The sequence below is a fragment of the Setaria viridis genome, chromosome 5 (assembly GCF_005286985.2).
Source record: "Setaria viridis chromosome 5, Setaria_viridis_v4.0, whole genome shotgun sequence".
In the NCBI taxonomy this organism is placed as follows: Eukaryota; Viridiplantae; Streptophyta; class Magnoliopsida; order Poales; family Poaceae; genus Setaria; species Setaria viridis.
This window is the reverse complement of record NC_048267.2, coordinates 27986569-28128819: the sequence shown is the minus strand read 5'-3', so window position 1 is coordinate 28128819 and position 142251 is coordinate 27986569. Positions and strand designations below refer to the sequence as shown.

General features: G+C 47.5%; 9 protein-coding genes, 1 long non-coding RNA gene and 1 pseudogene across 14 annotated transcripts; 5 read left to right on the top strand and 6 right to left on the bottom strand.

Moving 5' to 3' along the window:
- The first annotated feature begins 10225 nt into the window (after nt 1–10225).
- On the top strand, nt 10226–17829 carry LOC117859294 (ABC transporter G family member 36). Of its 2 annotated transcripts, XM_034742509.2 has the most exons (22): nt 10226–10769; nt 10855–10975; nt 11092–11180; nt 11476–11560; nt 11770–11929; nt 12065–12141; nt 12283–12336; nt 12425–12515; nt 12606–12907; nt 12987–13268; nt 13361–13677; nt 13789–13949; nt 14034–14300; nt 14399–14628; nt 14716–15048; nt 15126–15416; nt 15568–15651; nt 15730–15863; nt 16142–16369; nt 16456–16627; nt 16735–16989; nt 17079–17829. In XM_034742509.2, the coding sequence occupies exons 1-22, from the start codon at nt 10411–10413 to the stop codon at nt 17340–17342; spliced, it is 4356 nt and encodes a 1451-aa protein (XP_034598400.1). In that variant the 5' UTR covers nt 10226–10410; the 3' UTR covers nt 17343–17829. The 2 variants fall into 2 exon arrangements, with proteins under 2 accessions (XP_034598400.1, XP_072149703.1); XM_072293602.1 differs by having other exon boundaries at nt 13789–14300.
- Nucleotides 17830–23822: 5993 nt separating this feature from the next.
- Nucleotides 23823–31849, top strand: LOC117855770 (ABC transporter G family member 35). The gene is made up of 21 exons (XM_034738145.2): nt 23823–24311; nt 24472–24681; nt 24755–24839; nt 24982–25141; nt 25264–25340; nt 25454–25507; nt 25595–25685; nt 25972–26273; nt 26358–26639; nt 26749–27065; nt 27150–27310; nt 27437–27703; nt 27788–28032; nt 28127–28459; nt 28545–28835; nt 28994–29077; nt 29162–29295; nt 30452–30679; nt 30761–30932; nt 31014–31268; nt 31377–31849. The coding sequence occupies exons 1-21, from the start codon at nt 23941–23943 to the stop codon at nt 31632–31634; spliced, it is 4377 nt and encodes a 1458-aa protein (XP_034594036.1). The 5' UTR covers nt 23823–23940; the 3' UTR covers nt 31635–31849.
- Nucleotides 31850–34338: 2489 nt separating this feature from the next.
- LOC140222691 (uncharacterized) lies at nt 34339–34990 on the bottom strand (annotated as a pseudogene).
- A 5318-nt stretch (nt 34991–40308) lies between these two features.
- LOC117856391 (mitogen-activated protein kinase kinase 9) lies at nt 40309–41690 on the bottom strand. The gene has a single exon (XM_034738769.2). It carries the CDS (start codon nt 41486–41488, stop codon nt 40421–40423), a length of 1068 nt encoding a protein of 355 aa, XP_034594660.1. The 5' UTR covers nt 41489–41690; the 3' UTR covers nt 40309–40420.
- A 14161-nt stretch (nt 41691–55851) lies between these two features.
- On the bottom strand, nt 55852–56986 carry LOC117859044 (protein DMP5). The gene has a single exon (XM_034742216.2). It carries the CDS (start codon nt 56952–56954, stop codon nt 56181–56183), a length of 774 nt encoding a protein of 257 aa, XP_034598107.1. The 5' UTR covers nt 56955–56986; the 3' UTR covers nt 55852–56180.
- Nucleotides 56987–78010: 21024 nt separating this feature from the next.
- LOC117856389 (agamous-like MADS-box protein AGL61) lies at nt 78011–78517 on the top strand. The gene has a single exon (XM_034738766.1). The coding sequence runs from the start codon at nt 78011–78013 to the stop codon at nt 78515–78517; it is 507 nt and encodes a 168-aa protein (XP_034594657.1).
- Nucleotides 78518–79822: 1305 nt separating this feature from the next.
- LOC117855667 (uncharacterized) lies at nt 79823–81089 on the bottom strand. Its single transcript, XR_004640539.2, has 5 exons — nt 80913–81089; nt 80618–80821; nt 80328–80382; nt 80134–80243; nt 79823–79975 (listed from the first exon to the last, which is right to left on the bottom strand). It is a non-coding gene; the product is annotated as an uncharacterized lncRNA (long non-coding RNA).
- An 8684-nt stretch (nt 81090–89773) lies between these two features.
- Nucleotides 89774–95558, top strand: LOC117857609 (probable inactive receptor kinase At2g26730). Its single transcript, XM_034740364.2, has 2 exons — nt 89774–91478; nt 94626–95558. Exons 1-2 carry the CDS (start codon nt 90077–90079, stop codon nt 95288–95290), a joined length of 2067 nt encoding a protein of 688 aa, XP_034596255.1. The 5' UTR covers nt 89774–90076; the 3' UTR covers nt 95291–95558.
- Nucleotides 95559–97546: 1988 nt separating this feature from the next.
- Nucleotides 97547–100872, bottom strand: LOC117859310 (pentatricopeptide repeat-containing protein At5g55740, chloroplastic). 3 transcript variants are annotated; one of them, XR_004641146.2, is made up of 3 exons: nt 99000–100872; nt 98604–98747; nt 97547–98154 (listed from the first exon to the last, which is right to left on the bottom strand). XR_004641146.2 is itself a non-coding variant. In XM_072293601.1 (1 exon), exon 1 carries the CDS (start codon nt 100835–100837, stop codon nt 98975–98977), a length of 1863 nt encoding a protein of 620 aa, XP_072149702.1. In that variant the 5' UTR covers nt 100838–100871; the 3' UTR covers nt 98254–98974. The 3 variants fall into 3 exon arrangements, 1 of the variants encoding a protein (XP_072149702.1); XR_004641147.2 differs by lacking the exon at nt 97547–98154 and adding an exon at nt 98254–98479; XM_072293601.1 differs by lacking the exon at nt 97547–98154 and having other exon boundaries at nt 98254–100871.
- A 7749-nt stretch (nt 100873–108621) lies between these two features.
- Nucleotides 108622–109158, bottom strand: LOC140222866 (uncharacterized). Its single transcript, XM_072293993.1, has one exon. It carries the CDS (start codon nt 109156–109158, stop codon nt 108622–108624), a length of 537 nt encoding a protein of 178 aa, XP_072150094.1.
- Nucleotides 109159–128101: 18943 nt separating this feature from the next.
- Nucleotides 128102–141957, top strand: LOC117857261 (transcriptional corepressor LEUNIG). Of its 2 annotated transcripts, none has more exons than XM_034739849.2 (18): nt 128102–128491; nt 129079–129176; nt 129274–129383; nt 132856–133164; nt 133243–133331; nt 133809–133896; nt 134015–134090; nt 134212–134261; nt 137331–137633; nt 138260–138463; nt 138953–139183; nt 139276–139393; nt 139715–139824; nt 139908–140057; nt 140138–140302; nt 140401–140520; nt 141297–141503; nt 141599–141957. In XM_034739849.2, exons 1-18 carry the CDS (start codon nt 128424–128426, stop codon nt 141743–141745), a joined length of 2643 nt encoding a protein of 880 aa, XP_034595740.1. In that variant the 5' UTR covers nt 128102–128423; the 3' UTR covers nt 141746–141957. The 2 variants fall into 2 exon arrangements, with proteins under 2 accessions (XP_034595740.1, XP_034595739.1); XM_034739848.2 differs by having other exon boundaries at nt 134209–134261.
- The last annotated feature ends 294 nt before the right edge of the window (nt 141958–142251 follow it).

Genomic DNA, 142251 nt, shown 5'->3' with positions numbered 1-142251 from the left:
CAGAGGTTCTTTGCATACCTACTACCTTCTCGCTTTCTTAGCCAAGCTTGGGGGCTATCCAACCTGTTCGATGGACCACACCCTTACCTTTATGCTCAGGGGCTTCCCCCGCTACGCTCCAACCTCCGGGTCTCAACTTTTCTCCTACCCCTCTCAAGGGTGTGCGACTAACTCGTGTGGACGGTGTCCTACCATGCGAAACCTAGATAACATTGTGTTCACGCCCTCTACAAGCTCGAGATCCACTCTCAGTAGAGTGCTGGCCAAGCAAGGCTAGGCACTTAGCGGCTACAAGCCTAGGCCACACGGTGTCCTATCAAACATACCAAGGAAGGGAAGGAGTTTTGCTTTTACATAACTTAATCAATAAGTTTTCTTACCCCACGGCACAGATTGATACATTTTATAGTTTTTTCATTATAGGTCCAGTTCCTTAACTACGTCCTCCGCAAGTTGTTGATATTGCTTGGCTACCTCCGGGAGGTTATCAGCATTAAAATCCTCGGCAACACCCATTCCAACATGCTCCACGGCCAGCCGGGGGAAGTGCATCTTCAGAAGCGCCATGACATTCTTGGCGCACTCCACGGCGTTCTCCTTCATCAAGGCCTTCATCTGACTTGGCGCACTCTTCAGGCGGTCTAGTAGCAACGTTGGCTCGTCAGGGTTGGCCTCGGGCTGGATCATGTCCATCACGTAACCTACGATCGACCTCAAGTCCTCCAACTTCACCTCCAGCCCTGCAATCACCACCTGATCATGCTGAAGACTATGCATCGCTGCAATCAAGCACCGGTCCATATTCTTGTGCAAGTCGGCCTCATAGGAAAGTTTTTGTGACACGGCATGCTCACGGTGCATGGCAATATCATGATCTTGCTAGAGTTAGGTGTTGGCTACTTTGTACTCTTTGAGGTCTCTCTTGAGGCTCTCTTCTTTTTTCTAAGCATCTGCAAAGCAATGAGATTCAAGAACAGGCACTGGTCGCATCTAGAGGATCTGGACTCACAACAAGGATCGAAGCCGTTACCATTCTACATGGCGTCGAGGAAGCTCTGGATGTCCTTGGTTATCTTTTTCTGGTCCTCAATCTCCCGATCTTTTTGTCAGATTTACTCTGCGACATCCTCCTAAGCCTTCCTGAGCTCAGCCTCTAGGCGCTCGGTCTTGAGACCATACTCCTCGGCGCAATGGATGGCGTCTGCCCTGTTGTGCTCACACTCAACCAGGTTCTAGGCAAGAATCATCCCAACTAATCAGAGCAGGAAACTAGGAACGACGATTAAACCAAATCAAGTCGGCTAACTTATGTATAATAGCTCCGCGACCTTGCCAGAAGCCTGCTTCAGCTCGGCAAGGTCTCTCTTGTCCTCAGCAGCCTCCTGCACTAGAACCGTCCCAAAGAAGTCCAACATGGAGGGATCATCTTCTTTGTGGGCGTTGATGTTGGCCTCATGGCTCACCGCCCCAGCATCAACCGGCACCTCCCTAGGGTCTTCCTCCATCTGGACCTCGACGTTGGCATCCGTGTCATCGGGCGTGGCAACTGCAGCATCTTTGTCAATGTCTTGGCACAGGGGCGACTGCTGCTCAAGCCTCTTAGGCTCCATCACTAAGCCACTTTCACCGTCGACCTAAGCAGCAGATGCCGATGCAGCCCCTTGGGGTGCATCAGACATCTGACCCTCTGCCTAGGTTTCGACACCAGCATCCTGTGGGTTTGGCTCGTCCTCCATCACAGCCCTGCTCAGATGGCGGGACACAGAGATAAAGCAACGCAACATACAGATAAGTTTTCAACAACAAATGATGTTGTGAAGATACTCACATCATGCTCTTCCTCACTTGGAACTTTGGGCGGAGAGGCGCTGGCGGTGGCAGGGTCGGCTCCTTCTGCATTCCACCGTGGATTTCCATCTTCAGCCACTCCTTGACCTTTTCCACGTCGGCAGCTCTTGTCTCAAGGAGCTCGACCTTCTTCCTTTTTGCGGCGGAGCTGGGCAACTCGGAGTAATTGCTCACCACCCCAAACGAGGCCTTAGCCGCAGAGGCAGATACCGTAGCTGAGGCCTTGGTCTTTGCAGCTGCCTTCTTCTTCCACTTCTTCTTCTTTGCCTCTGGCTCCTTGGACTCCATCACCTTCCGCATAGCCTAGCGCGTCCATCACCCAACAGAAGCAGCGCTCCCCGCCTCCATACTGCTACCTTGGACTGGCACGTCCTCATCGGGGCCATCGAAGGAGGAGTCTGACTCCCAGTCAAGGGCACTGGTAGTTGGTCGACCTCGGTGGATGGACGAAGCTTGGGCCATTGTTGCTCAGTGCTTCTAGGGAGCCACGTTGGACAGAAGAATTCGCACTCACAGCTTTGGTCAATCAACAGGATCAAGTCAGGTAAGCGCAACACAAACTAAACCAGGAATGTCATGAACCGAAACAAGAACTTACTGGATTGGCCGGCCTCACGAGGGAGTACGCCTTGGGACAGCGCTTGTTCTTTATGACACCACCAAAGAACTTGCAGACCCAAGCAGCAACCTCTTCCCGAGTAACCATTCATTGTACTTCTCGGGTCGGATGCAGCAGACCCGAGTATTCGTATGTCGGATGGACCCTATCCTTGATCGGCTGCGTCAACCTTCTGCAAAAATTGATACCCATAGCTCCTGTTGTGAGCCCACATCTCTTTAGGTCGGTGATCTCCTTTAGCAGCTGGTTGACCTGGACCATCTACTCAGAGGTCAGCTGGTTCGACCATTCCGGCCTTGTCACAGGCGCATACCCGACGCGAGATGGCAGCTCGAGCTTTTGGTTGTCAACAAGGAACCACTCCTCGTGCCACCCCATGTTTGAATCCTTGAGCATCAGATCAAAGTACTCGATGACCCTCTTTCGCCGTAGCAAAAATCCACAGCCGCTGATCACCCTTGGTTTCCCATTCGTCATCATGCTTTCAATTGGTACAGATATCTCCACAGATTGAAATCGGGAGGGGGGGAGGGATTTCGAGAAATGCTTCACACAAATGGATGAAAATTGCAATGCCCAAGATGGAGTTAGGGTTGAGATGCACTAACTCAATCTTGTAGTAGTCCAGCAGTCCGTAGAAGAAATCCCCCTATCGGGATCCTGAATCCTCGCTCGAAGAACACCATAAAGATGATGGCTTTGGTCTTGTCCTCAGTGGGGAACTCCTAGCCCGCGGTCGCCTTCCACTCCATCAGGGACTTGGGTCCGAGCAGGCCGCGGTCGACAAGGGCCTAGAATCCGTTCCTCAGTCATCATGGATTTCATCCAGTAGGTGGATGGGTCTGGGGCCTGCTCCACCGCCATTTCTTTAGTTTCTAATCCTCGCAGCGTAGATCGGATCTAGGCGGGCCTCTTGGTTCGCATATGGCGGGGAATGGCAACGTGGTAGCGGTGACTACAGCCTTCGTGTCGAGGAGCGGTGGATGCGGCTTACGGACACGGCGGCGTGACCTAGGGCTCTCTGTCGCGGAGGCTATGGCATTAGCGGTGGCGGCGCTTGGGGGTGAGTGGAGTAGAACTGAAAAGGAAACCGCACCTCTTCGGCTTTTGAAGGCATTGACGGCGTAAACCTAGCAACAAAATTCGTGAGTTCCCTGTTACGACGCAAGCGATGGACGGAATCCGCGGATTTTCCGTTAAGTCTCACGGTGTGCCTCCTTGGCTCCACCAGTCCTTGCGCTCGGGGGCTGGGCGCCTACTTTAGGTCAGCATGGCTTTTACGACGAAAATAATACATCAGATTCTTAACCATTGGACCGATTACTTTAATTGCTTCAATACTCAGGGGCTACTCCATATGGAGTGCGTCTTGCGACGCCCTCCATGTGCTTCCCTTCAATATACAGGATGCCAGACATCCGGGAGCTCGATAGTCGCATAGCCATGCGCATTTGGTCATACGGTTGTGGAAGCTTCAATTTTTCTTTCTTTTCTGAGCACTACACAGCCTCTCCATCACAATGACGATACCACAACTTTAGCCGAGTACATTACAAGCTTCGTTGCGCATCCGTCAGGCTCCTGTTTGACTCACACATTGCTCAGGGGCTTGAGGGATAAGGATACCCATGGATCCCCAGCGACCAGGATACTGATTAGCCCAGACAAGTGGGCCCGCCCGACCACACCGTGCGGGCTAAGGCATGAAGATACATGGAGCACAAGTCCGGAGGCCGGGCGTACGAATTCTGCCCAAATATCATGGGATATTTGTTGTAAACCGACTCAGATTGCTTTCCATGTAACAACCGACTAGGATTAGATCTATCCGATTGTAACCCTAGGTCATCAGCCTATACAAGGCGGACAGGGGCATCCCCCGAGGGCACGTTAACTCTTCGCACCTAGGATCAGCAATACAATCCACCAGAACACAGGACATAGGGTATTACTCTCCGGAGGCCCGAACCTATCTAAACCTTGCGTCACTGTGTTACCATTCGAGTTCTTATTCTTATGATCTCCCCTGTCTACAAATCTACCACCTGAGTAACCCCTGGTCCACTGTCGGTCACTAAATCCGACTACTATCATTATGAAAATATTACAAAGTAAACCTCTAAATCTATATCTAAGTAACCCATATATACCATTATAAAAATATTCTAAACTAACCCCATAATTTTTTATCTAAATCACTCATGCATGTTATTATAAAAAATAACTTAAAATACTCTTCTACATTTGTATTTAAATTACCGGTGTGTATCATTATGAAAAATAACCTCAAGTAAACACTTATGCCTTAATCTAATTATGCATGTTCATTATACATAAATGTCCAAATGTAGACCAATATATGTTTCTACCTAGTTCTCCTAATTCTATCATTGTTAATATACATATATGGGTGTCACCGTGTAAACCTCTTATACATGTATGGGAGGAAGTAATGAAAAATACTAATTTTAATATTAAATACAATGTATGAAGGTAAGATGCAAAGTGAAAAAAATATGAATATATGTGTGTGTGAAAGTTTATAGAGTAAAATCACAACCGAAAAAGATAAGTATATATCTATATGAGTATTGTGTTAAATTATTAAATAAATAACAGGGTCGTAGGTAGATAAGTTTGATAGATTAGTGCTGCTGCGTGGCGTCGCAGCGCGGCAGCACATATGGTAGCCGCCAGTCCCCACAGGTAGCCGTAGCCTACCTAGGACTGAAACGAAAATGGTACTGTGCGATAGCTTTGAGCCCCCACTGGCAAAACCAATTCTGCAGCAAGTGACCTTTGAAATTCTGTACAAATGCAGAATGCAGTTAGGTGCTCGAGGAAGACGATACGAGTTGACAAGAAACCTACTTGAAGATCAAGTGTATGTGTATGGCATGCGGGTCACGGTTTACTCTATTTTCAAGAAAAGGAAAGGTCATGGTACGCCAGTGGCACCGGAAATGCAACGTTGTTTCAGCAAAGCAAAGGAATGAAAAATACAACGATCGTTCAATTTACTGATTACCTGTCCAAAATTTATGGGGCGACTTTGAGAAAGCCAGGGCTAGCTACAAATCATCTATATCTTTTTTGAACAACTGCATTGACTGTCTGGCACGCCACATGATTTGGCACCAAATGACGCAAAATTGAAGAAATCGGTGAAGTTTACACGATTGATCGAGTAGAGCAAGGGCAATTATTACTATGTCCCCTGCATCTTCAGCGCCTTGTTCCTCCGGCTGAGGTGACAATGGCGGATTGGTGGTTGAGATCTAGAAAGGAAATCCCATAGGTGTTCTTTTCAGGAATCAGGAAGGGATTCGACACATTCGTGGGCCTCATAATTTGGATGATCTAGAAGGAGCCCAACCAACGGGAGTACAGACAGACCTGGGTGCTCGTTGGCGACATCGGACACGAAGGGCAACAATGCGTGCTGGCCGGTTTCTGGAAGGCTGTCCGCGCTGCTGATGGCGCATTTGTGCCCCGCTCTATTTTCTACTGTAGGTCATCAAGCTGTTGTCGGTACTTTGTAATTGAACTGATGTGTACAGCCCCTCCTGCCTAAGTCTCAGGTCTCAAATTTTCCTAAATTTATTAATTTAGAATTTAATTGGCGCTATTCTTTCAGGGGTTGTGTTGTCTTCTTTATTTCCTGCTTGTTATGAAGTGACGGCTGGTGACCTAACTACTGATATGTGGGTGGTGCATGACCGCCAACTATGTAATAATCAAGTGTAGATATTAGAGTTTAGTTGATTATCTTCTGCTGCCTACGATGAAAGCTTAGCGTATCGATGTGTCCTTGATTCTAGTGAATTTGGAAAATTACACCTTTTTTTCTCTGCTTACCTTTCAAGTTTCAACCTTTACCTTGTAAGACACGAATAGTGTTCCGTGGTTGATGGATGCTTGGTCTATTTATGACTACTCTGCTTGTTCACATCGAAGCATGCGAGCTACAGATCACTAGAATTGATTTTCTCTCTGGAAGAAAGAACCGTCAACCCACCAACAGTTTCTCCCATTTGCGAAAGGTAACACTAACAGGCAACTTGAACAGTTCTTACAGTTCTGGAGAGAAGCTTCATTTGATCCAATTTGAAAGCTCCAAGAGGCCGGGCCGGCTGCCCGGTCCGTTTGTGAGAGGTATTGCTATTTGCTAGTCGATGCCGATCGAGAGCACTCAGCAGATCAGGCAGCTGATGAGAGTAGTTGAAAAATCCTTTCATATTTAGAACTTTTTTTTAACATATTCGGAATGTATCTGTACATATCTGCTACTACTACCTAGCAAGCAAGTCATGGTTTGTTTTCTTTTCTAGAAAAATGATGAATATTAGACAATTACAATATTAAATTTTGAATTAAATAACTCATGACAGAAACAAATATTAATTTTTGCTGAAACCACTAGGCACATGTACTGAGTATTTGCAAACGAGGAAGTCGTAGCTGGTACTAGTGAAAGATGTATTCCTTCTGACAATGGGTCACGGTAGCTCCGTCAAAGACGAGCCATGCGATGATCAATATATGAGGACCCTGAGCTGTGCGATGGTCAATGCAGGAGGAATCTGAGCCGAGCCGAGCAGTTAGCAATCGCACGGAGCACTTCCTAATATCTTATTCGGCCTCTCCGAGCGTAGGATCACAAGGACAAGTAGTTTCAAACACATGCTTACCCACTTGTCCGTGTACGTCAACGGAACGGAACGAAGAAGACTGCAGTGATGCCGCAGCGGTATAGACAACCTTATGGATTATAAATAAAATCTAAGGGACCCCTAATATAATCTATGTTGTAGCTTTTCCGTGAAGGAGGCGGTCCATATTATAGGAGAAGAATCCTCTACTTTATTGTACATTAGCAATACGAAAACTGAAAATTAGTGTATTCTTCCAACGTTAATGGACTTTTAAGATTTATTAAGAATTACTATTTATACAAGCCAGCGCATATATATCTAACAGCGAGTCATGAATTTTGGTTCCAGATCAAGGTCAAAGCCCGGAGCTTCAAGGCCCCATTGTCAAATCACTACTCAAGGTATGGTGGTTGAAGAGCTGATTAAAAGTTCAGCTTTGCAAAAGGGTCGAGCACTCGAGCCATAGCTGGTTCTAGCCTTCCAGATAGGAGTATATGACTCTTGCTTTGGAAGAACATCAAAATTGCCATTACGTGCATAGATGTACGTCCTCCTCACGTACTAGAACATCTCCCTTTTCTGATAAAGAAAACGCACCTCCCCTTGTTTTCCCCGGATCGAGCGAGAATATAAAGTGCGGTAAAATCTTAAGCGAGTTGGACTCACGTGAGGGTCGCTGCCACACTATTCCACGAACACTGCACGGCGAATCGGCGTAGCAACCACGAGGAAGATTCAACAGTTTCCATCATCTATCCGTCCTCAAAATTCCATGCATTTTCTCTTCTCCCCCGTCTCGTTTTCCATCCTGCTGCAGCTTCCACACGTCCGTCCGTCCGGTCCCTTTCCTTCTAGTTGTTCAACATTCAAAGTGGATTATATTAATTCTCAAGAATACAACAAACGAACAAACAGAGACGGCAGCTGCAGGTTGCATTGCATTGCCAATAATTTGCAGAGTATATATATAATATACTCCTTCCTCTTGAATTTGAACGTACTAATAATTAGTATACTCTGCTGCGAGCACTCAATGAACAGGCGAATTAATTAATTAATTAATTTGTAGCAAGTGGCTTGGGATCTCTCCCTCTCGAGTTATCGACATATTATGGGGTCAACAAATCAATAACGGTCTACGCGTGTGCTTGGACTTTAAACAATGGTGGTTGCCTGACATGTACCACAATGACGGAATCCGTGGAATAATAATCAATGGTGGGTTTTTATGATTGTGTAGTTTCATGGTAGATGGAAGCTTCTTTAATTTTTCTCCTTCGGGTTTGCTAATATAATTAAGTCAGGCCAGGAAGATCATATTCCTCGGGATTCCCCGATCCCGGCCGTATCATCGGAACTCCATTTTTGGCTCTCCGATCAAAGGAGAAAACTCAATTCCGCATGGATCATGCATGGGTTGAAAAGAGAATAACACAACCCGGGCGGCGGGGTTTAATTGCATGCATCATGCATGGTCGTCGTCGCAGCATTTGGGGTAAGCCGGACTCTGCTGAAGCAACGACGGCAACAAAACGAAGCCTGCGTTAAATGAGCACGTTTAGTTAGTAGTAGTGCAAAGAAAAATCAAACAACCTGCACGATCGATCGGTCCAATTCAATTCAATAACGAGAAATTCAAAGAGAAACAGAGTACTCCCCCGTGCCTCTCAGAATGCAAGATGTTTTCGTTTTTACCTTATATAAGTCAAAGATCCCTAATTTTAACTTAATTTCATAAAACTTAAAAATACACCAACATCGATCGGCAATATCTCTTATAAACTAAACTGAACATCCTACATTTTAGAACACAGGGTATGCTATAGCTAGTAACTAGGGTAATAGGAAGTTGCGTTTTGTTTCGTTTCAGTATAAAAAGTTGACTATATAGCTGAAGAGACCTGGTCAACTGCATTGCTGCAGCTCTGCATGACAGTATGAGTAGTACAGCACGAACTTGGACTGTACCAAGCCCGTTCCGTGCCTACGAGGCTACGAAACCACCAAGACATGCGGAACGTGAACCGGGTCGGCCCGCTTCTAGACAAAGCGCCGCCTTGACCCGTCAACCCTGGAACAAGCCTAGAATCCCCAAACTTTCTGCAGCGACAACTGTATAGCAGACTTGAGCAGAGGCAACGTTATTCTCCCAAGGTTTTGGAGATGCTGTGCGCGTGATAGTCTTCCGCGTTTTAACGTTCTTTTATTACCTCTGGACGGTACATCTCAGTCCAAATAGTCAGGCCTGTCCTCAAAGAAGATCATGGATGCAAAATTGCTTACCGTTGACGCTGTCGATGCTGCCGCGCAGGTGTAGTGTGTGCGTGGATCCTTCTCCCATTCTAGAATGCAGCTCGTTCAACTCGTCTCGAGCTCTTTACCATGTACAACCATTAATCATTAATCAGTACTTGCGCCGTTCCATAATGTAGGTCGTTTACCTTTAGAAAATATATAGATTTTGCTATGCATCTAGAAAAGCTAAAATGACATGTATTTTAAAATGGAGGGAATATAAAGTTATTGCGAAGTCCAATACTTTAGCTGTTTATACATATTGCTGTATTATTTATGTTATATGGTCAAACTTGTATACGGTTGTTATCTAAATGTTCTTAGGCCATTTCTAAGAATGCAACTTATGCAGTGAGATATTTAGTTGATGGATGAAATAAATGTCCTGTACAATTCATTGTTTTATTTGCGATATTTCGTAGTAGGGGATACATAACAAAGACAAGCTGCATTGAAAATACATATCTGATTTCATCTCTATTCCCATCGTAAATAGAAAGATATTTGCATGGCACTTTGTTTAACAGCAACGAAACTCCCGCCCTTGGACAAGTCCTCCACTCCTCCCCCCATCCCCCACGCGAGAAGAACACAAGGTCGCCTTCTAGAAGCGACAAGCGGCGAGGCCGAGCGTTACTTGCAGCATCAGCGGCGAGGCCGAGCGTTACTTGCAGCATCGGCGGCGAGGTGTCTTGGCAATTTGGCATCCAGAGGATCACGGGCCCGCACCTCCTCTGACCGTTTCTCCCCCACGCCCCGCTCCCCACCCCTACAAAACCCCCCCTATAAAGCTTCTCTGCAGCTGTGCTCTCTCCGCCTCGCCAGTCTCGCCCAGGAAACTGGGCAAGCGCACGCACGCGCCCCGAAAAGTCACATTGGAATCGCAGCGAGAAATCTCGCCAGCTCGCCGGGGGCGCGGATTGGCGCAGGCGGAAGCAGGAGAGTAGGAGGCCTCGGGTTGGCGATCGAGGGCCGAGGAGGGGGTAGGGAGAGATGGACGCGATGGCGGACATCCAGAAGGTGGTGAGCATGCGGCGCGGGGACAGCGGCTCCATGTGGCGGCGCGGGGACGACGTGTTCTCGCGCTCGTCCAGGGACGAGGACGACGAGGAGGCGCTGCGCTGGGCCGCGCTCGAGAAGCTCCCCACCTACGACCGCGTCCGCCGCGCCATCGTCCCGCTCGGCCTCGGCGGCGACGGCGCCGAGGCCGCGGGCGGCGGTAAGGGGTTCGTCGACGTCGACGTGCTCAGCCTCGGCCCGCAGCAGCGCCGGGCGCTGCTGGAGCGCCTCGTCCGCGTCGCCGACGAGGACAACGAGCGCTTCCTGCTCAAGCTCAAGGACCGCGTCGACAGGTACCGTGCTGTGCTAAGCCCTCGCCGGCTCGCCCTCCCTCGCCCGTCGGGTGTTTGACGATTTGCGCGCGTCCCGTCGGTGCAGGGTCGGGATCGACATGCCCACCATCGAGGTGCGGTTCCACAACCTGGAGGCGGAGGCGGAGGTGCGCGTCGGCAGCAGCGGCCTCCCCACCCTCCTCAACTCCGTCGTGAACACGGTCGAGGTACTCTCTATCGTGCCCGTTCGTTCCTGCGTCGTGAGATTCCACCTGCGTGTGTGTATGTATGCGCTATCGAATAATGATTGGTTTTGGCTGCTGTGCGTCTTGTTTCGATTCAGGAAGTGGCGAACGCGCTGCACTTGCTGCCCAGCAGGAAGCAGACCATGCCCATCCTCCATGACGTCAGCGGCATCATCAAGCCTCGCAGGTAGTACTAATAAAATGATTTATGTTCACTGAAGAAAGTCAAGTTGGTTTTCAATTTTTCATGTTGCCTTGCATCAAAACCATTACCGGCTAGTCGGGCGTACGCATGTGGGGACTTTTCGTACCCTTGTGACATCTAAAATAAAAATCTACAGCGAAGATGAGATGTTCCTTTGGACGCCTGCAACTATTGTTTTTGTCTTGTGTCGGGTGCTGGATTAGTCAGTAATCCGGAACTCTGATTCGATCTCTTCGCTTCTTCATCAGTCAACCTCACGTTCCTTACTATGGTGCAGGTTGACTCTTCTGTTAGGCCCACCCGGGTCAGGCAAGACTACTTTTCTGCTCGCGTTGGCGGGAAGGCTTGACAAAGACCTCAAGGTAGTAAAAATCGAGTTCTATACTAATTTGCAATAATTACACATCCCAAAGAACAATCTGTGTTCTCCCTGGTTATCTGCACTTCATCAAAATCTCTTTTGGTCTCATTTTATGCACAAAAATGTGCATCCAGGTGCCAGCAAACTGGGCACCTTTCACAGCAGTTGCTGAAATGCTGTTACAGTTCACTGACATGAAACGCTATGCAGACTAAAGGCAAAGTGACCTACAACGGTCACGAGATGACAGAGTTTGTGCCAGAGAGGACGGCTGCGTATATCAGCCAGCATGACCTCCACATAGGAGAGATGACTGTGAGGGAGACACTTGCTTTCTCTGCGCGCTGCCAGGGTGTTGGCTCACGCTTGGGTATGATTCTGCACTATTAGTCATTCATTTGAGAGCACGCCCTCATTTGTGCCATTTGCCTACTATATATGCAGGATTCGTGTGGTTTCATTTAGATGCTTATCAACTTTTGCCTCTTTCCTTTTATGTTGTTAGATATGCTGACTGAGCTGTCAAGGCGAGAGAAGGCGGCGAATATCAAGCCTGATGCTGATATCGATGCATTCATGAAGGCAAGTATTGACAAACACTGAGTAAAACTTGTAGATTTTTTATCTTTGTTTTTCATCAATCATTATCCAATAGAAGCATTTCATCAATTATTATTTAATAGAAGCAAGACTAAGTATGATTTTCCTGCTTAATTTAATTAGGCATCTGCAATGGGCGGGCAAGATGCCAATGTGGTCACTGATTATATTATGAAGGTATGTGCAACTCTTAGCTTAAACCATGACTAAAATTAGATTGGATTACTCGTATTTTTCTTAACTATGTACACATCACTTGCTGCAGATATTAGGACTAGACATATGCGCAGATACGATGGTAGGGGATGAGATGCTAAGGGGCATATCCGGTGGACAAAGAAAGCGTGTTACAACTGGTAAAGACAGTCTTCTATAACCATTTTAGCTTAAAAACATTGGCTTTGATGAGGTGCTTTTGAATTATATCATTTGGATGTTTCCTGTAGGTGAGATGCTGGTTGGGCCGGCCAGGGCGCTTTTCATGGATGAGATCTCGACTGGGCTTGACAGCTCCACTACATTCCAGATTGTGACCTCGCTCAGGCAGTCCATCCACATCCTTGGTGGCACTGCTGTCATCTCCCTGCTGCAGCCGGCGCCTGAGACTTACAACTTGTTCGATGACATCATACTCCTATCAGACGGCCAAGTTGTCTACCAGGGCCCCCGAGAAGATGTGCTTGAGTTTTTCGAGTCCATGGGTTTCAGATGCCCTGAAAGGAAGGGTGTCGCCGACTTCTTGCAAGAAGTATGCCCTGTGCCACCATATTTCAGTGTACATGTGCATAAAGTTCTTTTGACCATATCTCCTTTTAAATGCTGAGCAGGTGACTTCGAAAAAAGATCAGAAACAGTACTGGGCACGGCGTGATGAGCCCTATAGGTTTGTGCCGGTGACGAAATTCGCGACTGCGTTCAAGTCATTCCGCACCGGAAGAGCTATAGCAAATGAGCTTGCTGTTCCATTTGACAAGAGCAAGAGCCACCCAGCCGCACTAACCACCATGAGGTATGGCGTGAGTGGCAAGGAACTACTGAAAGCAAACATAGACCGGGAGATCCTTCTCATGAAGAGGAACTCTTTCGTTTACATATTCAGAACCTTTCAGGTAAGTCATTAGTCCAAACAAGATGATTGATTGGCATGTAAGGGAAAAATGACAGCAACATGACTGATTCCTTTTGTGCTGTGGCATTACAGCTGATGGTGGTATCAATCATTGCAATGACTGTCTTCTTCCGGACAAAGATGAAGCATGACTCAGTAGCTGATGGGGCCCTCTATATGTCTGCACTGTTCTTTGGTGTGCTTATGATCATGTTCAATGGCTTCAGTGAGATGGCACTCATTGTCTTCAAGCTGCCTGTATTCTTCAAGCAGAGGGACCTCCTTTTCTTTCCGGCATGGGCCTACACGATACCCTCATGGATCCTCAAGATACCCATCACATTCATCGAGGTCGGTGGTTATGTATTCTTGACATACTATGTCATTGGGTTTGACCCCAATGTTGGCAGGTGAGATTTGCTGATAGACCATGGGCCATTCAATTGAAAAATGGTATCCTTTGCCATTTTATAAGTGTGGCAATGTGCTGCAAATGTTTTGACAGTAGTGTTTGCCCTCAGGTTCTTCAAGCACTATCTACTTTTGTTGGCAATCAATCAGATGTCAGCATCGATCTTCCGATTTGTCGGTGGGGTAGCGAGGAGCATGACTATTGCTAATGTCTTTGCATCATTCATGTTACTGGTTTTCATGGTTCTAGGAGGATTTATTCTAGTAAGAGGTAAAAGCTCATATGCTTCTTTTTGTAGTTCTTTGCAATGGAGCTTCTTCATAAACCAATGCTTCTCTGTGTTTGATCTTGCAGATAAAATAAAGAAATGGTGGATCTGGGGCTACTGGATCTCCCCAATGATGTATGCACAGAATGCTATATCAGTTAATGAGATGTTGGGGCACAGCTGGGACAAAATATTGGATAGCGCTGCCTCCAATGAGACCCTAGGTGTGCAAACACTTAAATTCCGAAGAGTATTCCCAGAACCCAAGTGGTACTGGATTGGCTTTGGTGCAATGATTGGGTATATCTTACTCTTCAACGGTCTCTTCACTCTTGCCCTTACATACCTGAAGCGTGAGTAACTCCCAAACTGGTTTGCTCGTATGTTGCTCATTGTTCTTGGATTTCACAAAATCTAAACCTGGACATGGTTTCATCTCATTATTTCATAGCATTTGGGAAGTCTCGGCCATCAGTATCTGAAGAGGAGCTGAAGGAGAAGCATGCCAGCATGACTGGTGGGGTTCCAGACGACAATCACTTGGCATCAGAAAGCTCTCATCTGTCAACAGGAATCAACACTGAGACTGATTCTGCCCTGACTGAAAAGGGGATGATCCTCCCATTTGTCCCGCTTTCACTCACCTTTGACAACATCAGATACTCTGTTGACATGCCACAGGTGAAAGATAGAAAGTTGATTCTCTTACACTATCAACAATGGTAATTCATCACTAGTTTGTAACCTTGAATGTTAAATTAAATTCAGGAAATGAAAGCACAAGGTGTCATTGAAGATCGTTTGGTGCTCCTCAAAGGTGTAAGTGGGTCTTTTAGGCCTGGGGTGCTGACTGCACTGATGGGCGTCAGTGGCGCAGGGAAAACTACTTTGATGGATGTGTTGGCAGGGAGAAAGACTGGTGGGTACATTGAAGGAGATATCAGTATTTCAGGATACCCGAAGAAACAAGAGACCTTTGCACGCATATCAGGATACTGTGAACAGAATGATATCCACTCACCACAGGTGACAGTCTATGAGTCACTGCTTTTCTCAGCATGGCTCCGGCTTCCAGGGGATGTGGATTTGGACAAAAGAAAGGTCAGTTCCACAAAAAAATTGTCATTTCCACGTTCAGTGGATACTTGGTACATAACTGCTTACATTAATGTGTGCAGATCTTCATTGAGGAGGTGATGGAGCTTGTGGAGCTCAAACAATTGAGAGATGCTTTGGTTGGGCTTCCTGGAGTGAATGGCCTGTCAACGGAGCAGAGGAAAAGGCTCACCATTGCAGTGGAACTTGTGGCAAATCCATCGATCATCTTCATGGATGAGCCAACCTCGGGGCTTGATGCCCGAGCAGCTGCGATTGTTATGCGTGCGGTGAGGAACACTGTCAATACTGGTAGGACAGTGGTCTGCACGATACATCAGCCTAGCATTGACATATTTGAAGCATTCGATGATGTGAGTGAGATGTTACATATGATATTTCATCCAGATACTCTACTCTCTGGACAGCTATGCCAGATTGGTCATACATGATCTGTTTTGGCTGATTTTTTTCCAAACTATGGTGCAACTTGCAAGGTCTAAAATGTTTGATTAATGCTTGCAGCTTTTCCTGATGAAGCGTGGTGGAGAAGAGATCTATGCTGGTCCATTAGGCCATCATTCTTCAGAGCTGATCAAGTATTTCGAGGTAAAGTGATACTACAGGAATTTAAATATCCATCTATGAATATTTGTTCATAATTACTGATAAAATCGTATTGTCCAGGGAATTCAAGGAGTCAGCAAAATTAAAGAGGGCTACAATCCAGCAACATGGATGCTGGAAGTGACAACAGCCTCTCAAGAACACGTGCTAGGTGTTGATTTCAGTGACATATACAAGAACTCTGAACTCTACCAGTAAGTAAATTTCGATCCTACTAGTCACTTCTTGTTTGAGAGTAGCTGTAGGTGGTGAAGTAACAACTAGGAAGAGCATTAAATAACTAAAATTAATTATGATAGGCTAAAAATACTTTACTTATGCTATAGATAACTTATCATACGGAACTTATTAAACAAAATGGAGTACTGCCGGTTGCCACATACCATTGCATTTTTCATATTTTAATACTATCAGCCTTTCTTATCCAGAACATTTCTACACTGGGTGATGTGTTGGTTGTTACGTTTCGCAGGAGGAACAAGGCCTTGATAAAGGAATTAAGCCAACCTGCGCCAGGTTCGAGTGACCTGTATTTCCCTAGCAAGTATCCACGCTCGTCCATCACACAATGCATGGCTTGCCTGTGGAAGCAGAACCTGTCATACTGGAGAAACCCTCCTTACAATACCATTAGGTTCTTTTTCACTACCGTCATTGCTCTCCTCCTCGGCACCATCTTCTGGGACCTTGGCAGCAAAGTGTAAGTCATGCCAAACTGTACCATTTCTCATGGCAAACAAGAGACCACCTTCAAAATGTCATTCACATTTTGTTACGTGAATCCAGGTTGACAACACAAGATTTGACAAATGCCATGGGATCAATGTACGCTGCAGTGCTGTTCATCGGCATCATGAACTGTACCTCAGTTCAGCCAATGGTGGCCGTGGAGCGTAGTGTCTTTTACCGTGAAAGAGCTGCCGGCATGTACTCGGCTTTCCCATATGCATTTGGACAGGTGAATGGTTTTCCTGGAAATAGATTTTATCCACATGCCCTTTTCGGCTGCTCGTTGCCCGAGTTCTTGATTGCAGGACGCTTATGAGCATGTCTCCTCACTCGCAGATTGTCATTGAGCTCCCATACACACTGGCTCAGGATATCGTATACGGGCTGATAGTGTACTCTATGATCGGGTTCGAGTGGACGGTTGCCAAGTTCTTTTGGTACCTCTTCTTTGCTTACTTCACGCTGCTCTACTTCACATTCTACGGCATGATGGCCGTTGGCATAACACCAAATGCCCACATCGGTGCGATCGTTTCCTCGGCATTCTACGCCATCTGGAACCTCTTCTCCGGGTTCATCATCCCGCGACCGGTAAGGCCTCATTATCATGCCGCTGTAAGACTCTTACTTTCACACTGTCCCCATGGCTCATTTGCGTTCTGGCCTGACACTACGTTCAGAGAATGCCCATCTGGTGGAGGTGGTACTGCTGGGTGTGCCCCGTGGCGTGGTCGCTGTACGGGCTGGTGGTGTCGCAGTTCGGCGACGTGATGACGGTGATGCAAGACAGCGACGGCAGGACCGTGAAGGCTTACATCGAGGACACTTACGGCTTCAAGCACAGCTGGGTAGGGTGGGTGGGCGCGGTGGTCGTGGGGTTCGCCGTGCTCTTCGGCGCCCTGTTCGGCTTCGCCATCATGAAGCTCAACTTCCAGAAGAGATGATTTGTGACCATAGGAGCTGGGATGCTTGCGTGTCCTGCATATACAAGAGATTTTGCATTGGTTCGGTGGAAAGTAAAGTGGCTGTGCATATTAGCAGAGTACATCATATCTGATTTGTCTGGATTCGTTAATTAGTTAAGCTATAGAAGCTTTTATCCTCCTTTTTGGGCGGATGATGGCGTAGTAATATTTATTTGTAAAGAGTATTTCACACGTCTAGTAATTTTTGTACTATGTCCATCCCAAATTATAAGTTGCTTTGACTTTTTTGGTACATCCACTTTGCTATGTACCACTTTGCTATGCATCTAGACATATTGTTATATCTATATACATAGCAAAGTGAATGTATCAAAAAAGTCAAAGCGACTTATAATTTGGGATGGAGGGAGTAACTTGTAAGAGGGTAGCCCGTAGAAAAGCACTATCAGTAATCAGTTGGAGAGGGAAGGAAAAATACCTCATGCTTTTGTTGTTGGATTGAGCATTTACTACTCTGTTAAGCTTACCTTGTAGGAGTACTAGAATACTGCAATAACATTGTGTAAGAATCTTAAACCTCGCCTCGCTTGTATATGTTATATATTTCGCACGTCTTTGGTAGATATGCGCCCACAGAACAAAGAGAGCATTAGAAATCCTGTCAAGAGCTGTGGATCAGAACGAATAAAATCGCACTGAAACGTGCCAGAGTAATCATAGTTTTGACCTTCCAGTAGCCGATGGCAACTCTGCGTTGACTTGAAGCCATCTTGGTTCACCGGAGGGCGGAAACCGTTAGCTGCAGCTTACAGAAAAGTCTGCAAACTGTTGAAGGAGTGTACATGCGGATTCTGCATCTTTTAACTTACGAAAGATCTCATTTTTGCTACCGCTCTCCCTGTAAGTTTCCAGATTCTGGCAATACTACAGCTTGGGATGACACCAATATGAAAACTTTCTGTTTCCGCATCTTGCCGGTAGCACATATGAGACCCAAGATGGATGTCATCGTCGCGGTCGTTCGATGACCTTCTTTGCCATGGACACCGCGGGTCCCCGACGAAGACATCCGCTGGTGGATTTTGCTGTACAAGGCTACAAGCCATGTTGTCTTATCCTTTTCACAATTTAGCATTGCAACAGGCAGTTCTAACATCATCACCATCGAGCTACTATAGCTCAGTAGCCAGGAAGCTACACTCATGCTTCTTAAAGCTACACTCATATATTGAGTTATAAAAAAAAACTTTGAGCCTTTCGAACCCACAGATCCGTCAGGGTCCCACATCCTGACATTAGAGTATCAGTTCATCACATCCGCCACCAGCAAAAAGTTAATTTTGCAACTGAGTTTGTGAAAGGTTTATAGGTTCATCTAATTTAAGATGAAGCAACAGAAATGCAAACGTTCCAGCAGAGCAAAAGAACGAACAACATCGGTTATTCCATTCCTGCAGATTACTTCTCCAAATTTAAGGGGCAACTTTGAGAAGCCAAGACTATAGTTGATACCAATTGCACAAACTTCCATGAAGTTGACATGATTGATAAGCAGAGCAAAGCCCAATTAGCAACAATAATAACATGGCATTGTTCGAAAAGATCAATTGTCGCAAAAGTATTTATTCTTCAGCGTTGACCATAAAATCAAGCCAGCTAAACAGCAAGTTCCAGAGCTTGCACAACACTTCAAAACACCTGTAGAAAGGACTAAGTCACCATGGCACCAGATCTTTATTCATCCGAATCTGTGCGGACAGCTGCAACAAAAACAACAAAATTAGTATCAAAATATGCGCGCAACATAAACATGACTTTGGCACAAATAGAGACAACCAACATAACAAAAAAATACAAGAAGCCTACTACAGGTATTCTCAAATATTCAAGAGATTGCTAATCACTCGAAATAAAATTGATCAGCATTTCAAGCAACCAATCAAGAGAGCAATGATAACAGCTAACCGTCAGATATATTCAACTCCCTCTACTTCTACAGACTACAGTTTTGTTACTTCAACTCACTCTACTTCAATATCCTGTGGTACAGAACATTAAAACAGTATTGCAATCTGCACAATGTTTAACTCAAAGTGTTATTTTGTGAACTTGAGATATCCTGTGCTACACATCACTAAAACAGTATTGCAACCTGTAAAAATGCTTAAAGCTCCACATAAAAAAATAATATATGGCATATTTGAAGAAACTTGCACAATTATTAAGTTACCAAAATAGTAAAAGGCGGTAAAGCACTTTTCATACCATTACGGAACTTGCTATCTCCACTAGAATTATAAGAAATTTCATGGAATAACCTTATGAGTTACTGACACACAAAGAATCAAATTTCATAGATATGCGATGATGTCTTTTTTTCCTATACTGCGCATGGTTTTCTTTTATATTTTTGTGTGTGGTAGGCATGCAGGCTCAGTGTGCATATGTGCAATAGTAGGTTTAGCTGAAATGATAGTTGCATCACAAAGTTAAACTAGAATTAGTTACAACATGGTCATTGACATGAACCAACAAACATTATCAATTGCTATCCTGCAGCTAGGTTTATGGCACAATTACAAGATACATATTGCCATTGCCGTGATTTGGTCGAAGTTATCATCGGTATGTTGCAAAATCACAATTATTTCAAGGATGTGCATCCCACTTTCAAGCAGTTGCCTCATGGTGGCTTCAATAAAGATGGTGGTTTCAAAGTTATAACAGAACCCTTAATGCTTATGATAAGGTACAGCTCTCTCGTCTCATCTTCACACAACTTTCTAAGCTGAAAGTGGGAAAGCGCCATCATAATTACGATCCCCTAAAGTTGAGATTCTGAGATGCACACATGATGTATCATGAGATGTATTCGTGTTTGACAAATAACCAACAGTTTGACATTACTTTGCTCTAGGTGATTGTGTTTTAAAGAATGCTGCCATTTCTTATAACATTTTCACCTTGCATCATGCAATTCAAATGGAGCACAAATATGCAAAGAATTGGAACATTTTACAAACAATTTACCCAGTTTATCCCTTCCCCAAAACCAGAAAAATGCAATTCTTGACAGTTGACCTAGGTTGCATCCTATGCGCCCAGTTAATTCTTTTGCCACTACACATCACATTTGGCCTACCACATCAATCAGCACACCAGATCAGATTTATGCCACCGCGCACCAGTAATTACGCATGAGTCATGACTGGCCATAAAGCGCAGACAACCCCAGCACGCAGATCAAAATGACACCGCTCATCGTTAGAAACCCGTCAGTGAGCCACAAGATCAACCTAGACCTGGATCCACCCCCAGCCTTAGGAACCAAACCCGCAAACCCTAGGACCCGCCGTACCACATAATACCCAGGCAGATCGCATCGGAAACACGGGATATGAACGGATCGGGTGGAGGAGGGGTAGGGCACTCACTGGGCTTCTCCTGCTTGCCGTCCGCCCACTTGGCGACGGAGAAGTGGACCTTCTCGCGGGACGCGGCCTCGGACTTGAAGGGCTCCTTGAGGCAGCTCCGCACCAGCGCAGCGCAGATGTTGGAGTAGCCGATGTAGGTCATCCCCGCCGCGCGCCAGAAGGGCACCGCCGCCGTCGTCGCTGACATCTCGTCGCCTCCGCTTCGCCTTGCGCCGCCGCAGGTGGGTGAATGGAGAATGGGAATGGGAATGGGGGGAGCTGCGACCGAGTCACTCACCGATACGATGTCTGGACATCGAATCGGGCAATGGCCCAGTTTTGTAGCATCAACTCAAACGGCCCATTATGCCGTTGGCATTGAACCACAGTTGGCTCACGAAGTTCAAACGGCCCAGGAAGAGGTGGACCCAGGATTTCCATATTTCTTCCTATTTTCTTTATTTATTAGTTTTTTGTTTGGGTTTTGAGTAGTTCCTTTTTCCATAGATCTATTATGATTCTATGCCTTTTACGTGAACAGAAAATAAAAATATTTTATTAGAAAATTTGGCAAGTAATTTGTTAAACACCTCTAAAGTACAATAAGAGTTCTTTTAGGATTCGAAATTTGTCCCACGTGTCCATTTAAATTTTAGACCGTCTAATTATGTGCATATGTACTGCTCGTTTACAAGGTAATTTGCGCCCTTCTAGGTGCCATGCGCCAGTTTTATTGGCTGCTGTCATTTTTCAAGGTGATTGATACTAATTAATTGTCCACGGGGATGCAAAAGGTTCAAGTACCAAACATCCGTGGACTAATTTTTAATTCAGGTCGTATAAGATGTTTTGATACTAATTAGAAGAACTAAACCTGAACTAATTATAAAATTAATTGTATAAATCGTGGCTAATTTACGAAATGAATCTATTAAGCTAATTAATCTATGATTACCCCATATTTACTATAGCATCACATGGTCAAATCATGGACTAATTAGGTTTAATAGATCAGTCTTGCGAATTAGCCTTCATTTTATACAATTATTTTTGTAATTAACCTATATTTAATACTCTTAATTAATATCTAAACATTCTATGTGACAGGGACTAAACTTTAGTCCCATGAACCAAACAGGCCTTAGAAATGCTAAAAGGATACTCCCTCCGTATAGGAAAAGGAAGTCGTTTTGGACAGCGACACGGTCTCCAAAGCATTACTTTGACTCCTTGTTTTTATAAAAATATTTATCAAAAAGTGATATATGTATATTTTTATGAAAGTATTTTTCAAGACAAATCTATTTATATAGCTTTCACATTTCCAAACTCAACAACTTAAAAGTTATTCATGATTTATATTCCCAATGTTTGACCCAAACCTTGTCCAAAACGACTTCCTTTTCCTATACGGTGGGAGTACTTATTTTTGGGACGGATGAGTACTAAACGTTGTTCTAAACAAATTTTGACATTCAAAATTTCTTCAAAAATGTATATAACTTAAGCCAACAGTTTGTAGAAAGAAGGGTATTTGTGTTCTTGCCTCTGTTTTGAAGTGTAATTGCGATTTTGCTCTTTTTTAACTTTGTGATTTTACCCTCAAATGACTTGTGAACAGTTGAGGGTAAATTTACAAAGTTAGAAAAATGAGGGTAAAAATACAACTGCACTTTGAAGTAGGGGCAAGATAAAAAAAACCTTGTAGAAATTATTTCAGCATTCCATGCATAAATTGTTGAAAGGTTGTTTTAGAAATGTTAAACAGTATATACAAATTAAAACATAAAGACTTTCTCAAACAAATGGTTTTTTGAAATAGAGAAAAGTAATGAAACATATTTGTATCGGATCTTGTCGTGTCAAAATAGTACATTCAAGTTACTAGTGTGGGGAGGGGAAGATGAATGTGTAGGTGGGGGTTGAGACGATAGGCGTGACAAGTGGGCTCTAATCTTACTTTCAATTGTTAATGATGCTGAAAATTCAAAACCACATGTCGTATGAAAAAAGCACGAGGGAGTAATATACTCCCCATTACATGCTGAGTGCCTTTGGACGGTTTTGTAGCCTGAGGTTGAATGAGAGAAATTCGGCGCTTCGCATCAAACCGAATGACGGAATGAGTGATCATCATTAAATAATAGCCTAGTGGCGCGGTGCTCCAAGTTCGCCTAGCACAACGCTGCCTGCTAGTAGCTTTCAGCGCCCCGAAACCGCAGGTCCTACCCGTGCAGATTCCAGAGCGCAGAGCAAGGCCATGTTTGGCGTTAGTTGTCAAAATTTGGAGGTGCCAAATTACTGTTATAGCACTGTAGCACACTGTAGCGTTTCGTTTGTATTTGTAAATTATTATCCAAACATTGACTAATTAGGCTCAAAAGATTCGTCTCGTAAAGTACAACAAAACTGTGCAATTAGTTTTTAATTTCGTATACATTTAGTACTCCATGCATCTACCGCAAGTTTGATGGGATGGGGAATCTTCTTTTTGTATAGTGCCAAAGTTGGGAGTTGGGGGTGAACTAAACAAGGGGTTAGTTCCCTCCAAAATCCTAACTTTAACACTATGCAAAAAGATGATTCCCCATCACATCAAACTTGCGGTACATGCATGAAATATTAAATGTAGACGAAATCAAAAACTAATTGCACAGTTTTGTTGTACTTTGCGAGACGAATCTTTTGAGCCTAATTAGTCAATGTTTGGACAATAATTAACAAATACAAACGAAATGCTACAGTTGCGCATTTATGGTAAAATACCAATTTTGCCACTCCCAAATTAGGAACTAAACAAGGCCAAGCAAGTAGTAGTAGCTCTTCTAGAAGAGCAGAAGCGACGACACGAGTCGCAGCGTCGCACACAAGCGGCGCACAGTAGAAAACAGATTGCGATTTCGCCCAAATCCTGAGGCTGATCACTAATAACCCAGCGTCCTCCACCCAGCCCACGGCTTGTGACCGTCGCGTCGCGTTGCTCCGGCTGCCCGGCAGCGTAAGCCAACGCGGGGCGCGATGCCTCCCTCGTCCCTCCCCCTCTTCCCGTTCCTGCCTGCCCCCTACAAAAACCCCACCCACCTCTTTGCTCTCAACCAAGTCACCATCCACCTCGGCGTTCTCGCACCCGGCAAAACAAAACCACACTTATCACGCCGGGGATTTGCATTGGTCTCGTTTGCTCGGGTAGCGCCGCGGCGGCCATGGACGCGGCGGCGGAGATCCAGAAGGTGGCGAGCATGCGCCTGGACGGCGGCTTGCGGTCCGGGTCGTCCTCGGCGTGGTGGCGCGCGCCCGACGTGTTCTCGCGCTCCTCGTCGCGGAGGGAGGACGGGGACGACGAGGAGGAGGCGCTGCGATGGGCCGCGCTCGAGAGGCTGCCCACCTGCGACCGCGTCCGCCGCGCCATCCTCCCGCTCGGCGAGGGCGGGGAGACGGGCGCGCACGCGCAGCAGGTGGTGGACGTGCTCGGCCTCGGCCCGCGCGAGCGCCGGGCGCTTCTGGAGCGCCTCGTGCGCGTCGCCGACGAGGACAACGAGCGATTCCTGCTCAAGCTCAAGGAGCGCGTCGAGCGGTGCGTGCTGTTGGAGCTGTACACACACATGCATGCAGCTGTGCTCGCCGCGCTCTACGGCTCAGGCGCTCAGCTAGCAGGATATACATACACGGTGTGCGTGGCCGCCGCCGAGCTGCCCTGCAGATGTTTCACGATTTGCGCTCCTCCTGCCATGCAGGGTCGGGATCGACATGCCCACCATCGAGGTGCGGTTCGAGCACCTCAAGGCGGAGGCGGATGTGCGCGTCGGCACCAGCGGCCTCCCTACCGTCCTCAACTCCATCACCAACACGCTCGAGGAGGTCGCCAGCGCGCTGCGCGTGCACCGCAGCAGGAAGCAGGCGATGCCTATCCTCCACGACGTCAGCGGCATCGTCAAGCCCCGCAGGTCCTTCCTCAGAATCGAGTTTTCGTTTTTCAATCCGCAGGCCCCTCTTGCCTGACGGTCATTGCGTTTGCAGGATGACTCTGCTGCTAGGCCCGCCCGGGTCAGGCAAAACCACCTTGCTGCTCGCCTTGGCCGGGAGGCTCGATAAAGATCTCAAGGTTCGGAAAAAGTAACTTTATATCATCACAACTTATGCCATAATTAAAAATGCCTGTATCGAACCGTATTCTCACATACTTGCGCAATTAACTGGCACATCAACTTGGTAGTACGAAATGATAAGTCAAAAGCGATGAGCAGGTTTCAGGCAAAGTGACATACAATGGGCATGGGATGGACGAGTTTGTGCCGGAGAGGACAGCTGCGTATATCAGCCAGCATGACCTTCACATTGGGGAGATGACTGTCAGGGAGACGCTTGAATTCTCTGCACGCTGTCAAGGTGTTGGCAGTCGCTTTGGTACGATCCTGAACAATTAGTCAGATGGCATGGATTTTATTTCTGCTGCTTGCAGATTCTGCAGGATTGGCATGCTTAATTGCCTAATTGGTGTATTCATCAAGTTCCTGTTATATTGGCAGATATGCTGACGGAACTTTCAAGGCGTGAGAAGGTGGGAAACATCAAGCCCGATGCCGATATTGACGCATTCATGAAGGCATGAATTTTACAGTCTTAGAGATATTTGGTGACTTTGGTTATATCTTTCATGATAACTTACATATACAGTAAGAAATAAAGACATAATATTCTTTTGCTTATATTGTTTAGGCTTGTGCAATGCGGGGACAAGAGGCTAATGTGATCTCTGACTATATACTGAAGGTATCTGATTTACAACCGTAGATGGTTTCAGGCTGAATTAGTTATTTTTCTTTTCGTTATTCAACATTTTTACATCTGTTGTTGCAGATATTAGGTTTAGACATATGTGCAGACACGATGGTGGGGGATGAGATGTTGAGGGGCATCTCCGGTGGACAACGGAAGCGTGTCACAACAGGTAGCTAGACATAACTTTAGTAGAGGATAACCTTCCTTTCTGTTTACCATAGTCACTTCCTGCTTGTGTGCGTATCACCATTAAGTTTTTGTTGCAAATTTCCTTGCTCATCTTCTACTGACCATGCATTGTTCCTTTCAGTTTTCTTCAGTATTTTGTGTTAAACTTTTATCCTGCTACATAGATACATGGCTCTCCTTTTGTGTTCTCTAGAATTATATGTTAACTTACTATTCAGAAGAATAGCTTTTACTGGACAATGTTGTGATTGGCTACAATCCTGCAGGTGAGATGCTTGTTGGTCCAGCCAATGCGCTGTTCATGGATGAAATTTCGACTGGGCTTGACAGCTCGACTACATTCCAGATCATAAAGTCACTTAGACAGGCTATCCACATCCTCGGTGGCACGGCTCTCATCTCCTTGCTGCAGCCTGCGCCCGAGACATATGACCTTTTTGACGACATCATACTGCTCTCGGACGGGCAGATTGTGTATCAGGGGCCTCGAGAAGGCGTGCTCGAATTCTTCTTGTCTCTTGGGTTCAAGTGTCCTGAGAGGAAGGGTGTGGCTGACTTTCTGCAAGAAGTAAACGGCCACCTTATTCTGAAATAAACTATATCCATCCTTTCTTCTTGTAACAATCCCTATGGGCTTGCTGTTGCTGAGCAGGTGACTTCCCGGAAAGATCAGAAGCAGTACTGGGGGCGGCACAACAAACCATACCAATACGTGTCGGTTAAGGAATTTGCATGTGCGTTCCAGTCTTTCCATGCTGGGAGAGCTATAGCAAACGAGCTAGCTGTTCCTTTCGACAAGAGCAAGAACCACCCCGCTGCTTTGACCACCTCGAGGTATGGTGTCAGTGCCAGAGAGCTGTTGAAAGCAAACATCGACCGGGAAATCTTGCTTATGAAGAGGAATTCCTTCGTCTACATCTTCAGAACTTTGCAGGTTATTAGAGACTCTAGTTCAAACATAAGATGGCGTGGACTATTTTTTTCTCTCGAACACGGGCGTGGACTATTACAGTGCCTGACTTCTTGGTGTTTTGATATGTCAGTTGATGATGGTGTCCACAATGGCAATGACTCTCTTCTTCCGTACGAAGATGCACCGTGACTCAGTGACTGATGGGCGTATCTACTTGGGTGCACTCTTCTTTGCAGTGATCATGATCATGTTCAATGGATTATCCGAGCTTGCACTCACCATCATTAAGCTGCCAGTGTTCTTCAAGCAGAGAGATCTCCTCTTCTTTCCAGCATGGGCCTACACCATACCCACATGGATCCTCAAGATCCCAATCTCTTTTCTTGAGGTTGGTGGGTTTGTTTTCATGTCATACTATGTCATTGGGTTTGATCCAAATGTAGGCAGGTGAGATTGGTGTGAGATTTAGGTCAGCTTGTTAACCAAATATTCATCACTGGCTTTCTTGACCCTAGTTTTGTGGAATGTTAGGTTCTTCAAGCAGTACCTCCTTTTGTTAGCAGTCAACCAGATGGCAGCATCACTCTTTCGATTCGTTGGTGGGGCAGCAAGGAACATGATTGTTGCAAACGTCTTTGGATCATTCATGCTGCTAATTTTTATGGTGTTGGGCGGATTTATTCTAGTAAGAGGTACAACCTCACCCTTTTTAAAAAAGAAAAAGAAGAGAAAAGAATAACCTCACCCTTTTCTCTACATAGTATTATTGATTGATGCTTTTTCATAACGCGGGTGCTTCTTTATTTCTGAATTGACAGATAAAGTGAAGAAGTGGTGGATATGGGGTTACTGGATCTCTCCATTGATGTATGCCCAGAATGCCATCTCAGTAAATGAGATGTTGGGGCACAGCTGGGACAAAATTATGAATAGCTCTGTGTCAAATGAGACCCTAGGTGTGCAATCCCTGAAGTCCCGTGGAGTCTTCCCAGAAGCAAAGTGGTACTGGATCGGCTTAGGTGCATTGCTTGGATTTGTAATGCTCTTCAATTGTCTCTTCACTCTTGCACTGGCATACCTGAAGCGTGAGTTCCTCTGGGACTGGTTTTATCATGGTTCTTGCATTTGAAAATACCTAAAATTAAGAAGGCTTTGTTTTGAGTTTGCAGCATATGGTGAGTCCCATCCATCAATATCTGAAGAGGAACTGAAGGAAAAGTATGCAAACCTCAAGGGTAATGCTCTGGCTGAAGATAGCTTGGCACTGGGAAGTAGCCATCGAGCAACAGTTGGCATCACTGGATCCGGTTCAGCAACTGCTGAAAATCATTCTTGCACTAGGGGTATGGTCCTTCCATTTGCCCCGCTTTCTCTCACTTTCAACAACATCAAGTACTTTGTTGACATGCCACAGGTAAATATTGAAATTAATTCGCTAAATCATCAATAGTGAGCCATCGACTATAAGACAAAGTAACTTTCTGAATTTTGATGAAACTCAAATTCAGGAAATGAAGACACATGGTGTAGTCGAGGACCGGTTAGAGCTCCTTAAAGGTGTCAGTGGATCTTTCAGACCAGGAGTGTTGACTGCACTGATGGGTGTCAGTGGTGCTGGCAAGACAACTCTAATGGATGTGTTGGCTGGGAGAAAGACCAGTGGTTACATTGAAGGAAATATCAGAATTTCAGGATACCCAAAGAAACAAGAAACCTTTGCACGTGTGTCAGGATATTGTGAACAGAACGATATCCACTCGCCCCAGGTGACAGTCTATGAGTCGCTACTTTTCTCAGCGTGGCTCCGCCTTCCTAAGGATGTAGATTCAAACACCAGAAAGGTCAGTCAAACATAATAGATCCCTCTCCCAACCTCAGTCTATACTGGATATATTAGACAACATTTGCTTACCTTTATGCATGCAGATGTTCATTGAGGAGGTCATGGAGCTTGTGGAGCTCAAGCCGTTGAGAAATGCTTTGGTGGGGCTTCCTGGTGTGAATGGTCTGTCAACTGAGCAGAGGAAAAGGTTGACCATTGCTGTGGAGCTGGTTGCAAATCCCTCAATCATTTTCATGGATGAGCCAACCTCTGGCCTTGACGCCCGGGCAGCTGCAATTGTTATGAGGACGGTGAGGAACACTGTCGATACAGGTAGAACTGTGGTCTGCACGATTCATCAGCCTAGCATCGACATATTTGAAGCATTTGATGAGGTGAGCTTACGGTGGAACATTGTACTTTCCGGTGATTTATTATTACCATTAATTTGCATCTGGATAAGCTGAATTGGTGAAATTGTTATTGATCATGGCTGGTGCTATAAACATGAAACACTGGTGCAAGGTCTAAAGTGTTTGATGAATGGTTGCAGCTTTTCCTTATGAAGCGAGGAGGAGAAGAGATCTATGTTGGTCCACTAGGTCATCGTTCTTCTGAGCTGATTAAGTATTTTGAGGTGCAGTGACAGTACAAGAATTTTTAAAATTTTCTCGATTTATTCAGGATTACTGATTATATTATATTGCTTCATATTGTCCAGGGAATTCAAGGAGTCAGGAAAATTAAAGATGGCTACAATCCAGCAACATGGATGTTAGAAGTAACAACAGTCTCTCAAGAACAGACACTAGGTGTTGATTTCAGTGACCTATACAAGAAATCTGAACTCTACCAGTGAGTAACTTACAAACCCTCCCTTTCACTTTATCTATCAAAATTTCCTATCACCCCTAGGTGGTTTTTGGTTTAAACTCCAGTAGCCACACTGATGAGCAAAATCTATGGAGGAAGTCTTTATTATCCCCTAAATTATTGGGCCCAATCTAACCTCTGATCTGTGAAGCCATCTAAATACCCTCTGAACTTACGAAAGCTTGTAGCTTGTTCCCTTCAAAAAAATTCTTGAAAGTGTTTTTCAGTGGATTAACTGTTTTTCTCATATGCATTTTTTTGCAATGGAAGAACTAATATCGAGTACTGGAGTGTCCTAGGTCAGATCATAGCAGTGCTATCATGGTGTCAGTATAAAATCAAGATGCTACATAGAACATACATGCTTTTACAACTATAAGCCCTGCAGCCTTAAGAGTGGACTTCTATAGCATAAAGCAGTAATATTCTATAGTAAACTTTTTTTCCATGTAAAAAGTTTATGAATATGCATAGGTACATGGCATTTTTTTTTGTTTTGATCTATTTTGAATATAATTAACTGTGGGAAAGGTGATTGGAAAATGGTAGTTATTGCACCTTTCCAAATATAAACAAGAATAGTGGCGTTTTCTTTTGTATTCTTTAGGTTCCAATATTTTATTTGAAATCTTTTTTTAAGATCGTAGGACATTTTGGTCTAATTGGATAGTTTATATAAAAGTTTAAAATGTTAAATGTTCGAGCTAGAAGCACAAAAGTCCAGACTTTTAATATTGGGTTCTGAATTTAAATTTGAATCAATTGCAATAATTTTCAACAATTCATTTTCTTCGTTTTGTCTTTTAACTTGAAATATATTTTTTATGCACACTAATAATGAGCGATTTTGATGACTCTGGTATGCATGTTTGTATTTATTTTGCAATTATACTTTTATCAGAAATTGCTACACACATCTTACATGTGTGAAATTGTTAGTGTAATATTGGTGAGGAAAAGTTTCGAGTTATTTTGTATCATATAGATTTTTATAACTTTGCTATCACCATCAACACTTAGTTTAATAGAACTGTTATGTATGATACTAAGTTCATAGCCAGTGTCTACTTTCATGACATCTTTTTTCGGCATCACCGCTACACCATGATAACCATGATTTTCACATTATGTTCAGCAGGAGGAACAGGGCCTTGATACAAGAGTTAAGCGAACCGCCAGCAGGTTCAAGCGACCTTCATTTCCGTAACCAGTACTCACAATCTTTCTTCATGCAATGCTTGGCTTGCCTGTGGAAGCAGAACCTCTCATATTGGAGGAACCCTGCTTACAATGCCGTTAGGCTATTTTTCACCACCATCATAGCCCTTATCTTTGGCACCATCTTCTGGGACCTTGGTGGTAAAATGTAAGCAACTGCCACATTGCACGTATCTAGCATATGAACATTATCCAAAACAATTTCTGAACCTTTTGCTTCTTTTATCAGGGGGCAACCACAAGATTTGTTCAACGCCATGGGGTCCATGTATGCTGCAGTGTTGTTCATCGGCGTCTTGAATGCTATGTCTGTTCAGCCAGTGGTCTCTGTGGAGCGGACTGTGTTTTACCGCGAAAGAGCCGCCGGCATGTACTCGGCTTTGCCATATGCATTTGGACAGGTGAGTGGCTCTCATACCAATTCCATGAACCTTCTTTGAGAGACCACTAACCATTAACACCGATAAACCTATCCGTTGCAGGTTACCATTGAACTCCCATACACTTTGGCCCAGGCCAGCGTCTATGGGATCATAGTGTACTCAATGATCGGGTTCGAATGGACGGCGGCAAAATTCTTCTGGTACCTCTTCTTCATGTACTTCACCTTCCTCTACTTCACATTCTACGGCATGATGGCTGTCGGCCTGACGCCGAGCTACCATGTGGCCTCGATCGTCTCCTCGGCCTTCTATGCCATCTGGAACCTCTTCTCCGGATTCATCATCCCGCGACCGGTAAATTCTGTCATCCATGATCCATCCTCTCATCAGTCGGCATCTACAATTTTCTTGCCAATCGTGTATAACTCATTGCCCTCCTTGGCCTGTCAAATATGCTCGCAGAAAGTTCCAATCTGGTGGAAATGGTACTGCTGGGCGTGCCCTGTGGCGTGGACGCTGTACGGGCTGGTCGTGTCGCAGTTCGGCGACATCACGACGGCGATGGACAACGGCGTCCCCGTGAATGTCTTCGTCGAGAAGTACTTCGGCTTCAAGCACAGCTGGCTGGGCGTGGTGGCCGCCGTGGTCGTGGCGTTCGCCGTGTTATTCGCTTGCCTTTTCGGCTTCGCCATCATGAAGCTCAACTTCCAGAGGAGGTAGCGACGGTACATGTACATGCAACGTCTTGCAAGTAGAATTGCATCCATTGGTTTGCAAATACATAGTGATTTGTGCATATTCAGTGCAGCATACCAAATGTTTGACTTCGCTAGTGATACTGTAAAGCTAAAGGGTGGTGGTTTGATTTGATTCTTTTTCCGTAAGGTTCGTGTATAGTACTATTTTGCAATGCAGAATATAGCTATTATTACCAATTCCACTAGGATAAAAAGATTACGCACGATTTCCTCTGTTGCGGTTTATTGATCCCACTTAGAAAATTGCAACCAGTGATTCAGTGCTATGCAATTGGTAACTGCAAGAATAAATAGCAATCGCACGCGCATTCTGCTTGTTATTTTAAAATAGTGCAACCCATAACAATTGCAGAAGCATTTCACTAGTTACTTTGAAAAACAGAGCAATGTACCCTGCCTAGCAGCGCGCATCCGTGGGAATGTTGGAATGCCATTGTGGCGTTGATGGATGGCAGCCCAGAAAATACACCCGCGCCAAAGTATGTGATGGTAGTAACCCAATAGGAGAATCACTAGTACGTATGTGATGTCACTGTTCCTCCAGGATTACACTTTACATAAAGATCACATTCTGCCAGGAGAGACGTTTGAACGTCTTCCTTCCGGAGTCAAGCAGTGCATTATCGCTTTATCAGGTGATACCTAAAGAGTATGTACATCACAGGAAGAATAATACCCAATACATAATACTAGCTGGCTGCCGAATAAATGGGAGCAGCAAAGAACTTTGTGCGCTATTAGATCAATTTCATTTGACAAAAAGAACAATGCATATCATCCATGGATAAATATTTCTTAAATAGATCTTTCTTACATCCACCTGCAAGTTTCCACACAGTAGCATTTTCTACACCATGTTCGGTAGCTAACAAGAGAGGCTGAATTATTCAGATGGCAATTGTTTGAACATTGAACCTGCAACCCTACAGACACAGATCCATGCGTACATTGTTGCAGATACAGCTCCACTGCCAAGCTGATGCTGCTTTGCCCCTTGTTCTAAAAGATACATTCATGACAAAATACTGAGAAAAGCCCGGGACCGGGTCTTGAGGTGCTACAACAACTCCAACTCCTGCCTTGAAAGTCCATTTATATTGCGAGCCGCCATTCATTTTCAAAATGATATGCAATTCCTCTTGCTTATTCACAGCCATGAAATGCTTGAAGATTGGTCCAACTTTACAAAAGTTACCATCATATAGTGAAATCTTATCATCAAAACCACTGGTTGAATTGCAAGCCGCCATTCATTTTCAAAATGATATGCAATTCCTCTTGCTTATTCACAGCCATGAAATGCTTGAAGATTGGTCCACCTTTACAAAAGTTACCATCATATAGTGAAATCTTATCATCAAAACCACTGGTTGAAGCACTGAATTTCACATCTGATGGATGTTCGGCTTCGGCGAGGACCTCTATAACAGTCTCAATACCATCAGGAAGAAATGCAAAATGCATGTCCAAACCATGACAATCCCCTGAAATAATTGTTTGTCCAATTCAACATACCCACAAAACAATTGTTTGTCAGCAGATCCATCTCCTTCCTCTTTTATCCAAAGATCAATGTCTATTAAGAAACATTGCAACACATATATTCCACGGCAAGGGCTACGAAGAGGCAGGAAAGAGCAACCATGTGGTTGTACAATTTAGAACTTCACAAAATACCAGTATAAATGCTATAAATTATATCGACAGCAGAACAATTCGATACAGTGCAGAGCAGTTCACATGGTAGGTCAGTACAATGAACAGGAAATCTCATTTTGACTCAAGAGAAACAATCACAATTCATCATTAATTATTTTTCATGTCAAATAAAGAACTTATTTTCCATGAATAAGCTAGTGGCATCTTCTAACATGACAATTCACCTTCAGGTTTTAAAAGGTCGCACATTTCTAAAATGAGGAAGCAGCCTGCTTCCAAAATTCTAAACATTTTCACAGCTACCAAAATAATGTATATGCCTAGTGTGGGACCAGGCAGCACCAGGAAAAGCATAACGATGCCAAGCGCATTATGTTTCAAATGGCATCTAAATATCCAAACCATCTCTTCTTCCTTATGTAACCGTAAACATAGGATGGGAACTTCTTGATAAATTTATGCTTCCTCAGTTCTCACCCATGGCATTCAAACTCATCCAGTGTATTATTTCCATTTATGATTATGTTCCCATAATATTAATAACAACAACACTGTTACCTGCTCTGTTACAGAGATGTGTGTCTGTTCAACAGCTAACAAAAAATAGCAGGATCTGGATACTAAAGGTACAAACGATTCTATTGTTTGAAACATGTTTAATATCACCACATAACCATATCCCATTGCAACAATTATGTATTGTCATACTAAGCTAACTTCACAAGACGATCCCACTAGCAACAAAATGCAGTTCTTTGCAGCAGCATACCCTTTTCCCCAAAATATAAATCCATCACTTTATCCCTTTGGTTCAAGTTTTACTCACTAGAATTTTAGTTTCAGGTTTATCATCCTACATGAACCACAAGGATGAGTTTAGAGATCTAAGGCGACAGCAGCAACAACAACAGTATAACCTTTCAGTCAAGCAAGTTGGGGTAGGCTAGAGTTCAAACCCATTAAGCAAGTTGGGTAGGCTAGAGTTCAAACCCATTAAGAACCACAAATCAGGGTTCGGGCACATGAATAGCTGTTGTTTTCCAAGTACCCCTATCTAGAGCTAAATCTTTAGTTATATTCCATCCCTTCAAATCTCCTTTTATTACCTCTTCCATGTCAATTTTGATTTTCCTCTGCCTCTCTTCACATTATTGTCACACCTTAGAGTTCCACTACGCATCGGTGCCTCCGGAGGCTTTCATTGGACATGTCCAAACCATCCCAGCTGGTGTTGGATAAGTTTTTCTTCAATTGGTGCTACCCCTAACCTATCACGTATATCCTCATTCCGGACTCGATCCCTTCTCTCGTATAACCACAAATCCAATGCAATATATGCATTTCCACAACACTTATCTGCTGGACATGTCGTCTTTTTGTAGGCCAACATTCTGCACCATACATCATTGCAGGTCTAATCGCCGTCCTATAAAACTTGCCTTTTAGCTTCAATAGTACCCTCTTGTCATATAAAATTTCTCATACTTGGTGCCACTTCATCCACCCCACTTTAATTCTATGACTAATATCCTCATCAATATCCCCATCTCATTGTAGCATTGATTCCAAATATCAAAATGTATCATTCCTGAGCACTACTTGGCCTTCCAAACTGACATTTCCCTCCTTATGTGTAGTAGTGCCAAAGTCACATCTCATATATTCACTTTTAGTTCTACTGAGTCTAAAACCTTTTGACTCTAGGTCTCGCCACAACTCCAGTTTCCTATTTACTCCTGCTCGACTTTTATCAACTAGCGCTACATCATCCACGAAAAGCATACACCAACCCCTTGAATGTCTCTTGTTACCTCATCCATCACAAAGGCAAATAGATAAGGGCTCAAAGCATACCCTTGATGCAGTCCTATTCTAATCAGAAAGTCATCTGTGTCGTCCTCACTTGTTCGGACTCTAGTTACAACACTGTTGTACATATCCTTAATAAGTCCAACACACTTCGCTTTATGTTTGACCAAAGCTCACCACATAACATTCCATGGTATTTTATCATACGCCTTCTCCAAGTCAATGAAAACCATGCATAGGTCCTTCTTCTTCTCCCTATACCTTGGGTTTCATCTCCTAGAATGGCTAGGTTTAACGTTAGCTCGCCAATCCTATCACGTAGACTTTCTAATTCAAGTTTGCAACAACAACTCTCAGACACACAGAGTTGACACTATCGCTGCACTGAACATAAGAACTATTACCCTGGCATGACAAGTTGGGAATTGGATGTCCAAGACCAATGCCAACAATTTGGAGAATAATAAAAAGCAATAAGCACTATGTAGGAAAGACAATAGGGAGGTGCGTAGATGGGAGCCTACGTGCCACCATATGCACTAGGCGTCCAAATGCGATTGACTATTGGATAACATTTGCTTAATAAAGAATTAATTTTATGAAAACAAGACACATGTTACCTTTTATCTTTTTCTTTCACAGTCGATAAGGAAAAACAAGTGGACACAACCGCAATTTTTTTTCTCAAACACGCAGGAGAGCTGTGTATCAATATATTAAGAGATAAAAGGGTATGGAAACCCAAAGTAAGAAACAGGTTTAGGGGACCTGTACAGAACCCGAACTCACACAGCTACAGCTACAATGACCTTTTTTAAAAAAAAAGACATGACCTGATCTAGACCAGGAAAACATCTGCTACTCTTGCAAGGGCACTAGGGTGAGGAGATGAGTGATTCCTCGAGCCCTAGCCAAACTCACAGCCACAAAATTTGCATGAATAAATCTGTTACTACCAATCAGAGCTCTATTTTTGTTTTTATGCAACTTCAATTCATGATAATAACAAGTATACCTGAGGAATCATGGCTGGATCATCTCTTGAGCACTTAAATAGATAATTGCGCAGTGGCTCCCAGGAATCACGAACAGAAAACGTCCCATAAATATTAACAGGATGAGCTAGAGGGCTTGATAATCTCAAGGAGAACACTTGCATCATCTCACAGGGTTTGAAATATGGATGACCTGGTGCAGCTGAAGGTAAAGAAAATGAGAATGTGCTACGCGAGTGAAGATGGTTAGGTTGCATGACATTGATCATTAGCTTCACTTACTTTCAGAAGTAATTTCAGTCCAATACCGACAGGTGGTAGCACTCATGTTTAGAAACACAGATTGTGGTTATCTCTGGAAGCACAGGAAGAGGAATCGCAGGCAAAGGAGTCCTTTTGTTGTTAACCATTTCGCACCATTCTCCAAGTAGTTTACTATTCCTTGTATCCACTGAAAAAGTTATCTTCTCTGCTTCCTCTTTAGTGCAACTTGCTCCTGTAGAAACAACAGTTTCATTCATCTAATTAGTGTGGTCTGCACAAATTCTTCTTCAAAGACATGCTTGGATGTCGTTGGAATGCAAAACCCATGATATTTTGAAACAACGGTTTTGCACCAGTCATTCATATGGTACGACATTATAGAAAAGAACTGCAGTTTCTTCAGTTTTGGAGACGATCTTAGGTGGTGTTTGGATCACTAGTTTATGAGCTAAACTTTAGCTCCTTAAATTTAGCCCTTAAAATTTAGTTCTGCTGGGGGTGTTTGGATCCATGGGCTAAATTTTAGTCCCTCATCAAACAATGACTGATTTGCCCTCCCTCCTCCTCCTTTCCCCCTCTCTCTCCCCTCTCCCCTTCACCGCTGCTCCCTCCCCACCACACGCATCATGCCGCGCCGCTGCTCCCTCCTCACTCCCACTACCACCACCAGCAGTAGCAGCTGCAGCCACTGCCGCCGCGCCACCATGTGCTCGCCGCCTCCGCCTCCCACGCATTGACCCGTCGCGCCACCGACACCATCGTCCATAGGCGCCACCACACCGCCACGCCCACCATGCGCCCGTGCCGCCGGCCGCCGCCACCGTCCCCGTTCCCGGCGCCTGCTCCCTCCCCGCGTCGCGCTCTCGCGACATCAGCTCGCCGTCTTCCCCCTACGCGGCGTTGGCGCCGGGTCCCGGTCCAGGTCCGGCACCGGAGTCGTCCGCGGCGGCGGTCGCGGGCGGCGGGAGGCGAGAGGGAGCGAGCCTGAGCTCGCCGCTTATCACGATGCTGGCGGTGGTGGGCGCGGCGCTGCTGGTGGTGCTGTACGCGCGCCTGGTGAGTCGGGTGTTCCACGCGGCGCGGCAGCGGTGGCGGCGCCGCCGGCTGCGACTGCTCATGCTCCCTAGCAGCGGCGGCGGGCGAAGGAGGCGGGGCCGGGCGGAGGCGGCGGGGCCGGCTGGAGGCGGCGGCCCGGGCGGAGGAGGCGGGGTCGGGCGGAGGCGGCGGGCTGGCCGGAGGAGGTGGGGTCGGGTGGAGGCGGCGGGTGTTGGAGGAGAGAGGGAGTGCGGGAGGGGCAAGGGGACCACATAGAGGAGAGAGGAAAGGGGAGCAGGGGTGGAAAGAGGGTTTTGGGGAGCACTTTTAGCCCCTTTTAGGGCCTTTTTGAGGGCTAAAATTTAGCTCCTAAAGTTTAGCTATTTGTCACTTTTAGCCCTCCTGTTTGGATCCCAAGAGCTAAATTTTGAGCTAAAAGTGCAAGATTAAAATTTAGTCTTTGGATCCAAACAGACCCTTAGATGTTACAGATTTACATGACGCGCTCTCTTTGGTCTAGAGAAGGAGGGTTATTTGTGAAGTTTAAGATACCTATAATTAAAAAAAATGGGTAGCGGTGAAGTTCTCATTAATTACCTGCAGTGCACCGGCGTATTCCAGGATCCTATGAATGGCAGACACGGGTCGCCGTTCTCGTCCCAACCCTCCGCGTCGTCTTCCCTGTCCTCTTCTACGTTGTCACCTCCGCCGCCGTTCTTCTCCTCCTCGCCGCCGTCATTCTTCTCATCCTCGTCGTCACCGCCATTCTCCCCCTCCTCGTCGCCATCCTCCTCTTCCACGGGGCGCTCTATTATCTTCAACTTCAGATCAGGCTCCTCCAGTGCTTCCTCCAGAGCACAGCGGATTTCCTCCATGAATCGCCGCGAGCAAATCGACACCCGGGCCTTGGGGTGCTCCCGTGCCCCCTGGCTGGTCATCCATTGGATACACAATCAACGCTATGTATGCATGTACTGTGTAATGCATGTTTTACATTTGAGCTCCTGTGCTTTTCACGAATCCAACCCGCCGCGTGCATCTAGGACGTTGATTGTGATCGACGGATGCACCCGGGCGGGTGCATGGGAGCACCCAAGGGTCGGGTGCATCCGATCTGCTCTCGCAAGTCGATGTGGTTGAGATATCGCAAATCAGATAGGTTTTATGGTTGAGATACAGCAAATCAGATTAGGGTTTGCTGCTTTATTTAATTGATTGACGTCCCTTTAGGCCCAATAACACGAGGCGCTTGTCGCCCAAGACGGCCCAACATTATGTCGCTAAACCAACACAGCATGGCTATTTGCCTATTTCACTTGAACCCAATTGCACTGCACCTGCAATCTAGCTTTGGTAATCTTCAATGGGACCCACGGAGCTGCTTCTGTATTCTATCTCTCTATTCATGCTTCAGGATGGGGTCCGTCAATAGTAAGAAATGCATAAAATGAACAATTCAAATATGTTTCACGTCTTCGCTAAGAATAATAAAATGAGTCAAGATGTAAAACGATTAACTCCACCTGTAATGTCTCAACATAGCATGTCCTAACCTTTTGTTTAAGGGAGCAGGGTTGTGTTAAAGAACCGTTCAAAAACAGATTCCACAACCAACCATTGTATTAGTTATCATTACCATGCAGCTCGCAACATTTTTTTCCAACATTAATTAAGTGGTATTACTACAACACAAAAAGAAAATAGCACACTACTTAAGTTGTCTGTTCCGTGATCTTAAAAACACGTGCTGATGTATAACATCTTAAACACAAATTTTCACTACCGGCTGCATGTCCAGCAGTGATATGATAAAAGTTCCTATCACTTTTGAACAATCACCACCGGCGTATAAACCAGCAGTGGTGAGGGGTTTATGGCCGGCGGTGAAATGCTTTGTGTAGTAGTGGTTCCTATAAAATGGTACCATAGTTTCGTGGCTATGGTACTCACCTTTACTAATTTCCTCCCGCGTCTTCATTTTAGGCTACTGTTTTCTACAATTTTCCTTTTTTCCAGGATGTTCCTTCTAGTGTCCATTTTTGTTGATCCAACGTTATATAGCTTACCAATGGTTAGCCAAGTTGTAGTCTGGAGCAGTGATAAAAATTTCGACCGAAATTTTGGTCTTTCGATGATGACCGAAATTACTACTATTCATCGAAAAGCTACCGGATTTCAGCCAAAATTTCTCAAATTTCTGTGATTTTGGTGAGGACCGAAAAATGAGCGAAAACGAAATCTAGAACACTGGTCTGCAGCCACAACCCAGAGGCCACTGGTGTGGGCGACTGGCCGTGTGGGCGTTCAATGACATCGGAAAAATTAGCTCGAGATTCATGTAACGAAGTCGCAAGGGTTAACGCTAACACGCAAGCGGCGGCCCTTCAAGCTCTCAAACATATGATGAGCTCTTGGTACGTAGCATGCGACCGTTGTGTCCAATGCCATTGCATGGTCAACAACGAACAATAGTACGAGAAAGCTAAGCGTCACTACAGCGTACTCTGCCCACGCATTCAACATGGTACACGGCACAATTCTTGGGGTTCAATCAACACTAAAAATTTGAAATTCGCCTACAAACAGCCGATTCAGGCAGTTGGCCTAATCAACAAGGTGTGCCCTTTTGTCGGGCCGTGAACGAATTGGATGTTCACTCCTATCTATCACACACTATTGATGCATCTTGAGAATTTCGTTTCAAAAAAAAAGATACATCTTGAGAATTCGGAATGCCATGTGCCTCCTTTCTTTGTTTCATCAGAACTCCTATCAGCCGATTCAAAGAAAATCGACTTACAATGTGTTACAAATTCTGTCATCCACGAAAGAGGGACTAGAACGATTTTCAAAAAATTTGAGGGTAAAGCAACATCTGTTGCGGGCAAAAATTCCCATCCAAGTTGAATAGATTACACAATCTCATCCACTCTACTAAAATCAATTAGTCTCCTACATTGAGGGTGCTGCTTCTCTGTTCCTACTCCTACAGCGTCTCCACGATGAGTTCCCGCAGCGCCCGGCGCGACTCGTCGACGTGTCGTCGCGCCACGAACGGGTGCGCGAGCAGCTGCGCCACCGTGGCGCGCCGCATCGGGTCCTTTTGCAGGCACGCGGCGACGAACCCGCGCAGCTCCGGCGACGCCGCCGCGCTCTCGGGAACTGACGGCGGCTCCCCGTCGCAGATCGCCTGCCTCAGCTTCTCGAACGCCGGCATCCGTCCACCCGGTGCCAGGAAAGGGCACCGCCCCAAGAAGAGCTCCAGGACCGTGACGCCGAAGCCCCAGACGTCGGCGGCGACGGCGCCGCGCGGCCCGGCGTGGGCGTCGGGCTCGAACCGCTCGGGGCTCAGGTACATTGGCGAGCCGACGGCGACGGAGACCCTGCGGTGCTCGCCGGCGTGTCCGTAGAGGATCCTGGACACGCTGAAATCGCCGATCTTGACGTCCCCGCGGGAGCTGGCGAGGAGGTTGTCGGGCCTCAGGTCGAGGTGCGCGACGCCGCGGGAGTGCACGTGCGCCAGGCCCAGGAGGCACCACGCGGCCACCTCGGCGAGGGCGCCCTCGGGGATCCCGCGCCCTCCGCGGCGGCCGAGGACGCCGCCGAGTGTCCCGGCGTCCATGAGCTCGAGCACGTACGCGGGCGCGCCGTCCGCGGCGCCGGCGAGGACGGCGTGGCAGTGCACGACGTGCGGCGAGCCGGCAGACCGGCGGAGCGCCTCGGCCTCCTCGTCCGGGGCGCCGCTGGGGTCGGCGTAGTGGGCCGTCTTGAGCGCGAACACGGCGCCCGTGCGGCGGTGGCGCACCTTGGTGACGACGCCGCAGGCGCCCTCGCCCAGTTGGCAGACCTGCTCCAGGTCCGACAGCCGCAGCTCGTCGTCGCCCTCCGCGGCCGGCACCTCCTTCGTCGCCTCGCGAGGCGCGGCGGGGATCCGGGCGTGGAAGAACTCGTGCGGCGCGATGGGGAACGCCGGGCGAACCATCGAGCGCCGGGAGGAGGAGACGTCGGCGCCGCTGCTGCTCCGGAGCGAGACGTCCGCCGCCGCCAGCACCATAGCTGAGGCCTGAGGGTATGGATCCCAATGTGCTGCCCGGACGAGGTGGTAACAGGGACAGGGAGTCCGGGGATTTACGGCCCGTGAGACTGAGTCGGATTGCCGGAATAGGGGCGGGGCTCACAGCGATTTGGCGGCAAGTCTTGAGCCCCAGCTGGCGGAGCGCGCGCTCGGGAAATCCGAGAGTGACCGGAGGTGAGGTCCCACCAGTCAGTCAGTGGGAAACGCGTGACTTGGAGTGGCGACCAAGCAAAGGTTTGTCTAGCGCAGCCGTCGTCCGACAGGACAAGGGTCAAACGGATACTGACAAGAGAAGCCCTTCTTTGTCAGGAAGGATCGGAATCGGATGGCACGATGTTCGGTGTACATGTAATAAGGCAACTTCTCCTGATGATGTCTTAAGCAAGTTCTTATTAGGCTCCAATTACATTAAGCTACAGCCTACAGGTCACCTCATTTTTTTTTGAAAGATCAGGTCACCTCATTTTCTATGGCGCTTACCCTTTTATCATCGTCTCGTTTGCTACTCCTTGATGTCTATGTACTATGTAGAAGTAGAAATTCTCCCTTCCATAGCCACTCCTAGTGTGTTTTTTTTTACTTTTCAAAGTCTTTGGGAGTGTGTGCGCCCAATGCAGGCACACCCTATAGCACACGAGGTAACACGTGGTTCATGAGTGTAGATGGCCATTTGGACCGCCCGGCCCGGCACGGGCCAGCAAGGCACGAGGATGCTGTCGTGCCGTGCCTGCCCACGGGCTGAACCGGCAGCCTAGGCACAAGCACTAGGCTACGTGTAGCGCCTGCATGCCAGCTCGAGGCACGGTGGGCCCTCACGGCCTGCTCGCTACGCTGCAACTAGCCCCGGACAAAAATAACCGAGAACCGAACTGAAATAACCAAGAATCGAACTAAACTAACCGAGAACTGAAATTTCGGTTCCCTGTTCGTTCCCATTTCCTAGGAACCGAACTTTGTTCGGTTAAATCGGTTCCTCCCCTCGGTTAACCGAACTAACCGAAGAACCAAGGCCCAATAAGTCCCACTTCTGCTTCTTCTTGAGACCCCGAGCGTAACCCTAGCCTGCTAGCCAAGTGCCGAGTCTCCACTCTCCAGTTCCACGCGCGCCGCACCCGGCTCCTCAGTCCTTACCCGCGCCACTTCCCGGCTCCTCACCCGCGCCGCCTCCCCACTCGCGGCACATCCCAAGCGGCCGGCACCCCCTTGGCCCTGCGTCCTCCCGTGGCGCCGCATACCCGCCCGGTAGCCGGCACGCCTCCCGAAGTCCCGGCTCAGCGGCACACCCCCGACCCAGCGTCCTCCCGCGGCGCCGGCATCCTCCCGCGGTGCCGCATCCCCGCCCGGCGGCCGGCATAACCTCCCGCCTCCTGGAGTCCCGGCACCCCCTGCGTCCTCCCGTGGCACCGCATCCCCGCCCGGCGGTCGGCGCGCCCTCCTGGACTCCCAGCGCGGCATCCTCCCACCGGCCACCGCCGGCCATCACGTCGCTGATTTTTTGGAAGTCGGAGTTGGTCGGTTAGTTCGGTTCAAAATCAGAACCGAACCGAACTAACCGAAACCGAACTTCGTCAGTACCCATTTTTTGGAAGAACCGATCGGTACCGACTTTACTGGGAATCGAACTTCGTCAAAAACTGAAGAACTAATTGGTTCGGTTCGGTAGTACTGAACGCCCAGGCCTAGCCGCCACCAAGCTCGCCGTCGCCTGCCAGCGCGTCAAGGCCGACCCTTGCATGCTCTTGCCATTGGGAATCGGCCTACCACCCCCTGCGCAACCCCCGTCTGGGCGCCTCCGCCTGCTTGCTTGCTGTCACTGCCACATGCGGCCGAGGAACATCGAGGAGGCGTAGCGGGGAGGGGTGGGCTGCACCCCGCTGTCCCCCACCAAGAGGGATGAAGGGGAGGCGGAGGCTGGGTATGCCGGCCACCGGGAGCCGAGCGACGGAGGGAGGTTGAGGTTGGAGGGGAGGAGGGCGGGAAGCCCGGGTGTCGAGTGTGGGCGGGATGGTGGGAGAGGCAGGTCGTGAGGATAATTGAGGTTTGAGGGGAAAGTAAGGATAAGATTCGATTAAGTTAACGGGCCATCTCGGGCCGACCTCTAAAAATCATGCCGGGCCGGACCGCCCGCTGTGCTGGGGTGGCAGCCCACGCCGGCACGAGCCACCGGGCTGAGCCAGCACAGGCCCAAAGGGATTCATGCCGGGCTGGGCTAGGGTCGGGCTAAAAAAACGTGCTCCATGCTGGGCTAACAGGCCGTGGGCTGCATGGACATCTATACTCATGAGGTGGGCCTGTGTACTGAATGTGCACTTAAACAACAGTCTTTGAGAGTGTCATTTTGACAACTATTTTGTACTACAATATATTTGTCATGCATAACATGTTTATGGGATTATAAAAGTGTTCTTCAAGACAAATCTACACTTAAAGATTATTAAAGTTCAAAGTTTGAAAAGTTTGCATGGATGATCTGGTCCAAATTCAATTTCTTTTTATCATGAAATTGCTCCACTACACAATGCATTCATGTTAGCTATTTTGTAGTTATGAAATTGTTCCATGATATATATATATATATATATATATAGTGCGGGGGAGATTACGATCGAGGGCGAATGAAACAAGCGACTTTGAAAAATTTCGAATTTCAAATTTCGAGTTACTATTCACAGCACTATTCAAATTCGGCGAACACTATTCAAATTCGCGGTACTATTTAAATTCAGCTCACTATTCAAATTCGGGAATATGAATAGTGCCCGAGCACTCACCGGGAGTGGGTGGAGCACCTAAACGTGGCGGCACTATTCAGCCACTATTCACTCACTATTGCGCACTATTGAGCTACTATTCGGGGTCGCTTTCAGGGGATACGAGCACGCGCGGGTGCGTGATTAGGTATATTCCTTAATTAAGTCTATTCTCAGGATCTTCGCGGGTTGGCGAGACCGAAGATTCAGCCGGTCGTGCTGCTATGCTTGTGACAGTCCTACTCGGTACTCACCGCATGCCTCGCTGGCTCGCTTCAGAACCAGGCCAGTCCGGTCTGCACCCTCACCGTCCCCAGCCACGCTCACACAGGACTCAGGCTCTACCGTCTCCCCAGGCAGTTCCACCCGAAGGGAACACTTCTCTGCGCACACAGGGTTCTCCTCAAACGCCGCTACCAGGGCTAACACGAGAACGACACACGCAGAGGTTTCTCCTCTAGGGTCCCTAGCGTAGAGACATCGCCCCATAAGAACGAGCTTAAAGGAAGGCAGGGATGCTACCAGGACAGCTTAATCCATTTCCACGGGACAAGCTTACACGCGGCTTTCCCTTTCGGGAAACCCCAAGCACTTAGCACAAACCTTGATTACCTTACAAACCGAGGGACGAGCTCCAACGGCCTCCCTTTGTTCTAGTAGTGGTAGTACAGAGGTGGAGTAATACAGCGGGTGATTCTAAAGTATGGTGGCTAATTCTCTTTCTCTCAGAGAGTGGTGGTGGATGTCTTCATGAGTGGAGTGTGGGTGGAGGTCTTCGGTGGTGGAGTGTGTCTTCGTGATTCTTGGTGATGCTCTGGTGCTCTGGTGGTGATCTGGTTGATGTCCTCCCAATGCTTCACCCGGTACCTCCTTTTATAGTCGCGGCAGAGGCTTCTGGAGTTGCTTCGTGCTTAAGGCTTCTGGTGCCTTCAACTATTCTCCTCTTCTGTTGCCTGGACACTTGGACGGCTCTCCGCTCCTCAATAATTGTCCTGGGTACAGTAGAGTTGCTGTTTATTCTTTTTGCCTTGTCCTCTATCGTGTACTGTCTTCTCGTGATATTCTGGATGCTGCTTGATATGGTCTTCCACGCTCGAATGATTGACGTCGCAGACTTCAATCAGAACATTATGGCATGTAGTATTATTCTGCCCCGGCCAAATTGTTGTTAACACCTTAACAACACTGGAGACTTATTCTCTTGTGTGATAAAATATTCTTTTATGCGAGCTGTATTTCTATTCTTCTTCTTCAATATCCGGTTCCTTTGGTTGCCACAGTTCGTACCATGACAGCAATTCACGATATTCCTTTCTTAACTGGCATTCCATTCCATAATTTGGCTTAAGTAGCCTTCCTACTTCTTTTGATATTATACTATTCCTACCATAATATTCTCGTAGGAATATTTTTATTATTTTGTTTTGATACATCATATGGTACTCAGTATTAAATTTAGTATTTCCTTCTATTTCTCTTGCTTCACTGAAAATTCTCCAATTATCATGATTATTTTGGCCACATATTTCTTCATAATTGTGCATGTTTCTGACGACCATATCGTAGGGAATTTATACGAACCTTTTATAATATATATATCATGACTTGCTGGTCTCAATGGTAGTGTAAATTTTGGTGGGTTAGAAAAGTATTTTATTTTATATTTTCCTTGAACACACGCCAATCTTTTACATGCTTCTTTAATAGCCTTTCCTAAATCAGATTGAAGTATTTCCTCCAATGTTCCATAAATATCTCGGACTAACCCATGATCAATAATAGTTTGTAAAGAAATATCTTCTCCTGTATGCCTTTGTATATTTGTAAAATATTTTAGGTTTATATTAGCCTTAAGTATTATAAATTTATGATGAGGCCTAACAATTAACTTATTATCAAGATGAAGCAAAGGAAAGGTATTTATAGTAACTATTATTCCCAAATTCCTTTCTATACCTTGATATAGCCTCATGAAGTAATTTTGTATATCCTGAAATGTTTTGTACTGTCTTTCAGCATATTTCTTCCATATTAGATCTATAATATCTTGTGTAAAATATGCCAGCATTTGTTCAGTTTTAAAACTTATCCTAGGGATAAGAAACTCATGTGGAGTATTGGTTAAATATTTATTATTTCTTTTATCATTTGAAGAGTCCTCCTTCGGACTGATCTTATTTTCCTCACATTTTGTATTGACTACTTTCTTGTCACTTGGCTGTTCTAAGCATGATCTACATGCCTGTTTTATACATAAACTGCAAGTAGCCTTTTTTCCTGGATCTTGATAGTATATACAAAATACACATTTTATATTAACGCCATTTCTTTTATGATCCCGAATTATTTGATCCATCATTTCTATTTTTAACCCTGCTAATTCCTCAATCAAGTTTGTCTCTTCATCACTCGATTCATCTTCTTCATTATATTCAATTTCATTTGTTTCTATTATTGAATATATAGATTCATCATCCATTATATCATCATCACATACCAGAATATTTTCATTAACACTATCTATAATTAACACCTTTTCTTGCTCTTCTTGCTTATTAGAATATCTCTTCTTATCTTTATTAGGACAAGTTTTACTTAAATGATATGGAGAATTGCAAATAAAGCATCTACATGTACTATCATAATTTTTTCTAGGATTATATCTTCTTACATTTCTCTTGTGAAGAAAAGGAGCTCTATTATCTGATCTTCTTAGGAAATATCTTTTCTTTGTCTTTACATTTCCCTTCTTATAATTTTTAGGGTATTTCTTATTTCTATATTTCTCTTCTCCATATGTCAATGGTATTTGAACTATTTTATTACAAAAGTTGTAATCTGATTGCTTCATTGACCTTTGAGCTTGTATGCTTGTGCATATTTTTCTTAGTTGCTTAAAAACAAATGTTATAGCCTGAGAAATATTATATTCCCTTCCATTAGATTCCTTTTTATATTCTTCAAATATCATAGATCCTAAAGGATCTGGTAATTTATTAAAATATCTTTCAACTATATTCTTATTATAGCCTTGCTTAGCAGTTGTGGCGTTATACAAATAATGCTGAGAGAACTCTTTTATTCCTTTCCAATTTGTTAAAGTCAATTTCTCTATTTCCTTCAATCTTTCATTTTGTAAAGCAGTATAACCTAATTCTGGATCTTCATCTATAACAATGCTTGATATGATATTTGCAAAATTATAAGGGTTGCTACCAGCTCTTTTTAATTCTTCATAATAATGAGGATAAGTTTCTACCCATTGTTCCCATAGAACTTTAACTGATTCTCCTAAGAATGTTTCTAAATATGTAATCATATCTTCTACTCTACTTCCAATATTATGCTGATTTTGTATATATTTTTGGACTATTAAGCTTTTCCATATGCTTATAATATTTGGCCAATCAATAGGATCATGTGCTGCTAAATTTAATATTGCACCATCACTTCTATAATTCTGAAATTGCACAGTCCTTTCAAATTCTCTCCTTTTTGATCCCATATGCTTATATTGTCCAGGTATATAGGTATATGTAGGTTCTTCCTTTTCTGGTGGCCAATTACCTGGTTTTCTAGATGGTCTATCAGTTTCTCCTTCAATTTTTATATCTCTCTCTTGTTCTCGTCTTCTTTTAGATGGACTAGGATCTATATCCATGGCTTCTATAGCAGTATCTTTATTGTATAATTCTTCATTTCTTAAAGAAAGAATATGTGATTCTGACTTACTACTATATATTTCAATTATATCTTCATCCTCTTCTTCATAACTTTCTAATAAAATTTTATTATTGATCTCCCATTGATCTTCTTCACTTATAACAACCTCCTCTTTTTCCTTTACCATTTCTTTATTATTCTCTAATTCTTTCTGAATCTTACTATTTTTATCACTTACATGTTGCAAAGTAGGTTCATGTTTTATTATCGGCATGTTAACCCTTTTATTATTTAGCTCTCTTTCTTTCTTAATTTTATTAAGTCTATATAATTCTCGTCTGAAATATAGCTCTTTTTCTCTAATAGCAGACCATTCACATATCATAGAGGTATTATATTCATCTTGAACTTTACTTAGTTTTTTCTCATAGTGTTTTATTTCATTATGAATATCTAATTTTTCCATGAATTCACATACACTATGCCTTCTAGCTTCTCCTATGTTTGACTCAGAAGTTGAAACTTCTAAATCATCTAAACTTCTTTCTTTGTAATTAACAAACCTGATACTAGTTTTGCCTTTACTATTTTCATAGCTTACATAATCTTTAGGTTGTTTTAAAATTTTTGGTTCTATTAAAGCACTTATATTCCATTCTTCTCCTGCTCTTTCTTCAGAACTAATTTTTAAAGGACTCATGAATTTTATTCCCTTAGACTGCATACTTTCTATTACATTGTTTACATTTACCTTATATTTAGTTGCACTTCTATTAGTTAACCTTCCTACAAATTCTATACTTACTAATAAATTTGTACCTTTAAAGTCTTCATAGCCTTTGGTCTGAAAACCAATTGCCATTTTATCTATAAATTCTTTTATTGGCATTATTAAATCTGGAGCTATGTATGTTATTAACATATTTTCATTCATATCTCCTTCTAGGAAACCCAATGCTGCTTTATTCACTGAATCCCATCTTTTATCTAACAAGGTTATTAGAACTTTAGTGCCTAATTTCTTCCTAGTCATTCCTTTAATTCCTATGATATACATTCCCTGATGGATATATTTGTAGCCTGAATATTTTAGCCCGTTCTCAAATTGTTTACTAACAATTCTTAACTGAACTGGTTCTGTTAGAACACTTAATTCTACTTCTCTAGATATTCTGTATAGCCCATTTTTATTTTCAAACCAACCCATTTGATATATTTGCTGAGGTCTTATCTTTCTTAAGGTATCTCTCTGATATCTTTCAAGATCTCTTTCTACATCTATCATTTCTTCTAAGTTTTCAATATCATCACACACACACACACACACATATATATATATATATATATATATATATATATATATATATATATATATATATATAGTGTGTGTGTGTGTGTGTGTAGTTCACATGATGCTGGAATGCATAGAGTTTAGCATTTGGTGCATCCCATAGCTCATTTATATCTTTTATGACTACACACAAAAATGCCAACAACGAAGAACGGTTCATGAACATGGGTGCAACCGTGCAAGTGCAAGCTTCCACAACACCGTCAATTACTTGTCCTTCATTGCCTAATTCTTTTTAGGTCATTGTCGGTAGTGGATCCTCTCTTCTGGTTGTTGGCTCAGGCAGAACCACTATGGCACTATCACTACACCCATTACCAAATTTCTTCTTTTACATTGTTCTTTTTTGCAACGACAAGTTCAGTCAGCCTAAGGTTGCCGTAGTTTCTCTCTAAAAAAAAGACTAATGGGACATATGGATGTTTAAATAATTGAAAAAAAATTCCAAATCTATATCTATATCTAATTTCAAGTCTGATTTGTTTCTATGATAATACAGAACCATCTATCGCGTACCCGAACTTATTATCATCTTTTGTTGAAATTATCACTTTTTTCAAAGAGGAAAACTGAAGCAAGAACCTACTTTACTCACTGAAAAACTGTTTCCAATTCCTTAGTCACACATAGTTTTTTTGTGACTAATCACACAAAGATTGACCCAGCTTTGGCTAGCTGCCTCACACAAGAGCATAATGGACACTGGTGAATCCAGCGATAATTAATCACGTTCGCCTGAAAATTTGAAAGTCATATACTTATAAAGCTAAAATAGTAGGAAATCGCTCCATGACTATCCGTTCATGTGTACTCCCTCCACCTCTAAATATGACCTGCAAAAAAGGTCTCATAAAAATATTGACTTGCAAAATAAAAAAAGGAAACAAAAGGGATGAATAACAAAGTAGATTGATCAGGATTTCGAAGGTTTTCGGGGTAGATTCAAACTTGCTCCTTAAAGCAAGGTTGTTAGGAAAGTTGAGTTCTACCACTCTTAGCTGGACAGATCTTTAAGTTCCCAAGCAGAAATTCGAGTTACGGTTTTGGGCAGTGTTTTAAGCTTGTGAAGGGCAAAAGGTACTAATGTTGCCCAAGTTCTTCTTTAAGCACTAAAGACCTGTTTTAAGATTAAAGCACCGTTTAATTAATCTAGGTTGTTACAGACAGTCTTAGTTAAGGTAAAGATGTTAGTCATTCCAATTCACACGGCTATCGCGGTCGCCATCTCTCCATGGGCAATCAAGCAGATAGACAAGCGCAGGAAGACCTTTCTATGGAAAGGTACAGAAATGATTTCTAGCGGTCATTGTCTCCTTGCATGGACAAAATGCTGTCGACCTTCTATTTTGGGAGGTCTAGCAATTACGGACCTACGCCTCATGGGATATGCTCTAAGAATGCGATGTCTCTGGCTTAAGAAAACTGACACTTCACGTTCATGGCATAACTTACCTGAACAGCAGGTCACCCAATTGTTCTACTACTCCACCTCAACTCAGGTAGGTGACGGCAAGAACACCCTTTTCTGGGAGGATAGATGGATTGACGGTCGCTCAATTGCAGAGATTGCACCATGTCTCCTTCAGGCAGTTGGTCCTAAAACTCGTAAAAAAAGGATAGTAAGTGAAGGATTGCAAGATGGAAAATGGGTCAGGGACATTACTGGAGCATTGACTGTTCAGGTTCTTCTTGAATACATAAGCATTTGGGCCAAATTATAGCAGACCACGTTACAAGAGGATACCTCTGACAAGGTCTTGTGGAAATGGACTCAAGACAGGAACTTCTCAACGGCGTCAGCCTACAATGCATTCTTCATTGGACAGTATGAAATGCTTGGGGCAAAGGCTTTGTGTAAGAGCCAAGCGTCGACTAAATGCAAATTCTTCATATGGCTCGCTATTCATGGATGCTGCTGGACAACCTCTAGATGCAAGAAACATAATCTTCAAAAGACGACACTTGCATTCTTTGTGCCCAGGAGTCTGAAACCATAAACCATCTGCTAGTTCGGTGTGTCTATGCAAGGGAGTTGTGGCATCTTATTCTATCGGAACTGAATTGGCAGCACTTGGCACCCTCTGTTTCTGAGTCCTCCTTTCCTGACTGGTGGCTAGTAGTGAGAAAACGGGTGGATAGGTCGGCTAGGAAAACGTTAGACTCTCTCATTATCCTGGTGGGTTGGTCCATTTGGTTGGAAAGAAATGAAAGAATTTTCAATCATGTTCAGAGAACGACGAGAATGCTGTACCAGAAAATTATAGAAGAGGCGACAACTTGGGTTTTGGCAGGACTTCATTGTCTAGTGCCATTTATAGCAGCTGTCCACCCCAACGTCGTACCTGGTAACCTGTTAGTAGGGTCGCAGCAAGGTGCAAATGTAATTTCTTCTTAATTCTTGTATGCGCTAGCAGGTCATCAATCTCAGATGACGCTGCAAGTTCTTGTAACCAAACTTTTCTTCTCCTCTTAATGAAATACGTGCTAAGGCATGGTCGCGAAAAAAAAGAAAGTACACTGAATAAGTTCTGGTGACACTGACACCATTGACCGAGCTAAACAAACCTACTCTTCTTCGGTTCCCATTTCATGTGCACGGATGGTGGTGTGCTAGTAACAATATTTGACGCATTGTTTATCAATATCAAATACCAGTTACGGTCAACGTGTTCAATTTCAACAATCATACTACAAGCCTCGTGTTATTTGCCGACACAAAATGAACACAAACAATCTATCTGACATCAGATCCTAAACAATGTATCATCCTCGTCGTTGTCAACAGGTTTATAGAATTGGGGCAGATGGTTGACAACGAAATTTCAGTTGCATGCATGCAAATTACGACTACCAAATGTAATATCTGACCAATAACATCACTAGACACGATAATAACTGATAAGAAATTCCGAACAGATGGGCGTACGTCTCACAAGCAGCAGCAGATCTCATGCCCGTCGATCTGGATTGCAGGCCACAGACGACGAGATGGTTAACTAGAAGCGAGCAGAACCAAACGCTGAGCACAGATCGTCCTCCGATCCGGACGCGGCTGCGGCTGAAGACGACGATTCCCCCACGGCCCCGTCCGCCGGGACCTCCTCGCGCTCCCCATCCTCAGCCTCCCGCACCAGCTTACCCCCCTTCAAGCGGAACGTGATGCGCGGCCCTGGCCTCCCCGGCGGCACCCTGCTGCTCCTGCAGGCTCGGTTCAGGCCAGCGAAGGCGAGCGCAGGGGCCGTACTTCCTCCCGGTCCCTCTCGCTCATGCGGGCGCAGCGGCGCTCCGCTGCCCGGGGATCAGGGTCCAGCCCCTCGATGATGCGGTCCAGCTCGTTGCTGATCGCCTCCCGCTCTCGCCGCCTCGACATCCCCTCCATGCGCTCTCTCTCTCTCTCTCTTTCTGCGCGTCTTTTTTTCTTTTTACGGGCACTCTCTGTGCGTCCTCGACGAGATTTCTCCGACCTTTTTCTGTTTATAAATGAGATATTTTCGAGTTTTTTTTAGGAAAATATCTTTTCGAGTTGGCGAGATGGGAAAAGTTCCTGATCTAGGAATATTTATTATATATTAGATGTCCGTGCGTTGATACGGTGGAATGTGGTTGTATTTTCTAAACCTCGTGTATTTTTATATTTCTACTACTATATTTTATTATAACGGATCTCTATATATTTGCTAGAAAATCAATATAATTTTGACTTAACATATATTTTCTACTCATACTTATTATATTTTTATTTAAGCAAGTGATAACCATTCTAATTTTAATCTTAGAGTATACGATGATTATATAAGCGAACCCGCAACATAGTGGATTACCGTTATTTCAACCCGCCGCCTTTTGATGAAAATGTATAGCCCTGTACAAATAATCGTGTTAAAAAACTACGTCCTTCTTAATAACCTAAGCATTCGATGTTCTATATAATAGTGTTACTTGTCCTTTCAATTTCAAAGCATGATCTTGACCTGCTAAATCAATTGCAACTGAAAATATGCCAAGATTCTCATGCGGCTGATGCTTAGTGATCTAGCAATTCATATTGTAAAAAACTATGTTTGGCACATGACCAGATGTTTACACTTTACACTGTCAAAATTGGAAATACCATCACAAATGCATCAGCTGCTTTTGTTATTCCTAGGAGCAAGTAGCTCCGGTCAATTGTGCAGTGTTGTGCAAAAGGCTCTTCCACATCGCCTATCTCCATGACTATTCGATCTGATGCATCGGTTATCCTCTCATACACGACATGGTATTATAAGTTCCATCTTTTAGGGAAGCAATGAAAGTGTTGTTACCTGTCACTTTGCTTGAAATTCTATTTATGTACTCTATAGTTTCTCCGCGCGCACATGGGTAAAATAGGCAGTCAAGAAAAAAAATGAGTTCTTCGCTCGTCAGCATGGATGATTAGTGGACAGACATTTTTTAAAAAAAAATAGTGCACCGATAAAAGCCAACATTGACCAGTGACCATAAGCATGTCGGGATCCAAAAGCAACAGAAACCTACTTATAGAGCTAACTCCTTGGGGGCTCCTTATCAAAAACTCCTTGGGTGCATGCCATAGATAACTATGGGTCTTCAGCATCTTAGAGGGGCCAAGACGGTACAAAAGATGAAACAAAGGTTCAGCAGCGGCTGGTAAGTGGCCGATTTCTTGTCAAAATTACTGAAGCATGAAGTACACCAAGTATCAGACTTTGGATTTGCCTTTTCCTTTTGCGGTGTGAGTGAAACGAGTCTTCTTTGCTTTCTTGTTCTTTCTGCCAGAATCGCCATCTGAGTCGTCATCACTACTATTGTCAGGCTTGCCATTTGATTTCTTCCCTGAACCTGATCCATATACATATTCCTTGGCCTTCTGTTTGGTCCTTTCTTCTGTAAATTCATCTTCAACCTTTGGTTTCCATATGAAAATGGACCTGCAAGGACCATCTTGTGAGTTGTGGGAGGGGAAAAAAAGATCTAGCACTGGATAGTGATATTGGGCACTAATACATCGATAGGCCTACCTTGAGCTTCCTGTTGCCGGGATGTCATCTTGCGGGTGTAGCTTGAGCTTCCTGTTGCCAGGATGTCATCTTGCGGGTGTAGCTTGTTCACTGGGCTGATTGTTGTTATGTCAGGGTCCATCACCTCTGAAGTGTATGTCAGTGAGGAATTGCTAGGCCACAGTAGCATCTTAAACCTCTTGGTCCAGGTGTTGCAATACCAAGACAAGTTCTTTTGGCACTTTCAGAATGATTTGGTTCGGATCCCACCCAGCTCTTTCCCATTTGCTCGAGGAAGTCAGTAAATCCATGCTCCAATGCTAGAATGCTATCCTCTAGCCAAGAGAAAATCTCATCCTGGTTTTTTCCCATTTTTTTGAAGCCAATGTGCCTGCCAGAGGCTTCTCAGGATAGACATGTTGTTTGCCGCCTCCTGAAAATAAGTGAAGCAGATACATGATATGCATTTGTTGATCTGATGGATAGCTATTTATATGGCATTTTCAGCAATAAATCACTTGAATGCAACAAGAAATGTTGGCTCTCTTGATCCAAACTGCTCAACAAAGAGAACATACTTCTCATTCTTGTACAACTTCAATAGTCTATTCACCAGGCAGCCAAAAGCTCCGCCTCGAAATCTGACGCCCGCACCTCAGCTCCCCACAAACGCGTCAGATCTCCACCCAAATTCCCCCGAACCGATCGATCGCCGCAGCATTGACCACGAAATCCTACCCGCATTGCACCGCCGACCCAAGACGCGAGCCACCCGCCAGCCCGCGCGCACGGAACCTCAGTACCGCGGGAGGGGAGGAGGGGCAGACCTGCGCAACGTTGGTGGATGGGTGCGACCGGCCTGCGGACACCGAGGACGGCGCGGAAGAGGCTGCCGCCGCCCGGCCGACCTCGCCGCCGAGGCCGCGCGGGGCGCCCCGCTCCGGCCGCCGCTCGTGTTTCCAAGGAAGGAGAAGCTTTTTCCCTTTAACCCCCTCTCTTCCCTCCCTTTTCCACCCGAGGCCCTCCTCTCTTCAGAATTTGGACTGCGGGTTGATTACTAAAAAGTTGAGGAATTTTTTTACAAAATAATCATGACGGATGAAAAAAATTGGCAGTAGGTATATAGATAGGCAACCCTTGTACGAGGGAATCGGACGACCGAGATTCATAATAATAACATATCAGAAACCGACCTGGACTCTTCAACCTGTCTCTTTTTCTTTTTTTTTCGACCGAGTTTTGCTTCTGTCTTTCCATAAAATTTGCACGAATCCTAAAATACACAATTTATTAATTAAATGGATTTTAACTATTTTTCCGTGGGTCAGTTAATTTTTCCATGTTTGATGCCAGTTTTTGTCGCTCGGGCATTGGAACGCCGGCTCATTTCCTCCCTCTCGAAAGGGAATCCGAGCGACGACATCGAGGCTCTCTACCTTTCTGATCTGTCATCCCCATTTAGTTCTAGCCTGTCCACAGCACTGCCGTGTCCTGCAGAAGCAGCAGGACGCTGGTCACGGATGTTCTATCTGGTGTCTGCCTTTATCACGGCTGAACGGAGGAGAAATTTTGGCCGAGGCAGTAATCACGAGCCGTGAAGAGGAGCAAGCAGATACAGCATGATGGAATGGGGTAGCTGCTGGTGCTGGTCTGCTGGATGGTTGTGGAACGAGTGTAGAAATGGGTCGATGAGAACACCGTCGCCGTCCAGAGCTGCGAGGGCCACACTTGAAGCAGCGGTACACACCGTCTTGAACGAAATGAGGAGCAGCGACGGACGACGAAAATGGGACGGGAGTTGCGGCTTGTATTTTCTTTATTTCACCTCCACATTTACCAATTCTGGATTGAAAGTACACTTTATACATGCATATGGCCTCACAAGTTCCCTTTCAGAACAAACCCTTCTAAGCGTTTGTGGACCGACCTGTGTAGTCGAGCCCCTTCCGAGTCGTCGGGAAGACGAGGAACACCATGCTGGACAGGAAGCCGGCGCCGAGGGGCAGGTTGGTGAGCACCTGCTTCACGTTGCCGCTGGCGTCGGGGAAGTAGCAGCTCTGCACGGCGGGGTCGCTGAACGCCACCGTCAGGAACACCGCCGCCGACAAGCCCGCGTGCGCGAAGTCCACGCACCGCATCCTGAGCCTGTGGAGGTTCCTGAACACCTGCCTCCGCCGCTCCGCGTCCTCCTCCTCCTCGTCGCCGCTGTCGCCGGTGTAGTTGAGCACGAGGAACCCTTTCGCCGTGGCGAGGCCGTAGTAGAGCTTGCCGTCGCCGCCGACGAAGCTGTCGGTGAAGGAGAAGAAGATGCAGGAGAGGAAGCAGAGGTAGAGCAGCGCGGCGGTGAGGTAGCGGTTGGATGGCAGGCACGCGCCGCGGTTGGTGAAGGAAGGGGACAGCGAGTGGAACGCCAGCGCCGTCCCCGTCGGCAGCAGCTTGGCGAGGTTGGCCACGCTCGCCAGCGTCTTGTCGATGGCCGCCGGCGCCGCCGTTGCTGGGGGCGGCGGCGGGGGCGCCTTGAGCTGCCGAGGCGGGGTCGTAGTGGTGCCGCGCAAGGGGCTCGGCGCGGCCGAGCTCTCGCGTATCACGTCCGCGCCGGTGGTGGTCGCCGCGCCCGCGCTGGGCTGCGCTATCTGTTTGCGGACGTCGCCTCCGCTCGGCACACTCGCGGCCGCGGCCATTGTGAGCCAGAGATCGATCGAGCCGGGCACCGAAGTGGGCTTCGATGGATGTGTGGCTAATGGGAAGTTATAGATTGCTTCCAGTTCCAAGACCAAGCTGCCGTTATAAGGACGGAGTAGTTGGATACAGAGAGTTCGCAAGATACGGCATTGATCATTGATGTTATGCTGATTTTCTACGAGGGAAACAGATTTTCATTTTGTACATCAAATCCAAATTTTCGAAGATGTTTTGTCGGTCAAAGGCAGGTTAGTTGTAGTTCGTGCAGGGACCACACTAATTTCAACTGGAGCAAGTATACAGTACAGTACTACTCCGTACGTGTCCGGGGGTGGTTGTGCTACTTGATACGTTGACCCTTGAGAGTGACGACATGCTTGATGCGTAAACGAGTGAGGAGACTGCATACTTTCTCTGCAACGTGGGGTTGGGTGGCATTTTTCAGATGCAGAGTGAGAGGGATCTGCATGCATGCAACGGATGTTCAGCTCATTCCTAATGTACTGAACTGAACCAGACGAGAACTAGGCTGAAGAGCGTAAGACGAAAACGAAACGCTTTCTACGCAAGTGCTACATGCACCTGCGTCTGGATCAATTGCTACGCGAACCATACCATTCGATCCTCTAGAGTCTCCAGAGTTCAGAGTCTCCATATTCGTATAGGAAACTTTTTCCTTCTCGCTACCTTCTTGTGAACAAATTCAGAACCACAAGAACTACTTGCTAAGTACCATTACATCGCACATAGTAATTTCCTAGCTACTAAAAAAGTATATAGCGGCACTAAGCGTCATTGAGTATTGGAGTCCTTGACCAATGTCACAATAATCTGTTAAATATATTTGAGATTTTGAATTGTTCTTATTCTGTCAATGTTTTGATGAAATTTATTTTTCAATGCAGACTGGTCACTTCAGGGCAATTCTTCTGACATGGAATCTTCTTTCCAGGTATGTTTATCACCTTTTATCTGTTCATCAACTCTAGTTCTTATATACAAGTACTCATTCTACCTTTTTATTTTAATTTTTATGCATTGCTATGGAGATATATGGTGATATGTACACAGCTAATAAGATGACATCTGCTATCTAGACCATGGCCTTGAGCCTTCCATACATGTGCAAACAGTATCTTAATCTTTTTCCTGTTGCAGTATCTTAATCTTTTCCTGTTTATTTTGAAGCAACGAATATGTTTTCTTTTACATCAGTTTGTTTCACTTACATAGATTAACTAATTTTAATCTTTTTTTCTTTGTGTACCAAAAGATATTCAACCCCTGCTGAAGACCCTCTAAAGCTAGAGGAATGCCGCCTTGGTGGGAAGTATCTTTTAAGATTGCTAAAGATGGACTTGAAGTCTAGGGACATTATCACCGAGAAGTAATTGCAGAATGTAATGGTTATTGTCATGGCTCTTGGTGGGTCAACTAATGATGTACTGCATTTGATTGCCATTGCTCGGTGGCTTGTCATCATCTTGTATCACATGTGCTTATTTGCTTAGGTAGACTAAGGCTCATTAGTTGTGTTTCACATCTGTAGGTGTATATGTACAGCTTGCATATTTCCTTGGCATAGCTAAAGTTATAATGGTTCCTACAGGTGGGACTGAATTTATCTTTGATTCTCATTTTGCACGTAGAAGAACATAGCAGGTAGCAGCATCCATTTGTTATAACTAAAGGAATACTCATATTTTGATAGAATACAGTAACAGTACATTCTGAAAGAACAATTAAAGGAAGCAACCTTAAACTGTTGCCTTGGTACAAAATTTCTACATAAAAATCAAAGATATTGTAATCAGAAAGGTGTACCATAGTGCATACATTGTCAGAGTCACTCAGAAAGATGGATGTTTCAGCAGATGCAACTTGCAGTCATTTGGAGTACATCCATACCTGTGAAATTATCCCCTGAAATTCTCTTCTCAAGCACAACTCTTCCATATGTACATCTCACTGATCTATTTCCTAATGCAGGGTGCCCCTCCCAATCAAATGGGAGCAAGATATCCTCGTATGTTTCTTATCCTGCTATTGCTTCAAGGAGCTAATGCTGCTTTGAAGGACCCAGTACAGAAATGGAAGACTCTAAGTGGTAAATATGCTAACGCCTTGTATTTCTGAAATAAAATTATTTGAGTGAACAATTTTATGTAGTATTGCGTGGCTTGTGAGAGTTCTCAGGATAATGTTTTTTTCTCACTACTGTGCATCTGTTGTTTTCTTGTACATTATTAATCCAACAATATGTTTTGCCTTATGTGTGGAAGAGTCTCGTACCCTTGCATTGCAGGTCGATCACAATAGCAGCGATGCCAGGGCAGTTACCTGACTTGGAAATGCTGGCACAATTCAGATGTGGAACTGTCCTTCTCAGGTGATTTTGCTTCGTCTTTTTTTCCTAAGTGCAGCTTTTACTTTTCATGAAATAAGCATAGAATTAAGTAATCCATGAATTTCATCTGGATGTTGGATGCCTTTATCTGATGGCATAGTTCTCCATTGGTTGAGCACACCAAAAGCACGCCTTCTGCCTCAGTAGGATACTATGACCTGAAAAAATATTCACTGATCTTAACTTCAAAAAAATTAGGTTGACCTAGTAGGATTAATAGATTGGCATCCACCACTATTGTCCTCCTAGGATTAAGTGATCGTGGCATGTTTTCTTGTATATCAATCCTATGGTAATGTTATCTATGCATATGCAATGTTTCACAAATCAATCTTTTAAGGCTCAATTATGAGGAAATTAATTTGAAGGATATTTATACAAAATATAAGAGCAACATGAATATGTGATCGCATCCTGTAGACTTGTACAATGGCTTGGCGATGGGACAAGGCGGTACCCTCCAGATTTGGTCAAGTGTCCATGGAGGCTTTGGCGGCAGCAAGAACTGAAAACATTTCAATCCAGTTGCAAGCCAGCGATATCCGGTGAGTTTTCCGCCTTCTTCCTCTGCAAGTGCGATGTGTGATGCTCTCCAATTAGCTGTTACATGATATTAGATTCATATTAGCTGCACAGTCTGTGCTGTGATCTCTAATTCAGTTTATGATATGCTCTCTGAAACATGGTTACATTTACCTCTATTGTTGGAGGTAGCAGACAGTTGTGATGTGTATACATGTACTGAATAGCCTCAGCACCATCCACCTTCAACTCCATCTTCTGCAGCCACAGTAGATCGCCACCCTTTTATGCTCAAAATACTCTGCTCTTTTGCGCCATGTCTAATTATTGTTGCATTAACAGTTCCTATTATTGCAAAAACTATTATCCTCACCATTCATAAGACATTGCCATATATAGGCTTATTCAATATGTTATCACCTACCTACCTTATTCAAATGTGTTCTGGCTAATGAAAGCTTATTTTTTAGTCGTCACATGTCTAGCATCGGAACGGGCACAGCATAGCATACCGTTCCGCCTAGTTTACAACTCTTTTGACTCTGATGAATAGAAGGCTAGTAAGAAAGCTTAAATTTCAAATTAGGAAATTAGAACAAATGATAATCAAAAGTACTGTTACTTTGCAGAGAGGATTCATCACCAAAATCGCAATGGTCACGGAGGATGTCTATGTTGATCTCCAGGTATGGCTCCACGCACAAGACACCTTGTAGGCTGGCACTCAAAATCGCAAAATTGATATCAAATAATCATGCAGGAATGATGGACTGGAGATTGGACTGTGCTCTGCCGCCGCTCCTCCGCATGCTCCTGCTCTAAATGTGTCATCTCCCAACATCACGTGGCCTTCTGCGGTAAGGTACAATTAAGAGAGTAAAGCATAGGCCTCTGACTATCATCACGATAATTGATAGGTATGGCAACAAACATTGATTAAAAAAAGATCTCTTTCATCCTAATATGCAGAGGCCATCACGTCTTATTACACATCCAAGGTCACAAGATTTGCAAGCAGCTGCATTAAAAATTCAATATGACTTGCTGGAGCAGACCTCGACGACATGGCCCTGCCTTGCCTAGAAGGGAATCCGCCGGAAACAATCGTAGAGATGGAGCTGTGGAATCGTAGATCACGTACATAAAAAGACGTTGGAATTGGACCGGGCTGTGGCATGCATGCGATGGAATGCGCCGTCGGTTTCGAGGAGACGATGGCGGCTGGTTGGGGGGCGACGGCGGCGCCTGGTTTTGGCGAGGCGGAGGCAATGGCGGCATCGATGTGGAAGCGCGTGATCTGGGAGGCGTCGTCTGCGTGGATCGGAGGGACACGGATCGGGGGGTTTTCGACGTAGGAGCGGAGGGACGGGTCGGAGGGGTGGAGGGAAATCGGACGGAAGCAGGAGATCGGTGGCAGATTCATCGGGCGGAAGACCGCGGGACGACGACATTTTTTTCTCCTTTTTGTTTTTTTTTAGCTGTAGAGACGTGAGACGGAGGACTTGTCGCTGCACCCAATACCGTTTAATGAACCGCTCTATATCTTTAATCTCTCTCAAAAAAATCTGTCGGGATGGTACGCAACGAGGAGGGTCGCTCAAATGCGTCATGGGCTGATGACCCATCTGGGGAGACGTGGGCTGAGAGAAGCCTGAATCCTTTGTGTTTCACAAAGTCTTGCTTGGGCCTCCAATTGTACCACCTTTTTGAAGTTTGAACGTGAGCGCCCCCACTAAAAAAAAACATTGGCGTGTGACTGTGTCGTCATTTTTCTAGGGATACTGTCGCGAAACAAGGGATGGGCGTGGAGCGGTTCGACGTCGAACTGATCCGCAGAAATAAACCTAGGGGCTGATTGGTTGGGTGCTTCCCCCCTCCGCCAGGACCTTGAGATCCCACCTGCGCGGCTCTCAGGCTCCGCGCATCCGAGTAAATTCTTCGGGGGCGTTTGATTCCTTTGCTTATTTTTAAGCAAGTGTCACGTCCATGTTTAGATACTAATTAGGAGTATTAAACGTAGGCTATTTACAAAACCCATTACATAAGTGGAGGCTAAACAGCGAGACGAACCTATTAAACCTAATTAATCCATCATTAGCAAATGTTTACTGTAGCAACACATTGTCAAATCATGAACTAATTAGGCTTAATAGATTCGTCTCGCCGTTTAGCCTCCACTTATGTAATGGATTTTGTAAATAGTCTACGTTTAATGCTCCTAATTAGTATCTAAATATTGATGTGACACTTGCTTAAAAATAAGCAAATGCTCCCGAGCCTGGCTAGCGCGAGCGGGAGAGGAGCAGTGTGGGAGAGTGTGCTGAGCAGCCCAACCAATCAATTTCCCTGCATATCCTGATCACATGCAAACAAGCAACCAATCAACTGTCTGTGTATCTTCAGAGCCTGGTCGACGGGGGCCTGCTTCGCTGATACGAGGCAGGCTAGGCTGGTTCAGCAAACCAATCAGGCCCCTAGTGGGACCCTGAACCCATTCACGAAACGGCGGTGGGGCCATGGATCGGAACCTCAGGGTCGAGGGGATCGACCCTTCTCCTTCCAGCGGCGCTGCTACTCGCCGCCGGCCCTCCGCTCCGGCGCCCCCTCCAGGTGTACCTTGCTGCTGGCCCTCGACTCCGCTCCGCTCTGGCGTCCCCTCCATTGTCCTTTGGCGCTCTGCTCCGCTCTGTTCCGGTGACTACTCTGCTGTCCTTGGTACTCTGCTCCCCTCTGCTCTGGTGTTCATGGCGGCGCAGTAGCTATCCGACGCCGGCGCTCTTCTCTGCTCTTGTTGGGTAACTGGAAACCAATCTGTTTCCTTCTTCGCAAAGCAATTTCTTGCGGATATCTCGTCTTCTCTCCCCCTTTTCTTTCACGCTCTGCTAGCACAATGAAGGATTTTATTTAGCCATTGGACTCGTGGTCATAGTGGCCTTTGCTCTCCTTGCAGGGGGCATGTTTTTCCCATTTGTAGATGTTTCTATTCCATCTTCCCCCTAATGTAGTTGATTTGCGGCTGTTCAAGGGGAAATTGTTTTAAAGAAAAACTATTGCGGTGGGTTCAAACTGTTATCGAAGCCATTCGTTGAATACAGTGGCACAAAATCTTTTATCTTGCAAACTAGCTATTGCAGGTCAGGGTACGAAATCTTTTATCTTGCATGGATCTGAAAATTGAAAAACATATGCTTAGGTTATAAGTTGTACTGTGCATGACATCTTAAACTTGGTTTGATTCTAAACTTAGTGTTTAAGAATCTTTTAATGTACTTGTTGTACTGTTTAAGAATCTTTTAATGTACTTGTTGTCGAAATAAACCATTTGTGTCTTGTAAGCAACTATTGACTGGCAATGGAAGTTTCTGAGTTGTGGGGAAGAAACTAGAGACCTGACTGTCTTTTCCATATGAGTTGTGGGGAAGTTTCTTATTTTTTTTTGAACGAATGGGCACGGGATAGTGCCTATTTCATTGAGATAGTAGATAATTACAGATTGTTACGAGAGAGATACAAAAGTTTCCTTTTCCTAGCACGATTACTCTCTGGATAAGAACAACACTAGTGCTCTCGCCCCTGCTAAAATCCATGTGTCTGCTTCCGCTTTGATTTGTGCCAGCAGTGAGGTTGCGGCCATCCCTTGATGGTTGAAGATTCGTCGATTGCGCTCCTTCCAAATTTCCCATATGATCAGCAGGCACATAGAGCAAACTCCTTTCCGAGGAGCTTCGGTCCTTGTAGTCATATTTATCCACCACTCTAGAGCATTGGCAGTTGGGGGCCATTCCGAAGGGTGTAGGCTGGGTTGCGAGGCCCAAGTGGTAACAAGACTCCATATTCGCTTGGTGTATCTGCATTGTGTCAAGAGATGATGTGCTGTCTCTTGTTGTACTCGGCATAGAGGGCAATTTGGTGAGTGCGGCCATCCTCTTCGCGCAAGTCGATCAGCTGTCCATACCCGGTCCTGTAGTATCAGCCACGCGAAAAATTTGCATTTCGGGGGTGCCCAGCATTTCCATATTGTTTTACTGTGCGGTGCATAAGTGGATCCTAAGAACTGTGCCTTGTATGCTGATGCCGCTGAGTATTGTCCATTTTGCGTGAATTTCCAGCGGATTGTGTCTTCCTGTTGTGCTTGGAGGCTTACTGTCGCTACTAGCCGCCATAGTGTGACGAATTCTTGTAAGTGTCGCGTTGTTAGTCCGGCATGGATGTTTATGTCCGTCACCCATCTATTGTTGTGTAATGCCTCTGCGAGAGTTTTATGTTTCCCCCTAGATAGCTTATATATGTTGGGCGCAATGTCCTTCGGTCGGGTACCCCTTCCCCAAGCTGAGTGCCAGAAGCTTGTTTTGCATCCATTTCCCACTGTGATAATTGTGCAAGCCGCGAATAAGCGTTGATCAGAGTCGTCGCATGGAATGTCCATTCCGATCCATGTTTTCCCCGGGGACTCCCACTCATGCCAAATCCATCGTAGTCTCAATGCTCTAGCAAAATTATGAAGGTTCAGCACTCCTAGTCCGCCATTTTTTTTTGGTAAGCAGGATTTGATCCAGTTGACCTTGCATTTGCCACCTGTCAGCAGATTGTCTCCGGCCCAGATGAATCGTTTCCTTATTTTGTCTAGTTCTTCTAGGACTTCGCATGTTGGTTTTAAGACAGTTAGCAGATACAAAGGTTGCGCAGAAAGCACAGCTTTGGCGAGGCAGACTCGGCCTGCTTGTGTGATGTTGCGATTGTGCCACCCAGATAGCTTCTTAGCTGCTTTGTCTATTAGGGGTTGGAAGTCCACTTTCCTTAGGCGCCTTATCGCAAGTGGTAGCCCGAGGTATTTTAATGGAAAGCCGGTGCGAGTGATTGGCCATTCGGATAGGATTTCGTCGAGGTCTACGTTATTGCAGCTGATGGGAGCCACTGTTGTCTTTTGTAGATTTGTTTGGAGTCCTGTGGCCTCTCCGAATAAATGCAGGAGTTTTGTGACATTTGTGACGTCTTCCTTTGTTGGCTTTATGAAGATGGCCGCGTCATCGGCGTACATAGAGATGTTAGTGCGCGGCGTACGTCCGCCTAGTTTTTTAAGTAATCCCATTCCCGTCGCCGTGTGTATTAATTGGTACAGTGGATCTATCGCCAGGATGAAAAGGAAGGGAGATAGGGGGTCTCCTTGTCGTAGGCCTCGCCCATGCACAATTGCGTCGGATGGAATTCCATTTATTAGGACTTTGGAGGTTGATGTGACTAGTAATGCCGTGATCCAGTTACGCCATCTTGCAGGAAATCCTCTATGTTGCAATAATTCAAGCAGGTAGTCCCAGCGGACAGAATCGAAAGCCTTTGAGATGTCCAGCTTCATTAGCAGTGTCGGCATTCTGTGCCTGTGAAACCTTCTTGCCATGTTCCGAACATAAAGGAAATTGTCGTGGATGCTTCGTCCTTTGATGAAGGCACTTTGGCTTGGCGAAATCAATTTGTCCATGTAGGGCTGAAGCCTAGTTGCCAGCACTTTGGTAATGATCTTTGCTATTGCGTGTATAAGGCTTATCGGTCTGAAGTCGTTGATGCTTTCAGCTCCTTCCTTTTTGGGTACCAACACAATGGTTGCTGAATTAAGCAAATTTAAGTCGTTGCATCTCCCAGCGTGAAAAGCGTTTACTGCCGCAATAACGTCTCCTTTGATGATACCCCAGCATGACTTGAAGAACAGCCCAGTGAAGCCATCTGGGCCTGGCGCTTTATCTTTGGGCAGGGCAGTTATTGCATTTTGTATTTCCTTATCTGAAAAAGGGTTGTCAATTCCGGTTAAATCCACTACTGGGAAATGTAGCTTTTCCCAGTTGAAGGTTCTGGTGCGAGTAGGAGGAGCAAACATCACGTTGTCGAAGTGGTTTTGGATTATTTGCTGTTTTTGTATGTGCGTCACGGCCCAGTCATTTCCCCTCTTCAATCGTTGGATGAAGTTTTTCCGCCTCCTCCCATTTGCCTTGAGGTGGAAAAACTTAGTATTCGCATCACCTTCTCGTAGGTAGGTTATCCTAGAACACTGTTTCCTTCTCGCTTTCGCTATGGCCGCCCATCCCAAAAGTCGTTTTTTGAGTTTGCTCCGTATATTGTGTTCTGGTTCCGTGAGCGTTCTTGTTTCCTCAGCTACGTCAAGGCGTAGGATGACTTCTTGAGCCATATGCAGTTTTAAGCGAGCGTCGGAGACATGCATTCGGCTCCATGATCTTAGTGCGTGGGCAGTGTTGTGTAGTTTACAGCCCAGTCTATGGAACGGCTCAGTATGGGTAGTCGGCTTTGACCATTCCTGGGTGACAATTTCATAAAATCCTGGTAGTCGTGTCCAAAAGTTTTCGAATTTGAATGGCGTCGGTTTACAAGGTCCCGAGTGTTGCGCGAGTATTAAAGGGCAGTGGTCCGAGTGCGAGGAAGAGAGGGCATGAAGGACGTGATCGTCAAATTGTACATCCCAAGATGCATTGCAGAAAACTCTGTCAATTCGCGTTAGCGTCGGCTGATGTCTTGCGTTGCTCCAGGTGAATCGCCTGTTCTGTAGGTGAATCTCTTTAAGTCCGCAATAGTTCAGTGTTGCTTCGAAGCTCCTCATAAGCCTCCGATTTAAGTTGTTATTGTTCTTGTCTCTTGCGCTGTATATTAAGTTGAAGTCGCCCAGTATTAACCATTGAGTGGTGTCATCAGGCGCCATTGCTCGTAGTTGGCGTAGGAAGGCAGGCTTTGCTGAGTGCCGTGATGGGCCGTATACCGTCGTGAGTTGGAACCGAACGTTACTGTGCTTAACTATTGCTGTTGCTGAGATAAAAAACCGACTTGTTTGGATATCCTGTATGTCAAAGACTCCTTCATCCCAGAGTAGTAGTATACCGCCTTTTGTGCCTGAAGCCGCTTGGTATGTAAAATTAGTTAAGCGAGGTCCCCCTAGGAGGTTTGCTAGTGCCGCATCAATATTTTGCAACTTTGTTTCCTGCAGGCATACGATGTGGCATGTTGTCGCCGCAATGGTTTCGCGAACTGTGAGGCATCTTGCAGGTGCGTTTAGCCCTCTCACATTCCAGCTCATTATTTGGAAATTGTTACTCATTGAAGGTATTTTTGTGGCGCACGAAGGTGGAGTGGCCGAATTGCAGTTTCTGTAGCAATTGCTGCAGCCATGGCATTGTGACTTGTAGAGTGGTAACCCCGTGGGTGTACTTCTCTGTGCTCGTAGTTGCTGTCGTTGGTGACTCATGTTCATTGGCGCATTTTGTAGTAGTGAGAAAGGGCGTCGCAGGTTTAGGTTTGTCGCGGACGGGGCATAGTTTGTAGTTCAGGTTTTTTGCCCGAAGGTCGCAGCCAGCAGGGCTAGGGTGAAGTCCTCCCCGAAGGTCGCAGCCAGCAGGGTGAGGAACATAATTATAAAGTACATAAAGGTAGCAGTACATAAACGGGTAATAAGACGCTTGACGAAGTTGCCGTGGCAGAAACTCATGCAGCCGCATGGTCCATCTGCTGGAGCTCACCCACATCAGCGCCTGCCATCTGTAGAAGTGCTTCATTTGCGTGGTCCGCCGCTTCATCGTCAAGGTCGAAGAGGGCAGTCATGGCAGATATGATGTAGTCCGGCAGCGCCCCCTGAAACATATTAAGAAAGTCCTGCAAAACCTGTTCAATTGGCATCATCTCATCATTGCCGACACCTAATTTTCTCCAAAGGTTTCGCTGCGCGCGTTCAACTGCTGGCATAGCTAGCTTTTTAGCTAGGCGTGCACTCCGCCGCACTTTGGTCATGTCAAAGGTGCGGCCCCTACGTGTGCGTTGCGGTGGGGGTTGCAGTAGAGCTGGTGGCGGCGGTGTTGCAAATAAGTCATCAATTTGTGGCGTGGGCGTGATCGGGCCTGTCAGTGGCGCAGTGGGAGATGGCTGAGTTGGTGTGGGCCGCTCCGGCGTTATGGTATGGGCAGGCATTGATCGGCAGTGGTAATGGACTGGTGTTTGCACTGTTTGATGGGCCACAATGGCGTGCTCGGTGCTTGGTTTATGGGCCAGCTTATTTCTGTCCCCCAGGCGAGAGGCCGTGTGCTCTGGTTCGGGTCGAGGTGGGCTGTCGAACTGGGCTGGGGCTGCATACTTTTCGGCCGTCGCCTGTTGGGCCTCCTTGTCAGGCGAACTGCTTGGCTGGGTCGCGGCCTGCTGAGGCTGTTGGCCCTGTCCGGCCTCAATGCACAGCGCATCAAGGGCACGGCTGACATCTTGGACTGTCGGAGAAGCCGCCGTCGCCGCCGCCGCCGGTTCCTGTAGCAGCACCGTGCGGAGCGTGTTGAAGACTTGTGGCAGTGGGACTGGGTCGGACCAGGCCTTTTCCCCCGGCGCCGCCTCCTCGATGCCGAGCTGGTCGGCGAGCCAGCATGCCTTGCGAATGTACTCGTCGGCGCCGGCGTGCCAGAAGCGCGTCCTGGCGTCCAAGGTGGAAATGTAAGTCGAGGGTGGTGCCTCGATTACCTGGTGTTGGATGTAGCTCTTCAGAGTTGCCGCTTGCGCCGCGAAGAGTGTTTGAAGCTGTGATGGGGCTAAGTTGGTTAGCCCCAGTGCGCCGGCTTCATGTCGCCGTCCCTGCGGAGGTGCATAGTTGCGCCGTGGGGGGGAGCGTGTGCGGTCACGGCGCACCGTTCCCGCACACCCCCAGTAGTCGGAGTCGATGTGCCGCCCCTGTCCTGGGTGGTCGTAGTCGCCTTCTTGGTCGTCGTCATCGCCGCCACGGCGGGATGGCCAGATGAACGGCCGGTCATCACAGCGCTGCCGCGCCGGCCGACGCCTGGGACGGTCTTCTCTGTTGCGCTGATCTTGATGGGTGGAGGTGTCGCGCCGATGTCCGCCTTCCCCAGCATCATCCACAGCTCGATCGCCATACTCTGTTCTGTAGCCGCCCGCAGGAGCACGCCGTCCCCCGCTTGGATCCGCACGGAGCGGGTCCGCACTGGTGTGTTCTCTCGGCGGTCGAGGAAGTCGCGCCGGGAAGCGCGACCTTGCATTTGAGGGCGCGCCGTCGACGAGGCCGTAGCGCCATTCATAGCGACGCCTAATGGGGACGATGCTCTGCGGATTGTCGATGGCCTGCTGAAGATCCCGTGCCGCCGCCGAGTAATCCTCCAGAAGGGGCAAGTGGATGAAGACTTCATACCGAGTCCCTTGCTGCCAGGGCAGCTGCAAGGGCTCGGCCGAGACTGCAAAGGTGGATGATTTTGCTGTTGGGTTATGAGTGAATGCAAGCCATACCTTCTTCGGAATTTCGCTCGGATCGACCGTCCAAGCCCACAGCTCAATGTGTCTGGAGTCCGCCGGTTGAAGGAGATCGGTGACGATGTGCTGCAAGGCGCACTTGTGGCCGATGACGCGCTCGACGATCTCCGGTGTCCAAGCGTGTGACGGGATTCCGTCGAGGCAGAGTCAAACCCTGTAGAAGATGCGGAAGCCGAGGGCGTGGGTGAGGCTTCGCCAGGTGCGGAGGCAGATGTGGATGCCGGCGCCTGTGAATCTTCCTCTCCGTCGTGCCTCCGCCGCGTGCTCAGCCTGCTCAAACCTGATGAGGTACGGCTCGGGCTGGTGGAGTGTGACGGCAACGTCGCCAGGCCGCAGGTGGAGTTCTCTGGTGAGGAGATCGGCAATGTCCCTGGCGCCGGCATCCGGCGGCAAGTGTAATGCCCACGGGACAAGCGCACAGGCTTCCCAGTCCCGCGCATCATGTTCAAGGTGGAAAGTTGTGGAGACGAACACAGTCTCGACTTCCGGCCGTGTGTTTGGGTCGCCTATGGCCATTTTGGGTGTGGTGGTTCTTGGTTGCAGTGGGTGGTGCTCAGCAAAGGGGGGGCGGCGATTGGAGGAGTGGCGATGTGTGGAAGGACGGGTGTTGTTAGGCGGCGGGCGGTGGCCAGAAGCAGCGTCGCTCGGCTTTGCAGGTGGTGTGGGTGTGCGAGGAGGCCCCCGGAAGTCGGATCTCCGTTGAGGTTGTGGCCGCGTTGCTCTGCACTCGCGCTCTCTATGCCCGAAGCGCCGGCACCGGAAGCAGCGCACCGGGTCGCGGCACGCCGAGGCGAGGTGGTTGGGGGCGAGGCAGCGGAAGCAGCGGCCCTCGGTCTCCCGTTTGAAGGCGAGCAATGCCCGGCTTGATGGCCGTCTTGAATTGTCTCTGCGGCTCCGGTCATGTCCGCCGTCGCGTCGCGGCTTCTCGGGCCGCGCTTGCCGCCGCATCCGTCGACTCCTCACAGGTTGCCAGGCATGGAGATCCAGATTGTGCTGCGATGTTCCCATTACTCCGCCGTACGGAGGTCCGGGGTGCGGTGTCACTGGCGTGGAGTCTTGAATGCGCCGCGTGGTTGTCTTGTCATCGGATTTACTCCATCTCCCATGGGTAGGAGAGCTGTCTTCCCCGTGGTGGCGTAGAGGGGCTCGGGCAGTTGGAGTATTGAAGGTTCTTCCTCTGACGACCTCCGCATAGGACCGTGTCCCGCCCTTCGCGATGGGAGAGGGCCTGGAGCCGGCGGGTAGCAGATCTTGCAGGGGGATCTTCAGATCCGGCGAGGTGACCTGCGGATCCGGTGAGTCCGGCACCCAATCGACCTCGGGCGGCGGCCGCCGGTGGAACCGCGGAGGTGGCGGTGGGGAAGCGTTGGGGAACTGCTCCCATGCTCTCTTTGAGGGTGGGGATAATGGGGGTCGGGGTCGTGGGTACTGGTTGAGGTTCAGGTTCGTTGAGGCTCCTCGGAGGTGGGCTTGTGTTGACGCCGGCGGCGGTGGGCGGCGCGGCAGCGGCGGAAGGAGGGGGGCTAGCGGTGGGGAGGGGGGGGCTCTCATCGTGTGGACCTAAGTTATGAACCTTTGAAGTTTCTTATTTGTTTGTTTGTAAGCAGCAATTGCAACTACCTGTCTTTTTGTTTGTGTTCAATAGACTGATTTGGCATAACTCATAACCATGCTACTGCAAATTAAGCCATGTAGTGCCTATTGCTGAACATTGCAACCATAGGATGGGGCTGCTATTTGTTAATCCACCATTTTGCTGAATATTCATATTATGTTGCTATGTTAGCTGAATCAAATATGTTTCTATCTGTTTCATTCACAGGAGTTTCTGGATTTCATCTTACTGCCTTGTGGTTCTTTGTTTTAGGATAGCTGTGGCTGGACAATGATATTTTGGATCAAGAATGGACAAAGGAAAGGTTTCACATGCAGATGTTGTGTACCCTGAGTTGCTGGTGGTCTTTGTGCTTTACTGTTATGCAATCTCTTCGCCAGCTATTTCTTTTGTTTTGTAATTTTCGGGTGCTGTGGTAGAAGCAAGTGATCGTTCTACCTTAATTGTATGGCAAATAGGCAATTTCCCTGTCTAGAAACTCTTCTGAATTGTTACAGCTCCAGTCAGTTGTTTGAACCTCTGGACTCTAAAACAACAATCCTACCTTGTTTTCTAACTGCTGCATGTTTCGTCTATGAAGCCGTGCAGACATTTTGTAGAAATTGTGTCAACAATGAAAAGTTGTTGTACGTCAGCAATCAGCAGCATAAAATGGATGTATTTGAAAGGCACGTGCGGCAGAAATCAGGCAAAGCAACCGGCAAAGCAGCAGCAGCGAGCCAGCAGCACGCATAAACTGGATCCATCCCTAATATCTTTACGTCGGGTCAGTACTAATTAATAAAATGGATAGACCGGGTGCACCTTTACATGCTATATGGGTCGATGGATCCGTTGCGGTTCGCTCCATGGTTGAACCACGCCCATCTTTACGCTAAACTCCCAAAACAATTTACTTGACGCTAGAAGGGCAAGAAATCTCGTGCACGCCTACCCACTTGCGATTAGGCTAGCTGCATGGTACGCTGTTTTCTGTGAATCACTCGCTGTGCTGTCGGTGCGCCTAAACCCACCTGTCGAACTCACTTGCGATTAGGCTAGCTGCATGGTACCCACCTAGGCACCTATATATACCTACCTATATCCATCCATGGACGAGTCTGCGGTTGTTACGATAGAACGCTAGGCCATGCATGGACCTAAAAGAATTGATCGACTTCAAAAGTCGGCATAGCTCGATTGGACTGAAACATCACTGCAAGTCTACAACTACCTCCCGTACGTGGCATGCAAAATGTAGGTTTTACTTACTCTCTCTCTCTCTCTCTATTTTTTAGAAAAAAAGGGGCAATGTTCGAGGAGGTTTCCACAGTCCACACCACATTTCTAGGCGCTTTCTGGTGCAAGGATGCTATACAAGTTGAACGAGGCTCCCCTGCTGTCAGATTGAGCCGGCAGCAGGGTGTTGATTTCTCCTCGGATCCATCGATCAACTAACTGCCAATGCAAGCACATGCAGACGTGGACAGTTCGTGAGGCACGGACACGGCGGCGTGCATGCCTGCGAAAGAGTCAACGGAGACGTCGTGCCGGATCGAAAAGGGGTCGAGGACTCGAGGATATACGCCTGTCGAACTCCTAGCAGTAGTCTGGTAGTAGCAGGCTAGCAGCACGTGGAGACCGGAACTGTCTGTCGTCGTCGGCCCTCGGCCGTCATCAGCCGGAGACAGGGCGGAGACAGGGCGGAGTCAGGGCTGTTCGTCGGTGTCAGCTGACAAATTTAGTGAGAGATTACCGTTCGGCGCTGTTGACCAATGGAGCTGATACCGGTATTCAATGGGGCTTACACCGGTGGCTCCGTCGGCTGGCTCCGCCTCGCGTCGCACGTTCCCCCCTGCAAGAAAGTCGCCCATGGCATTACACCCTTTGAGATCCGTAGCGGGACCCCACATTCACCCGTCGCTGCTGGCTTGTGTTGTGCAGTGGCTTTGTGCGCAGTACGAGTTGGTTCATTGGTAATAGCCGCGGCGGCAGCAACCGGCAAGGCAAGGCAAGGCGCGGCAACAGGGCGGTAGGAGCCGTACGCTAAGCTCGAGTGGAATCAGTGACGGCTCCAGGGTGCTCTGCTGTCTGCACAACTCACACGTTGACCAGCTGGTTTGGTGAGCAATCTGAAGATGATCGCCAGCCTTCCTGTACTCTGTACTATTATACCTTTTAAAACAATAGTTTCTGCCACGTTGATTTCTAGGACGAGCAAGTTTTAAGTACCAGGAGATTGTTGACGCTCATTATTAACATCGTTTTACCCTGTTTATCTTCAATAATGACATGAATTTAATACCTAAACTATTGATCATACCTAATAAACGAGCCATTTCCACATATACAATATATTTTGGAGGATATTCTGTTTTCGTAGGAAATTGGATTTTAATGGAGCATAATTAGATAAAGCCCTGAACAAGCAACGACCCAGAGAAAGATGAAGGCCAACGAGCCTAAAAAGGGCTTAGACCGATCGGCCTATAGAGGCCCAGGCCGATCGGCCTAGGGTACTCTGGCTCTCGTACTCGTTCTTGGTGAGCAATCCTCCAGGATGACTTAAGGGCTAAGTTTGTAAAGATATGGCAAGATGAGTTCGGGATCAAAGAAGATCAAGCGGAGATTTGAAAAATTATCAAGGATCAATCTTGTCCCGAAGCTATCGACGTGTCAGGCTCACATGCAAGTGAAAAGAAAACTCCGAAACACCTGAGATGACTTGGAGACAAAGGGATGCGTGAGCGGGCAAAAGAAAGGCCAAGCCGATCGGCCTAAACCCACCCAGGGCGATCGGCCTGGGGTGTTCCTTTGGCCCCTCGCCTTCTAATTTCTGCCATGGGTCCTTCAGACTATAAATACCCCCTTTCTCCAACGAGGACGTAGATTTGTTTGACGCATTCGACGTGAAGCAGCAGAGAAGCAAAAGGAGCTTGAGGGACACCACTTCGGAGAACTGGGGGCCGTGCAGTTGTCTAGGGATTAGCATAGCTAAGCCCTAGACGATGTGGGAACCCTGCGAGGAAGATCCACGTCAGAGTTCTGGAGCTAGGATCGTCAGATCAAGGTAGGATCCCGGTGGAAATCTGGTGATGTACAATCATTCATGGTGAAGTAATAGATGTATTCTTGTTCTTGGTGATCTAAGTGCCTCCTTCTATGGTTTTATTCTCTTTCGGATTTGCTTGCTTTTCAATCTATGATCGATGATAGATTGCTTAGGATATTTATGTGGTTGTGGTGACTAGATTTGCATGCCTGATCTATCGATGAGTATGACATGTTCTTATGATCGTGCCCTTAGATTACCTATGCTAATAGAGAGGATCGTGACAGAGTCTTTCTTGTGTAAGATAGGGGTTTTCGGGAGCCAGACCGAAGGTGTAGATTTAAAGATGCTTTTAGCTAAGATTATATCTTGTTGCTTTGCTACCCTTACTCGGAATTACAACATATGTATAGTCTAAGTTGCTCTAGATTGGTTACCTCTACTCTATTTGTTATCTGTCTGTGTATGCTAGATTAGATCTGAATCACTCATCACCAAAAGGCTCGTACTAACAATGCTAGTCGAAATAAATCTTGTGTTAACACAAGTTCCACCGATTGATAAACCTTGGGGGAGTACTCTGAGGGAAAAGCTACAACTGATTCGCGCGCTTGTGGTTCACAAATTGGCGCGCTAACTGCCATCAATATCAGGCCATGCCAAAGCCTTTGCCGTGACTCTATCTTAAATAGAGATGCTGACACATCCTCCTCTTCTCCTTCCATCCTTTTTTTCTCCCTTCTCCTCTGAGCTCGAGCTTGAGAACCTCATCCCCCTCAAGATCCACATGTTTCCTTGAATTGCCACAATTTAAAGAAGGGAGGAGGGGCTGGGGGGGGACTTATTGATTTTATCCAACTAGATTTCATGAATATATTGATTTTGGTAAAATTAGGGTTTAGTGTATATGCTTCATTTCTAAATAATGCATGAATAGTTAGTTGGAAGTTACTCTCTCATCTTTGCTTCATCTTCGCTTGATCTTTGCACGAGGTGAGTGTCTCAAATGTAGATGTAGCCCTATGAAACTTAATACTTCCACCACTCCGAAGGTGACCTAGATGTGTTCTACCCTCTAAAGGCATCAAAAGCAACACCTTGATGTCTAAGGGTCCATATTTATACATTAAGGAGGTATTGGTGGGACTTATGCAAATCAAATGTTATACTACAATCGTACGATTTATCGTACCATTTTCCTTAGAGTATTCCTTCCAGGTTTATCAATCTGTATATTGATAGCAAATCAAGTAAGGTTTTTTATCAAACTAACAGAGCAATCCTAATCATGAGGTTACATTGCATAAAATATAAATTAAACATTGTATAAAAATTATGAATAGGAGAAATAGATCACATCCATAAGCATGTGGTAATATAACCAAAGGGCAATAGCATAGGGACCATGACACCCTGAAAAGGGGTGGTAAATTAGGTGTTCTGAAAACTAATGCTCCAAACACATATATAAACCAATTCCAAAATCCATGTAGATGTGCACTAGATTTTATATGTGATGCTATCTCTATCGCACAAAAGTTTTGCACCCTCCAATCATATAAACTACACATGGTATTTACTGGAAAGGTAAACATGGAATGTATAGTGCAATAAGTAATGGGAAAGGTAAATGTGGTAGAGAATGCAAACTTCCGGTATGATGACTTTTTACCAAGAAATTTGAAAGCTCTTACTTTCCCTAGTCCTCGTTTTGGCTCTTTCGAAGGAATGCTCGCGCAAGGCCAAGCACCCATAAGTAACTATGTGGATAGCCGACAGGCCTTCCACGTACGTAAGCAGGTCTTCACCTTGTCTTTTTTTCGAATACTTTTCACCATCTTCACTAGGTAGATATTCGATAAATCACTAAGGGCCTCTCCTCCCTTTCACAACTACCAGCGGCTACTCTACAAATGTGGTTAAGGTCTCGCAAGACTTACAAGCCCTGAATACAACTCTTGATGTGTGCAAGCACTGATAATAGAGGTGTGCAAACCTCACCTATCCCTAAAGCAATGTGCTAAGAGGCCTAAACTAGCACTAATTAGATCCTAAGTCTCGTTGCTAATTGCCCTAATCTTCTCTTGATCACTTTGGTGGATAGAGAACTTGTGTCTAAGTCAAATTCAAGCCTATATAGCTTCTCCAAGCTCTAACACCCTTCCAAGGGTCAGGGAACGAGTAGCCCCAAGCTAAAAAAACTAGTCAATGCTCCAACTATCACACAAACTTTGAACATAGGATGGTCTAGTGCTGCACTAATGTGTATCACTAGAAGAATTGATGATCACTTCACGCACTAGCTGTTGAACCACTGACTTAAGGGCCTAGTGACACTGTATGGTCCAGTGTCCATCCACTGTATCGGTTATCTGGTGACCTCCAAAGCCATGTAACTTCTCTGCCACTAAATACAGATTGATCCATTAAATGTCTTCATTGTTGACATCGAATGAGTCATTGTCATAAACTTCAATTCTGGAGACCTCAACCTTCATCACCACAGACACTAATTGATTTGGAGCATCACCAACATATTCTTCGAATGAGTCGTTGTACATAGTGCACTTACCTTGGCCTTGCTGTTCATTTTCCATCACCGACTAATTTGGTGCTGCTACACCAAATGGTCATGTGTTAACTAGTAATTGCATCTTCTAGCAAGACTCTCTTCATTTTTTCCCGTGTCTTTGTCTGAGCTTTTTGCAATCATTTAGATGCTTTAGAATTTCTCCAAGTCTTTCTTTTGACTATCATTTGGATGACTTCTTAATTCATCCTTGGAACCAGCAAAACCTACAAAGATATACCTTGACAAAAACATTAGTTCAAATGACTATATTCTCACTCAACCACCAAAATAGTACTAAAAATATGTCTATAATGAGCGTCAACATGAGGTACTGACACAAAAACCTAGTCGATTGGATATCAAAGCGTCCAAATTAGGTCATGGACTACCTACCTTGTAGCCTTGACCAATCAACCCACATTGCTTCCTAGCAACTCGCATAACAGATCTTTCGGAAGCCATATCTCCTCTATCTTAAGTCTGAAGGGGGTCATATTTGAGTCCAAATCAATCATCTCGAAGAGATCTATAACTTTCATGTGGCCACTTTGGGCATTTGAGACTTCTTTGAGGCAGGACGACTAGCCCAAGGTATAGAACATAATGGCCTTATTTCTACCAAGCCCAATTCAATCTCCTCTTGTGTTGGTATCTTTCTACAATAATACTTGGTTGTAAGGAGATTTCAGCTATGTTGCGCCTTTGGAAATGTGTATTTAGTGGCACTTAGTTTACTCCGAGCTTTGGAGCATCAAGCATCTCCTAGATTTCTCCAAATAGTCCATTTATGTCATATTTCCTATGAATTACGAATATACTGAAATATGCAAGACATGTAGAAATGGGTTTATATTACATGTTAAGTGGTACATTAGTATATGAATGGAATTGCCAGCAAGTACAACAAGCTGTACATAGTGACACTAACAATAAACATCATGTGTTTTCCTATTGTTATTCAATCATCCTAAAAGGTGGTACATTGAGTATGTTACGCATAAAACTTGCAGAGATTGTATTAACCAATACTCATAATAATTCCAATGATTAAGATACAGTTTTTTTAGAAAGAAATGAATCTAAAAGATTGGACTTAGGTGATTTGATAACTAATGGTCAAATAATACTAAGACATGCTAGATAGATTGTAAAGGTTAGAAATATTTGCAATATTTAATATCGATAGGCTAAGATTAGATGGAGACTTAAAGGGGTGAGAATCAATATATAATAAATAGATGCCATTTGTCTTGAAAATTAATAAATATTAGACTGATTACTAAGTAGATATACATGGTCCTAATCAATTCATACGAATTGTATTTCTTATGCGCAATTCTATTTACAAGCTTTCTAGCAGTTACTGGTAATTGGGCCCATCTTGTCTGCGCAAAAGAATGGCCCATCATTCAGTGACTTGGGGTAAGAATATATATGAAATACGTTCACACCCCTAAATCTCGCCAGATTTATTTCCCTTTATGCCTAAATTTCTTCTATATAACAGGTAGGGGTGCTCGTCTTCATTCTCACCAAAGCATATTTGCTCTCTTAAGAAATACATTTCTTAGGTTGCTCACACACTCATAGTAGTAACTTTTAGTTCTCAAATTCAGGATGCCGAGGAGGGTTAAGAGATCAAGAGTGAAGTTCATTGAGGATGAAAGAGACCATAGTCTCACATTCTTCAATCGTCGTTCTAGGCTTTTCAAGGATGCATCTGAACTCTCCACCCTTACCGGTGCGAGGGTTACTGTAGTGGTGGAGTCCAAAAATAAGAAAGTTTCCTCTTTCAGCACTCCAGATGCTGGCCCAATTGTTGACGCTTTCCTTTCTGAAGATGCATCAACAGAGTTCAACACCATCAAAGAAGGAAAGGTAAAAAGTACTACCTTACAAAATGAGTCGTTTCACCTAGAGAAAAGCAAGGCTGTGGAGGACAACATGGAGGAGAACATGATGCAGGCCAAGGACATCCAAGAGACCTCAAGGATGGCCAAGTATGTTTATGGTAAAGTAGAGGATCTTAATGCCATTGAACTCATTGAGATGTGCAGTAAGCTCTCAGAGATCGAGCAAGAGATCGAAGATCGCTTGTCTATCAATTTCGTGCGGACCAAGTAGAACATAGCGGTCGGCAGAGGGGGAGATCTATCTTTGTTTCAGCCCACTTGGTGGCATTCAGGGCCTTAATATGTCGTGATGCTACCCAAGTATTCTCCATGGTCTCCCTCACAAGAATTCTTCTAGCAGCATCCAAGAAAGCAAATTTGGTGATTTGAACTTCCCTTGGTACTAGCTAGTGCAATAATTGTTGTAATGGTGTTGTCATTTTCAAAAGTTTGAATTTGCTAGCTAGCTAGCTTGTCATTAGGCAAATAAATGAGGTTTAGGCCATCCAGCCAAACCTCTTAGGCACCGATTCATTTATGAGTGTATTGAGGGCCTAACTCTTGAAGTTTATTTCATGAGTTTGATCATTACATCCATGCAATGCTTTTGAAATCTTCAAATTTACTGAATAAAGGAACATTAAGAATGAAAGTTTTTATTGACATGATGAGTACAGAAGAAATAGGAACATAGATTTCCATACTGGATTTTCTTTTACTTTGATTGTTGTCTATTTTTAAAAAACTTCTGAAGTTTATACCTTTTAAATGAATGGTTAAATACAATATATTTCCCATGTTTGAAATGTATAATGATTTAATCATAGCAAATAAAAACAGAGCCATTCATGTACGGATGACTTGGTGTCTTTGTTTATTTGTTTTTATCGTTCACAACTTGAACCCAGCTTCTAATTTATATTTTTACTCCATGTTACCAATCTAGATTGAAAGAATATGTTGTATAATTATTATGCTGTGAATTTCAAATATAATAGTGGTATATGATCTCACAAGCTTCCTATAAAAAAACTATTCTAAATTTTCATGACGCCCAACAGACTCTAGCAAGCATACCACCAAGCATTTGTGGACCACCCAGTGTAATCAAAACCATTCTGAGTCATCAGAAAAACAAGGAACACCATGCGGGATAGAACACTACAACACGGTAGCTAATAGAAGGCATTTCAAAATGCCTCCGTAGGTCTTAGAAACGGCCTCCAAAAGTTTTAAGCGGCAATTCTGAAAACGCTATAAATATCGATGAAGGGAAAAGTCAGCACAGGCGTTTTATGAAAACGCCTCAAAAGGTGCATGTAGTGGCATTTTAAGATCGTCTTACAATACTGTGGCAGGCGCTTTTGCTAGTACCTCAAGAGACCTTTGTAGGCTGTTTACTCAAGTGCCTTTTAAGGCCCTTTTAAGGCGATTTACACTAACGCCTCACTAAGCTTATAGGTATCTCAATACATTTTTTACATCATGATCGTGGTAGTCACAGCATACGATTTCAATAATGAGATTTGATCCACAATAAGAGACAACACTGGGAGAGCTCATAAATTTGCAATATTCAGAGTTACACAACTTTGAGGATCAATACAGCAGACTGAAATCTCAAATGAAGCTTCACAGGTTGCATGCACTTGATCCTAATCAAGTTAGGAAGCGGATGTCTCACAAGTTGCTGCAGGATAGAATGGTACAGGATGTAAAATGCTGCATAACAATTAAACCATAAGGCTAACCAAACCAATTAAACTTCAGATTTATTGTATTGTCTGCATCATATTTTTTCCATATGTAGAATCACACTCATATAAAAATCATTATCTAAAAACTTGCCTAGTTGTTCCATGCCACCAATATTATTCAAATCTTCTTGTCATCATCCAAGTACGTTTCATATTCATCTTCAGAATCACTCTCACCATCTGTTTTTCCTCCCTTGTCTCCTAACAGGTTAATTTGTTCTTCATCGATCCATAGAAATAAATCACCAAAAAAGATGTACAATCAAATCTCAAGGAAAATCATACCTGGCTGTATAATCCTGTTGCTAGCAGATGCATGTTTAGATGGTTCCATTTTTATCTAGTAAAAAGAAACATGTATGGTTTGGCAAAATAAAAATATGAGTCCCTAAGGAATTTGGAATTCTCACCACACATAATAGTAAGAGCGTGTAGAATTCAAGCACATTTATAGTTCATAGTTGAATAGCAATACAGTTTAGGTAACACATAACAACATCAGTGATGAGATTACGATTTAGGCAACACATAACAACATCAGTGAGGAGAGTAGAACGAGAGGGAGGGATTCTCACCGGTGACTACGATCTGGATGACGAGGGCGATGCGGGCGTGAGCTCGTGGCAGTGGGGACAGGGAGATCGATGGCGTCGGGGATGGCGATGGCGACAGGTAGGGCGGTGCAGATGGGCAGCTTGGCTGCAGCAGTTGGAACGGGGAGATTGACAGCATCGGAGACGGCGAGGGCGACAGATACAGCGGTGAGGACCAGAGCTCGACTGCAGCAGGGTCAGGGAGATCGACGATATCAGGGACGACGAGCTCATGGCGGCCGGTACGATACGGTGAGATTGAGTGGCAGCGACAAACCTGGCGAGGGCTTGGTGGAGGATCCCGAGCGGAGGCTCCCGGCGGCGGTGAAGCAGAGGATCCCGCATTGGAGCTTCCGAACCCTAGCGTTGATTCAAAGTCTATTTGGTCTCTCTAGTTTTTCCCCTTCAGAGCTCGACTTCACGAGAGGCATGAATACGAGAGGAAGTGGTGGGAGGATTGTTTAAGAAATATAACATGATATAGGGCGTTTTCTGCATATGTACTAGCTTTTATAGGCATTTTTAGGAGAACACCTTCAACTTGTGCAGGCGTTCTGTGCAAAACACCTTGGATGGATGTTCCTTCTTAGGTTGTTTGGATACCAGAGGCTAAACTTTAGCCCTGTCACATCGAATGTTCGGATGCTAATTAGAAGATTAAACATGAGCTAATTATAAAACTAATTGCAGAACCCCTAGGCTAATTCATGAGACGAATCTATTAAGCCTAATTAATCCATCATTAGCAAATGGTTACTGTAGCACCACATTGTCAAATCATGGACTAATTAGGCTTAATAGATTCGTCTCACGAATTAACCTCCATCTATGTAATTAGTTTTGTAATTAGACTATGTTTAATACTCCTAATTGTATCTAAACATCAAATGTGACAGGGCTAAAGTTTAGCCCCTGTGAGCCAAACAGGACCTTAGGCGTTTTATAGAAAACACCCTGAATTCTTGATGTATTTAGGCAATTTGAGAAAAACGCCTGTAGCAAAACGCCTTGGAAGGCTTGTTGTGTTGTAGTGGGAACGGGCGACAAGGAGTAGGTTCGTGAGCACCTGCTTCACCTTGTTGCTGGCATTGGGGAAGTAGCAGCTCTGCATGATGGCATTGCCAAATGCCGACATTAGGAACACCACAGCTAGCAACACTGCGTTTGCATAGTCCACGCAATGTATCCTAAGCCTAGCCATACAGCTTCTTGAAAACCTGACTCTTTTGCTCAGTGTCCTCCTCGTCATCGCTACTCTTGCTTGTGTAGTTGTGTAGTTCAATACAAGGAATCAGTTGGCCCTGGAGAGGTCGTGGTAGAGCTTGCCATCACCACTGCCCCCAGCCCCCTATCCCTACTGCCCATGGACTCTGCGCAACCCCATGTAGCTTGGTAACGAGCTCCCACACCCCTCAGCGACCCCCAAGCTCGGCAAGAAATCGACGGCAAATGTGTTGACGGCCGCAAGGTAGTGCTCATGAGGTGTCTGTTCACTTTTGATGTTTGCCATAAGAAAGTGTCTATGCACTTTTGGTCAATTTGTGCAAATGAACACATTGCTTGTGAGCATGTGTTTTGAAGATTCATCGTTAGATGATGATGACGACTTCGAAGTGCCGGTGATTTTTTTCACAAATTTTACGAGCAACAAGCGGCCCAAACACTGTGGTTCGGTGTGAACTGCGAAGGCATGAGGTGGTTTGTCAGAGCAAGTAGCAAGAACATGACAAGCTCTTTGCTGGTCATTTTGTAGAAGACTCTTGTTTGATCCGGCCACATTAAGGAGACGGTTCATATATCCAAGAAGTTATTCTTGCGCATTGCAAATTCCATCGAAACACATTGTTCATACACGAAGATTAGGGCAGCAAGCGTATGCTTCCATTATGTGTCTCAGAATAAAAATTTAAATTATTATGATGTTGAAATAGGGTTAGAGTATAGTGCACATGCAAAAGGAACAGAAATAGAATAAAAGAAACATAGGGACAAGTTTTAGCTAATCTACAATAATAGTGCTCCCCTAGTCCCCTATATACTGAAATGTTCTAGGGCGACTCTTCTAAAGGAACTTAGGGGACACCGTATAGGAGATTTGCTGGAGATACTTGTAGATGCTCTTTTGTTTTCTTCATAACCATCACCAATGTCTCATCTTGCTTGCGTTCCATGAGCATGCATGTCATGTTTTTAAGATTCGCTCTTGGTACCAAACTTTATTTCTCCCACATGTTCGGGGAAAAGAAATGAGTTTGCATTTTGCCGTTTCATTTCAAAATATAAGTATTTGTGCGTGCATTGACACATCTAAACGACTCTTAACCAGGAATCTAGATTCTCCAAAAAGATGGTAACAGGAAGGAGAATGTTGTCCGTAAACAGCTGACTTAGGTCCCTCCAAAAAGCTGGTGCATAAACGATCAAGGCGTGGCCGATACCTCCATCCTTGTGCTACTAAACTCAAGGCACTGGGAGGAGATGCTCTTCTTCGGGCTCGCTCAACCGAAAAGGAATATCCAAGTACAGCGGACACCATCAGGCAGCACGGTTTACGTCTAACTCTATTGTCACGACCTTAATTAAGACGTGAATAGTTTGCAAAGCACACAGCCCAATGTCAAGCAACTGAAATTATTGCTGGATAGGTCTCCAGGAACCGTTGACGGGTCCTTAAAAATCGTTAAAAAGGAGCTTTCAGGAGTCGTTGACAGGTTTTCAGATTATTTTTCTTCTGATTTATGATGAAATGAGGTTTTCAGAATGATTGGAGTGAGTCACTGAACGGTCACTGGAGATGGAGCGTCCCAAGAAATCGATCCACAACAGCGATGGTGCGCATCGCGATCGATCCGACGAGTAAATGAGCTCCACCGTGATCCTTCTACAAAACGGCCCTCCTCTCCGCATTCAAGCACAATTCCACTGCACGAAGCACTTGTCCCATCGACGGAACGCGTCTCCTCGCTGCATTCACAGCAGCCGGCGCGCGTCGTCGCAATTCATCAATCGCGTGCCTGCTGCTGCCTGGTGCGCGCAGCAGCTAGCGCCCAACCACCAACAACGACCGCGAGTACACGCGCTCTCGCGTCTGCCACGCACGCACTCTCATAGGCAGGCAGCCGGCTGCATATTCCGCAGGTGTTTTCTTCTCAGATGCAGCCGCTGGTGGTTTTTTTGTCGCGCAACGGTGGACGCAAAGCCCCCGCGCGCATGCAACCACCGGTCCACCATGGGATGGATGGATCGGCGAAAACGGAGCCGACCAACCAGCCCAGCGACAAGGCAGCCAGCCGGCCGGGGACCCCCGCGTGTGCGCGCCGGCGGTTGAGGTCCAGCGCAAAGAGGCGCCGGCGGCCTCATTGTCATTTCTCCGCACACTTTGGTTGGTGGTGCACTGGTGCTCCTGCCGCTCGGCGGCACTAGTAGCAGCAACAGGGATCGGAGCGGTTGGGGAGGTGGTGACCCATGCATCAAGAACTAGTAGAGGCTCAGGCTCTACCACATGCGTGCAGGAGCATCAAACCTGAACTCCTAGACTAGACAATTGTGCACGGGCCCCATATATGAGGGCGGAGGCCGGAGGGCCCATGGATGGTTTGGGGGTTCTGGCCAATCGACGCAAACACGCAGAGCTGGTAGGTGGTTGCAAGAGATGATTCAGAAGGACGAGCGAGCGGGAAAAAAATGATGGAAATTTCACCACGGGAGCTGGAAGGACAGGAGCGGATCAGCAAGCCAGAGCACATTAGCACAAAGGATGATGAGCGGCAGTGGGGGTGCAGTACCAGCTAGCATATATCTTAGGTGGTGTTGCAGTGGTCCTGTGGCCAGTAGGACCAAAACTCCAAAAGAGATGCAGATACCTCCAGCAATTTCCAGTGTTGCTAATGCTCCTGCTGTCCTGCAGGGTATGAACACTAAACCGGCTTCGCTTCAATCATTGTGCATGCAGACAGAGCCCGTTTTCTGGTGTGGGGTTTAGCTCACTGGCCACGCCTTTCTTTTGTGCTTGGTTAGTGAAGTGCCCAGCTGGTCGATTGGTTTGTCTCCATTGTAGTAGAAAGCAGAAAACCAACCACCTAACAACCATTCGCCTAATCCCCCAACAAGTGCACTGCAGTTCTGCGGGGTTTTGTGGATCAAACCTTCCACCATGCATCCGACTCCGAGTCCAACACTCCAACGCCCAGCCGCTGTCTTGCCTCCAACCTCGTAAAGTAACAGAGTACTAATACAGTGCTTAACACAAGTTTGACAAGTATACCCATGTACATGATGGGGATGTATTGGCTGCACGAGGGGTCTCACCAAAAACTGGACTCAATTCGTGGCAGGTTCTTTTGGCAGGGGGGTGGCAATAAGAAAAAATACCACATGGTGAAGTGGGAGGCTTTAAACAAACCAAAGGAGTTTGGGGGGCTTGGCTTCGTTGATACCAGAGCAATGAACGCGATCAAAACCGGCAATGGAGTGACAACCAGATTCTGACTAGATGTATGGAGGGGTGACTGCTCACTAAAAGTTGCATACCCCAATCTCTACAAAATCTGCAACAACCAACAAATTTCGGTAGCAGAGGCACATCAGAGAGGGTGGAACCTCGAATATAGGAGAAACCTGGGAACCGTGGAGAGAGAGGAGTGGATTAACATGAGGAGTGTCCTGGAACAGGTTCAAATTCAGGAACAAGAAGATACAGTCATGTGGATGTTGGAGGGGGAAAAGAAAATTCTCTACGAGATCACTTTACAGATTTATAGCTAACCCGGTGTGTGTAGATCATAGAATGGCGGACATTTGGAACACGAACTCCCCTTGAAGATCCAAATATTTTTGTGGATGCTATGGCATGACAGACTGCACTGTTGTCCAATTGAAAAGGAGGAATTGGGATGGTCCCAAAAAGTGTAAACTTTGCAAGGAGCAGGAGGACGCCGACCATATAATTTTCAGATGCCCCCAGGCCTCTTTTGTGTGGTGTTGGATCAGGGATAGCCTAGGATGGGATGGGATTCCTGACAGTTTAAGCGAGTTTGCGGATCGCAAGTTGGGAGATGGCTCCAAACCGAAGCGCGAGCTTATGATTTACTTGCTCGCTAGCGTGAGTTGGGTGCTGTGGCATACCAGAAACGACTGGGTTTTCTCTAACATCTTGATAAATAACCCCAAATTCCTAGCTTACAAAGTGATTGTTTTCCTACAATTCTGGAGCAAGATGGCGTCTGTGGAGGGGCAAACAAGGCGGGAACGACTACCGCTGAAGCTGGAGCAAGGATTGCGGAGGATCTGACGAGCACACATGGCGAGGTGGTCTGCTGATGGAAAAAAGCAACATAAGAATTGTGCGCTGGTGTGGATGCGTGGCCGTCTGCAGACGAGAAGTAGATGGGAAGGGAGCCGGTCGGGGAAATCAGGGGGGGGGGGGGGGGGGGGGTCGGGGTCGGGGTCGGGGAGGTGCAGCGGAGGGTGGGTGGCGGCAGCGTAGCAGGGGGCGCCGCCTAGGGTTACACGGAGTAGGAGGAAGGCGTAGGGAGAGAAGGTCCACGATCTTAATGTTGTGATACCATGTAGAGAAGTAGATGGGAAAACACCACACACCCTAACGAGGGGGGTGACCTCTATATATGCCAATATGATTTGGAGTTAAAGGAATACATCAAGTGTACAAGAAAAGGATAAATATATTTTAAAATATACTTCCTAATAGTAGTGCTAGACTTTTTTTTAGTTAAACTCTTCTCAAGTAGGATATGCTGCTCAGATGGGTCATTCTCTAGGTGGAGGAAGAGCTGCTTAGCTCTGTTATGTTGGTGTGTCGATGTAATGAACCCCGTCACTGTAAAGCTGGTAACCCCAGTGGAAAACTATTGCTTTCAATATAAGCAGGACCAAATCGGTCTTTGGTCTAAAAATACAGTGCTTAACCCCGTCATCCGCAGCACGCTGCAGAGCAAAAGGGCATTGTACCTGTAAAGCCCGCTGATTAACACCCTAATATAATGGCACGCCCGGCGCTCTGACGCGATAATGGTTTTACCGAACCAAAGCTAAGCTAAGCTAGCAAGCGCATGATGAGGCCACGCCGGGGACGAACGATGACACTGGAAAACCACGAGGCGTGTCCGGGATGCACGCGGCCGTGATAGCCAGCCAATTATTCCGGCCTCGCTGAAATCCATCACGACCCAAGGATTTCCGTGATCTCGCCATCTTCGTTATCTGGAGTGGTACGACACAACACAATACTGCATCCAATGTTTTTGTCTGGTACGATCTATAATTGTGGCCAGAGCGATAATTTTAGTTTCAGCTCCCATGTTCATGTTGGCGAAATGGCGAGGCCGTGCGGCGCTCATATATAGCTAGGATTCTTTTCGAGTCGGGAGGAATGCCAACAGCGCTTGTATTAGATTATCTAGGACCAAAACCTAGTAGGAATACAAGGAGAGGGAGAGCGACACAAGCAGCGCCGCCCGTCACGTGAAGCTCCATAATTCCTCACTAGGGACAACCCAAATGCTGCTGCTGCTCGTCTGTGACAGAAGACGATCATAAACGAGACGACTACTCGATTACATGATCCTCTGTCGTCCCATCCTATCCTACCATCTCACAACGGCTGAGCACAATGATTGCCAGGCGTGGCGTTGCGTTTCGTTCCGTCGTCGTGGCCGGCGAACTTTCAACTAACAGATCAGCTGCTAGCACACCGCACAGGCTCAGCCCCGCCGGACGAAAACGAGGAACATATCTCTTAGCATCGGAACAAAATACTATAGCACTCGGTCGTTGGCAGTGCTAGGATTGAGGATTTGAGGTCGGTGGCTAGCGGTATTTTACTACTACTCGAATCACGACCGGCACCAGAGAGCGATGCGATGCGTGCTCGTGTACACGCTCGCGACGACAGGCCCTCCGCCCGGTTGCGAGGTTGTCCGGTTCCCCCCGGGGATTTTCCCCCATGTGACGTCCCGCTTGTCCGCACGTCTTGCGGCGCAGCTGTGCGTGCGCGCGCAGAGAGGCCGGCCAGAGGGGGCTCGGACTTTCTGGCCTTGAAGGCTGCGATTGTCAGCTCGAATTCCCTCATTCCCTGTGCTATGCACCGCACGCGCGCGGAGTTGGATCCGCGATCCGGAGGAGAAAGCTGCCGCCCTGGCCTAGCGCCCTCGCCTGGCCCCGCGCACGACGACGACGACGCCGACGCCCTGAGGGCCTGAGCTCAGCTCACGCCGCCCCGGCGGTGCGCGGTGACATACGGACGGGAGTGGAGTTGGTACGGTGTTTTTTAGATGCGAGCAAGCGCAAGCCGATCCGGTCTCGCTGTCGCGCCGGGGTTGATGTGTCTGTGTGGCACGTACGCCGCCGACCGGCACCCATCCAGCGGCAGGGCCTGACCGCCTGACGGCAGGCTAATCGAACGCATGGCGCCATCAGGCCGCGCCACGCCCTGGCTGGACCCGTCCGTTCCCCGGCCCTCCTCCTCGGAGGCAAGACGCGCAACCGTACCTGATCCGGAGGATGATGGCTCCCTCGGAAACAACGGCGTCGTGTCACCCCTAGACACCCTTCGCTTGCAACGCGCGCTTGCGGCCGCCGTCATCCCGATCCGCATCGGCGACGCACGCGCGGTCGCTCGCTTCCGCTCCAAGCCATTCGATCGGGCGGGGTCGGCGGCCGGTGTGGCCGGACGCGGACGCCCCCCTGATGATTTGGTTAGTCATCCGGGTGGTGCTTGCAGTTCCGATCACAATTCACGAAGGTCATCAACACCACGTTGCTTCTCGCTCGCGCTTGGGTGTGTTGTGTGGCCGCGTGGGTGCGCTGGTCGCTAATGTGCTCGCGGTTGCTCGCCTAATCCAGGCCACCCCCGGAGCGACGACGGCGACCGGCGAGCTTCCTCCCCGACCGGCCGGTCGGATCGGGACTCGGGGGCTTCCGTGCGCGGCCACTTGGCGTAATGCGGCGGCTAACCGTCGACGGCGTGCGTGCTGGCACGAGGGGACGCCGGGTCTGTGTTGGCATGCGGTTATCCGTTTCGTCCCGAGTTTTCTTTCTCGGCGCCAAGCAACCGCGGATTAGATTATCTTATCGTGCATGCGGTTCTCTGGCAAGAACATTCCCTGTTCCTTAAGCGTGCCTGGTTAAGGAACCCGGCGTAGGCTCCAGCTAAGCTCAAACGAGGACTCGTGAGAACGCGAGAGGATTGTGTTTTTTTAAGAAAGCAACGGGGGCGGAGCGACCCCTGAACATTTCATTTAAAGAGTTCGGCGACCGAATGGCCACGGTTAGTTTTACAAGGCGGTATAGGCGCGCCGGAATTACAAAGCAGAAGATCGGCCTGGTCGGTTCATCTTTATTCAGCCGGCTTATCAGCCACCAAATAGTATTTTCCTCTCACAACAAATCAGTCGTTTCAGCTTCTCAGCCGACTAAGCTGAAGCGAACAGGCTCGATATATGGATAAAGACTAAGATTTATAGAGCTTAAAGAGCAAGCCGCCATTCACCTGGAGCACTGCAACCAAGCAAAATGCTTGCCAGCGCTATTGAGATTAAAGTGCTACCCCACCACCCCTTATAGCTACACCGCTTTATTGCCACCCTCAACGTTCAACGAGGGAAGCTCCGAAGGAATGAGGGACCATAATTACAAAAAGGGAACTAAGAGTGAGGGGAGCACGCAGACTACGATATCATTGGACACACGATCTTTCTCGAAGTTAATGGTAGCACCTTTCGCAACACCGGATCAACCTACGTAGCCAGGGAAAGAATGTACGCGTAAAGGAGACCTCTGCAGGACTGAATTTTGCGAGATTTGCCAGGTCGCGAGAATTCTGGTGCGGAGCACAAAGCAGCAGCATCCAGTTCACGGTTCTCACGAACAAGCTCCACTGCGCGAGCCGGGCAGGCGGCCGGCGCAACCCCAGCAGAACCCACCAAGGGGCAAGGGCGCAGCCGCAGCCGCGCGACCCGCCCGAGCCACGCCCCGGAAACACCCGCCGGGCCGAGGCAGCTAGCTATCCTGTCGATGCCGCCGGCTGGCTCCTCAGGCGGCCAGGCCTGCAGCAGCGCGCACTGACTAGCAGTAGCAGGCCAGAGAAATAGGCGCCGTCACGGGTGCCGCCACTGTCCGTGCCGTCCCGATCCCACACGGACACTACCCGCGCGCATAAAACACCCTCCCACGCTCACATTCCCAACTCTTCCTCCCGAAATTTCCCACCCCCGAGACGCAACGCAACCCCAGCAAAAAAGCCACCGTCCGGAGCGCGGAAAAGAAAAACGGAAAGCGGCGACGCCAGCCAGTGAGGGGAAAAGCTTGCTTCACTTCCAGCTCCAGCTCCAGCCTCAAGCTCCCCTGCCCTCATCTCTTCCCTTCCCCACCAAGCTCCCCAATGCCACGCCCGTAGCCGCGTCCCCAGCTCCGCCGCCCGCCGCAATGTCCGGCCCCCGCGCGCCGCTGGCGGCGCTGGCGTCCCTGCTCGCGGTCGCCGCCCTGGCCCTCCGCGCCGCCGTCGCCGAGCCCCCGCCGAGCGAGCGGTCCGCGCTGCTGGCGTTCCTCACCGCGACCCCGCACGAGCGCCGGCTCGGGTGGAACACCTCCACCCCGACGTGCGGCTGGGTCGGGGTAACGTGCGACAGTTCCCAGTCCACCGTCGTCGAGCTGCGCCTCCCGGGCATCGGCATCGTCGGCGCCATCCCGCCGGGCACGCTCGGCCGGCTCACCAACCTCCGCGTGCTCTCGCTCCGCTCCAACCGCGTCGTCGGCTCCATCCCCGACGACCTGCTGCAGCTGCCCAACCTCAAGGCGCTGTTCCTGCAGCAGAACCGGCTCTCCGGCGCCATCCCGACGGGGATCGCCAGGCTCGGGGGACTCGAGCGCCTCGTGCTCGCGCACAACGACCTCTCGGGCCCCATCCCCTTCGCGCTCAACAACCTCACCGCGCTGCGCGTGCTCAGGCTCGACGGCAACAACCTCACCGGGAGCATCCCCAGCATCAGCATCCCGAGGCTCGACGTCTTCAACGTCTCCGACAACAACCTCAACGGCTCAATCCCGAAATCGCTATCGCGGTTTCCGCCGGAATACTTCTCCGGCAACCTCCTGCTATGCGGCGACCCGCTCCCACCCTGCAAGAGCCCGTTCTTCCCACCGGCGCCGGCGCCCGGGATGAGCCCGGACGGTGGTAGCCCCATGCCGGGCTCCTCCAAGAAGCGCAAGCTCTCCGGCGCGGCAATCGCGGGCATCGTCGTGGGCGCCGTGGTGGTGGGGCTCCTGCTCCTCATCGTCATCGTGCTCTGCGCGGTGTCCCGCCGGCGGAGGGACGGCGCCCGCGAGGGGCCCAAGGCCGCGACATCCGCCGCGGCGGCGGCGGCGACCGCGGGGAGAGGGCAGGCCCCGCCGGCGTCCGGCGAGGGCGGCGGCATGACGTCCTCGTCCAAGGAGGACCTCGGGGGCGGCGCGTCCGGGTCGGCAGCGGCCGTCGCCGCGGCGGCTGCGGGCGGCGCCGCGGGGGAGCAGAGCCGGCTGGTGTTCGTGGGCAAGGGCGCCGGGTACAGCTTCGACCTGGAGGACCTGCTGCGCGCGTCGGCGGAGGTGCTGGGCAAGGGCAGCGTGGGCACGTCGTACAAGGCGGTGCTGGAGGAAGGCACGACGGTGGTGGTGAAGCGGCTCAAGGACGTGGCGGTGGCGCGGCGCGAGTTCGACGCGCACATGGAGGCGCTCGGCAGGGTGGAGCACCGCAACGTGCTCCCCGTGCGCGCCTACTACTTCTCCAAGGACGAGAAGCTCCTCGTCTACGACTACCTCCCCAACGGCAGCCTCTCCGCCATGCTCCACGGTCAGTGCTCTTCCTTCCTCGTTGCATCAAATCCCCCTTTCCTCGCACACTCGCATTGCAGCATCGTACCGCGTCGCCGTCGCCGAGGAAACTTGACGCGGTCGCGGCGTCGCTGCCGCATTGCCTGCAACTTGCCTTTGCTTGATTTTTGCTTCGCGCGGCTGGGATTTCGTTTGCCGACCGACCTGGGAGTACGGCCAGGGTAGGATCCGGAGACCTGGCTCTTCCAAGTCGTCTTCTCGGAGTACTAGGCACCATCCATCCATCCATTCGCGCGTTGGGGGAATGCAGCATTTACCAACAAATTCCGTGCAGAATTGAGCGAGAAAATTCACCGTTCAGAAACGTCCCCTTCAAATTAATTCGGGCAACGTCAGATAGAGTACGATCTGGCAACCCGCGTCGTCACACTCGTGAGTACGGCGTCCGTCGCATCGGCCGCGACGGCGCGCGCGGCCGCGAGAATTCCGGCATTGATGGCCGGCCGATCGCAGGTTGGTTGGTAGGCGCCGCTGACTCGCCAACGCCAACGAACGGGGCTGGGGATTGGGGAATTCTGTTCTTAACTTTTCCTTTCCATTAGTATTTTCTCCGGTGGTCAGTGGACAGTGGTGACTGGCGAGCCAAGAGAAGAGAATCCACCAGCATGTGGGCGTCGAGGATGGTGGTGGTAGTTCTCGCGCGCTTTTCTTCCCCTCGCTTTCTTTTCTCCGCGCTTTTCTGCGAGAGAGAGAGATGCCCGACGAGGCAGTGCGGGCGGCGTGCGCGGGAGTGTGGGCCAGCGTGAGGCCGGGGTGTCCGTCCTGGCTGTAAAGCCACAGCCACCCGATGGTCCTGCCCTGCCCCGCCCCGCCCCGCCACGCCACTGCCGGCCTCGGCCCCCTCGTGGACGGTCATGCGCGAGGATTGTTCGCTCATTTGTTTGTAGCCGTCGCATTGCCCCGAGCGAGCAGCGACGCTACGGCCCTCGGTCGCAATGGCGCGGCAGGGGACGGCGCACGGCGGGGCTCCGCGTGCCGCAGTTATTGGCGCATGAGGATCGGGCCGTCGTATTTGGTACGCCCTCCGGTCTGGCGCCCGTATCTCTGAGCTGAGCCCCGTGCTGCTCATTTGATACCGCAGCATGTTTAGAACAGTAGAAAAATGTTGGGAGATATGCTCTGGCCTCTGGGGACCGACCGACCGATCGATCGGCAAATGGTCCGGTGCTCAACTTTTATTGTTCTCGATGTGGCTCGGCTTGATGGTACACCATAGAAATGCATGATCATCAAAACCGCCAGCGGGATGGGTGTGGCCCGTTAGCACAGAAATTCCCTGTACGCATAGCACTTTGGCACTAGGATATGCTCATAAGACGGAGTGGGGACAATAGACAGTAGTAGAGTAATGCAGCGTGAGTTGTCGTCGTGGGGCCTGGCCGCGTTTGCAGCTCGCTACGTGCTGGCGAGTCGGCGAGTTCTACTACCCTCTCGGCCTCTCCTAGTCCTGCCGTCCTGGGACGTGGCGACGGACGGCAACGCATGGCCTGGCTCGCTCCTTGTTCACCTGCGTGCCCACGGTCCAAATCCTTCCCCAGCGGTGGCTGCCGCCCTGAAGAGGGCTCTGCCCCGCTGTCCATGCAACGCGACCGGGCCCGTAGCCACTGGAACGGGGAGGGCATTGACGCCGCCCCTGAACTTGTTTCTCGCCCGAATCACCTCTCGGCTCTCGCCCCTGCCTTAAATTGCCCCAAGGCTTTCGACCCACCCACTCGACGAGGATTGAAGAGCTGACTTTGGTTGGTGCCGGTTACCCATCGCGGAAGAAATGGGCCAGGATGATGGATGACGCGTTGGCGCCGTGATGAATGAATCGGTTTCTTCTTCTTGAAAGCAGCCAAATACCCCGGGAGTATATTTGATTTCTCCATGTTACCAGTCTGAAGTCTCAGTTGATAGAAATGCGTATAGTTGGTGACTGAGCTGGGACCCTAGTCTGGCAAGTGGCCATTTTGAATTATTTCTTGTACTAGTAGTTTTTTTGGTGGCCACAACAATAGAGCTGTAGATATGCCTGCATAGCAGTACAGACTGTACAGTGGTACCACAACTACGGCCTAGTCAATGCACGATGCTGCTGCAATCGTCGTATGCATCTGCCACTGCAGTTTATAGCAGCCTTAGCAACTAACACAGTACCGCCTCTGCCGTGTGGGCCCACTGCCGGTCAATGCTCTTCACTACTTGCCAAAAAATCACAAACCTGCATTTGTACTCGACAGTGGCATATCAGCAACGCTGGCTAGCTGATCAGCTCACTTTGTGTGCAACCACGGTGTGGTCTACTGTCCCTACATTAGGTCACAAGCTCATAGATTCTGAATTGAATTTCCTCGATTCTTCAAGTAAAAAATACAGTTCGCAGCGCCATTGTTTTATTTCTGGCCGTGCAATTATGCAACCTACTAGTTCGGTGTTCTCGCTCATCTGTCACGTCCTACCAGTCATATCGACCAGATGTGCTTATTAGTAGCCAAATTAGCTGCTTATTAGTGACTGCATTCAATTTTTATGATGCCAATAATCTAATTTAGAGCATTTAGTCTGTTCTTAATTTCGTCTCTCAGTAGACCTAATCAACCTACTGCAGCCATGACTCATCTATATTGTGTGCTTCTTGTTGATGTCCAACTGTCATTGACCAATTGCCGATGGCTGATGTCTTGTCCTCTTTAGTCCTTACGCTGCATGCTGGCTGCAACAGTCCGCGTTCTCTGCATTCCTGTTAGGGCTGCGTTTGTTTAACAACACTTGCGTGACCGTCACTGATTCCCTGACAGTGACGAACCCCTGTGGTTTTCAGACCGGTTCAACGTGATTGTTTACTCACCGGCTGAGTAAACAAATCGAGCACCACTCGCATTTTCTTTATCACTCTCTGACATGATTTTTAGTGCCCGTCATATGACTTGGTGAGCGTGAACTTTCTGTTGATGTCTGCACCACAAAAATTGTAGTTCGCGTTGCTCAATCAGCAATTGGAGGGTTTCATGTTTACTAATCTTTCTGAACATGTTTCTTTACAAGAAATTATACTCACGGGAGTAGGCAGATGCACTGTTGTCCTTCAGCATTCTCACGGGAGTTTGTGCCTCCACACGTGCAGGGAGCCGGGGCTCGGGGCGGACGCCGCTGGACTGGGAGGCGCGGATGCGTTCTGCGCTGTCCGCCGCTCGCGGGCTGGCGCACCTGCACACCGCGCACAACCTCGTGCACGGCAACGTCAAGGCCTCCAACGTGCTCCTCCGCCCTGACCCGGACGCGGCGGCGCTCTCCGACTTCAGCCTCCACCAGATCTTCGCGCCGTCGTCGACGCGGGCTGGCGGGTATCGGGCGCCTGAGGTGGTGGATTCGCGGCGGCTCACGTTCAAGTCGGACGTGTACTCGTTGGGCGTGCTGCTCCTGGAGCTCCTGACGGGCAAGTCCCCGGCGCACGCGTCCCTGGAGGGCGACGGCACGCTGGACCTGCCGCGGTGGGTGCAGTCCGTGGTGCGGGAGGAGTGGACGGCCGAGGTGTTCGACGTGGAGCTGGTGCGTCTGGGCGCCAGCGCCGAGGAGGAGATGGTGGCGCTGCTTCAGGTGGCCATGGCGTGCGTGGCCACGGTCCCTGACGCGCGGCCGGACGCCCCCGACGTGGTCCGGATGATCGAGGAGATCGGCGGCGGGCACGGCGGGCGGACGACGACGGAGGAGAGCGAGGGCGTGCGGGGCACGTCGGAGGAGGAGCGGTCGCGGTCGGGGGGAACGCCGCCGGCCGCACCGACGCCGTGAGCGCCCTTTAGAGGAGGGTAAAAGGGTTTCTTCTCGCGAGATTAAATTGCATAGGTTCTTCTTTGGTGCCTGTATGTCAGTGAACAGTGGTGTTCTGTTCTTTCTCTCTCTCTCTCTCTCTCTCTCTCTCTCTCTCTCTCTCTCTTCTTTTTGTGCTTACCCAGGGCATTGTTTTGTTGGATCAAATTGTATTTTTCTTACTCCCCTCTCTCTTCCTCTCCCTCTCAGGCTTCATTCATGCAAGTAAAAAAAAATGTAAGTTTCTTGAGCTTCTTTTGTCCCCTTCGTGATGCTTGTTCGACACTTCTGTTTGTCGTGCTGAAGCTGAACCAAGTGCAACGGGATGCCAAGCCTAAATATCATTGGCAGCCTCTGTGGCTTGCTCGTTGCTCCACCAGCATCTTGTTGCCGTTCGCTTGTCTGTCACTCAAGCCTACGAAATGCGTTGCCCCTTTTACTCATGGGTGGAGCAGAGGAGCAGTGACGCTACACTGCCTTCACATGATTTCTCGGAGACAGACTATTCGGCGGATTCAGTAATGCCCCCAAGTGTTGCGGATAAGATTTTCTTGTTCCAATTCCGTGGCAGCACAACACACGGACCGGTGTCGGGTCATACAGAAACGCGCATTCCCGTGGCTGTGTCATGTGAGCTCCCGAGTGAAGTGCGATACGTTACCCACACAAACACACAACGACTTGTTACCTGTTGATCTGATACCTGATGAGCCTGACATGACAGCACGTGGTGAAATCTCAGCGTGATCCTACCGAGCAGGGCACGATCACGACTCATGAATCGGCGGTCAACTAGGGGATCGACCCGCGGACAGATCAAGCCGGCGGAGAGCTCGTCCATGTCCTGACACGGCCACTCGGGGCGGGCACTTGCTCAAATCCGACAAGGCGCGTCGGGGCCGGCGCGCTAGGCTGTCTGACCGGGCCTTTGGCTCGTCCTGCACCGTTACCTCTGGGTGCCCCTTGACAAAAGACACTCGTGACTTGCAAGCACTGGTCAGCTACAAAACAAGCCAGTTTGCCAGTTGATGCTGCCATGCGCCAGGGGCTTACTGCGCTCTTGTAGGGAGTGGGGATAGACCCATGGATAGGACGCCTCAAGAACGACGCGTTTACCGGCCTTGATGATGCCATTTCGATCAGGAAAGCGCGATTGTCCTGGCCTCATGGGGCTCCCCCCCATGGCCCCATGTAGGCCTGGGTCCGCCGCTGGTCACCGGGCTAATCATGGCATCAAGATCAAGATCTGATCTACTCCGGCAGCTACATTCCTCCCGAAGTCTCCCCAGCAGGACAGAACAAAATCGCATCAAACCAAGCGGGGGGCAGCAGGAGCAGAGCAGGCGGTCCTCTGATCACACATAGGGGGTGTTTGGGAAACACCTGTTAAAGTTTAACACCTGTCACATCGGATGTTTGGATGCTAATTAGGAGTACTAAACATAAGCTAATTACAAAACTAATTGCACAGATGGAGTATAATTCACGAGACGAATCTATTAAGCCTAATTAGTCCATGATTTGACAATGTGGTGCTACAGTAACCATTTGCTAATGATGGATTAATTAGGCTTAATAGATTCGTCTCGCGAATTAGCACAAGGTTCTGCAATTAGTTTTATAATTAGCTCATGTTTAGTCCTCCTAATTAGCATCCGAACATCCGATGTGACACTGTTAAAGTTTAGCACCTCGTATCCAAACAGCCCCATAGGTTGGCTGGTTGTAGCAGCAGCAGGAGGAGGACGCGTTGATGGAACGGGAACCTGGGGCTGTTCCTTTTCACCGGAGACACATGGTGGGGCTGCCAGCTGCGCCTGGGCTCCCCGCCATCGTCCGTCGTGCCTCCGCACTGGGGAGAGCGAGCTGAGCGAGGCGCCCACTCCCCACGTGGCGCCGTGCTAAAACCTGGCCCGCGTCGTCCCGCCCGGCGCCTTCGGCCTTTCGCCATGGGCCGCGCGCGTCGACAGGCGGCAGCGGCGACCCAGCCAGCTTGCCGGGAGCAACGAGCGTGCCGAATAAAGCTCAAAGCCTGGAACGCATGCAAAGTTACTAATGCCAGATTAACCCAAGCCAATGAGTTGCAGACCTGTTACTTGGTGGAGAACCACTGGAGATCAGGGTGTGCATTATGTGGAACTGCCGGTTAAAATGTTGGAGCTCGCTGAAAACCTTTTGCTAAAGGAGATTGATGCCGGTCACATGAGAACGGAAAAAGTTGCAGATTTGGAGAATCGATTGGCACACAGTAAAGGTAACCGTAACACCAGAGCACTCTTTATCATCTGACGGACAGTTCGACTTCTTTATCAAACGGATACTATGTGCAAGGAAACAATTACAGTTCACAGTGTGGGTGTACCCATAATCTATTGTCGGAACTGTAACAAGGACTATTACGGTGATTGGCACATATTAGTATCTGTACCAACCTTGTCTTCTGAAATTCCCAAAAGGGACCAGCACGGGGCGCACAGGCTGATCCCAAATTGAGCAAGCTGGGCAGCCATCACAAGTGCAGCACATTTCACAACAGTCAGCATGATCTACGCCTTTCCTACAAATAATTCAAACATCTGTAGCTGCAAGCTCCAGAGGGAGCTCTGTGCCAGCACAGACAGCATCACTGTTTTCACGCCTTTCTCTTGATGGCGCTTGTTTTCTGATTGGAACCTTCTGACCTCATGAAAATGCCACTCAAATCAGATTCAGACTCCATTCCATGTCAGAATCAGATATGTCAACAAACCAGTCATTCCCCCACCGGCCGAGCCATCGAGGGATTTTTTTATACAACAGTAATATTTATTATAGTTGGAATGCTTCTTCTTTCAGATCCTGCAAAACTGAACAGGCAAGAAATTACAGCCAACGATGTAAAGTTTGATGCTTATCACAGGAGAATTAAAAGAGCTGAAGATCGGAAAAAGCAGAAAGTCATGCAGTAAAAAGTAACCATAAGTTAGAGAACCCTTTATCTTGTGATGACAAATAAACAGAGCCATTATAACATCCTCTAAGAATGGAACATATGTACAATGCGCTAATTACACTTTACAGTATGGAGTATACTGTTATTCTATTGTCTGAACTGTAACCAGGACTACAACAGTAATTTGCCCATAGCGTCCTCCGACGATTCCACAAAAGGCCCAGTATAGAGTGCACATTCTGATAAAACATTTAGCAAAGTGGCAGACATAAGCACATCAACATCTCCCATTCTCCCAACATTTATCCGTAGTCACAGTACACTTTCTTTTTGCAAATAATTCAAATGGCCAAACATTTGTACCTGCAAGGCTGCAGATCGAGCTCTGTGCCAACACAAACAGCAGCACTGTTTTCTTGTTGGTCCGGGCTCTACAAGGTGCTCGTTTTCTGATTGGAACCTTCTGACCTCAATAAAATTCCTCACAATTCGGATGTAGGCCCCATACTGGCATACATATCAGAGATGTCAACATAAGCATGTTAGTTATTTTACTGCACATAAACCTGCATGTGTAAGCGCAACAGTGGATATTTACTTCGCAACCACACCAATACCGAAAATGAGTGATTTCAGTATGTGCAGTGCTATATAACCATGTAGCCTTTTCAAAAAAAATTTATAACAATGTATTTTAACAGCTGTATATTCCATATTATTGAGACTATTTTCTGTTATTTACTGCATTCAGCAAGCAACCTTAGTAAACTGTCCATCGTGCCTCTGTCGTCGAAACTGCTATACATGTTGAGAAGTGATTGTATCACTGATTTGGACAACAACAGGCCCTTTTTGACAACGCATGCGTGAATTGCCTTTCCACAATGTACAGAAACTGCAGTTTTAACAGCAAGGATCACTGCTGAATAGACTGTTGGACTGGGTGCTGACTCTACCTCCTGCATCTTGCAGTATAGATTTGTTACCTCCTGATGCATGCCAGTTTTGGATAAGCCGCTTATTAACAGGCTCCAGGTGCGCAGATTGGGGCGTGTTCTAGTCAGAAGCATCTGTTTGAATACTTCTAGAGCGTCTTCGAACTGGCCATTTCGTAAAAAAGCTGAAATTACTGAATCCCAACATGCTGCAGTTGGGGACATGCCTTCGAGCTGCATATGATCTAAAAGCTTCAGAGCCTCAGAGCTCATGCCACGATCTGCATAAGTGGAAATCATCACTTTCCACAAGACAAGGTCTCTCTGACTCATGGCATTGAACACTCGACGTGCATGTTCAATCCTCCCAGTACTCGCGTACAAGTCTATCAAGCCACAAGCAACTGCCCTATCTGAATCAAGGTCATTTCTGACTGCATAACCATGAGCAGCTGTACCGACCATCATACTGCAAGACTTTACACAAGCCATGATAATGGACGCCAATGTCACGCAATCAAACTTGAGGTTAGTCTCCAGCATTCTTCGACAAGCGTCAAAAGCCTTGTCAACCTGCCCATCCTGAAAATACCCAGCAATCATCAAATTCCAAGTGACAATATCTCTCTCTTCCATCTGTTCAAACACTGCCTCTGCAGCCTCCACCAACCCAACTTTACAGTAGAAGTTGATCATTGAGCTACCCAGAATCACATCAATCTCTAACCCACTCGATACGGCCACAGCATGGCCCTGCCTGCCCTCATCAACAGCCTCAAGTTCCGCCGACGCGGACAGCAAGCTCACGACACTGACCCTCGTCGGCAGCACACCCTCGACCCTCATCTCGTAGAACAGCTCCACGGCCTCGTCAATCCTGCTATTGTGTATGTACGCCATGAGCATCGAGTTCCAGCTCACCACGGTCCTCTCCGGCATTGCGTCGAACACCCCTCTCGCGTCCTCCACCTGCCCGCACTTCCCGTAGAAGTCCACGAGGCTGCTCATCACGTACACGCATTCCGCGATCCCGGCCTTCCACGCGTACCCGTGCACCGCCCTCCCGGCGCGGAACAGACCGAGCCCCGCGCACGCCTTGAGCACGGTGGGCACGACAAAGTTGTCCGCGGGGACGCCCGCCCCGAGCATGGCCGCGAACCCGTCGAGCGCCCTGGCGTGAAGCCCCGCGCGGCTCCAGAGCCCGATGACGGCCGCCCACGCGAAGGCGTTCCTGTCCCTTTCCGGGAGCGCCTCGAACGCGCGCTCGGCGTCGGCGAGCGCGCCGCAGCGTGCGTAGAAGACCGCGAGCTTGGTGCCGACGTACGCGTTCCGGCAGTAGTAGGGCCCGCGCTTGACGAGCGCCGCGTGCACCTGGCGGCCCGCGCGGAGGGACCCCGCCGCAACGCAGCACTGGAGCAGCGACGCGTACACCTCCGGCCCCACCGAGACGGCAGCGGCCGGGGAGGGCTGGCCCTCGGCGCGGGCGACCAGCGCGAACGCGTCGTGGAGGGCGTCGTCGTGGGCGTGGGCGTGCTGCGAGAGGGAGGCGAGCGCCGCGTGGACGGAGGAGGCGGCGGGCCTCGGCGCCGGCACCGGCGCGTCGTGCGGTTTGGAAGCGTGGGGACTCGTGATGGCGGGAATGGGGAGTGGGAGCGACGCCATGGAGGCGGGGCGGGGGAGCGGCCGCGCGGAGCTGCATGCTCCATGGAGCCGGGAGGGATAAGAGAGAGGGTAAGGGCAGGTGGCAGTTTCACGGGCTAATGGGCTTGTATGGGCCTATTATGGTCCGTTTGGGCTCCAAAAGTAACCAGCACAAAGATGGATGATGATGCTGGGTCTACATGGGCTTTTATGTCGGGCTTCCTTATTCCGCGGGAATCCGTAGTGTGACGTGGCACGCAGCCACTGGCTCCTTCCTCTGCTTAAAAAGATGAGCGGACGATCTCACGATGTGATAACCACGACCTTTGAGGTCAGCGTCCTGTCCTCTCGACTGGAGATGACACGATCATTGATTCACCTCCTCCTCTATCGTGAGTAGGGACTTTTACGGAACTAGTTTTTGCTCTCCGTGACTCCGTGGGTGCTGCTTCTCGTGGATTTTTCTCCTGTTGTCAATTTTCGGTTTCTTTCACCACACCACCGCACCTTTGGCCTAGGTCCAGGCGTCTAGCACCGGTCGAGTACAGTGGCAATCCTTCTTTGTGTCCCTTGTGAGCAGGCACGGATATTTTTAGCCAGTCTATTCGTGCAAATAATGACAGGTTGCTTTTGGACGCTAGTACAGTACAAGAGGAAAAAAACACCTGGTACCTACCTCTTATGACACTGACCGGGTATCTAATCATTAGTGCGTGCCCAATTCGTTGCAAACTTGCGTCCCGGAAGAATCGAAGGTGTCCTAGTGGACGGGTGGAAACGAGGTTTTCGGGTGGGGATTCGTTTGGATGGATAGGAACGGTGTTCAGAGGCAAGCGGTTTTGGTCTAATGCAATTGCCGTCGAGGTGAGTTGGGAGTGGATTCTTATTATCTTTGCGCAGTGGCAGTGATGGATGCAGCTCATGAACCCAGCAGGGACTTATTCTTTCTCCTCCACCACTCCTAGGCGAGGTCCTCTTCCGATGGTTCACGGATCGAAGTACTCCTCTTCCAGCTCCCCTCTATCTCCTCCTCGTTATCACCCCTTCCTCTTCTCCTCAACGGCTCACCTCCTTCCCCTTCTATATCCACTATTGGGGAATCCGCCTTTAGTACCGGTCCCAAACCCGCTTTTAGTACCGTTTGTGCAACCGGTACTGCTATATCGGTACTAAAGGGGGTCCTTTAATACCAGGCCAAATAATCGGTATTAAAGGGTACGCATTAGTACCGATTGGGGAGACCAACCAGTACTAATTCATTTTTTCGCCCAAAAATAAAGAAAAAAATTCGTTGACCGTCGAAGGCCCCATCACGTGTAATATGCGCGTGCACAGTCCATGGGATTCGAACCCACGACCTCAAGCCTCGCGCATTCCTTCCTTACCATCTCACCTACACAGCACATGTGATGGATGCATATATGCTTTTCTTTTTATCGGATTTAGTGATCGGCAGTCCACCAGAGGCTTACCCAAGTGGTAGATTTGTAGGCGGAGGAGATCGCAAGACCAAGAGCTCGAATGGTAACACAAGGGCGCAAGGTTTAGGCAGGTTCGGGCCTCCGAAGAGTAATACCCTACGTCCTGTATTATGGTGGATTGTATTGTTGGTATGGGATGCGAAGAGTTGATGTGTGTTCCCCTCGGGGGGGGGCATCCCTGGCTGCCTTATATAGGCTGACAACCTAGGGTTACAATCGGATAGTATCTAATCCTAGTCGGTTGTTACATGGAAAGCAATCTGAGTCGGACTACAACAAATATCCTGCAATATCCGAACGGATTCTGGTGACCCGATCTCCTAGCTTGTGCTCCACGTGTCTTCATGCCTTACCCCGCATGCCATGGTCGGGCGGAGCCCACTTGTTAGACCGGCCAGTATCCTGGTTGGTGGGAACCCGTGGGTACCTTTATCCCTCAAGCCCCGAGCAATATGGAGTCGAACAGGAGCCTGACGGATGTACAACGAAGCTTGTAATGTACTCGGCTGAAGTTGCAGAGTCGTCATAGCGACGGAGAGGTTGCACGGTGCTCAAAAAAAGAAAAAAAATTGAAACTTCCACAGGCGTGTGACTGAATGCGCATGGCTATGCGACTGCCGAGCTCAGCGATGTCTGACATCGTGTAGATCGAAGGGAAGCACATGGAGGGCGTCATAAGACGTACTCCATATGGAGTAGCCCTTGAGCATTAAAGCGATTAAAGTAATCGGTCCAATGGTCAAGAAAATGTGTATTGTTTTCGTAGCAAAAAGAATCTAAATATAATGCCCAGCCCCCGAGCAAGCACCGGCAGAGCTGCGAAGGCGTACCGACCTGAGATAGGCGCCCAACCCCGAAGCGCGAGGACTGGCAGAGCCATGGAGGCACGCCGACCTGAGATAGGCATCCAACCCCCGAGCGCGAGGACCAGCGGAGCCACGGAGGCACGCCAACCCGAGATAGGCGCCCAACCCCCGAGCGCGAGGACTGGCAGAGCCACGGAGCCACGCCGACAAGAGATAGACGCCCAGCCCCCGAGCGCGAGGACTGGCGGAGCCATGGAGGCATGCCAACCCAAGATAGGTGCCCAACCCCGAGCGCGAGGACTGGGTTGAGATAGGCGCCCAGCCCCCAAGCATTACTAGCGGAGCCATAGAGGCATGCCGACCTGAAATAGGCGCCCAGCCACCGAGCGCGATGACTGGCGGAGCCACGAAGGCACGCCATGAGACTTAACGGAAAACCCACGGATTCCATCTATCGCGTATCCCGTCATTGCGTCCGTCGTAATGGGGGACCCGCGGATTCCGTTGCTAGGTTTACGCCATCAACTTCTTCAAAAGTTGAAGGGGCGCGATTCCATTTTCATTTTCACTCCACTTGCACTCAAACACTGCCGATGCCAACACCATCACTGCCGTGCCTGAGAGCCCTAGGTCACACCACCGTGTCCGCAAATCAACTCGCTCGTCTCCTCCACCGTAACCCAGATCCGCCGCTGCCTCGACGCCATATGTGAACAAAGAGGTCTGCCTTCATCAGATCTAAGTCCCAGGGTATAGAAACCGAAGAGATAGCGGTGGAGCAGGCATCGGATCCATCCACATACTGGGTGAAGTCCGTGATGACGAAGAAGAAGATCCAAGCCCTCGTCGATCGGGGCTTGCTTGGTCCCAAGTCCCTCCTGGAATGTAAGACAACCATGGGCTAGGAGTTCCCCACCAAAGATAGGACCGAGGCCGTCATCTTCGCAGCCTTCTTCGAGCATGGATTCAGGATCCCCACGGGAGATTTCTTCCACAGGCTGCTCAACTATTACAAGATCGAGTTGGTACATCTCAACCCTAACTCCATCTTGGATGTCGCAGTTTTATCCACCTTTGCGAAGCTTTCCTCGGTATTCCTCCTCATTTTGATCTCTGTCGGTATCTGTACCAACTCAAGATCGTGGTGACAAAGGGGAAGGGACCAAGACTCATCAGCAGGTGTGGATTCTCACTGCGGCCAAAGAGGTTCCAAGAGTGTTTCGATCTGAAGCTCAAGGACTCGAACAAGGGGTGGCATAAGGAATGGTTCCTTGTTGCCAATCAGAAGCCCAAGTTGCCGTCCCGCCTCGGGTATGCACCCGTGACAACGCCGGAGTGGTCAAACCAGCCGACCTCCATAGAAATGGTCTAGTTGAAGTAGCTGTTGAAGGAGATTCCTAACCTAAAAGGTCGTGGGCTCACAGCTAGGGCTGTGAGCATCAACTTTTGCCGAAGGCTGATGCAACCCATCAAGGACAAGGTCCACCCGGCATATGAGTACTCGGGGCCATTGGATTCGACCTGGGAGGCACAACGGAAGGTTACCCGGGAAGAGGTCGCCGGTCTGGTTATTGAGTTCTTCTGCGGGGTCATCAAGAACAAGCAATGCCCAAAGGCGCATTCCCTCATTAGGCCAGCTGATCCGGTAAGTTCTTGATTTCATTGTTTGGCTTGATTGCTTCACTTTTGTGTCTGTTTCTGCTTGATATTGTTTTACTTTTCAGAGCTGAGAGTATGAGTTTTTCTATCCGGCACCGCTTCCTGGAGGGGCCGAGCAGCAGCGACCCAAGATTCACCTAACCACCGAGACCGACCTGCCACCTGCCGCCCTGGATTGAGAGTCAGACTCCTCCTTTGACGATTCCGACGAGGACGTACCAGTCCAGGGCAACGGGACGGTGGCCAGGGGCACAGCTCCTGTTGGGCGGCAGACACGCTAGGCCATTCGCAAGGTGGTGGGGTCCAAGGCGCTAGATGCAGAGAAGCCAGAAGCGGAGAAGAAGAAGTGCAAGAAGAGGGGTGCCATGAAGCCAAAGGCACCCGCTATGTTGGTGGCATCCCCTGCGGAGACCTCGTGCGGGGTGCCAAGCGAAGACTCCGAATTGTCCAGCCCAACTGCCAAGAAGAAGAAGGCTGAGCTCCTTGAGATGATCGCAACCGACGCGGAGCGGCTCAAGGAGCGGCTGAAGATAGAGATCCGCGGGGGAAAGCAGAAGGAGCTGATCCTGCAGCCGCCAACACCTCTTCGCCCAAAGTTCCGAGTGAAGAAGCGCACATTGTGAGTATGATCATGGCATGGTATATTGTTGGAAGTTTTGTTCGTACATTGCTTCGCTTTATCTCTGTGTCTTGCCATCCGAGCTTGAAGGTGGTGATGGAGGACGAGTCGAGCCTGCAGGACGCTGGCATCGGGACCCAGGTAGATGGTCGGACTCCTGATGCGACCATAGGAGCTGCATCTACGATGTATGTCCAGGCCAGGAGTGACAATGGCCTGCTGATGGGACCAAAGGGTCCCGAGCCAAGGTCTTCGCCGTCCCTGGATGTCACCGAGGACACCGTTGTATCCGCGCTTGGGGTCACAGATGTCAGTGTTGGGGTGCTGATGGAGGAGACCCCTAGGGGAGCGCCGACTAACGGGGAGGTGGCGGGCTACGATGCTGACGTTCATGCCCACGAGTATGATTCCACCACCCTGGACTTCTCCGAGACGGCCCTGGCGTAGGATGCAGCCGCCCACAAGAAAGATCTTGCCGTCCTGAAGGAAGTCGCGGCCAAGGTCGGAGAGGTGTTATATGTAAGTTGGCTGACCAATCTTGCTGTTCACTTCCGCCCTTATCTTCCATCTTTGAATTGTTGGAGTAACTTTTGTATAGAATCTGGCCGGGAGTGTGCACAAGAGGGCGGATGCCATCCACCATGCCGAGGAGTATCGCCTCGAGGCCGAGCACCAGAAGATTGAGCTCAAAAAGGCCAAGGAGGATGCCGCGGAGCAGATCTGACAAAAGAACCAAGAGATTGAGGAGCAGAAGAAGATCACCAGGGAGGTCCCGGACGACCTAAGCACTTTGCTAACTAGTAAAGCTTCGTTCCATATGGAAGATCTACCTTGGATAGATGAGGTCGGTATCTTTTCTTGAGTTTCATTATTTTGTAGATGCCTAGAAAAAGGAGGAGAGGCTTAAGAGAGACCTGAAAGAGTGCGAGGAAGCCAATGCTTGACTGCAGCAAGACCACGATGTTGTCGTGGACCGTGACTATGCCGTGTTGCGGAGACTACCCTATGAGGCCGACTTGCACAAGGACATGGACCGGTGCTTGATTGCTGCTATGAATAGTCTCCAGCATGATCAGGTGGTCATTGCAGGGTTGGAGGTGGAGCTGGAAGACTTGAGGTCGGCCGGGGCTACGTGATGGACATGATCCAGCCCGTGGCCAACCTTGACAAGCCAATGCCGCTACTGGACCGCCTAAAGAGTGCTCCAAGTCGGATAAGGGCCTTGATGAAGGAGACCACTGTGGAGTACGCCAAGAACATCATGGCGCTTCTGAAGATGCACTTACCTTGGCTAGCCATGGAGCGCGTCAAAACAGGTGTTGCTGAGGACTTTGATGCTGATAACCTCCTGGAGCTGGCCGAGCAATATCAACAAGGTGGATGATGTAGTTAAAGAACTGGACCTATAATGAAAAAACTGTAAAATGTATCAATTTGTGTCATGAGACAAGTAAACTTGTTGATTAACTTATGTGAATAGAAAGTCTCCGTCCCTCATTTGGTGTATACGACAGGACATTGTGTAGCTTAGTCCTGTAGCCACTAAACGCCTAGCCTTGCCTGATCAGCACTCTGCTGAGAGCGGATCTCGGACTTGTAGAGGGGGCGGACGCAAGGTTGTCTGGGTTTTGCGAGCTAGGACATCATCCACATGAGTTAGTCGTACTTGTCGTGAGAGGTGTAGGAGAAGAGGTGAGACCAAGAGGTCGGCGGGTAACAAGGGAAGCCTCCGAGCGTAAAAGCAAGGATCTAGTCTGTCGATGAGGTCGGACAGCCCCCGAGCATGAGTAAGAGCTCGGGTAAGAAACAAGGTAGTAGGTATGCAAAGAACCTCTGAGGTTTTATTTATTCAATGTAAAAGGTATAAAGAGTACATAGCTTTAATGTCCTAAAGGTAGAAGCGTCGCAGGTGTTGAATGTTCCATGGGTTGGGGATGCCTGAGCCATCTACCCACTGCAGCCCATAAGTGCCTAGCTGGATGACTTATTTAACGATGAAGGGCCCCTCCTATGTGGCCGACAGCTTGCACATGTCCTTGGTGGACTGGATCCGACGGAGCACTAGGTCGCCGATGTTGAATTAGCGTTCCTGGATGTTACTGTCATGGTAGCGTCGAATCTGTTGCATATGCTCGCATGCTAGATGAGGGCCGCCACACGACGCTCTTCCAGGCTATCGATGTCGACCAACCGACTCTTTTCTGCCTTCTCTTCCTGATAGTATTGAATCCGAGGGGCACCAATGGCTACATCTGTTAACACTATAGCCTCTGAGCCGTAGATGAAGAAAAATGGGGTGTAGCCGATGGCTTGATTCTTTTGGGTGCATTGGCCCCAAATAGCGTGGGGTAACTCACGGAGCTATTTGGTGGCGTACTTGGATGCATCGTCAAAGATGCGAGACTTGAGGGATTGGAGAACAATCCTATTCGCAAGTTCGACCTGACTATTACATCGTGGGTAAGCTACTGAGGAGTAGTATACGTCAATGAGGTTGTCCTGGCAAAAATCCCAGAACTCGGATCTTGTGAATTGTTTGCCTAGGCCGGTGATGATCCTATTGGGGACCCCGAAGCGGTGTGTGAGCTCTTCGACGAATTGAGCAGCTTTGGCCGACTCTATGCTGGTGACAGCCTTGACTTCGATCCACTTGGTGAATTTGTCAACTGCCATGAGGATATGGGTGTATCCGCTCAAAGCGGTCTTGAAAGGGCCGACCATATCCAGCCCCCAATATGCGAAGGGCCAGGATGGTGGGATGGTGCGCAAGGCCTGCGCTGGGAGGTGCTGCTGCTTGGAAAAAAATTGGCACCCTTTACACCTCTGGACGAGCTCTTTTGTGTCATCGATATCAGCTGGCCAGTAAAAACCAGAGCGGAACGCTTTCCTGACCAGATTGCCAAAGGCGGCATAGTTCCCACACGAACCCGAGTGGATTTCATGGAGGAGTTTAAGGCCTTCGTTGCGGAGGATGCACTTCATTAGAATTTCGGTTGATATGGCCTTCCTGTACAACTCCTTGCCGATCACAACGTAGTTGGTGCTGTGTTGTGTGAGCTTTTCATGCTCGGCTTTGTCTTTTGGGGACATGTTGTCGGTGATGAATGCGATGAAAGGTCTGCACCAGTCTTACTCCGCCTTGATCATCAAGACATCGGTGGGCGCTAGGTCGGCCTGAGCCTGAGCATTGTCGTCAGCTTGGTCTGGGTCCAATATCTTGATGGAGGATTTTCTCAAGTCCTAGACAAACATGTCGATCAGGACTTGAGAGCTCTTGGAGCCGAGCTTAGACAGGACATCAGCAACGACGTTGTGTTCCCTAGGGACGTGATGGAAATTGAGACCGTCAAAGTGAGCCTCGAGTTTGCGGACCTCGGCACAGTAGGCGTCCATGGTTTCCTTGGAGCACTCACAGGACTTGTTGACCTGCTCGATGACAACCTTGGAGTCGCCAAATGTGAGGATGCGCTTAATGCCGAGCGAGGCGACGATGCGGAGCCTGTTTGTGAGGGCCTCGTACTCGGCTCCATTGTTGGTGGCCCTGTAGTGGATCCGGAGGACGTATTTGAGCTGCTCACCTTTCGGGGATATGAAGAGGACCCCTGTGCCAGCTCCTTCGAGGTTGAGGGCACCATCGAAGTACATCACCCAGTGCTTCGGTCTCTCCAGGGAGGGTGGCTCTTGAATCTCAGTCCATTCAGCGACAAAGTCGGCCAAGACCTGGGACTTGATCACATGATGAGGGTAGAAGTCGATGTCAAATTCACCGAGCTCCATGGACCATTTGACGACTGGGCCGTGGACATCCCTGTTGTGCTGGATTTCATCGATTGGGTAGGAGGAGACCACTCAAATCTTGTGCGCTTGGAAGTAGTGACATGGCTTACAGGAGGTGATCAGGATTGCGTAGAGAAATTTCTGGACCTGCGTGTAGCGGACCTTTGAGTCGCTCAGGACCTCACTGACATAATACACTAGCCTTTGGGCCATGTTGCTGTGGCCAGGTTCTTCATGTTCTACAACCAGCACCGTGTGTCGGGCATGCACCACAGGCCCACGAGTAGACCTTGGACGGCCCACTAAGGGACGTACTCGGATGAGACCAGGACAAGGGATAGGCGTATCCTACTCGGACTAGTCAAGTATGCATATGGAAAACTACTCGGGCCATACCGAGTAGAACTCTGTAATAGTACTCGACTAGGACTCAGACTTGTAACCCTGCCCTCCCGTGTATATAAGGGCGGGCAGGGACCCCCCTCAAATTGAACAACTCTAGTTCATCCAAGATCAATACAAACCAACACACAGGACGTAGGGTACTACGCGATCTAGCGGCCCGAACCTGTCTAAATCGTGTTCCTTGCGTCAAAATTGATTCCTTGATTCTCGACGATCCTTACCGCACAAAAGACCACCTAGGGTACCCCCTAGGCAGGTTGCTGGCCTAAAACGTCGACAGCTGGCGCGCCAGGTAGGGGGACTCGTGGAGTTTCTCAGCGCGAACTCCATGGCAACAGTCATCATCAAGCCCGTCTTCATCATCAAAGCGGGCGCAACCTTCATTTTTGGATCCTAGCTCTGCATCGCCGATGGCTCAGGTTCGTTCCTGCGCCAGGTCATCGACGCTCAAGAGAAGAAATCGGAAGACTTGATCAGAAAAAATCAAGATTCCAAAGTCGACAACTTTGAGTTCGACTACGCGTCGGACTCGACTTCGCCTCGGACTAGTCGGTCTCAGTCACTTCTCAACCCAGCTTCGACTCCAAAGCGGCTCCCGCACGGACTCCGCAATGCAGTCGAAGTTTACCAAGGTTTTCTTACTCGAATCCAACTCGAACTTGGGCACGACGAAGATGACGACTCCGACTCGGTTTACCTACCAGAAAAACCGCTATCTGGTCCAGCCCAAAGATTGGTAATAACTTCAACATCACATGGCAGATTCGTACATTGGCCAGGATTGAGACCATCTCTTCTGGACCGTGACTACGACTCGCGTTTTGTCGCTCATATAGACAACCTCTCGTATCAAGAGAGTATCCCACTCACTTCCAATCATGAGGAAAGCTCCACAGAGATTGCAACGTCAAGTTTCGAAAGCTATTACCCGAACAGAGAAGTCCTTGTTATTACTCAAAATAACAACCCGGGCACTAGCCAAAACAGAACCCCCAGGCGATTAGCACAGCTCGACAACATTTCAGAAGACGAGTCTACAGCTGACGCTCCACACAATGAAACCTCTGAGCAACGGAACCAAAGAAGGATGCGCAAGGCTACTCGAGCCGAGCGACGATAGTCGATGGCCACAAATATTCCCATCACAAACCTCGAAAGGGCTTTCAACGCAGTCCAGGCTCAAGAGCACAATACTCCACTTTCGGCAATCGCCTCAATCAATCTTTTAACAACGTTGATGCCTCAAGACAGGGAAAACGAAGCCACAGCTCAGCTCGTGCAGCGCGGCAATGGACTAATCGCACAACTCGCGGAGCAAGCCTACAAGTTACTCGACAAAGAATCACCAATTCCGTCTGTTCCTCGCATCACAGCTCACCAAGAAGGCAGCAGGGGAGTTGCAGCCAATAAAGATGCCCAAATAAACGACAATGAAGTCGTCAACCAGCCTCGGCAACACAGCCAAAGCCCAAGCAAACACAAGGCACCAGCACGCCATAAGGATGTTGGAGAGGCCAGCTGCACCAATTCGGTAAAAAGTATTCACCCTACTCAGAAGAATCACGAAGTGTCAAACTTCAGCGATCTACGAGAAATCCTCAACAGTCGGCGCGAGCGAGAGGTCGACAACTACAACCACTTCCCTACTTTCACAAGCCGGGTAATGAAGACAAGACTACCCGATAAGTTCAAGCCAACAGGAATTACCAAGTACGACGGTAAGCAAGATACTATTCAATGGCTACGATGCTACTCCTTGGCAGTTCAGGCAGCTTGGGGCAGTTATGACACCAAAGTCATCCACTTCCCAATATGCATGGAACCCACGCCACTGACCTGGCTTGAGTCACTCAAACCCAAGTCAATTGACTCTATGGCAGACTTAACAAAGGCTTTCACCAATAACTTCGCCAGCTCCATGGCTAGACCAGGCAACAAGATTGACTTAAGTCAAATTAAGCAAAAAGAAGGCGAGACCTTACGCGACTACTTGCGCCGATTCTTCGAAAAGAAGGCAACCATAGTTGACGTCTTAGAAACAGACGTCATTGAGTGCTTCCAGAACGGACTCTACGATCGACGGACATATCAAAAGTTTTGGTCGCCGACGGCCAGCTAATGTCAAAGACCTCAAAGTTATGGTGCAACAGTGGGCAGATGAAGAAGACAAAGAGCAAGAACAGTTCGGCTCCCACCGCAACCGTGGGCATGACAACAACGACCAGGATAGAACTCGGCACAACGATACTCGAAATAATTTCTCGAGTAATCACAATCGCAAAAGTAAGCCCGACAATACTGTTGCTGCCACGACCAACTCTGGAAAAAAGGGATCCCGCAAAAACGATGAAGGGCCAACTTTCACCGAACTACTCAAAAAGCAGTGCCCATGGCACCCGACTAGGAAGCACTTAGCAATAGACTGCTACAGCATGCGCCGAGTAATGCAAGACTTACCCGCACCACCACCCCCTGAAGAGTACACCAAGAAAAAAAATAAAGGCAAGAACAAAGTCCACAATGACGAAGAGGAGGAGGCCGACTTCCAGACCGCCTCCAAAACTGTCAACGTCATCTTTGGTGGAATCCCAGACACCGCATCCAAGCGAGCCAATAAACTTGTACTTAGGGAAATCATGGCCATCGAACCAACAGATCCATCACCGCTAATGTGGTCAGAAGTACCCATTTCCTTCAGCAGAAAGGACCAGTGGACCAAGTTCTCAGAACCAGGCCGTTTCCTCCTAGTACTCGATCCGGTTGTGGCAGGCTCAAAGTTAACCAAAGTACTCATCGATGGAGAAAGCAGGCTTAACATCATTTTCACCAAAACATTGAGAAAGATGTGCCTCGACATTACAGAAATGCTTACTCCAATGGATTCGCCCTTCTACGGCATCGTACCTAGAAACGCAGCTATACCACTAGGACAAGTCGTCCTTCCAATTACCTTTGGAACTAAGGAACATTACCGCACCGAGTACATCAGATTTGAAGTCGCAGACTTCGAGAGATCTTACCACGCCATACTCGGAAGACCAGCACTAGCCAAGTTCATGGTCATACCACACTACGTTTACTTGGTACTTAAAATGCCAGGCCCCAAGAGCAAACTAGCGCTGCGAGGATATCTCCGGCGATCCTACGAATGCGACACCGAAGCCGTGGAAATTGATGCGACTTCTCAAGCACCTAGTCCTATGCAACAAGTCTTCACAACTTCAAAAAAGCTCCATCCAACTAAACTCGAGATCCCATAAAATAAGTCAGGGTCCACAAAGGTGAAACCCGCCAGCGAGCAAGACTTCAAACCAGTCGACCTCCAGACGGGCGACCCTTCCAAGACAGCCCTGATCGGAACAGGGCTAGATCCTAAATAGGAATCCGTGCTCGTCAGTTTCCTTCGAGCTAATCATGATATCTTCGCTTGGAAACCGGATGACATGCCAGATGTGCCCAAGGAGCTGATCGAGCACTCTCTAAATGTTGATCCCAAAGCTACCCCAAAATGGCAGCGACTTCGCAGATTCGCTCAAGACAGACGAGAAGCAATCAAGAAAGAGTTGGCTAAGCTACTCGTAGCAAGGTTCATCAAATAAGTCTTTCACCCTGACTGGCTAGCAAATCCCATACTTGTGCGTGAGAAAAACAACGAGTGGAGGATGTGCGTCGACTACACTGACCTCAACAAGCATTGTCCAAAAGACCCCTTCGGACTACCCAGGATCGATCAAGTGGTCGACTCCACCGCTGAATGCGCTTTACTATGTTTTCTCGACTGCTACTCCGGCTATCATCAGATAAGCCTAAAGGAGGAAGATCAAGCCAAAACAGCTTTTATTACACCTTTCGAAGCTTTCTGCTACAAAACAACATCCTTCGGACTAAAAAATGCAGGGGCAACTTACCAACGAGCCATACAGATGTGCTTTGAAAAGTAACTTCACCACAATGTTGAAGCTTACGTCGACGACGTAGTCATCAAAACAAGAAACCAGGAGGAACTCATTGTCGATTTGGAGGAAACTTTCTCCAGTCTACGAGCTTTCCGATGAAAACTCAATCCTACTAAGTGCGTCTTCGGCGTACCTTCTGGCAAGCTACTCGGGTTCATCATTAGCCATTGCGGCATTGAGGCCAACCTGAAAAAAATATCTGCCATCACAAACATGCAAGCACCAGCTAGCATCAAGGATGCGTAGAAACTCACAGGCTGCATGGCCGCTCTCAACCGGTTCATCTCGAGACTTGGAGAATGGGGACTACCCTTCTTTAAGCTTCTCAAACGCCAGGACAGGTTCACATGGACGGAAGAGGCAGACAAGGCACTAACACAACTCAAAGACTTCCTGTCAAAGCCTCATGTACTCACCGCTTCTTCTCCGAACGAAGACTTGATCCTATACATATCAGCCACTACTCTTGTCGTCAGCACAGCAATTGTAGTCGAACGATCTGAACCGGGCCACGCTTACAAGGTCCAATGACCTATCTACTTCGTCAGCGAAGTACTCTCGGACTCCAAAACTCGGTATTCACCGATACAAAAGCTTTTATACGTAATCCTGCTTACCTCCCGGAAATTGCGCCATTATTTCCAGAAGCACAACATCACAGTTATCTCTGACTTCCCGCTCGGCAAAATTCTTCATAACAGAGACGCCACGGATAGAATCTCCAAATGGGCAGTTTAACTCGGAGCTCTCGCCTTGGACTTTAAGCCAAGGACAGCTAACAAATCCCAAGCTTTCGTCGACTTTGTGGCTGAAGGAACTGAAAACCAAGTACCAACATCAGCTGAGGGGCCGGAGCACTGGATAATGTACTTTGACGGCTCCCTCAAACTTGAAGGGGTCGGTGCAGGTGTACTCCTCATCTCCCCCAAGGGAGACCAACTCAAATACGTACTGCAAATCTTCTGGGAGGCATCTAACAATGAAGTCGAGTACGAAGCACTGCTACACGGCCTTCGCCTCGCAATCTCCCTCGGCATCAAAAGACTATTGGTATACGGCAACTCACTAGTCGTTATAAACCTGGTCAATGACGAGTGGGACCGAAACAAGGATAATATGGACGCTTACTGCAAAGAAGTCCGCAAAATGGAAAACAAGTTCTCAGGCTTGGAGTTTCATCACATCATTCGCGACAACAACATAGCCGTCGACGTCTTATCCAAAATGGGCTCAACTTGTGCAGAGGTTCCGGTAGGAATCTTCGTACACGAACTGCACAAGCCGTCCATACCCGAACAAGTTACACCGCCAGTGGTTCAGACTACTGACGTCACTAGAGAAGTAATGATGATAGAAGTCGACTGGCGCACACCCTTCATCGACGGCATTAAAGATCACAAGCTACCATCTGACAAGAATCAGGCTGAACAAATCTGCCGGTGAGTAAAAAATTACGTTCTCGTTGGAGACAAGCTCTACAGGAAAAGTGCATCCTCGGGGATACTCATGAAGTGCGTTACCCGGGAGGATGGCTAAGAAATCTTAGAGGAAATTCACAAAGGAATCTGTGGCAATCACACCTCTTCGCGGACAATAGTTGGCAAGGCTTTCAGATCCTTGCGTCACCATTAATTCCTTGATTCTCGACGATCCTTACCGCACAAAAGACCACCTAGGGTACCCCCTAGGCGGGTTGCCGGCCTAAAATGCCGACACCGTACTCACAACATGTGTTGTCATGGAGATGGATAGATGCAGTGTTTCTTGGTTGGCCAGGGCCGTCAGGATGGAAGGAGTGGACAGTAATGTTTTGAGTTCCTTGAGGGTCTTACGGGCCTTGTTATCCCACTCAAACTTGTCCACCTTCTTGAGCAACTTGAAGAAGGGGAGTCCCTTTTCGCCGAACTTGCTGATGAAACGACTAAGGGCCACCATCATGCATGTGAGCTTCATGACATCCTTTTTGCTGGCCAGCTACGCCATGTTCCCGATGGCGTCAACTTTTATAGGGTTGGCTTCGATGCCACGTTGGCTGACCATGAAGCCCATGAGCTCTCCAGACGGGACACCAAAGACGTATTTGCCCGGATTGACTTTCCATTGATAGGCCGGAGGCTGTTGAAGGTTTGGGCGAGGTCAGCTATGAAGTTTTCTTCATCTTTGGTCTTGATAACTACATCATCGATGTAGGCCTCTACGTTTTTGCTAAGTTGTTTCTTGAGGCAACCCTAGATTGCTTTCTGGTAGGTGGCGCCAACATTTTTTTAACCCAAAGGTCATGGTGCTGTAGTAGTAGATGCCATAGGGCGTTATGAACGAGGTCCTATCTTGGTCGGCAAGGTTGAGGGCGATCTGGTGATAACCCGAGTAGCAATCGAGGAAGCACAGCAGGGTGCAACCGGCCATGGAGTCCACAACTTGGTCGATGCGGGGAAGAGGGAAGGAGTCTTTAGGGCAGTGTCTGTTGAGATCAGTGTAGTCAATACACATTCTCCATTCACTAGTTTTCTTCTTTACAAGGACTGGATTTGCTAACCAATCGGACTGCTTGCATTCATGGATGAATCCGGCAGCTAAGAGCTTATTTAGTTCTACACTAATGGCATCCTTGCGATCTTGAGCGAAACAACAAAATTTCTGCTTGACCGGCCTTACTGTCTTGCTCAGCTCCAAGGAGTGCTCAGCCAGCTCCCGCGGGACACCGAGCATATCGGATAGTTTCCACGCGAATATGTTCGAGTTGTACAAGAGGAAACTGGTAAGCATGTCTTCCTATTTGAGGGTAAGGCTGGCCCCGATGAAGGCCGTCTTGGACGGGTCTTCCAGGCAGAGACTGATCTTCTTGATTTGCGGGTCGAGCTGCAGCGCCATGGGCATTGGGTCCAGCTCTGGGATCTTCAGCTGGTTCTGGTCCACCTTCTTGGACTCGGCGAGCATCATGGTGGTGTTGGCCGAGTACTCCAAGGTCTCGACGAGCTGCATGACTTTTGTGTTGCACTTGTAGGATGTTTTAATGACACCGCAAACGGAGATGATGTCATTTGGAGCTGGCATCTTCAGGATGAGGTAGGTATGGTTGGGAATCGCCATGAACCTCGCCAGCATTGGCCTGCCAAAGATGGCATGGTAGGAGGTCCTGAAGTTGGCAACCTCGAAGGTGAGATGCTCGGTGCGGTAGTTGTCAGGGGTGCCGAACATGACCGGCAGGATGACTCTCCCAATAGGATAGGATCCTTTGCCGGCTACTATGTTGTATAACGGGTCTTCGTAGGAAAGGAGCCGCTCGAAGTTGAAGTCCATGCACTTCAGGGTCTCGGTGAAGCTGATGTTGAGGCTGCTGCCACCATCGATCAACACTTTGGAGAGGAGGACTTTGTCTATGGTGGGGCACACCACCAGCGGGTAAGACCCGGGGTTCGGGAGGTGCACCAAGTGATTTTCCCTGGAGAAGGTTATGGGCATCTCCGACCAGTGCAGATATTAGACTGATGTGACGGAGACGAAGTGCACTTACCGTCTTTGCAACTTGTGCTTGCGGTTGCTGCAGAAAGCTTTAGGGCCACCGATGATGATGTTCACCTCCTGCTCGACGCGTTGGAACTTGCCGTTGTCGTTGCCGACGCCCTGGTTGGTGTTGGTGTTGCGCTGGTCCCGGTGCTCTTCTTTGCGTTGGTCGTCGCGGTGGCGGTTGTCTTCCTTGCGGTAGTCATTCCAGCGAGGCCGCTTGTATTCCACCAGGGTGTCGAGCTCCTTCTTGAGGACCGTGCAGTCCCGAAGATTGTGGCGTGCGTCCTTCTGGAAGGGGCACGGGGCATTCAACATATCGTCGAACTCCTCCTGGAGGAAGATTGTCTGCCTCACAGGGTCAGCTTCGGCGGCGACGACCTCAGGGGCCCTCTTCCGAGGTCGAGAGGGCTGTGGCCACGGCTGGTGCTGGTGGTCTTGATGGGTCGATGGTTTGTAGTCGTTGTTATGGTGGTTCTTGCCATCCTGGAATTGGACGTTCGCGGCCTCATTTGTGTTGGCGTGTAGATTGATGATCGGCATCATGTGTCCGACCATCTTGGGAGCAGCGTGGAACATGGTGCAGAACATCGAGCAGTTCTTGAGGCTGGTGCAGAAGTACCAGATGATGTCACAGTCCTCAACGCCGGCTAACCTGTTGCGGTTGTCGAAGAAGCAGTTGACGTACTCGCGGAGAGTTTCGTTCTTCCGCTGGCGAACTTGGTCGAGGTTTTCCGCATTTCCGGGTTGGGTGTAAGTAGCGTGATAGTTCTAGGTGAAGGCTCTGGTGAGCAGACCCCAAGTGTTATAGGAGAGGTGCGCTTCCCATCACCACCGGAAAATAGGCGGCCATTTGGTCGTAGGTGCCGTTTGCAGCCTAGACCGCGGTGCAGTATGTCTTCAGCCAGATCGTTGGGTCGGAGCGACTATCATACTTCTCGTTGATGGCTGGCTTGAAGGTGGGTGGCCACTGGACAGCCCTGAGGTGGGGGGTAAACTCGGCGAACCCGTCGATGTCCATGTCGTCATCCTCCATGACGCGGTATTGTACCGGTGGGGCCCTGGGGCGTGAGCCATTGTCATGCTGGGGTGGATTGTGGGCATCGCTAGGGGCGCCATAGCGACAGTCGTAATTGTCGCGGCGGCGTAACTCCTCCCGGCGGTTGCGGGCCTCTTGCTCCACGTTGCGGTTTGGCTGATTGACGACCCCTGGAGCGCCAAAGTCGTGGTCGTACTAGGCGCGCCATCAGAGCTCTGCCTCGTCCCACTCCCAGTAAAGGTTGTTGAGCTCACCATGGAGGTCACGGTGATCACGGAGATGGTCACGGAGGTCATGATCAGGTTGCCGACCAGGCCGCCGTGGCGTTCGCCGTCTCCTCGTCTGTCACAGTGGCGGTTGTCGTGGTGGTGGTTATCTAGTCGGCGGTCCTCGTCGTCGGGATGGTGGTCATTGCCCTGGGACAGGTCTACCTCCTCCTCCTAAATGGGCTCCAGCCTAGCTCCCCTTCAGTGGCCGTGATCGGCTCAGCTACGATCGGATCTACTCTGAGTAGATTGGCTTTGGGAGTGCCGGATAGATGTAGATCTGGAGTGTGATGATTGACTTTTTGAGTGTGCTGGGGTCTGGGCCTTTTCCTTGATTTGGGCATTAGCGACATGGAGTCGCGCCCGAATCCGCTGTAGTTTCTCTGAATCCGGAAGGTTTTCCAGATCAGCAAAAATAGCCCCCAGGTTGGCCTCGGGTGTGGTGAAGACGTCATGACCGGCCTGTTCGAGGTTGGCCTACAGATTGCGGGCACGTAAGGTATGCCTGTGTTGACCTCCAGTGCCCCCTTGGTCGTCGTTGTTGCCGCCATTAGGTGCCAGCGGGAAGGCGGTGCACCGGCCACTGCGGGGGCGGCAAGTGTCTAACGGACTGGCTCAGCTCATTCCTGTTGGCAGCGCCTGCCACTGTCTTGATTCCTCTCGTTGCGCCCTTCCTCTTGGGAGGAAGTTTCGCCATCACAAGGAGGTTCATCGGCGGAGATAGCAAAGGCTTCCCGATCTAGTGACGTGGATCTTCCGTTGTCGCCGTCACCATAAGGGTTAGGGGTTAGGGCGAAGCAAGGGACCTGGAACTCGTCGCAGTCCGAAAACTGGGTGGGTTTGGGTGGATCGTCAGATTGGATCTGGAAAGACTACCCGAGTTTTTCGAAAAACACGGCAACCAAGTTCTTAATGCCAAAAGGGGTAGGGGGGAACCCCTACGCCAACCTTTCAAGGTGTAGTGCTACCTCTGAGAGGTTGATGCACTCAGCAGTGGTGTTGCTGATGCGATCTAGCCCCGCGATTACATCGGAGGGTGTGGGTTGTCGGGTTGCCGCGAGGATATGTGGGACCCTCTCTGAGAGAGAAAGATCGCTGACCTGCTAGGCAAACGGCGTGATGATCCTCAGGTGAAGACCTTGCTTCGTCGGTGCAGATCCGATGGATGAGAAGCTGGCGGCGGACGCCGCCTCGGCGAAGGAGACGGTGAAGTCGGAGTCCACTGGCATGCTCCCAAAGTGGAGCTAGATCGGTTTGACGAGGAAGTCCTTCATGCTCTCGGGGAAGATGACTCCGGGGCGGGATGCCATCGAGCTCGGTAGGGACGATCTCACAATCACCCCTAGTTGGCGACAATCACCCCTACTTGACGCGCCAACTGTCAGATTTAGTGACCGGCAGTCCACTAGTGGGTTACCCAGGTGGTAGATTTGTAGACAGGGGAGATCGCAAGACCAAGAGCTCGAATGGTAACACAAGGGCGCAAGGTTTAGATAGGTTCAGACCTTCGAAGAGTAATATCCTACATCCTGTATTCTGGTGGATTGTATTGTTGGCATGGGATGCAAAGAGTTGATGTGCGTTCCCCTTGGGGGCGTCCCTAGCCACCTTATATAGGCTGACGACCTAGGGTTACAATCGGATAGGATCTAATCCGTTGTTACATGAAAAGCAATCTGAGTCGGACTACAACATATATCCCGCAATATCCGGGCGGATTCTAGTCGCCCGATCTCCTACCTTGTGCCCCACGTGTCTTCATACCTTACCCCGCACGCCATGGTCGAGCGGGACCCACTTGTTAGACCAGCCAGTATCCTGGTCGGTGGGGACCCGTGGGTACCATTATCCCTCACTTTTAAAGTAACCCGTGGAGAAACCTTTAGTACTGAATCGTAACACCGGGTCTAGTACCGGGTGGTGTTACGACCCGGTACGAAAGAGTCTAGACCAAGACCCTTTAATACCGGGTTCTAACACCACCCGATACTAAAGGGTCACTTTTTAACACCGGGTGGTGTTACGACCCGGTACGAAAGAGTCTAGACCAAGACCCTTTAATACCGGGTTCTAACACCACCCGATACTAAAGGGTCACTTTTTAACACCGGGTGGTGTTACGATCCGGTACTAAAAAGTTTTCGAGAACCCCAAATTTGAACCCAGTACTAATGCTAACATTAGTATTGGGTTAAAATGTGACCGGTACTAAAGTTTGAGGTGAATGCTCATATTTCTAGTAGTGATCTGGGGGGCATTCCAAGAACCAGACCGGCACCAGGGAGGCTCCTGCAGGGCCACAGCAGTCGCAAGCATGCCGCGTGCTTGTGTGCGTGTGGCTCCTGGCCTCCTCCAGGGCATGCTGGCTGCCATGGGTTAACCCACTGCTGGTGGGCGCAGGCAGAGTGGGTGGACGATATGTATTTTTGGGTGGGTTGGGTTGGCAGAGCTAGCTAGCTACGGATTGAACGGGTATGGGTGGGTTATCACCGGTGTCACAAGATTCCCGATTCGACCGGTTCGAGAAATGGGTACGTGGGACGTGGATCAATAAATTTCATGCTCCCGGTTCGAGCAAGGTATATATCTTCGGAATGTTTGGTACGAGATATGGTATGTGAACCAACAATTTTCAGGATGACAACATGGGGATGATCCATAAAATTTAGTTACGTAATTGAGTGCATGAGACATTTGGAAAGGATACCAACACATCCGTAAGCATCGGGCGATGACCAAAAATCAGTCAATTTGACAACTTGTTGAACTAGGCTATGGGCCGCTACTTTGGGCCCATGTGCTTGCTAGAATAAAAGAAATATGACCCAAATAACTTACTCATTATATCTTTTCAACACTACGAGCAAAAACCCTCATGTCGTTCTTGCAAGGATTGGGTCGAGGTTTCAACTACTGCCCTAGGCTTCGACCCATCCTTCCATCAATCTCAAACCCGTTCCTCGATCGGGACGAACGAACCCTGAGCTAAGCGTGAGGGGTGCATTTTTTGTAAGAAAAAAAATACTGATAGGTTTTGCATTTTTTAAAAGAGCTAAATCGGAAAAAGAAAGTGGCGTTTGCCGTTTGATCATAAAACATACACGCTGGCCAACGGTGAGATTCACGTAAATTTACATATCCGCTGCAACTACTAGTTTTCCACTCCATGTGCTGCTTGTGCATGTGCCAATTTCGACGGGAAGCAACGGTACAACTGTACAAGTGTCCAGCGCAACACGAGAAGGAGAAGGCGCCACCGCACATCCCAAGTTTTAGGATGTGTTTGGTTGGGCTGTGGCTTTTGAAAAAGCTGCTGTGAGCTGTGGACTGTGGAAAAGCAGCTGTGAGAAAGTAGCTGTGGGAAAAGCAGAATAACGTTTGGTTAGACCAGCTGTGAAATTGTAGGCTGGGTAAGAAATACCTATAACGTCCCTAAAGGTCTGTGGTGTGTTTATATGCAAATTACTCGTAACAAAATAATGTGTTCACTAATTCGCATATGTAAATGACTATTTTAGAAAGAAAAAATTATACGTTCTTCATCCATTAAAGGGATTGGTCCACATAAATAGAATAATGTCTATCAAAAGTTTTATACAATGATGTTATCCAACATTATTATCCTCTCGCACTAACCAAAACATCAAATAGGAGTAGTAGTCCCATCTCCCAATTAACATCGAAGGAAAATCGCAAGCAACAATCACCAGCAGTCAACATCAAGACACCCTCGTCCAAACATCGGAGGTCAGTTTCAGAAGTCAACATCAAACTCAAATCGAACTGTTTAGAGTTCAGATCCCAACAGGGCAAGAACTAGGCCTGTCTCTGTGATTGTTGTTTTTTTACATCATCCAACAAATAATCCAATGACACTGATACATCGACAGCAGCAGCACCAATTGTAGTAACAAGCAGCAGGTAGCAGCGACGCGTGATCAGCGTAATGCTGGCCGAAGAAGAGGACACGATGATGCATCACAGGATCAGGAAGGATTCAGGAACGAGGCCGACAGAGGGCCGACGCGGAAGCTTAGCTGGTCACCGGCGCGGTCGACCTCCGTGATGTCGAGCCACACGAACAACACCTTCACGCTGACGCCCCGCAACTCCCTGATAGACCCCGCGCGCGCGTTCCCGGTGATGCGTCACTCGGACCGGAGCTGGTACCGGTCGCCGACGTGGAACTCGCAGCTGGCGCCGCTTCCGGCGAAGAACACCTCGAAGGAGCCGTCGGGACGGAGCACGTACCGTCGCAACGGCAGCGAGGAAGAACAGGAGGTGGACGAGGTGGTGGTGGTTCTTGGCCATGGCTGCTACTTCTTAGTCGATCTCTTAGCTGGTGAGATTCGGTGTCGTTGAGTTGCCGCCCGCGGCGGGCGGAGAGCGGCGGCCGTCCATAGGTAGGCTGCGGTGGCCGTCTGGGGGCGGAGGCGGGCATCCGGGGGCAGGGGGCCTGCGGCGGGGGGCGGCGGCCGGCGGACCGCCTGGAGCACGTGAAGGATGGGAACGGTCCTGCGCGGGGGACGGGGAAGGAGCCAGACTGTTCGTTTTCACGTGCGGGAGAGAAATAGATCGGGAGAAAACGAAACGGTACATCATAACTACTGGCAGGTGGGTAATTTTTTACTCTAAAAGTACTTGAAAGTAGCGGGAGAGGTGCTTTTGAGTTTGTACTACCATGAAAGCTGCTTTTGAGCAAATGTATCAATGGTTTTGGAACCCTTTGATTGATTTTTAACTTTTGTAAAAGTAGAAGCAAAGTTGGAAAGTCCAACCAAAACACCTCGCTCTGGGGTTTTCTCGGCTTGTCTCTTGCCTTGCTCGCGCGCACAGGCAGCCGCCCCACTGCCGGTGCCCAGTGCCAACTGCCTAGGCCCAGCCGTGGAAATTGGCGCGTTGTGACCAGGAGGGCATTGTGGTTATTGCGCGGAAATCCGTGCGCTCTTTCCTGCCTATTGGCCCGATGCCTGACTGACTGATTCTGTGCCGCGCCGCAGGCCTCAGCTGTCCCATTCGCAGTAAGCACTGAAGCCCCTCTGCGGCTTTGTCGGAATCTAGGGGTGTTTGGAATTTTAGGTGGACTAAAAATTCATATCACATCAAATATTCGAAGGCTAATTAGAAGGATTAAATATAAGCTAATTATAAAACCAATTATACATATGGAGGCTAATTCCCGAGATAAATCTATTAAGCCTAATTAATCCATCATTAGCACATATTCATTGCGGTGTTTGGGAACACCCTATTAAAGTTTAACACATGTTACATCGGATGTTTGGATGCTAATTAGGAGTACTAAACATAAGCTAATTACAAAACTAATTGCACAGATGGAGTATAATTCGCAAGGCGAATCTATTAAGCCTAATTAGTCCATGATTTGACAATGTGGTGCTACAGTAACCATTTACTAATGATGGATTAGGCTTAATAGATTCGTCTCGCGAATTAGCACAAGGTTATGCAATTAGTTTTATAATTAGCTCATATTTAGTACTCCTAATTAGCATCCGAACATCCGATGTGACATTGTTAAAGTTTAGCACCTCGTATCCAAATAGCCCCTTAGGCTTAATAGATTCGTCTTGTAAATTAGCCTCCATCTATGCAATTGGTTTGTAGTTAGTCTATATTTAATACTCCTAATAAGTATCTAAACATTCGATGTGACAGAAATTGAAACAAACGGGGCCTTATTATGGCTGGGCACCTCTTCCCGCCAAGTTTGAAGCCGATTCTGCAACGAAAAATCGCCATTGCTAACAACCATCAGACGGGTCAGTGACAGGTCAGCCAGGAGTAGCTCTCTGCGATGATACGAGTTGACAGCGACACGGCCGCACGGGCCACAGGATACCACAGGCCATGTTGCTTAATACGGCAGCATTAAGCAAATCCTTTTATCACTGTCGAACAGATCGGTGCAGATCGCTTGCTTTCGCCTCTGAACGCTCGCTTACGCATGTAATCATATCCTACTAGGGGTAAGCTTCACGGAAAACGCAAAGCGTTCTGAAGCGCTGAATTGTAATGTACTAAGGGGTGTCTGGGAGATAGGATTAAACTTTAGCTCCTATCACATCGGATGTTCGATACTAATTAGGAGTATTAAATATAGATTAATTACAAAACTAATTGCACAATCCCTAAGCTAAATCGCGAGACGAATCTATTAAGCCTAATTAGTCCATGATTTGACAATGTGGTGCTACAGTAACCATTCGCTAATGATGGATTAATTAGGGTTAATAGATTCGTCTCGCGATTTAGCCTCGGGGTTCTGCTATTAGTTTTATAATTAGCTCATGTTTAATTCTCCTAATTAGCATCCGAACATCCGATATGGTAGGGTTAAAGTTTAGCCCCTCCCTTCTAAACAAGACCTAATTTGACTAACCGAGCATGTCATTCTGGATGCTTGGTTGCTGGCCGCAACGAGCCACGCCAATCGGTGGCGGCACCGGAACTTGTGGCGGCAAATATTGATGCCAAAGGTTCGGCAGCTTGTGGGGAGAAAAACAACACGAAAAACGCTAGAAAGCTGTGGCACGCCAAACGTTTGACAGTCAACCAAGCACCGGCCAGTTTTTTGCATGGCAGCCACACATGTGGCACGGTGAACGGTGGTGTGGAACCAAACACGTCATTTCCTCATGATATTGACATTAGGGCAGTCCCAACCCACAGGGGGTGTTTTCTTCCATTGACTTATTTTTAGCACGTGTCACATCGAATGTTTAGAGACTAATTAGGAGTATTAAACGTAGACTATTTACAAAACCCATTACATAAGACGAGTCTAAACGGCGAGACGAATCTATTAAGCCTAATTACGCCTAATTAATCCATCATTAGCAAATGTTTACTGTAGCAACACATTGTCAAATCATGGACTAATTAGGCTTAATAGATTCGTCTCGCCGTTTAGACTCGTCTTATGTAATGGGTTTTGTAAATAGTCTACGTTTAATACTCCTAATTAGTATCTAAACACTCGAGTCAGTGGAAGAAAACGAGGCCATAGTGTCCATATGTAATGTCTATACTACCACAAAAGCAAGCAAGGTATCATTTTAGAAATTATCCTCTGCAACTCATGATTTCTTGAGGTGGATCCTTAATAAATTCATCATCTCTCCTCTCAACCAATTGCATTTGTTCTTATCAATTATGAAGACACCATCTTCTCTCCTAATGCAAAATTTGTCAATGTCTAGAGCATAGGTTCTCGTATCGACACTGGGTCTTGCATGAGAACAATTTTCTTGCTCTTCATATTCTTTCTCTCATTTAATATATGCCATATAAGCTAAAAGTCCTATGTGGCAATAAAATTAATGTTATGACAAATGGAGCATGGTCATCTCAAAACCGTAAAAGTGAAAAAAGAGCACGACTGGTCCCTAGACCATGAGCCTAGGTTTTAAATCCGAGGGTTACTCAGCTTTAATCATCTCAGCTGGTGAATTTTATAACAGGATCTAAGTATTTATACTATGGGCACTTACTTTTACTAAATTGGAGGAATGTAGCTTGGTGTTGACATGAGTCTACGGCGGCCTGGTTTGTTGATATTTTCTTTTCGCGCTAAAACCCTGAAAGATGATGCTCATACCGAGGAAATAAATATTACATGCACAACATACCAATAGATCTCTCACTTGTAGAGATATACACGAACTCACATCAACCGTCCATGTACCCCTCTAAAAATTACTACACGCAATTAGATCTTTGGATAGGTAGACGAAACCGCCTGATTGGATCCCTAGACTAAAAATTACTACACGCAATTAGATCTTTGGATTATACGAAACCGTCTGATTGGATCTCAAGGTATGGCTCTACATGTGAGAAAATCAGGCCGTGGTCGACGCAATGGGATATAATCAATTTGGAGGATCATGACACTCTAATTTGGCCTTAAAATGGGTCTACATGCTACAGTGGTGATACTATTCACATTTGAATTTAAAACTCGAAAAATATGATAATCAAGCTGAAAAAACCAAAATTACAACGCATAATAAATTGTCCTTTTTACAGGCTTGAAATATTATACACCATGGAAAAATAGCTCTAATGTCAACAAGTACATTTTATATTTCAATCACTAAATCCTTTTCTTGATTTTGACTGTCCGCAACATTGCTGCTGTGTCTATGATTAGAGATGCATGTGGGTTGGCAACCCACTTAATTAAATCTATATGTGGCTTTGCGGATAGCCCATGTGCATCTACGAACTGCGATTGAACACCATAGATTTCAAGTGTTAATTTAGTACTTATAAGTTTTACATGCTGAACAAAAATCCTTGCTACCTTTTTTAATTAAAAAATTATAAAGATTCATACTTCTTGTTTTCAAAACACATGGCCACTAACAGTGAAATAAAGAAGAGTAGCGATGTGTTAGAATAAATGTAGAAAAATACGAGTGTCATTTTGAATCTAGGACTTGAACCTAGATACGATAGACAAGTTCCACCATTAGAAGTATAACCAAATGAACTATTGAGAATTTGAGATCTCGTGGACATGACCCACCATGACGCAAACATTGCTTGATGTTTTTAATTTCCTCCTAAAGCCCTAACAAAGTAATGATTTATATTATGATAACCTTAGATATAGCGATGTGGTATTGTTGAATGTGATTTTCTTATACTATATGAATGTTTCGAGTTTAAGCCTATTCTAGCGTTAAGTTTAACCATGTGAGGACAACCGATGTTGGGTTCGAGTAGCCAGTGGGGCTATAATGTATGAGACTGACATGGAGTCCATTAATTGAATCTATGGTATCTCGTATTGGGCATGTTCATAGAAATAAAATTGTTATTGTTCACATGTAGAGCTATACCTATGAGATCCGATTAGGCGGTTTCGTCTACCTATCCAAAGACCTAATTGTGTGTAGTAATTTTTAGTCTAGGTGTACATGGACGATTGATGTGAGTTTGTGTATATCTCTGCAAGTGAGAGGTTTAGAAAAAAAGAACTTATCCTTTGTGAGGTTACCATGATGATGTAAAAGGTCATTTTTTTCTCATTGTTTTCATTGTGATCAATTTTGCTAGTGCACATCTTACGCTTGAGCAAGGGTGGATCTAGCACCGGGTAGATGGGGCTCGAGCCCCTCCTACCGTTGCTAGAGCTATGGAGCCCCTCATAAGCCATTATATCCATTGAAGCTTGAAAAGAGAGGTAGCCTTTAGATCGTTACTGTACTTGAGTAGTTGATTATACCGTTCTTAGTAGAACTCTCGTGAGTCGTGAATCTGTTTCACATGGGACATTGTTGAACTTACCTGTTGGTATATTAAGTGCTCATATTTTTCACAGGGTAATCTTTCAAAAAATATTTTTCACAGGGTAAAAAGCCGAAAAACCGCCGCTCGCATGTCGAAACGGCGCGGTACTTCTCCACCCCTGCGGGCCCGCACCATACGTTTTTTTTTTGATAAAGGACACCATTCGTTTTATTCTGCTCTGCTGCAAAGTGCAAACGACGCTCACGCCACCCTCTGTCCTTTCACGTTGCTAGCCCCACTCACTGACAGCTGGCCCCCACACCGGACGCCGTCTCTCCCGTCCCCACCCGTCATGCGTCACCGCCCAAGTCAATTACCACCGAAAATCGATGCCCCTCGCCGTCTCGCGCACGCAGAGCTGAGGCGCCCCTGTCCCCTCGTCCCTCGATAGCCTCCCACCCCGCCCCTCCTGTTTTTTTCCCCATCTCCATTTCTCCTACCCCACCCCTGGCCCTGCTCTGCCTCCCCTCCCGCCCCTCCCGCCGTTCCAGTTTGCAGCTCTCCACCCCGCCTCCCACGCTCCCTGACCGCCTCTCGCGTCGCCTTCGCCGCGAAATCTAGGGTTTCCGCCGCGCCTCGGGTCCCGCGCAACCGCCCACCGGCCACCGCACCGGCAGCCGCTGGCGCCCTAGCTCGCTCGCTCGCCCACCGGTGGTTGAGCTGGGGCCGGAGAAGGGAGGGGGCGTCACTGCTCGTGGGCGCTTCTGTGAGTCCTGAGAGGGCCGAGGGCGGGAGGGCGCGCTCGGTCGGTGCGCGCCGCGAGGAACGGCAGCCATGTCGCAGTCACAGTCGCAGTCGCAGTCGCAGTCGCAGTCGCAGACCAACTGGGAGGCGGATAAGATGTGAGTATGCATTGCCTGTTTTTTCCTGGCGGATTGATTGTTTGTTGTCCTAGCGCGGGTATTTCCTGGGGGCGCCGTTCGCGTTTGCCGTTCTGCAGTTTGTTTCGGTGGACAGGGTATCTACCCTGTCTGTTGATTCCTCTTCAGGGGTCACTGAGTTTGGCGCTTCCTTTGTCGGATAATGCCATAACGGGAATATTTTGGAAGGCTGTGACTGTGTGACACGCCGGGTGACAATGATGCGATTCGCAGTACTAGGTTTTGAATAGCTACTACTGGCTGGTGGCTACTGTGGAGGTTGCGTGGGAGGGTTGATAGCTCTGTAGAGGTTGCTGGCCTGGCGTACATACTTGTGCTTTGGAAAAGTAGTACAGGGCATGAGGATGTCTTAGATTCGACACATGGTGTAATAAAAGATGCTGATAGTTCCTGTATTCTTAGGTCCTTGTAGATAGTAATGCAATGAAATGTTGTACCCCTCTGAATGTTTCAATTTCCAATCGGTTTGCAATAGTGATGTTGATAGACATGTTTGTTTCAACCCTCCTTGGAAGGACTGAATGATCTATTACTTAATGATGAAACAGGCTGGATGTGTACATATATGACTATTTTGTCAAGAGGAACCTGCAGGCAACTGCTAAGGCCTTCCAAGCAGAAGGGAAGGTCTCATCAGATCCAGTTGGTACGCCTCTTGAATGCAGTCGCATTGGAGCTTTTTAGCATGGTTTGATTTTTGTGCCGGCATTGTTGTTAAATTTCTGAGCTTAACTTTCTTGTAGCTATTGATGCTCCTGGTGGCTTTCTCTTTGAGTGGTGGTCTGTATTTTGGGATATATTCATAGCGCGAACAAATGAGAAGCACTCAGATGTCGCAGCATCATATATCGAGGTATGCACCTATTCTTTCACCATTTTTTCAGGACTAGTTCTTCTACAAGATGGGCATACTAAATCATGCCCTTCCTTCCTGCCCATTACAATCAACATTCTATAATGTATTTACGGAAACCATCTATGCCAACTTTTTACTAAAAATGCAGCATGCTATCTCCATAGTAACAACAGCGAAAAGTCCCATGCAATTTGGGGTACTCTAGAGCTGAAACCCAACATGAGCCACCACCAGAAGGGGAAACAAAAGAGAAAATAAAAATTAAATATAAACTATACTGTTCAAGTATGTGGATAGTTGATTTCCACGTGCTCCTATACAACAACAACATAGCCTTTCAGTCCCAAGCAAGTTGGGGTAGGCTAGAGTTGAAACCCAACAAGAGCCACAAATTAGGGTCCGGGCACATGAATAGCTGTTTTCCAAGCACTCCTATCCAGGGCTAAATCTTTGGATATATTCCATCCCTTCAAATCTCCTCTTATTGCCTCTTCCCATGTCAATTTTGGTCTTCCTCTGCCTCTCTTCACATTACTGTCACACCTTAGGGTTCCACTACGCACCGGTGCCTCTGGAGGTCTTCGTTGGACATGTCCAAACCATCTTAGTCGGTGTTGGATAAGCTTTTCTTTAATTGGTGCTACCCCTAACCTATCACGTATATCCTTATTCTGGACTCGATCCCTTCTCGTATGACCACAAATCCAACGCAACATATGCATTTTCACAACACTTATCTGCTGTACATGTCGTCTTTTTTAGGCCAACATTCTGCACCATACAACATTGCAGGTCTAATCGCCGTTCTATAAAACTTGCCTTTTAGCTTCAATGGTACCCTCTTGTCATATAAAATTCCTGATGCTTGGCGCTACTTCATCCACCCTGCTTTGATTCTATGACTAACATCCTCATAAATATCCCCATCTCGTTGTAGCATTGATCCCAAGTATTGAAATGTATCCTTCCTATGCACTACTTGGCCTTCCAAACTGGCATCTCCCTCCTCATGTGTAGTAGTGCCAAAGCCACATCTCATATATTCAATTTTAGTTCTGCTGAGTCTAAAACCTTTTGACTCTAGGGTCTCCCACCACAACTCCAGTTTCCTATTTACTCCTGCTTGACTTTCATCAACTAGCACTACATCATCCATGAAGAGCATACACCAAGGGACAACCCCTTGAATGTCCCTTGTTACCTCATCCATCACCAAGGCAAATAGATAAGGGTTCAAACCCTTGATGCAGTCCTATTATAATCGGAAAGTCATCTGTGTCATCATCACTTGTTTGGACTCTAGTTACAACATTGTTGTACATGTCCTTAATAAGTCCAACGTACTTCGTTGGGACTTTATGTTTGTCCAAAGCCCACCATATAACATTCCTTGGTATTTTGTCATACGCCTTCTCGAAGTCAATGAAAACCATGTGTAGGTCCTTCTTTTTCTCCTTGTACCGCTCCATAACTTGTCTTATTAAGAAAATAGCTTCCATGGTTGACCTTCCAGGCATGAAACCAAATTGGTTCATAGAGACCCGTGTTATCCTTCTCAAACGATGCTCGATAACTCTCTCCCATAGCTTCATAGTATGGCTCATCAACTTAATTCTTCGGTAATTAATACAACTTTGAATATCTCCTTTATTCTTGTATATTGGTACCAGTATACTTCTCCTTCACTCTTCCGTCATCTTGTTCGACCGAAAAATATGGTTGAACAACTTGGTTAGCCATACTATGTCTATATCCCCGAGGCATCTCCACACCTTAATTGGGATACCATCCGGGCCCATCGCCTTACCACTTTTCATCCTTTTCAACGCCTCTCTGACCTCAGATTCTTGGATCTTCCGCACAAAGTGCCTGTTGGTGTCATCAAAAGAGTCATCCAACTGCAAGGTTGTGTTCTCATTCTCACTATTGAACAATTTGTCAAAATACTCTTGCCATCTATGTTTGATCTCATCCTCCTTTACCAAGATGTTCTCCATTTCATCCTTAATGCCCTTAACTTGGTTGAAGTCCCTCATCTTTCTCTCACAAACCTTAGCCATCTATATAGATGTCCTTCTCTCCTTCCTAATCGTTGGTAAAGATCGGCATACACCCTACCCTCTGTAGCTCGCTTTGCAATCTTCTTTGCCAACTTGTACTTCTCTATGTTGTCCACACTCCTGTCATGGAACAAGCGCCTATAGCATTCTTTCTTCTCCTTAATAGTCCTTTGGACTTCCTCATTCCACCACCAAGTATCTTTATCTATGCCTCTATCCCCGTTGGTCACTCCAAGCACCTCCGAGGCCACCTTCCGAATGCAGTTTGCCATCCTTCTCCCACATGTTATTTGCGTCCTCTCCTTCCTTCCAAAGGTCCTCTTTGATTACCCTTTCCTTAAAGATCTCTGACGTCTTCTTTCAGTTTCCACCACTTTGTTCTTGCAATCTTGGCTTGTTTATCCCTGCGTGCGCGCATCTGAAAACGAAAGTTTGCCACCACAAGCTTATGTTGAGAAACAACACATTCCCCTGGTATCACCTTGCAATCCAAGCATGCCTGTTTATCCTCTCTTCTTGTGAGGATAAAGTCAATCTGGCTATAGTGTTGGCCACTACTAAAAATCACTAAATGGGACCGTCTCTTCCTAAAGAAAGTGTTCGCTATCATCAAGTCAAAAGCTACTGCAAAGACTTCCTCTCCCTCCTGATTCCTACTACCATACCCAAAACCTCTATGAACCGCCTCGAAGACTGCACTTGTTGTACCTACATGCCCATTAAGATCTCCTATGAAAAGCTTCTTGCTAGAAGGTACATTTCTAACAAGGCTATCTAAATCTTCCCAGAAAAGCCTCTTAGCACTCTCATCGTGGCCTACTTGGGGGGCATACACACTAATTACGTTCAGGACCATATCACCAACGACAAGCCTAACTAGGATTCCTCTTGCCTTATGTCCACCACTCCATCCTTGAGACTCTTGTTAATCAAAACTCCCACTCCATTTCTATTTGCAGCTGTCCCTGTGTACCAAAGCTTGAAACCGGTATTGTCCACCTTCTTCGCCTTCTGGCCACTTCCACACGCTCCTATGCAAGGAAAAAAATCTCTCGATATATTCCAGTCTTTCAAACCTCTTATTACTGCTTCCTCCCAAGATACGTCCGGCTGACCCTCCCTCTCCTTATATTATTGTTACGTTTTATGATTCCGTTATGCACCAGTGCCCCAGGTAGACCGCAAAATTCATCTTTAGATGTGATGCCAAATTCTGCTGGTTTAGTGGCCTTGTTTATAATTGTTAAGTCTATGTTTGATTCTATAATTTCTGCACAATTCATTATTGAGCTGCTCCTTTACAAGTCATTGCCACTAAAACTTAATATTGTTAATTGAATTTTTTGGACATAGGAGATAGCTCCTGAACTGATGGCGCTAATTAAGCTATACTTTACTGTATTTTTCAGACTCAGCTAATCAAAGCAAGGGAACAGCAGCACCAACAACCACCTCAACAACAGCAGCAGCAGCAGCAAATACAAATGCAACAAATGTTGTTACAGAGAGCTGCACAGCAGCAGCAACAGCAGCAGCAGCAGCAGCAGCAGCAGCGTAGAGATGGTTCTCTTCTTAATGGTGCTGCAAGTGGATTTTCTGGAAATGATCCTTTAATCCGACAAAATCCAGCTACTGCGAATTCGATGGCGGCCAAAATGTATGAAGAGAGGTTAAAGCTCCCTCCCCAGAGAGATTCTCTGGATGAGGCGTCAATGAAGGTACCACTCCTATACCTAGCTAGATCTGGTCGTTCATACCTTCTAGTTTACTCATCTATTGTGTCATGAAAACTTCAGTTACAGCAAAGATATGGAGAAAATGCTGGACAAGTAATTGATCCAAACCAAGCATTATTGAAAGCAGCTGCAACTGGACAATCCTCTGGGTATGCTCAAAATTCTGAGTTGTGTATATTGCATATTTCATACTTACAAGTTACATCAGTTGCTAGATCATGAGTACAGAGGGGAGAACGCAATGCATGCTTCTTTTGGCATGTGGTGGGTGGCTTTTCAAAATCACTTATTTACTTTCTATTTTGGGTGGTTGACTGCAAAGATTTTGGGTGGGAAATACAAGCATTATTTCCTTTTTCTTGTTTAAGTTCCATGATGATCACTGTTTTCTTCGTTTTGATTTTTGAACTACAATTGGCAGTTCTTGTCATTCATTGATTGTCTATTGATGATTAGCACCATGTTTAGACCTGAGCCATGGGCTTATGTTTAGCCATCAGTATGTTTGAAACATTGGTGTGAAAGACTGTCTTTGCATTCTGCAGGCATGCATCAAATTTGACTATGAGCATCTGCATGATGTAGCAAGTAGGTTTCTGATTTCCAGACCATACTTTCTTTTGTAGGCAAATTTTGCATGGAACTGCTAGTGGTTTGTCAGGCACTCCGCAACAAGTTCAGGCAAGAAGCCCACAACCGCCTACGACAGAACAGGTTACGTATTCAAAGTGTTTCTCATTCTAATAATAATCACTTACATTAGCGAGAGGGAGGGAGAGGGAACTCGTTATCAATTTATTTCCTCATTGAACATCATATATATAATTTGCAGAATATTAGGACCGAGATCAATCCAATGTTGACACCCAGAACTGCAGGCACTGAGGGTTCATTGATTGGTCTCCAAGGTAATAATCATCTAATGTTTTCACTAGACTTACTTTCGCCCAGTCATTTATGCCAGGTCATTCCTGTTGAAATCTTTTGATGATAGATCATTCGATCTAATACTTACTATAATTTTAGCAGGATCTAATCAGGCTGGAAACAATTTAACTCTGAAAGGTTGGCCACTCACGGTAAGCTCTACCTTATGATTGAATACTAGTTTCTCTTGCATGTGCTTTATTTATGATGAATTCCTGTATTCTGGATTTCAATTTAGATTGCATTCTTATTTTATGCTGTGAACTGTAAACATTTGTTTCTGGAGAGGTCATACATGTGGTTGCATATCAGAGGAGCATGGTCTATATTTCAAAATAGATTAGATTGGGTTATTTTTGACAGAACTGCGTTTATACTCACCTGCGCCTATACCGGCACCTGAATTCCCTTTTTTGTGATTGGAGGGACACATGTAGATCTTTCATACCTATTAGCATTTTTGGTACGGAATCTAAAAGCTTTTACTAAAAAAATGTGTTGATGTAGTTCAAGTTGTGCTAAATTCATTGTGTTTTAAGCAATATACTAGCAGAAATGCCCATGCGTTGCTACGGTCCTTGCTTGCTCTCCCGTTATTATTCGCTTGTTCCTAATATGTTGGCTTCGCTTCACAATATGTTGGTGCGTTGTCCCTGGTAGTCCTCTCTTTGCAAGTATAGTAGTAGAAGACATTTGTGTGTGGTTTGATGCCATCTGTTTATTACGTGGGACCCACACATGGAAATAAAAATCACCGTTTAACCTCCGCTCTATCCATTCATTCGATTTCCCCTGTACTCATCGTCATCCAGCCAGTCGCTTCCTCTTTGTCCATCGGCGCCACCTGCATCGTGCCCCATCCTTGCCGTCGCCCAGGCGCTGCGCATCTTGCCGTTCTCGCCGTTGCCCAGGCAAGCGCTCGTCCTCCCCGTGCCTAGCCTCATTCCCGCTTCGAGCTCTAGGCCACAACGCCTCTGGCTGCCATGAGCAGGAGTGTGTTCTCCTCTTCTCGTTTCCATCCACCTCCCTTCTATAATCCACTCCAAATCGTTCCAATCAAGTGCAAAATCGAGCCCCCAATTGCTAGATGTGGAGGTCTTAGTTCCGGATCTGGAGGGGATGGACGTCATTGAGGGGGGTGTGAGGTCCCGGCCTCCACCCCTGTTTGCGTTGCTTGCCGACTGCCATTGCCCCCCCCCCCCCCCCCTAAGGAGACGACCTCCATTGCGGGTTGGCATGACAATGATTGGATCGACCGAATTCGTCCCAACCAGATGGTGGCTGAGGTGCTGGGGTTACCGACGATGCGGGAGGAAGTGGTGCTTCCCGTTGACAGTGGAGTGGCACGCTTCCAGTCGGTAGTGGAGTGGTCGCCTCACGGGAGGGCAGCTTTGGAGGGTTGACGATGGCGGATCCGTTGGGCAACGGTGCGAGTGACGACGGAGGTGCACGAAAACGGGAGCTTTCCTTTTCACCATGCCGTCACCCCGATCGAAGCGGCACCGGCCGCGCCGCTCGGTGGCCGGCGCCTAGGGGCCCACGGCTAGCGTGGGCGCGGTGGCCGGAGCGGCACGGGCCTCTCACGGCGGCCGATGCCGCGCACAGGAGCGTGGGGCCGGCGTGGCCAGACACAGCGCACGGCCCCCGAGGCGGCCGGTGCAGCGCACCGCCCCGTGGTTGATCTTATATGAACAACAATTAAATTGGGGAATTTACTGAAAAAATACCAAATGCGATCTTATTGTTTTGACCTGCATAACTATTTGAATTACTTGATACTTAAATCAAAGCATTACAACATAAAACAGAAGTTTCTTCTTCATCAGTAACTGAGCATATGATTTTGCCTTCCTTCCCACCCCTCGACGTAGTTCTCCCAACATATGAATCATAAGTTTTGGCAGAGCGTGGGGTCGTAGCATGCGATCAACAATTACTCTGAATCGCACAACCTCAATAGGAAAATTCACTATGCAAAGTGGCCAGCATCAGCAGTTTGCAATATAATCAAACCTAAACTACATTGGGAGAAGCTCATCAAGCAAACACTTCCATTTCAATTACACAAATCAACAAAGATCTAACCACTCCTGTATCCTAACCAGAGCCTAGTGAGCTGAGCAGGATGGAACAAGCAAGCAGACAGATCCATCAGGTGACCAAGAGGAAAAGGGGAGCACAACTGGCATCACCTTTTAGTAGCTGAGGTTGATGGGGAGGTGCTCGGCGGAGCGCATCACGGCAAGCGCCTTGTCGATCTTGTCCGCCTTGATGTGCGCCACCACCTTGCATCGCACAGCGTCCTCGTCCCCCGCGCCGCCTTGAGTACTGCGGAACCAGTCGGGGGTCAAATTCGAACGGGGTTAGGGCACGAGGCTCCGAGACGCGCTGGGGGAGGGGTGGTTGACCTTGGTCGGCAATATTGACGGCCTAGGTGAACTCGTTGGCCTGGATGTGGCGGTGGAGCGAGGTGAAGAGGTCCTCGACGGAGACAGGCTCCGCGGCGGCGGCCGCCGCCGCCGCCTTCGACTTGGGCGGCATCTCCGTAGGACTGTGCCCCTGCGCGGCGGACGGCGAAGGCCGGGTCGTTGTGCGGCGCCTCGTCGGCCGGTGCGATGGCCGATGGGGATTGGCTGCTCTGTGGATCTGCGAGAGTCTTGGGGAAGGGGGAGTGAGTGGGCGGCCTGCGAGGGCTTGTTCGTTTGGGCCGGAGGTCACTGAAGGATGGGACACGGACGAGTGGATGGCACATGGACTTTTTAGCAAAAATGACAAGTCCTATTCTAAGGACTGTGGGTTGATTACGAAAAAGTTGAGGGATTTTTTTGCAAAACAACCATGACGGTTGGAAGAAACAACCGCTCTTTAATATTAGGTATAGATAGTGGAAAGACTGAACCCTATTTGGGTGGACCCGAGTGATCATCTGGGATGAAGTTGCTTATACCCTGAACTAGTGGCTGCATTGCTTTACGGCAGCCTTGCATTTATTCTGCCGCATATCATGCCTTGTATCGTACATCATCAGCTCTTCTGTGGCCAATTTCTAGGATTTTGTAGTATACTTAAAATTCTCGGAGTGTCACAGAAAGCATGTCTGCATTCAGCAATTTATGTAGGTTTATTAAAATATAGTAAGCATCACGTAATTGATGCTACTACAGTTTCTTTCTTAACAACCTTTGTTTTATTAACATGTAGTTTTTTTTTTATCTCCGTAGGGACTTGATCAACTTCGCTCTGGAATTCTGCAGCAGAAGTCATTTATGCAATCTCCACAACAATTTCAGCAGCTTCAGTTTCTGACGCCACAGCAGCAGCAACAGCTTTTGCTGCATGCACAGCAAAATATACCTTCCTCAATAGGTGATGTTGATACCAGAAGATTAAGGATGCTTCTTAACAACAGGAATGTGGTCCTTGGACAGGATGGGCAGACAAATAGTGGTGGTGATATTATTCCAAATCTTGGTTCTCCTGGCCAAAGTGGTGGATCGCGTAATGATATTGATATGCTAATAAAGGTATGCCTTACAAATCTCCACCATGCAAATACTTCCAAAGTTCATAAAAGATATAGAATTTTCTTTGTGGAGTATTTATATTTAGTTTGGATTGATGGAGGAACATTGAGTGGTGCTTCTGCCTTAATCTGATTATATTGGAATATATTCACCCCTGGTTACTTTTCCAGTTTCCTCCAGTTTGAGTTCCTCAAATTTTCCTATAACTTTGTGACCCCTTTTCTAGTACTCCCTCCCTCCCTTTTTATCCATTGCTTGGGAAGCGTGATTGTGAGGAGGGCACGCTTCCCAAGCGACAGATAAAAAGGGATGGAGGGAGTAGTTCTTAAAATTCAGGCATAGTTTAGACCTGTGCTTTCCCTATTGCCAGAATTTTATTCTAACAGCTTCTGCAATCGTGTGCGTACCTAATTGAATAATTAGCCCGCATGAAACAACTGTTAAAGACTGGTTGTGTAGTTTATCTCTTAAGTGTTTTCTGCAGATACATGTGTGCCTAACACCCTATTTTTGCCTTGCATAATTATGCTGCGACAGAATGATTCCTTCCTTTCCATTAGTCTTCTAACAGTTCGTTTTATCTGTTGCTATGAGCATGTACTTATGTTGGTGTTTCTATATAGTAGAAGAAACTTGCTCTTCTACAGCAGCAGCAGCAACAGCAACAGTCGCAGCAGCACAGTCACAGCCAGCAGCAGCTTCAGCAACCTGCGCTCTCTGGACAGCAGTCTCAAAGCTCAAACCAGCTTCTTCATCAGCATGGAAAGTCAGGAGTAGGAAGCATGCCTATTGATGGAAACTTGCCAAACTCGTTTGGATTTCCTGAACAAGTATGTTTCCATGATACAAATGCAATGTTTTCATGCCAATGTTGGTATTGATGAATGTACATGCAATTGGAGGAATAATTTACATTTTACAACCTGCAAGTGGTTCTACTTTGTCACAACTGCAATATCTTTAGTGAATCGTGTAGATCATTGGTTCTGCTTATTAACTTGGCCTCATATGATTACCTGCTAGAAGTGAGTTTTGATAGTCAGTAGGTGGTATTTTGTTTACGGTACTCTGTGCCTTTTTTTAGTTAACCTATACAATGATATTCTTCAAAGCCATCAATAATCTGCTTTTCTCTAGAGGTGCAATTTGATTAGGCATGTTTAGTCTTGCTTAGCATTACTAATGATACTATATATCTACAGAGCTTTGGCTTTCTTGCCCTAATAGTACTCATTCTTGATTTTATCATTTGTTACTGCATCCAAATGGTTCAGATTTTGTTTGATTCAATCACTTATGATTTGTCTTTTATTGTTTAGGCATCAAAGAAGAGAAAGAAACCTGTCTCATCCTCTGGTAGAGCTAATAGTTCAGGAACAGCGAACACTGCTGGGCCATCTCCTAGCTCTGCACCCTCAACACCTTCCACTCACACACCAGGAGATGCAATGTCCATGCCACAGCTGCAGTATAATGGTGGCCCTTCGAAACCATTGATGATGTTTGGCTCCGATGGCACGGGAAGCTTGACTTCGCCAGCCAACCCGCTGGTATTTATATCCTGAAATCAAACATTCTCTCTTTCATAGGGACATTTAGCACATTGCATTGCCAGCAAGATAACAAAAGCTGTCAACTTCAGGCTGACGTTGACCGTTTGCTGGAAGATGGTTCCTTGGATGAAAATGTAGAGTCTTTTTTATCCCAAGATGACATGGATCCTCGAGAAACTATGGGACGCTGCATGGATTCTAGTAAAGGTTTGTTACTGTTTCCCTCTGGTGCCTTGCTCTTCTTGAGTTGGACCCTGTGAGAACAAATTCATAGCTGGACGATAGTTATCATTATCTTTCTCATGCCCTTTGGTTTGGAATATCATGCTTTTTTAATTTGCCAATCCTTTGTTTTTGCAGCGAGCTAATCATATATCCAAGAACTAGTTTAATAAAAATGGAGGATGTTTATTTGCTTTAGGATACATTTTTGCCATTCATCTTCTCTGTATAAGCTTGCTATGAAATTTTTGACTGCAACTATTTTTAGGTGGTGAGTGCTATGCTAACCTGCCAATCTCGTTGCAGGATTGGGTTTTACTGAGGTTGCAAAAGCCCGTGTAAGTACCAACAAAGTAGTTTGTTGCCATTTTTCGTTGGATGGGAAACTTCTTGCTACTGGAGGCCATGATAAAAAGGTGTGGATGCCAAGATGAAAGTAATTGCAGTTTTACTGGTGTTGAAGAAATTTCATGCTACAACCTGCTTTTACTTTTTTCAGGTCGTTTTATGGTTTACAGATATGCTGAAACCTAAATCTACACTAGAAGAGCACTCATTACTAATTACAGATGTTCGCTTTAGCCCTGGCATGACCCGCCTTGCAACATCTTCCTTTGACAAAACCGTGCGGGTTTGGGATGCTGACAATGTATATCCCTTTTCATTACTGTCTAACTTGTGAAATTGTATTCTTTTGAATCCACTGACTAGTTTCCTGACTGTTTGCAGCCAGGATATTCGCTCCGTACTTTTACAGGCCATTCAGCATCTGTCATGTCGCTTGATTTTCATCCAAACAAAGAAGACATCGTTTGTTCGTGTGATAGTGATGGGGAAGTACGGTGTTGGAGCATAACTAATGGTAGCTGTGTGACCTGTGTCAGGGTTTTCAATGTAAAACACTCATTTTCTCTGATTCACACCTGTTGTGTTGATATCATGCTAGTATAGTAATATGTGCTCCTGTTACTAATTGTAATTTATCATTCCAGGAAGGTGCTACTCAGTTGAGATTTCAACCTCACCAAGGTAAATATCTAGCAACTGCCTCAGAAAAGGCAATATCCATACTGGATGCGGAGACGCTACAAGTTTGTCGAACTCCTTTGCAGGTTGGCTACTAGAATCACATCCAGTATATGCTGCTGATGCTCTCATGTTTCCTCTTGAGCAGTCTATGCGAACCCTCCCCCCCCCCCCCCCCCCCCCCCACCCCCCCCCCCCCCCCCAATTAGTTTTATGCTGTTTGTTCAGTATAGTATCGTTTTCTTGTTGACATTCCTGTAGTAGCTTGGCAAATTCCACCAAAATTATGAAGAGTACTTAATGATCTATTAAATTAGGAGATACTCCCTCCATCCCAAATTATAGGTCGTTTTAGCTTTTCTAGATTCGTAGATTTTGCTATGCACTTAGATATATGCTATGTCTAGATGCATAGCAAAGGCTATGAATCTAGGAATGCCAAAACGACCTGTAATTTGGAACGGAGGGAGTACAGTACAACCATTCATGTGAATGTTCGTTAGAACTTATTGTGGTATGATGGGATTTGTTGACCAACTCATCACCATCCAGTTAATACATCTGTATGGTGACATTTCTGTGATAATTTCTCAATGAAATTTTACGATAGTTTTCTTAATTATAATACCATTTTGGTCCAAGATTTTAGATTGAGGGTCTATTGCCATTATGCATTACATCATTCCCGGGTTTGGCTAGGGCTTTTGTCTTTTTATGGCCCATTGTTGTTTGAAGTATGTTGCTAACTTGCAGTATCCAACTTAGTGGATATGTTAAGTTCACTTCTTTGTATAGCTTTTGCAATCACTCTGCATTATTCATAGATGTTCTCGGTGTAATTTGGGCTTTTGTTTCTGTGCAGGGACACGTACAGATTATTCAATCAGTATGTTGGGATGCTGCGGGTAACTATCTGGCCTCTGTCAGTGAAGATTCTGTCAAGGTGTGGTCATTTAAGTCGGGGAATGACGTCGAATGCATACATGAGCTGAATTGCAGCGGGAACAAGTTTCATTCGTGTGTCTTCCACCCAAATTACCCTTATTTGCTTATAATTGGTTGTTATGAGGCAAGTTCTCCCATATCTCATCAGGCCTAAGTTAATCTCTTTTATGACATCCATCCTCTTCATCGTGCTTGGTTGTAATCTTTTGCATCATGCAGTCTCTGGAACTTTGGGACATAAGGGAGAAGAACACCGTGACCATCAGCAACGCGCATGAGGGCATGGTCGCAGCCCTTGCTGCGTCACATTCAACAGGGCTAGTAGCATCAGTGAGCCATGATCAGCTCGTCAAGCTCTGGAAATGACACTGAAAACAGCAACGTTCGTCTGCCCTTGGTGCTCACGGCGGAAGGGCAGCTGACCTGATCACGCGGACCATTCGGTTGAACTAACCTGGTTTGGATGCTGTGTTCCCATCAGTTGCGGCATGTGCTCTTGGGTTAATTGTCAACTGACTGAACTTTGTGGTGGCCTGCGCAAACTAATCAAAGATTTTTCATTGATGTGTTCTTTTTCATACGGCCTCATCACTTTTCGTTCCTCCGTCCTTTTCAGTCAAACAGTCTTTTTAATCAAATGTGGTTGGAAAATGGGGATGGCGCTTAAGGGCAGTGTTTGCTGCTCTACGAGCTCTTGCATACTGCCACTGCAATTTGTTCAGCAAAAAACGAGATGGCAGAAATAAGTTGCAAGTAGAATCGTCATGAGATGACAGAGATAATGAAATGTCTAAATTAAATGAAAAAGGAAAATGGTGTGAGATAATAAGTTGGAGGAAATGTTCGTGGGAACTTATTTCTACTTCGTACTT

Coding starts and splice junctions, on each gene's coding strand:
- LOC117859294 (XM_072293602.1), top strand. CDS start 10,411: ATGGACGCGATGGCGGACATCCAGAAGGTGGTGAGCATGCGGCGCGGG. Junction 10,976..11,091: donor CCGTCGTGAACACGGTCGAG/GTACTCTCTATC, acceptor GTTTCGATTCAG/GAAGTGGCGAACGCGCTGCA. Junction 15,049..15,125: donor TGGATTTGGACAAAAGAAAG/GTCAGTTCCACA, acceptor TAATGTGTGCAG/ATCTTCATTGAGGAGGTGAT.
- LOC117855770 (XM_034738145.2), top strand. CDS start 23,941: ATGGACGCGGCGGCGGAGATCCAGAAGGTGGCGAGCATGCGCCTGGAC. Junction 26,274..26,357: donor TGGCTGACTTTCTGCAAGAA/GTAAACGGCCAC, acceptor GTTGCTGAGCAG/GTGACTTCCCGGAAAGATCA. Junction 27,066..27,149: donor TTTGATCCAAATGTAGGCAG/GTGAGATTGGTG, acceptor GTGGAATGTTAG/GTTCTTCAAGCAGTACCTCC.
- LOC117856391 (XM_034738769.2), bottom strand. CDS start 41,488: ATGGTGCTGGCGGCGGCGGACGTCTCGCTCCGGAGCAGCAGCGGCGCC.
- LOC117859044 (XM_034742216.2), bottom strand. CDS start 56,954: ATGGCCGCGGCCGCGAGTGTGCCGAGCGGAGGCGACGTCCGCAAACAG.
- LOC117856389 (XM_034738766.1), top strand. CDS start 78,011: ATGCCGAGGAGGGTTAAGAGATCAAGAGTGAAGTTCATTGAGGATGAA.
- LOC117857609 (XM_034740364.2), top strand. CDS start 90,077: ATGTCCGGCCCCCGCGCGCCGCTGGCGGCGCTGGCGTCCCTGCTCGCG. Junction 91,479..94,625: donor CCTCTCCGCCATGCTCCACG/GTCAGTGCTCTT, acceptor CCACACGTGCAG/GGAGCCGGGGCTCGGGGCGG.
- LOC117859310 (XM_072293601.1), bottom strand. CDS start 100,837: ATGGCGTCGCTCCCACTCCCCATTCCCGCCATCACGAGTCCCCACGCT.
- LOC140222866 (XM_072293993.1), bottom strand. CDS start 109,158: ATGGAGCTCGGTGAATTTGACATCGACTTCTACCCTCATCATGTGATC.
- LOC117857261 (XM_034739848.2), top strand. CDS start 128,424: ATGTCGCAGTCACAGTCGCAGTCGCAGTCGCAGTCGCAGTCGCAGACC. Junction 134,091..134,208: donor TTCATTGATTGGTCTCCAAG/GTAATAATCATC, acceptor CTATAATTTTAG/CAGGATCTAATCAGGCTGGA. Junction 139,394..139,714: donor CTGCATGGATTCTAGTAAAG/GTTTGTTACTGT, acceptor ATCTCGTTGCAG/GATTGGGTTTTACTGAGGTT.